Here is a 144,179-nt window from a genome sequence, read left to right as displayed (position 1 = left end):
ACACATACATAAATACACAGAGAGAGAGAGATGTTTAGATAGAAAGAGGTAGATAAAACTTGCATGTGATTATCCTAATTGCAATTGACCCTTATTTTTATTTTAATTACTTCAAAGTTAACCCTTTATGGTATAAAATCTTTCCACCCAGGGGCATGCTACTGTCCTTGGCAGATTTTAGTTTGTGTTTTTCAATAATATTGAATAGCATTATATGGTTCCCGTCTCTTTGATGATAATTTTATTTTTAATAATTTTTATTTTTGTGGCTATTTTGATGATATCTCTATTCTCTTTTCAATTACTTATTGCTAGAATAGAGAAAAATATGTATATAGTGTACATTTATTTTATATCCAGCCACCTCCCAAATTCTATTATTTCTGTGCCTTCTACCAGAAACATTGAGTTCTTTGTATAAATAACTTTGTTAAAGAAAGGATAGTTTAAAAGTTCTGCTCATCAAATATGTATCAAATTTACTCATTTTCCTGCTTTGGGATATTCGCCAAAACATCTAAGACACTTTTGAATACTAATATGAATAGTGGCCATTTTTTCAGTTTCTTGATACTTATTGTATTAGTTTAATATTCTTATTTAAACTATGTTTTCTCAAGTATTGTTTTCAAATTTATTAAGTGCCTTTTGAGTCAGCTAATTCCCCCCATTATAAGAATGTAGAAAATTATGTTGATATGTTCAAGTGAACTGTATATTCAAAGAATAAATCCTACTTAGTAGTGGTTTTCCAAACTTTCCTCCACTATTTTTTTGTTGTTTTTCTTCCCTATCTGTTCCTTTTTCTCCTTTTTTTTTTTAAGATTTTTATTTATTTATTTGACAGAGAGAGATCACAAGTAGGCAGAGAGGCAGGCAGAGAGAGAAGGAGAACCAGGCTCCCTGCTGAGCAGAGAACCCGATGTGGGGCTCGATCCCAGGACCCTGAGATCATGACCCAAGCCAAAGGCAGAGGCCTAACCTACTGAACCACCCAGGCTTCCCCTCTTCCTCCGTCTGAAGCTTCTACTGTTTGAAGAGTAGGTTTTCTGTATTTTTTATTTGTCACTTATAACTGCATTCTTGATATCTATTACTTCATGTATTATCTTTGTATTTTGGGATACTTTTTTTTTCATTAGATCTCTTCCTCCCTCTCCCTATCCTCTCTCCATCCATTTCTCTTCCTCTTCTTCTCTCTTTTATACTCATTACTAGAAAACTGTCCCTTTATAGTACTAAGTCTTCCCATCCAAGATTATGTCTTTCCTCTGGCAGATTTTATTTTACATCTTTCATTAAGATTGCAAATGATTTAGAATATTAAACGAGGGGCTCTCCTTGGTGGCTCAGTCATTAAGAGTATGCCTTCGACTCAGGTCATAATCCCAGGGTCCTGTGATTGAGCCCTGCTTTAAGCTTCCTACTGAGCAGAAAGCCTGCTTCTTCCTCTCCCACTCCCCCTGCTTGCATTCCCTCCTTGCTATCTCTTTCTATATATCAAATAAATAAATAAAATCTTATAAAAATATTAAAGGATTATGAGGACTATAATCATAAAATATTATATATATAATAGACATTGTACTTACATATGTATACACACATATAAAGCATTGCTAGAATATGTGTATATACATGTACATATATACATACATGTGTATATATACATATATACACATATGAATATATATGTAATGCATGTGTATATACACCCACATATATATTCTAATGATGTTTTAGTTTAGACAGATTTATTTCTCCTTTAATTCTCCATTTTCTTCTCTGTTATTCCTCTGTCTATAGCTACAAGCCCTATTGGGTATCTTGTTATGTTCCTTTAATCCCTGGCCTTTCAGTCAAGCTTTCAGAAAAACCTTGAGTATGACAGTCTCATGAGAAATAGCTGGCACATAGTTGTATTTGGTAGTCTATGCTCTTCTGAGACAAGAGGTCATGACTCCTCTATTCCCTGGTATCCTACTGTCTTCCCACATCTAGTCCTCTTCCCCATATGTCAGGATATAGGGGACACTTAATGTAACCCAAGTAAACCTTCTCTAAACAGCTGCACGTTTCGATGGGTCAGCTGTCCACCAGGATTCTCCATGAATCCCTAGTCTTTCTAACTGAAAGGGGACACTGTTCTTCACATTCCAGCCCATTATAACTATGACAGGAACTGAAGCTTACGACACTCTCCATATTCTGCATATCTGCTTGCCCCAGCTCTGCTCAACACAATGGCACGTTCAAGACACAGTAAAGTATAATGTAAACCAGGCCAGTTCTAGAAATAGGCACCTCACCTCATGTTTGAGTATCTTATCTCATCTAGAGCATCTCATCTTTGCCGAGTCGTGAGACATTGATCTCTGAGTATCATGAGGCACTGCTTAAGTTTATTACTGCTAAGTGTTAAATGCACATGATCACAGTGTTATTTTTATTTGAAAGCACCTTTCACTTCTCCCCAAAGTGACACATATCCTTATGGAAATTTTCCAACCCATTCATGAAAGAGAGAGAGAGAGAGATTTTGTTAAGAGAATAAAACAGTGAATTATTTTCTGCATGCATATGTCATTAACAATAATTCCTCTTCTTTGCATTTTAAAAGGTGTTTATCACTGCTAAGATTCCTCACATAAATTATCTTGTTTGATCCTCATCATAATCCAGTAAGGTATAATTTTTAAAATATATATAGTTATTCATGGAATGCATTATTCCAATATTAATGATTACTTGGTAGACGTTATATAAAATTTTCCACATTTACACTTTACATGAATTGTTGGGAGAGGGCACTGTCATTATCTACATCTTACAGATGAGAAAAATAAAATACAGTATTTTATATTTTTACCACAAAATCTCAAAATGAGTAGTCCAACTGTAAATGTATACATAATCAGTTATGGGACTGGAAATTTGCACCCTTCAGATCTAATTGTAGAGTTGTACTCTTAGATACCATTTCATCATTTAGGTAGATGTAACCATTTATATTTACTGATCAGGAAACCAGTGGAATATGTGGATTTGCTTGCTCATGGTCACTCACCAAAAGTGAAACAGAGACCAGAAATCTCATTTTAAATATTTGTTTCTTCCCAGGATATGATATGTAACTAATATAATTGGTCCCATTGTAGAAACTGAGCAGTATGCAATCATATAGACCCATTTGAAGATATTATAATACCATTTATTTAGCAATGGGTAAACTTGAGATTCGCATACATTTTTTTATGTGATTTGCAGTATAACCTACTTTTTAAAATTGTTGTTACTGCTGCATAATTAGATTAGTCTAATTATGGCCATTACCTTTTGATTTCATTTTGGAATTTTATTCTATTTTTTATATTGATTTTAACAGCTAAGCAAAAGTAAATTCAGTGGCCAAGCTTTTATAAAATGCAAGCTGATTTCTGCTATTGTAAAGAATATGTTAATAGAAAAGCAATTGAAATAATTTCCAAAATTTAAATGGAGTCAAGTTTCAGAAATGTGAATTTGTTTGAGTCCATGAATATTCACTGAGTCCTTACGACATGCTGGGCACAATGCTAGGCATAGTGGGAGAGAAAGAGCAGTCCCTGCCTTTGGGGGCTCTAACTCATTGGGAGAGGCAGGCATGTACACAAGCAATCTTAATATTAGCTAGAATGCTATAATTGTTATAACAAAGGGACCGAGAAAGTGCAATAGGGATATAAAGGAAAGAGATATTAACTCCAACTGGGCGAACTTGAACAAACAAATAAACTCCACAGCTGGTGCAATAAAATGTGATTTCAAGAGAAAAAAAAAAAAACTTTCATTTTAATTGCTTTCAACGTTATTAGGCAAGTTGCCAAGAAATGTTTTCTTCAATATCAAGTTATATCTCAAGGATATCATTTTGAAAATGAAAAAATATACCTTAACAGTTGGACTACTCACTCTGAGATTTTAGAACAAAATATCCATCCTGAAATTTACCTGAGTGGTCAGTTCTTATAACCCATTCATTTTTCAATGGTGCAAACTAAGTTTCTAGACGAAGGACGAATTTTCCAAGAGTCATGGGGGACAAATCACTAGTTAAAATTAAGACACAAGTCACATGACTTTCAACTGACCTGGTTTTCTGCCTTCCTGGGGTTTTCTTTATCTTTTATACCTTCATTCATATAGTCTTCCCTTCAAAAAATATTCAGGTCCTGAACCATTAAGATCAGGTTGGGCTCTCTCTTGGAAAAATCATGAAAAACCACAGAAAAGTACAGTATCTGGAAGGGACATCAACAACTTAGCTAATAATATGCCCTTAGTTACATCTTCCTCTCAGCAACAATTTGGTATCAATCAAGGACAAAAGTGCTTCTGTGAGAGCTTTGTGAGAGCAGTGCCATACACCAAGGGACCCAAGAAGAAGTCTTGACTAACCAAACTTTAGGTATTAGGCATAGAGATGGTGGCCTAACCGTGGACACTGCATGGCACTACAGTGGCTCTTATCACCATACTGCAGTGCTGGAGCTCCTGGAGAGTATTGTCATAGACAAGTGAGCCTTTGTGGAAGTCTAGGCTTTGAGAGTACAATCTGCAGTCCATCGTTGCTGGAGAAATTTAAAAATAATAAGCAAAAAACAAATACAAGGTTGGACACATTGGAAAGTATGAGGAACATTTTGACTTTACTCACTTTACTCACTTCAGTCAAATGTCGAGTGAAATCTTCTCAGCCTGTGATTTCATCTTCAGGAAAAAGTGAGAATTTGTGAGTGAGTATCCAGATTCCTCAGCTGTGTGGAATATTGCCAAAAAGGCCCGTTTTTCTCTCATCCCATTTAGAGTACTGAGTCAAGAGCTGCATAATGGGGAAGCAGGAGGGAAGCTAGGACAGTAGCAGATAAGACTCTGGAGATGTGGATCATAATAACTGCACTGTAGATTCCATCAAGAGATGTTCTCAAAAGCCACTGGGGAGACCTCACCAATGGATCCTCCCAACAGGGCAACCAGAGCCTTCCACACACTTCACCTACTCTCCTCCACCAACTATGGCAGCTCCTTAAGTGCGATTCCAATGGCAACAAGAGTGAGCGTTGGCAGATGGCTAGCGAGTATGTACAAAGCCAGCTCCCATCTGCAGACCAGAAAAAGACTGCAGATTTTAGCTTTAGCTCCCTTTTGGGGACAACAAAAGGAGGTTAGAATTCACATAGAAACACAAAAGTCCCCAAGTCACCAAAGCAACACTGAGAAAGAACAAAGCTAGAGGCCTCACACTACCTGAACTCAAACTATGTTATAAAACTATAGGAAACAAACCAGTTTGCTACTGCATGAAAATAGACACACAGGCCAATGGAGCAAGACTGAGAACCAAGAAATAGACCCTCACATACATAACTAACTAATATTTGACAATGAAACCAAGAATGATCAATGGAGAAAGGGTAATCTTTTCAAATGAATGGTGCTAGGAAAACTGGATAATCACATGCAGAGAATGAAATTGGATCTCTATACCACTCAGAAAAGTTAACTCAAAATGGACTAAACACTTAAACATTAGAACTGAAACCATTAGACCCCTAGAAGAAAAATAAAGAGAAACCTCCTTGATGTTGGTCTTGACAAAGTTGTTTTTTGATATGACACCAACAGCACAAGCAAAAAAAGTAGAAATTGGGGGTCTGAGGGGCTCAGTGGGTTAAAGCATCCAACTCTTGATTTCAGCTCGGGTCATGATTTCATGGTTGTGAGATGGAGCCCTGCATCAGGCTCTATGCTCCGTGGGGGGGGGTCTCCTTGAGATTCCCTCTCCCTCTGCTCCTACCCCCACTCATGCACTCATGCATGCTCTCGCTCTCTCTTTCTCAATTAAAAAAAATAAATTTTTTAAAGCAAAAATTATTAAGTGGAATATCAAATTAAACATCAAACTATAGAAGTTTCTTTGTCGCAAAAGAAATAGTTAACAAAGTGAAAAGGCAACCTAAAAAATGGGAGAAAATACTTGCAAGTCATTTATCTGATAAAAGATTAATATTCAAAATATATAAGGAAATCATAAAAATCAACAGAAAAACAAACAAACACACTGATTAAAAATGGACAGAGGAATTGAATAGACATTTTTCCAAAAAAGATGGATAATGACCATCAGATACATGAAAAGATGCTCAACATCACGAATTATCAGGGAAAACCAAGTCAAAAACACAACAAGAGAACACCTGACACTTAGAATGGCTATTATCAAAACAGAACAAACAAAAATCTCCCACAAAAGATGACGTATGTTGGCCAGGATGCGGAAACATGGAAGCCCAAGGGCACTGTTGGTGGAAATGTAAATTGATATAGACACTGTGGAAAACAGCATGAAGGTTCCTCAAGAAATGCAAAATAGATGTACCATATGACCCAGCAATCCCACTTCTGGGTATATACCCAAAGGAAATGAAAGCAATACCTCAAAGAGATTTCTGTACTCCCACATTCATTATAGCATTATTCATAGTAGCTAAGATATGGAAACAACTTAAGTTTCCACCAGCAGATGAATGGATGAAGAAGTTATGGTAAGTATCTGCAAGGGAGTATTATTCATCCATGAGAAAGTGGGAAATCCTGCCATTTGTGACAATAACTTGAGGGCATTATATTAAGTGAAATACATCAAACAGAAAAATACTGCAGGATATTGCTTATATGTGAAATCTAAAATAGTCAAACTCATAGAAACAGAGCATCATGGTGATTGCCAGGGGGTGGGAGGAGGTGGAAATGGGGAGATGTCGACCAAAGGGTATAAATTTCCAGTTATAAGATGACTAAGTTCTGGGGACCTAATGTAGAGGGTGATGGGTAATAGTTAATAACATGGCATTATATACTCGAAAGTTGCCAAGAGTGTGGATCTTAAATGTTTTTACTATAAAAAAGGAATGGTAATTATGTGACATAATGGTGACTTTAACAAACCCTTTTTATAGTAATCATTTCACTATGTAGAAGCATAAGAGATCATCACAATATGCACCTTAAACTCCAATGATTACATTGTACAACTTAAACTTACACAGTGGTATATGTCAGTTGTCTCAATAGAGCTGGAAAAAAATGCAATCACTGTCCACTTAGCATAGACTATGCAGTACTGTCTTTTGTATGTTTATTTCTACTCCAGTGAGATGCAGTCTGTGGTGGTTAACAGGAGTGCTGCAGACCCAGTCATCCTGAGTTCGAATTACCTATACACCACTAATTTTAGACAAATTACTTAAAATTCCCTGTGCCTCCATTCCTCATCTCTAAATGGTCAAAAAAAAAAAAAAAAAAAAAGAGTGTGTGCCTCATGGTTTGTTGCGAAGTTTAAATGATCTGATAGATGTAAACCATTCAGAAGAGTGCTTTGAGCATGTGAACATTGTAAGGATAATCTATTATTCATTCTATGTTTTGCCTTCCTTCATTTCAGAGGCAAACTGACAGAAGATAGTAATAAGCCTGCATCTGGGGAATTAAATGTCCCACATGACCTTTAAGACCAAAATGAAATAGCTTTATTTACTGACTCTTCACAGGACACTAGGACTATTACCTATACTCTTAAATGAATGAGAAAAAGAAAGCTAAGAGAAGTTGTATAACTTGCATAGGGTACACAGAAAGGAAGATTCAGAGGTTTGGTTTTGTTTTTAGACTTTCTACTGCTGGATATAGACACATACAGTCTGCTTGATTTATATGTGTATCACCAGATAATAAGAAAAATTACCAGCTCTAGGGGTGCCTGGGTGGCTCCATTGGTTAAGCATCTGCCTTCGACTCAGGTCATGATCCCAGGATCTTGGGACTGAGCCCTGTGTCTGGCTCACTGCTCAGTGGGGGGCCTGCTTCTCCCTCTCCCTCTGCTGCTCCCCCCTGCTTGTGCTCTCTCTCTCTCTCTCTGCTAAATAAATAAAATCCTTTTTAAAAATTACCAACTCTTTATTTGAGCATTCGGTCTACTGATCTTTTACCATATTGCCTCTAGAAAGTCAGGTTGGGTTACATGGAGAGATTGTAAACATACGGCTATTAATTCCTTCCTTGCTTCTCCTCACTAACCAAGTTTCAGTCATACTGATTTTTTTTTCTTTTCCCTTCTTGAATAGGCCATGTTCTATCTGACCTTCTAGCTTATATACATGCATGTCTTCTGCTCAGCCTTCTAGACAAACCACACACACACACACACACACACACACACACACACACAGATATAATGCATCCCTACCTTCATTTTCCCAACCAATTCTTATGGCTTATTCTCAACTTTTTTTTTTTTATAAATATTTATTTTATTTTATTTATTTTACAGAGATCACAAGTAGGCAGAGAGGCAGGCAGAGGGAGAGGGGGATGTAGGCTCCCCACTGAGCAGAGAGCCTAATGTGGGGCTCGATCCCAGGACCCTGGGATCATGACCTGAGCCGAAGGCCCAGGCTTTAACCTACTGAGCCACCCAGGCGCCCTTATTCTGAACTTTAACATCAAATGTTCTAGGATACTTACTTTTCCCCACCACCCTCAGTGTGTTTAGGTACCCAACTTCTGTCTTTCCACATTGCTTTATGTCCCATCATCATAGCACTTACCAAGCTGAATTCTGAGTGTCCAGGCGTCTTTCTTCTGCTAACGTATAAGCTTCTTGGGATTGAGACTGAGAGCATTGCACTTACTGTTTCAATTCTATGCCTAGTTCAGTTGCCATTGAGTTGTTCTATGAATATTCAATGAATGAATAAGTGAGTGAGTGACTGAATGAATGAATGAATGAGAATCTATTGGTACTCATTAGACTTGCATAAGAACATCTGCACTAAAATCTCCATCATTTGCAACAACAACAAATAAAATAGATAAAAAAGATTTAAGGAATTATAGGCTTAAAGATGATTTTAAAAATAATAACTGGCATAGAGAATAACCCTTCAAAAGCCTAGTCACAAATGTAAGCCCATTTGTAAATTGCAACATTCATTTCGCCCACATTTTGCTTACCTCAAACTAGAAAGACACCAAGATGCCATGATTAGGGCAGAGCTTGCATCCAGAGATTTGTACATAATTCATAGTTTAAGTTCTGCAACTTTGCATAATAAATAGTTTAAATACTGCAGCAACAGAGCTGGAGAGGAAATTAGGATTCTGAATGAAAAAGTTAATTATACCTCCAAGGATTTTTTTTTTTTGCAATACATTAAAAACAAGCTTAGAAGAGGATAATTTAGGCTAAAAAGAGACGGAAATGCAGGAGATTATGGGAGTGGTGATAACTGACAAGTTATCTTATTAAGTGGGGGTAATTAGACTAAATTAATTTTAAAATTGTAGCAGCGGATTCTAGATCAACAATAGCGTAAATAATTTATGGGGCTGATGATCTTGCAGCTGGAGTCATTTCTGTTAGATGGACTTTGTTCTTAACATTATTGGCCATTTTCTCTGCTTCAACCACTCTATTCAGATAACCCTGAAGGGTATAGTTTACAACTGGAATCTCCACCCTTTTAGCTTGGCTGCCAAAATAGATCAAAACACAAGAAATCTTCATAAAAGAAAAGCAGCTTTTTGTAAAAGATGTCACAGGATAACTCTCCATCCATTTGCATGTCCATTCATCTATCCATCCAAACTATGGATACTACTACTAATACTGTTACTAATAAATAGTATTAAGTTAATAATTTTTAGAACTTAATGTGGGTCTAGGTACTATGTTGAGCATTGCACATGCATTATTTTGTTTATTATAAACAATACCCTTGTGAAATGTGCACAGATATTAATCCTAAACTAAGGGTTCAGAGTAATGAAGCAACCTGCCCAAGAACACGTAATTAATAAGACCTTTGGTCAGACCCCCACACGTATGATTCCAGAGCCACCTTAAAAACTATTTTGCTGTACTAGGCATTGACCAGATGTCAAGAACAGATATTCTCACTTGCAGATTTTGTAATTAGGGAAGTAAATATACAGGGGGAAAATTCCCACCTTTAAAGGTCAGTACTGGAGTGTAGTGAAAACAGGAAAAATAAAGAGGCACAGGACTTGGTTGGAATCTAGTCTTATTTTAAACTGTAGCATAACCATATAAACTTGAGTTCATTATGTAAGCATTCTAATTATCAAAATGAAATGTTATTAAAAAAATATACTTCCAAAAAAAAATTTAATTTAATTTAATTTTTTTCAGTGCTCCAAAATTCATTGTTTATGCACCCAGTGCTCCATGTAATATGTGCCCTCCATAATACCCACCTTTATTTAGTATCTTCACATATATTATTTCATTAAATCTCCCTAGATATTTTGCATCATAAACATTGTTATGAACATTTTACAAGTAGCAGGATTGTCATGAAGATAACTCCTTTGTCAAAGTCACATATGATGTTGGAGCAAACCTGGAACTGAAATGAGGATCTTCTGACCCCAAGACCATGGCTCTTTTCTTACACCACACTGTCTCTTCTGGTTTTTAGGTGGCTTTTTGTTTCAGGGGCATAATCAGATAATTGTTTATGTCATCCTGCCTATGATTCTGACACCTTACCAATTCATGGGCCCTCATCTAGCATTACCTCCAAAGAATACTTAATTTGCTAACTTAATTTTTGATAAAACCACAGAGTTAGGGAAGGATAAATATCTTTGTTTCCTTTTTCTCTTCTGAAGGTACTATTTTGCTTGTTCCCCTCACTCCTCACCTTTCTGTAAGTTCCTAGCAGGGTCATGGCTGCCAATATATTGAAACACTCAGGAGCCAATTACACAGAGATAAAACAGACACCTGACAGGCAAGAGCACCCTTCTGGCCATGGTGGACAGCTGATCGTAATTAAAGGGATGATTTATAGCTTAAAAGGAAGAGTAGTTACCTATCTCACGAGCACATATACATCTGTACCTATAAAGCATGCCTTTCTAAAAACCTTTTGAATCAAAAAATTGCCCTGGACTTTTTCATCTATCCTGTGTATATCAGAAAATAAAAATGGCTTGCCCACAACCACACAGCTAATCAGGATCCTAGATTTCCTGACTGGCTCATTTGTTGTTTTGTTTTGTTTTGTTTTGTTTCCAGGCAGTACGTTGCCTCTGCCTTGGAGAATAAAATTCAAAGCTGTTGGTTTCATTTCCAAGCCCCTCTATGGACTAAAACCTGTTTGGAGTCCTTCTTCCTCTGAATCTCAGACTAAAAGCCACTTCTTCCTTGAAGACTTCCACTCTCTTCAGTCACAGTCCTTCCCTTGTGTTAGCTCTTATCACATTGCAGTTGTTGAAGCAATTATCACAGTCTAGAAGGTTGAAATTATGACAGTGCTTCTCTGACTTCCCAGCTCCTAGTAGAAGGAACCAGAGCGTTATATACCACAAAAGCATTAAACAGGAGTGACCATAATCTAGGACTTTCCCTCTCTGACCAGTGTTCTTTCTATTATCCAGATTCTTCAGGTATCCGGATTCTTTCAGGATATACTGAATGTGGACTCAAGTAACAGTTCCTAATAGCAATAATTTACCCTAATTTGCCTAAAAACATGGAACCAGAGGTAATCAGTAGAGTTAAAGGGAAACATAATCTCCCCCCCGCCCTCACCCCACCATAAACTTTGAAGTATGTAGTCGATCAAGCTCCAGCCATCGTAACTCAGGCTTAAGAGCAGCATGTCCAGTTGGTTTTATTCCAACCCTCATCATGTTCTTTTTGGTGAGAGCTTCCAATTCTGAATGCTATTTGCACCGGCCTTACTCAGCCCCATTTAGGAGTAAGGACCTTGATGTGCTTTCAAGCATTGGTTCTGCCCCATCAGAGCCAGGGAAGGTAGGATAAGTCTTAAACAAACAGAGCTAAAGAGTGTGGACCTCGAAATCTGACGCAAGCAAATGGGCTTTAAAATAATGACATTTCAGGGCACCTAGGTGGCTCAGTCAGTTAAGCATCTGACTCTAGGTTTTGGCTCAGGTCATGATCTCATGGGTTTTGAGGTGGATCCACACATGGGGCTCTGTGCTCACTTGGGAGTCCGCTTAGGGATTCTTTCTCTCTGCCCCTGTCCCCATGACCATCTGTTTGATTTCTCTCTCTCTTTCTCTCTCTCTCTCAAATAAATAAATAAATCTTAAAAAAAAAATAAATAAAATAGTATTTCCCAACGTCTGGCATCTTCTCTGAGTTCAAATACCCAATCTTTCTTTTTCTTTAACCTAACTAACAGTAAACGCTTACCATGTGCCATTCACTCCATGTAGCTTTAAACTACATTATTTCATTTAACATTTTTGCTAGTGAGGTAGGCACTCATTGATTAGGGAATTGTGAATTCAACCTGTGAACTAAGCTGTCTCCCCCTGGAGTCCCCACTCTTGGTCACAGGATTGGACATTAACCATGAACTCCAGCTGGCTTGGATAAATCAATGGTTTCTGTTTGTTCTTACTGAACCAACAGTAAGAACGACTATTCTTAAGGATCAGAACAGTTCTTTTTGCTTTGCTAAGTTCCTAATACAGGGAGTCACAGCTAATCCTGTTTCAGGAGGCTCAGACTCCCCAGAATTTGGATTCTTCCATTCTCTCTTGCTAAGACTCTTCATGATTTACTTCTTCAGAGATGAATGCCAACTCCAGCAGAGACTAAGATTGCAGTGTTCATGTGAGCACTATTATATGCACTTTTCCCCTTCTGCTTCCCTAAGCTCATCTCATCCCATGGCTCACATCTTGGCCCAGATCATATCTTATTTCCCTTTCTCAGTCTCTCTGCTATTAAATATCATCATGGATGTGCCCAGTAAATGGATTTGAAGATCTGGGATAGGTCAGTTTACAATATTGTCTTCTTTTTTTTTTTTTGGCTCATGGTTATTTGAACCTTCTCCCTCTCCCATGAGAATCTAGACTTATCATTGAGTTGGTAGATAATGGCTTTCCCTGAAAATGACAAGGGCAAGAGGAGAGGATACTGCAATGCTAATCAGACAGGGACATTTTTCAAAGTGGTTACAAACATAGGCTCAGGACTCAGATTACCTGGGCTCAAAGCCCGACACCACCACTCATCACCTGTCTACCTAGGCAAGTCATATTATCACTAGAATTCTAATCTGCAGATTCAAGATTGTAATGTTTCATAGGATTGTTCCAAGAATTCGATAAGTTTCTCTTAAAGGTGCTTCATCTGCTTGCTGGCACAAGGGAACCTTTAAACATCTTTATTGCACATGTTTTAGCAGCGAAAAGTTAGGGTCCAGGAATCAGAAGTCTGAACAAATAGGAATGGGTAACAAGGGGTTGAGCACGTAAGTGGGGCAAAGGAACGCTTTCTTCCCCATAGCAATGTTCTTTGTGTCTTTCTCACAAGATGTGTTGAAGAATTGACTTCTTTTAAAGGGCCAGAGATGAGATGGTAGCCATCTTAAATACTTTTTGTCTCCAAATTGTGCAGTTCAAAACAAACAGTGACAACAACAGAAAAAAAAACAAGTAGAAGCACTTCTCTTGAATAATTTGGAATACTGAGATAAGAAGAGGTCAAGGACTAGAAGGATATTTTGTTCAATCACTTGCTTGTTTATTGTTTAAGGAGGAATTGAGTTCCTGAAATTAATGTTTGCAGGAAAACAGGGTTTTTAATTAATGTAATATTTGAAATGTATACCTAAGTTAAGAAGTGAAATAATGAAAGAGATACTTGTTAATCTATTATCTAATACAGAATGACTTTTTTGTTTTTGGAACAATAGAATACTAAGTAACATTCATGACTTGGCCACCTTTCTGTGAAGTCTTAGAACCCTAAAAATCAAAACCGTTCCCTATAGTGTGTGCACCTGCAATAACTGGTGAATTGTATTATATATACTCATGTCTTTCTCATAATAGTGAATAAACATATCACCATTTGCGGACGGAAAGCTCCATGAAATCAAGGGCCATATGCTTTTTATTGCTGAATCCTCCCACAACACCGAAATCCCTCCTTCCCCCACCCCATGGCCTTCATCTCAGTAGCATACTTATGGCCTTGTACACAGGAAGGGCCTATTAGATGTTTGCCAGACTGATTGGAGCAAAGAGCACTGAAACGCCCACCCAAGGGCTGTGTTTAGAAATTGCTACAATCTTTTCCGATGATTGCAAAGCAAATTGGATTTACCTTTTCAATTTTGTATTATTCTTACGTTATTGGGATTATGATGAATAATAAGATAATAACAGCAATTAGCCTCTGGATGACTAATGGTCCCCTAAATTGATTTTGAACAATCAATTTGAACATCTTCCCGTGGCCAAATTAGAATAGGGTGGGCCACAGAGTGTTCCATAAACATTCCAATCTTTAAAATTATGTGAAATTATGTCCAATGAATACAGAGGGAGGTATGGAGGCTCCCTAGGGTTTGGGAATGGGAGTGGGGAGCTATTTAATGATTTAAGCTCTGTTTCTAAACAGCAGAAAACTAAAAGATCAATAGACTTTGTGCCAAAATTTGTAAGGTTATTTAAAATTTAGCAGTTATATTCAACATGGAACCGGTATCATTCATTGTGTTTTGGGTTCCCCCCCTCTAATATTCCAAAATCAATTGAGCCCATGGAGGGAATGGAGTATACTTGATCTTAGCCATAGTTTATCAGACAAAATCATTGAGGAGATATACCTTCAAGGCCCAACATGGATCTCCAAAGAGACACTATCTTCCCACTGCAATGGCTCATGGGGCCACACACTGACTATCTCATCACCACAGAAGTGGGTCTCACCTCACTCCAGGCTACTAGGGATGGAGTTTTAACTTTTGTCCCAGATTCAGTAGGCGGGGATTGAAGGGGGATGAAGTAGAAAAGAGGGGAGGGAAGACGGTACTGTTTGGATGCAGAGAGCTGTTACAGAGAGCATAGCTTCCTGCCAGTAAACTCTGTAAGTTTGTCTTTAGGGTTTGTTGAATTTTGGTTCACTTTTACTTTTTTTTCTTTTCTTTTTTCTGCAGTCTTTAGAAATTTCTGAACATGGTATCATAGTTTCTACCATTCTAGCTGGGTTTTCCAATTAGTCCTGAACTATTTCTCTTACTTTCCCAAGTCTGAATCAATGGAGATGCACGTAGCCTTTTATTAGGGGGCAATGGAAATTTGTTATAAAGTAATTTTAATTCATTGCACAGAACAAAGGAGTAATTTCTGGAGAAATATGAAAAATAAGCATAGCACTGAGGAACAGATAAGGGTGAGAGGCACAGACATCGAAATGCTTGATGACAGGTTTTGTGTCAGCAAAGTGATGTAAGAGCATGAAGTAATTAATTTTTCTTGGACAATGTTTGACGAAGACTCCATAGAGAAGACAGCCGATCTGAGTTATGGGGAGTGTCCAAACCAAATGTTCACTGAGCCTTCCTGACCCTTTCTAGCTATAGAAAAAATTGGTTTGGTTTTCAAATTTTGTGCTCTTCAGAAGTTAAAAAAAAAAAAAATCTCTCATGATGTTTCTGAAGCTATCTGGGGAGAACTGTACTTCTGTAGTTTGAAATCACGGCTTCCCCCTTAATGAGTTATCTCAGTATTACATGCATGGTGCCCTACATGTAGACTGCTCTGAGCTGTGTCCACATGGACATTTATCTTTGCCCTTTCTTTCATTCATTCACACACCCACACTGCTTACATATATCCACTTCTATGTACGGAATATTTTAGTGAAAAATTTTGAGAGCTAAGAGTTTTGCATCACAATAATGCAAATAACCCCAGACTGAGTATTAGATGTCCTTGGTTATAAAAGTCCCTTTGGCTCTCAGCTGGGGATGATTCATGTCTACTTCATCCTGCAAAGTATCCAAAGCCTCACCCCACTTCCTCTCTTCTCATTTCTTCCTCTTGTCTTGTCCAGACCCCATTTCTCCCAGACGCCTTCAGGAACTTCTAAATCACATGATAGAAGAATTATTGTTCTTGATTATACTAAAGTAAAAAATATTCTAGTAAAAATATGACAAGAAAACATTTGAAATTATGAATTAATATGTGTTTTTACCTACCTAGGGACCTATCAGTTTCTTTCCTCCATCCCTGAACCAGTCCTTTACACGGGACACACTCCTGGACATAAGCCCACCCCTGCTTTGGGCGATGTTACATTAATAGACTACAAAGGCATTAATAGACTCAGACCTAAGAAAAAAGGTAAGACACATGTATGCATAATGAGAACCTCCCCCAAATGCATACATGCATAATCATCCTGGACTAGAGAAGACCCTACAGAATGGTGCAAGAGGAGAGAGGGAGGACTGAAGTGCTGTCTTCCGGAAGAGTTTTCTGTTTTGCCTGAGCACGGAGCAGCTGCCACCAATGCGGGAATGTGTATGGACTAAGGACTACCCCTAAATCTATTCTGGTTGTGAGCACTTCCCACCTGTGTGGGGGACCAATGGAGCAGTCCCTGTAATTGCCATCAGTAAACCCGATAGTGACCAACTGACTGCTGCTTGGGCGCAGGATTTTAACACTTCCACTCTAAGCATCCTGCATGGACAACTATCTTCCAACAGCAGGATGATTACAAACTTGAGACATAGAGACGAAGGTTTTCGATGCCTCGGGTTGTGCTGATGATCTGAAAGAAGGAAAACCCTAGTATCATTCCCTGACCTCAACTTACCCCCCAACACACACGGCTGAAGCTAAGTATAAATGAACCAAGACAATATATCCTGCTGAATTAATATACTGTTGGAATATCCATCCTTTTCTGGGTGGGGAGAGAGCCCACAAGGGGGACAAAAGCAGAGAGGAAGCAAACAATATGGGTATTTCCTGGACATGTGTTTCAGAAATAGATTGATGAGTTAGGTGTCTAGAGCTGAAGAGGAAGATCCCGTCTCTTGATTGGGTTGAGGACATGAAGTATGGGTGGGCTGCTGATAGCAAAGCCAGAATAAGCACTCCAGAAGCCAGCAGCAGCAATGGTGGATAAAGGGAAGAGCAGAAACCTCCAGAGAGGAATGACCATCTTTTTCTCTTTCCCTTTCCTTTTGGTTTCCAGCATGCTTAGCAATTTCATCACATATGCATTAGTCTCACCAGGTGTCACCTTTAAAATATTTATTTTAATGGGTGAGTGAATGCCTACGATTTGCCAGGATATGCTAGATGCTTTGGGGTGTGTTCTCATATATCTCATTTGATCTTTGCTCTGACCATAGGACATTGATATTTTATTCCCATTTTGCAGATTAAAAAAAAAAAAACAAAAACAAATCAAAAATATGAGTTGATTTGCTTAAGGTCACAGCAGTAATAAATGTCAGAACCAGAATTTAAACCTGGCCTTCTGATCCCGACTTCATGATTCTTTCCACGGCAGCAATATATTCCTGAAATATTAGATCCAAAATGAATGTTAGAAATTATTTCATCCAGGAATGACAGATATATTCTAAATGATGTGCCAACTCTAATTGTTCTAGGCTACCTGGAGTGTGTGCTGAGAAGAACACGGGGACCTATCGTAGGCTCAGTGGGAAAACGTGCCATGATTAATTCGCCATGTCTGCTGCGGGCACCTCCGCCAGCTACCTTCCAACCCTACCTTGGTTCTCTCCCACCATGTTTACAGCTGGGAACACTGATGCTGGGAGATTTAAAAAGAATTGCCCAAAAATACGCGGCATGGTGTTGGCAGAGACTCCCTAAGTCTCCCCCCTCTCCTGACTCTGTACCTGGTGCTCTTGGCTGAGCCCAGGACCTTCCCCTGGAGCTCTCATGGGAAAGGTGCCAAACCACTCTTTTCTCTCTGAATCCCTTTCTGACCTTGTTTTGTTTTTGTTTTTGTTTTTTTTTTGGTCTCCTATCCCTTACGCACATCATCAGAGTCGAGTGCTTTGAAGAGGAATCCAATGTGAAATACTAGCTTGCTGTCGTCGGTATGATTCCTCAGTCAAGGTTTCTGTTGAGGAATTGCTGAGAGGGACATGTTACAATGATTGATGGGCACTGCGTTCTGGTGTTGGGGCTGGGTAAGCAAAGGCAGGGCGGTCAAGAAATAACCAGAGCCAACTCAGCATTTAAGAACCGGCTGGTGCTAAATTTTCCTGCACCGTTTTGATCTGATCAGCTCAAAGCACTCCAGAATGGTTCATTGGTGCAAGGAAAATGACTGAAATACTGTATTTAAATTTAGAAGAAATAACCTGAAGACCATAGTCATTCACTGAAATGGCATCCATTTAGTGATGAAGAGGAAGTGCATACGCTTACAATGAAGTGAAGTTTGAAAACTCTATCCCTGATAATTCAAACAGAAAACTATTTTAGAGTAGTACCTAACTCATGGGTTGTTGTGAAATTAAATGAGATGATGCTCATAAATTATTTAGCTAGTGCCTGGCAAACAATAATTGCTCAGAGAACAATAAACAATTATATTTATATATATATATATTTTTTTTTTAACAAGGAAAGATCATAGGAGAATGTGTGTGTGTGAATACACAAATGGATATGTCTGTGCCCTCTTTGCAGCATCTGCTTGACTAACTCAATTATCTTGTGCCGTAGACACACTCTTTCCAATTCTTTCTATATCTGTAAGCAGAGAACACACCCACTTTCAGCTGGAATATCACATATTTCTTCCTTTTCACTGAAACAGGCATCTTATTCAATCTGGGGCTGTTCATAAAATGTGGCTAATTACCATTATTAGATTAGAGTTTCTGTTCAAGAAACGGAGCACAGAAAGGTTCAGTGATCAACCCCATGTCACACAGCTTTTGCATGGCTGGGCATTGATGAGGAACTGAGTCTCTCCTTCTCAACTCAGACTGTTGTACATTCTCTCTTCTTCATATTAAGATTAAAATCATTCTACTCCAAACTTCCCTCCCCTTTCCTTATCCCTTGTAATTTTTTTATTTCTTATTCTAATCCAAATTAATAACTACTTAAGAAAAATTTTTATGTGTCTTTTGTTCACACATAAAATATGTCAAATAAGGTGACAAATAAGGTCAAATAAGATGACAAATAAGGCTTTGAATATATTAATGGCAAATGCTAGCTGTTCCTACTTCCCATTTTCCTGTTGACAGATTTTCTTGAAATCAGCGTTGCTCCCTCACATTAGACAGGGGAAGATAACACTATCCTAGACTCCAGGAATACAAGAGTGTTCTCTTTCCTCTGAGGGGAAAGATCCTAGGGGATGCTTAAAACTGTGGAGAGTATCAAAACCTACATATACTATGTTTTTTCCTGTATGTGCATACTTATAGTGGAATTAAATATATCCAATAGATAGAGTAAGAGATTAAAAGCAATAATTAATAATTGAATAGAACAATTGGGACAATAGACTGTAATAAATTTATGTGAATGTGGTCTCTCCCTCTGTACCCACCCTTCTTTTTGTGATGATGTGAGATGATAAAATGCCCACATGATGAGATGAAGTGAGTCAATGAAACAGGCATTGTGACGTGGTATGAGGCTGCTACTGACCTTCTGCCAAGATGTCAGGAGGAGGATCATCTGCTTCTAGACCGGGGTTGACCACCGATAACTGAAACCACAGAAAGTGAAGCCGCAGGCCAGGAGGGACTACAGTCCAACTAGAATACTAAGGATGCAGATTGCCTTGGCAGGGATGTGTCTAGTGGGATCATGTGAACATGGTCTGTACAATTGGGGGGGGGGTCTGCTGATACCTTTTGGGAAAGGTTTCCTTACCAAGAAGATGTTTATTTTTTAAAAAAAAGCTTATTTTCTTCTAGTGGGTGTTGGAGTATCTGGATGAAAGCTAAATTTGCAGCTGCCATGTCTCCAGAAGGAAAACAGTTTCTGGCATTCCAGGGCTGGAACCTCTGGGTTTCATGGTTTGTGAAGCAATTTACCACATGAGTTAGGGTTTTCTCTATGTGCTTGAGTGACCCTAACTGGTCCAGCACCCTAAAGAAGACCCAACATTCTTGCTGGATAGAGTGTGTGATTGCCAGCATGCCGTGTGAGGTCAGATTCAAAATGGAATGTTGTTTCTACCCCTTGCTGCTGGTGCAGACTTGGACAATTACTTTATTTCTCCCTGTCCGGAGTGCCTCATTTCTCCTTCCCTGTTTTATCGTCCTGAGAACACACTCCACCCTCTGACATAATATGCCATGTACTGTACACTTACTTATTTCGTTAATGTCTGTTGTTGAAGGGGGTAAGTGAGCAAGATGATGTGACCGCTGGTTGGCCCACAGCTGGCCCACAGCTGGACCCAGGCAATTGGACTCCTCCCTTGTCTGCCACCTCCCATCCCAGGAAGTATGCTCTTCCAAAGGCTGCCATGATGGGAGCTGTTCCAGGAGCATAGCCTGGAGAGGAAGGTGTCATTGAGACCATCCAGACAGTATGTATGACTGAATCAACTGCAGGTTTCTACAGACATTTTTGATATTTTGACAGGTGGATGCAGAAACCTACATGTCTTGCAGCCACCCAGGACACCCTTGTAAGTAACTTCCCTTGCTTATCGCCTTCGCCGCCTACTAAACGGGAGTGGTCGACCTCTGTCTTTGATTTCTCCCTGTCCTCCATGGAAGTGGGCCAGTCTGCCAACCAACGTATGTCTTCCCCTTCTTTGTTAGAAGCTCCATGTAGGCAGGGATTTTTACCTTCATTGTTGGCTTCTAAATATACAGTCTGGTAAATTTTAGAAGACTAATAAGTAGTTGCTTAATAAATGAGTAAATTAATAAATGAATAAATAAGATAGAATGATAGCTAGGATTGCTATGGTGGTAAATTTTGATAACATAGGGGCACCTGGGTGGCTCAGTGGGTTAAAGCCTCTGCCTTCAGCTCAGGTCATGATCCCAGGGTCCTGGGATCGAGCCCCACATTGGGCTCTCTGCTCGGCGGGGAGCCTGCTTCCTCCTCTCTCTCTCTGCCTGCCTCTCGGCCTACTTGTGATCTCTGTCTGTCAAATAAATAAATAAAATCTTTAAAAAAAATAGTATGCCAGACAGTGTAGCAATATGGACATATGTTATCAAATTTTTTTTAAGATTTTATTTATTTATTTGACAGACAGAGATCACATGTAGTCAGAGAAGTAGGTGGGGGGGGGCAGGTTACTTGCTAAGCAGAGAGCCCGATGTGGGGCTCGATCCCAGGCCCCTGAGATCATGATCTGAGCCAAAGGCAGAGGCTTAACCCATTGAGCCACCCAGGTGCCCCTGGCATACTATTATTAAAATAAATAAAGACACCCACTTGTTTAAATATTGGCATGATATCTGTAACCAGTTGTAATATAAATATCTATTGAAAGTCATCTGTCATGTCAGCTACCCCCAAGAGATAATAAATGTTTATTGTTTTAAGTTGCTAAGTTTAGGGATAATTGGTTGTGTAGTGGTAGGTAACTGATACACTTCCTCTACCCTCTACCTTCCTTACCCTTCTTTCCATGCCCTGTGTTCTCTTTTATCATCCCCAGTTTGCTGACGGATGAGATATAGAGGATACAAGACAGGGCTCGATGGTAGCACAGGCACAGGGACTGAGCTGCTGGAGGGGTGAAGTTTTTATTTACAGACATGAGTCAGACTGTGGGAGCAGGTCTGCTGGGGTCAAGAATGAGACATCGGTGATATTTGATAGGCTTGTAAGACATGCAAGAGGAGATACCTGGTGTTGGATACAGTCACTGGAGCTCAAGCGAGACAGCTTGGCTGAAGATGTAGATCCAAAAGCCATTGTAGTAAGTGGCATTTAAAACCATGGGCGTAGCTGCCTACCTTGGTAGAACATGCAACCCTGGATCTGAGGGTCATGGGTTCAAGCCCCATGTTAGGGGTATAGCTTAATTCAAACAAAACAAACAAACAAACAAACAAAAAACCAAATCAAGCCATGGGCTGGATAAGATCACTAGCGGGGTAGTTTAGCCAGAGGGAAAAAGGTGCCCTAGAACATCTAACGCTTAGGAAAGAAAAAGAGTCCCCAGAAAAAGACACTGAGACTGTTTGGTGATATACAAAGAAAATTAAAGGGCATGTATCTTGAAATTAATTGGAGAAAACATGTTCCAACAACAGGGAAGTGATAAGTAAGTAAAATGATGCTATTGAGTCAATTAAGATGAAAATGACAAATGGAATATTGGCTTTAGCAACAGAGAGGTTACGGGAACCTTGAAAAGACACATAATGTTGTCATTATTATTAAACTTAATGAGTGGAAAGAATGCTGAATTTGGAGTCCCAGCACTTGGGTTCAAGAAAGACATAATAAAGGAAGGAGATAAAAACATGAATGGTTTCCTCCCACAGTGATTATCATGATCAAATGATATGATGAAGTTAAACATTCTCTGTGGAACAAGAAGGGAAGTGCAAATGTCAACTCAAAAACAGCAAGGTCATGGGGCCTGTGTGATCATTAAGTCTCTGTAACTCCTTTTATGCTCTTGAAGACCACTCAGGCACTACGTCCCAGCCTCCACCACACCAGACAGGTGCACAGGCACACACATGCACGCGCGCGCGCGCACACACACACACACGGTGTGCACAGATTCTCTCAATAACACTAGAGATTGAATATGTATCAGGGAGCTCTAGAAGGTTTAAGAGTTAAGCCAGCCTGTTGCAGCTCTGGTGCTGCTGACATTACCAGACGGCATTAATTTAATTCCACTCAGTTATGCTTTTAAATTTGATTTGAGAAATGTGTCGTAAAATGCTATTGAGAAGTGCAGTGCCGCATTCCTAAGCAGGCTGGGAGCCTGTGTCTGTTCTGGGAATCCTTGAGGAAAATGGATGGAGTTCAGGTTGAGCCTGTGGACTTGAGGGAGTTTACTCTTTGCTGGGGTTTGGTGACAGAGGTTTGCTGATCCTGAATTGCGCACTGTTGAGAGGAGACCAAGGGCAAAGCAAGAAACCCCTAGGGAGTTAGGAAACGCCTTGCGAAGACTAAATGAAAGCATGGGAAAAATTATAATTTTAGCAAATAGCAGGGATGGTTTAAAAGACTTTAGATAGGACACCGAGTTTGTTGTAAGGTACCATAGTGTACTTTTTACATTGGGTCATCAGTATTATTTTCTCATTTCTCTTCTCTGGCCCCATTGTCTTGTGCTTAAACTGGAAGTGATAGACTACTAGATCAGAAGTCTTCAAAGAGAGACAGATCTTTCCTAAAGTGCATACACAGTGATCTACTGGTAAATAAGGGTAGAAGGTATAAAGGAACTTTACTTTCATTAATTTCTGGGGCATCTTTTATAATTTGTATGTCTTGTGTGATTTTTTGTAACACACATAATATAAATAGCAAGTAAATAAATAAATAAGCCTATGTTACACATGTAGCCTTCGTCCCTCCCTCTCTTTTTTTTTTTTTTTTTAAAGATGTTATTTATTTGACAGAGAGAGAGATCACAAGTAGGCAGAGAGGCAGGCAGAGAGAGAGAGCGAAGCAGGCTCCCTGCTGATCAGAGAGCCCAATGCGGGGCTCGATCCCAGGACCCTGAGATCATGACCTGAGTGGAAGGCAGAGGCCCAACCCAATGAGCCACTCAGGTACCCCCCTCCCTCTCTTTATATATGTGTGTGTGTGTGTGTGTGTATGTATATATATACATACATACACACATATATATACATACACATATACATACACACATATATATATACATATGTATATATACACACCCACACATACATCTCTATGTTTGTATGTAGTTTTTATTGGTTGATTGACTATTTGATTGATGTAATCTGACACAGACATGTAATTAAAATAATCTAAAGAATACTTGCTTGATTGATCTCTGAGTTTTTATATTTATTTTTTTTCCTTAATGATTTTATGGTCCTGAAATGAGTTATTCTAATCATTGTGATTATTTTAAAACTGTGAAATCGCAGTGTGACTACTGAATTGAGTACTTGGCTTTGGGCTTTTGGTGATTTTAAAAACAAGTAAGTGAGGGGTGCCTGGGTGGCTCAGTGGGTTAAAGTCTCTGCCTTTGGCTTGGGTCATGGTCTCAGGGTCCTCAGATCAAGCCCCGCATCAGGATCTCTGCTCGCCAGGGAGCCTGCTTCCTCCTCCCTCTCTCTGCCTGCATCTCTGCCTACTTGTGATCTCTGTCTGTCAAATAAATGAATTTAAAAAAATCTAATAAATAAATAGATAAATAAATAAGTGAATGTCTTTACCAGGAGCTGAGCGAAGGCAGTAAGCACTGTGTCAGTTTATGTCGAGAGAGAGTATCTATAGGGAAAGTTTATGTGGAGTCCTTGAGTGGGTGCAAGGGACATTAATGTGGTCCAGGATGTCTTGGCGACATTCCTAACTCTGTCCCTGATTTGCTGGGGGAGCTTGGACTAGTCATTCCTCTTTCTAAGCATCATGGTCCCAGGGTCTGCTGATTTGCAGATTTGGATTTCTCTTGGTGCCCATCTCAGCTCAAACCTGGTTTCCTCAACTGGGTCTCCTCTGACCCCTCGCTCAAAGGGTTGCTTCTTCCCTGCCTACAGTAACTCTTTATCACACATCCTATTTTACTTTTCTTCATTGCAGAGTAACTATATGAAATTGTCTGTTTACTATTTTGTTCATGTGTTTATTGTCTGTCTCCCTGAACTCTAATGTGAGCTCCATGGAAACCACAGGGAACAGAGGCAGATGTACCAGGAGGCAAATGAAGTTTAAGCTTTAGGACTCTGGGACTTGCATTAGCATTGTGATCACATGGTTATGTGTGTTTTCTTTCTTCTTTTTTTCACAATTTTCAAAGGGAAAGTATTGCATTACATAATTGATCAAGACTACTGTCTCTTTTTAGTCTGAACCTTCCTTTATTACACTTTGCTTCTTCTCCAGTGGTGTGGGCCTTTCTGCATGTAGCTAAGGGAATTTTAAATAGGTCTATATTTGGTAAAGTTTGGTGAGGTGTATTTTTGTGGTTTGTCCTCCCTTCTGTGACTAGTTGTCATTAAAAAGATTCCACAGGTCAGTAAAGGGGCAGAGCTATGACTCAAGTGGATAGGTATCTTCTAGTACTAATGATCTTAACATGTAGAGTCATCACCTTTTTGTAAATTCAGTGATAAATCAGCAGGTATCTTTTTCCAAAATTTATTAGTATGATAATACAAATCTGACCACGTGTCAGCATTTAACACTCATTCCAGACCTGCCTTCTTTGCTGCAAACATAGTTCTAGTCTCAGTATCCACTGTTGTCTGGCTTGTTCGCTGTACTCTATCTGAACTAAATCCTTGGTTGTATTAGACCACTAGGATGCCTGGGTGGCTCAGTCAGTTAAGCATCCGACTCTCCATCTCAGCTCAGGTCTTGATCTTAGGGTTGTGAGTTCAGGCTCTGCATCAGGCCCCATGCTGGGTGTGGAGCCACCTTTAAAAAAGAAAAAAGACTATTTGACTGCCTTTTCCCACCATTTTCATTGGTCCAAACCACTTTGTCCAGCTGAGTCTTTGCGTGTTCTCACTCACTTCTTGCTGATTTGGCATAAACTATAGACTTCAACAAAGTTAGCATGAAAGTCGTACTATGCCAATCCAACGTGGACCTTGATCACAAACTGGTTCATGAGTATTGTCAACACAAGGAATATTTAAATTACATTTTGCATGAGAAGACCTGAAATTCTCTGAAATCGGAATGCTCACATATTAAGGAAATTTGATACTAGTTTTCCCACAATGATATCAATGCTAAATATTAACCTACTAATTTTCAATAATGAATTGGGGAGAATAATGGGAAATTTTTGAAGCGTCAATTAAGAAAAAAAAAAAATAGCACCAGAGGGGGAAAATAACTATTTCCAAATCTCTCTATAGAAAATAGTATAAAAACATCACCATATGAAAATATCATAGTATACAGGTAAAATGTAGACAACAATGTAGAGGTACAATATGTTGGTTATAAAGAAAATCATGTTTTTCTGGTTTTTGTGAAATATATGTCAGCATTTCAGCCTTGTCAGCTGATTACCATTGCCAGTTGTTATGATTCTTTTCTAAGGTAAAGATTTACTTTCAAGTTTAAACTTTTATTCATTATTTCTGTATTCATTTCTTAAGGGGAGTCCATGATTTTACAGTTTCTACCCTATAGGATCCAGCCTGGCAGGGAACTTGTGTTTTCCCTGAAGCTTGTATTTCCAGATTTTAGAACCGGGAGAGAGTCAACAAATGTTTGCAAGAATCACAAGATGTTTTCTCAGAGTCTTTTTCAGCTTGATTTGCTATTTCTTTTGAGAACTCTATGATAGAAACTTTGACCTTTATTTCTTAGAGGCCGTGGGGAATTGCTCCAAGGAGATCTGTTCCTGGCGAGGATTACAGAATCCACTTTTAACAAGCACACCAGCACATTCATAAGCCATCCTCTGCGACCCCCTGAAGCAGGCTCTGCGGCCTCTGCGGCCACCCCATGCTCACAAAGAAACCTCCTCTTCCTGCCTGAGCTTTGCTGTCGGTAGCACCTCCCTGAGGTCCTGGCTTCCAACAGTAAAGCAGGTCACATGTAAGTTCCCTGCCCCCATCCCGAGTCTGCCTTGCCGCCTTTACCCCATAGTTCATAGATCACAAATGTGTCCTCTGTTGGCGATCTTGAGATGCTACACACATATTCTCTTCTGATATTTGGCAATTCTGTTGGGAGATCCATAAGGATAGATTACATCATTCACCTGTAGGAACAAAAACAACAAAGAATAAAGCAATCCAAATATTTTCTTTTTACCTTTTTCTCATCACCCCTTGTAGAATAAAGTTCATACTCTTAGCATGAAAATCAAGGTTCTTCCTTATCTGGCTTTAACCACCTGTCCTATTGGATTTTAACCTACAAAGACACAGTGCTGGGAATGGTACAGCCTTCTTGCCATCATCATAATTGTGCTTGGGACTTCCTGAGAAGTGTCCAGCCTATGTGCCTGTTAAAAATAAACTTTCCTGATCTCCTCTGAATTCCATACGCTTTTTTTTTCAATTTATTTATTTTCAGAAAAACATTATTCATTATTTTTTCACCACACCCAGTGCTCCATGCAATCCGTGCCCTCTATAATACCCACCACCTGGTACTCCAACCTCCCACCCACCCCCCGCCACTTCCAACCTCTCAGATTGTTTTTCAGAGTCCATAGTCTCTCATGGTTCACCTCCCCTTCCAATTTCTCTCAACTCCCTTCTCCTCTCTAACACCCCTTGTCCTCCATGCTATTTGTTATGCTCCACAAATAAGTGAAACCACATGATAATTGACTCTCTCTGCTTGACTTATTTCACTCAGCATAATCTCTTCCAGTCCCGTCCATGTTGCTACAAAAGTTGGGTATTCATCCTTTCTGATGGAGGCATAATACTCCATAGTGTATATGGACCACATCTTCCTCAAAATGGATAAAAGACCTCAAGGTGAGAGAGGAATCCATCAGAATCCTAGAGGAGAACATAGGCAGTAATCTCTTCGATATCAGCCACAGCAACTTCTTTCAAGATATGTCTCCAAAGGCAAAGGAAACAAAAGCGAAAATAAACTTTTGGGACTTCATCAAAATCAAAAGCTTCTGCACAGCAAAGGAAACAGTCAAGAAAACAAAAAGGCAACCCACGGAATGGGAGAAGATATTTGCAAATGACAGTACAGACAAAAGGTTGATATCCAGGATCTATAATGAACTCCTCAAACTCAACACACATGAAACAGGCAAACATATCAAAAAATGGGCAGAAGATATGAACAGACACTTCTCCAATCAAGACATACAAATGGCTATCAGACACATGAAAAAATGCTCATCATCATTAGCCCTCAGGGAGATTCAAATTAAAACCACATTGAGATATCACCTTACACCAGTTAGAATGGCCAAAATTAACAAAACAGGAAACAACATGTGTTGGAGAGGATGTGGAGAAAGGGGAACCCTCTTACACTGTTGGTGGGAATGCAAGTTGGTGCAGCTTCTTTGGAGAACAGTGTGGAGATTCCTCAAGAAATTAAAAATAGAGCTTCCCTATGACCCTGCAATTGCACTCCTGGGTATTTACCCCAAAGATACAGATGTCGTGAAAAGAAGGGCCATCTGTACCCCAATGTTTATAGCAGCAATGGCCACGGTCGCCAAACTATGGAAAGAACCAAGATGCCCTTCAACGGATGAATTCCATACGCTTTTTGCTCTTCCTCATCATCTGTGTTTATCTAACTCTGTATTATGCTTTCTTTAATGACAAAAATACAAATCCCCTTGATCTTTGTTTCAAATATTGGAATTAAAAAAGAGCACTGTATATAGTAGATATTCATTGGGAGCCTACTGAGTTGAATCTGTTGCCATCAGACACAGTCCAGTCTTAATCTGTCCAGAGTTAGCAAAAATAACTGTGTGCCTAACACAGTGCCTGACGTAGGATAGAAGGTAATGGAATGAGTAATGGGTATTAATCCCTATTAAAACAAGATCATTATATTCATTAAAACTCAAGAATCTCACCCACAAAACAATAATGATAATAATAATAATAATAATAGTAAAATTTATAATCTTTTCTTTGAGGCAGAGACTGTGCTAAACACTTTTAAGGGTGTTATCTTAGAATGTCAGGTTGTCTTATTTTCCCCATTTTATAGATGATGAAACTGATATTTAAAAAGATGAAATAAATCACTTAAAGTTACACAATTAATAGGGAGCAGAGGCAGGATTTGAACCCAATTTTGATCGATTTGAGCTCCAGTATGCCTCATTACTATGCTATATCTTGCCTCTCATTATATTAATATAGAGCAATAAATTATAACCTGATTTGTATTTATACTTTTCTTTCTTTTCAAAGAAATCTCCTCTTTAAATCCATGTGCATGACATGCTGTCCCCGCCATTCTTTCTAAGAACGAATTGGGACTTCTTTTCAGTTAATTTTTATTTTCTGTCTTTCATGCCATCTCTGTCCTTCTGACACCAGTGGAGTTACATCTTCCTTGCAGTTTCCAACCTCAACTAGCAAAGAATAAGGCTCTTGGCTCTGCAGTCCGAGAAACTAACCTTGGCATAATGAATGACCTGCAGCTTCAAATGCCTCTGGAATGCCTAAAGACCACGGCTCCATGCATCTGGAATGTGGAATGGCCCCCGCGTTAGCCAGGTGACCCACAGCTGCACGCCCCTGGAATGAGAAATATATTCTGCCTCCTAGAATACCAAATGCTCAAGGAAAAAGGAGTGGATAAGCCTTCCTGCTGAGGAAGAAGCCATGGTGGTGACTGCTATGAGATAACTATCTGTTCGTACTAATCACACCTGACTCTGAGTCAGGGCCGCTTCTTTGAACCACCTGCTGGAAAATATCTGACCCTCGCCAAATCAGAGAAACAGATCTCTTCTCGTGGGTAGAAATGTGCTCTCCTCATTTTGTGCTTCCTTTACTTTGCCTAAAAGAAGAAACAGAGATCTTGTTTGCAAAATTTTCATTTTCCCAGTGCATTAATTTGGACTTGCAAAGCTTTGTATTCCCTTTAGACAGGATCGGCATCTACAAAGTCCTGTTCGGAGAACGCGGTTCCCCGGCGCTCTTCCCGCAGTGAGAGGGCCTGAACCCTTCCTGGAAGTCACTGGCAAAGCAGAAAAGGTGTAAGGATATTGGCATCAATCCTGCTCTGTAACTGGGATTTTAATGATTTCTATCCCCCTTTTCTTTCATCATCTTTTGTTTTTCCCAGTGCCATTCCTCACTGAATATTTCCTTTTCTTTTTCTTCTTTTCCCCCTTTCTCTTTCCCATTGCATTTCAATGCACTGGTTTTAAAAGGAGGATTTGCAAACTGAGTATTAAAACTCCAGGGCACTACGGCTCCAAAATCTATAAGACGATAAGAAGATAAGAGGCCAAACCCACTGAAAACTTCCCTCCTGGTGCCTGTGGAACTGCATGTTGGTCTCTAACACCCCTAAGCCAAAGCAATCTGCCCACCTCCTCCCCACCCCACCCTTCCTGCCTAATGCAGGCAGATAAACTTAGCATTAAAATTCCCACACTTTGGCAAATGAGTACCCAGGAGGCTGCTGACTCAATCAAGGCTTGTTTTACTTACAGTGTAGTACTGAGAAAAGGCCATAAACTCCAGCCTGACAGATCTGTAATGCTCATTTCAATATGCTTTCCCTGTGTGCGGGCTTGCTGATGAACTTTCATATTCCGCCAACAAAATATAACAAACATATTAACGATGTGTGGTAAATTGCCACTGGATATAGTGGGTCCTGATGACGGAAATAGTTGTGAGTAAATGAGAATGTCTGGCTGCCTAATACCACTTTGGGGTCCAAGATGATGCACTGTCCTGGAGGGATGTGCGCAGAGAAAGAGGGGGCAAGTCAGCTCTAGAGGGACATGGATGCCTTTGCCCAGGGCAAATGGGGCATTGGAAACCCAAGACAACAGGATGGGAGAACCATAGATGGTGTCTACTTAAACTTATTAATCTGATGTATATTAAAATCAAGAGCCAGAGAGGGGATGTGAGAAGCCCAAAGCTGCACAGTAAGCTTTGTGCCTGAATCACAGCCCAGTGTTCATCTGGTTGGCAGATTTGATGGATACCAGGAACTATCTTTTAGAAAGGAGTTGGACAGAAATAATATCAGGAATATTCTTGGACTCAAGTCAGTCCTGCATTCATTAGTAGCAAAAAGCACTGCTGGGCTTGCCTTTCTCTTTATCTGTAGTGCTCAACCTTTCTTTTGGGTGCATTAAGGGACACCAAAGGGTGATTTAGGCGAGTATATGGTAGTTGTTTGATACTGCAACCCCAAAAGGACAAGTATAATTCCTTTACAATCGTCATAGATTGCCATTATAATTCTGACTCCAATTCTAATGTGTGTCTTTTCTCCCCAAAACCACCAAACCATTTTCTGATACCAGCTGGGTGTCTGTACTACAATCCAAAATTGATTCACACTGTCTACCTGGAGACAGTGTCAGATTCCACAGGTTAATCTCTCAGTCCCACAAAATTTCTCTCTACTTCAGACGCCTGTCCCAAGTCCAGGTGTTACCTGTGCTCCTGACCAAGTCATCACTTGTGTCAGTATACAGTTAGGATTTCCGGTTACCAAAAAGATTGTGGAAAATATTTTTAAGTACACCATACTCTAAAATATAATTATTGTTGAAAATTCTTATCTTACTTATATCTATTTAATTCATTGTTCTTAATTATGTTTAGATTAGTCATGAAAATTTCATGAGACTGTAAACAGCTACCCATCATCTTAAATTATCTTTCTGCCTGATAAATTCTGTAACACAGATACCATAAGCTTATTTGACTTTTAGTAAACCCAAGGAGAATAAAAGTATTACATTTAATGCTGATAACTCTAAAGACATGCCTATTTTAATTAAACCAGCAAACTTAAACTAGCTTTTATTTACCAAAGATTATCCTAGATCCCAGGAACTTGAAAAACATTTGGGTTAGTTTTTTGTATTCTGAGAGTACAAGATGCAAATCAAGATGTTACAGCTTTTGCTTTAAAATTTTAGCCATGAGACATATAATAATTCAAAATCCACTCGTTTATAACAGAACAGTTGTATCCAAGTTGCGTTTCTGGCAGATGGAATAAGTTAAGGTTTTCTGCTCAGGTGACTAAAGCGTCTTAATATTTCTGAAAGAGACTTTTAAGATAGTTTATAGGCCTAGTTTTCAAAACAGGTTCCCCCCCCCTTCCCTTCTTGCAAGAATTACCTTGGCTCCTGTAGATGACAAGGTAGAAGACTTTGATCTCAAAACTCAGAGAGAAATAATGCAAGTTTCCCCAAGAAGGACTTTTGTTCTCTCAGCCCAGATCTTTTATAATATCTGCGAGCCCTTTGGGATAAATAGGGGAAGTTTTGGGTATTTGGTTAAAAAAAAAAAAAAAGTAGGAGGGCTTTGAATTGTTTCTAGAGCCAAATTCCTGCTCTTATAAAGACTCAATCTGTAGGACAAAGACAGTCATTTGTAATTCTTCATAGAAATGGTTTGCAACTAGAATAATACCAAGAGGCTTGTAAACGATCCAACAGTATTTTTTAAAGATTTTATTTATTTATTTATTTGAGAGACATCACAAATAGTCAGAGAGGCAGGCAGAGAGAGAGGGGGAAGGAGGCTCCTTGCTGAGCAGAGAGCCTGATGCGGGGCTGGATCCCAGGACCCTGAGATCATGACCTGAGCCGAAGGCAGCAGCTTAACCCACTGAGTCACCCAGGCGCCCTCCCCATCCAAGAGTATTACTTTCCATTTGCTTTTTTTGTATCAGGAAGATCTTCAACTAAGATGAAAATGAAAGGATTCCTATGTTCCCGATTTAATGCTATGTGTCTCGGGAATGTTTTACCAAATCCTTCCACAAAGGCTTCGGGTACACAGTTTCATTCTAGCTCAGGGAGAAGGCCTTCAAAAATAAATAAATTTCTCTTGGGCATTACATACCAGCTTCCAATCTGACCAGCTTCTGACCATGAGGCTCCCAAAAACAAAACTAGCAAACCGACCCATCGAAAACTCAAGAGGACCTTCCTAGGCTTCACCTGGGATCAACGGGAGGCATCCCTGGCAGCACGAACCACCTCAGGGACACAAAGGGCGTCGCCAAAGAGGGTGAAAAAGATACCAGCCTGCAGGGACCCAGAGCCTTTCCCGAAGAAAACCCAAAGGAAGACTCGGACCCATCGCTGCGGCATCTGCGGACAGCGGGTACCCGGCCCGCGCGGCGCGACCCGCACGGCTGTCCGGCCACCATGCGGGCGGGCCCAGCCCCACGGCTGCCCCGCCAAGGTCTCGGGACACGGAGACGAGACGAACGAGCGGGCAACGACCCTCCCTGGCAGGGAACAGAGGGACAACCAGTGCGAGCCGGAGAGCCAGCCCACAGCGGCCGTCTGGAAGACCTAACTCTCACCCAGTTCTGTTTTTGTTTTCCGTTTTCCTTTTCCGGCCGGTGAAGTCATGGCTTCGCCCCCCGACCTCCGACGGAAATCCACGAACCAGCTGCGGCGACCGTTCTTCGTCTTCGGGGGCTTTGGCCGCTTCCCCCGGGATCCCGCCCGCAGGCCCCAGAGCGAGCTGAGGTCCCAGCAGGTCTCACCGGGACACGAGACACCGGAGAGGAGGAAAAAGGACCTTCCCGCCGCCCTGCGCATTGAGGGCCCGGCTGCGACCCCTCCGTCTCTAGGGCACCTGCCGGGGCATCCGCTCATCCCGGACGGCCGGAAGTTCTCCGCGGTGGTCTCTGCGCGCAGGTTAACCTTGTGCGGCCGCGAAACAACAACCCCCTCACCCAGGGCCTCACGCGGGACCCAGCCCAGCTTACCTCCGACCCAGTCTGGGGGCCGAGGCCGAACCGCTCCAGTCTGGGCTCCGTCAGGTTTCAGAGTCGGACCTAGTCCAGCTCTGGTCGGTTTTAGGCCCAGTCCAACCCGACCCGGTTTGGTGTCCGAGGCGGTACCACTCGGTCCCGGGACCCGGTCTGGTTTCCGAGTCGGAACCACTCCGTCCCGGAACCCGGTTTGGCTTCTGAGTCGGAACCACTCCGTCCCCGGACCGGGTCTGGTTTCTCAGCCGGAACCATTCCGTCCCGGACCGGGTCTGGTTTCCGAGCCGGAACCACCCCGTCCCCGGACCGGGTCTGGTTTCCGAGTCGGAACCACTCCGTCCCCGGACCGGGTCCGGCTTCCGAGTCGGCGGGTCTGACCGCTGCAGCTCCCGGACCCGCCTGCAGGAGGGGCCGCCCCAGTGTGGAAGCTGCGCGCGCAGAGCCGCGGAGCTGGGATCCGGCCGCGTGCGGGGCCTGCCCGCCTGCTCCGGGGACCGCGAGGACGCGGCGGCGGCAGGAGACGAGCAGGTACCTGCGCCTCATTGCTCCTCACTCCGGGGAGCCTTGGGCTCGGGGCCCTTCAGTCCTCTCCTCCGTCACCGGACCTGTTCCCAGGTAAGCTGAAGCACATTAAAACCCCAAGATTCTGAGTATAAATTGCTTCCAGTGGGAGCAGCACCCGGCCCAGCAGCTGTACAGAATGAAAGAGTTCACAGAAGGAGCAGGAGAAGCGAGCGAGGAGAGGCCCAGTAGGAAAACTAACATAACGTTGTGCGCGGCTATACTTCAAAAACAAAACAAAACAACAACAAAACCAAGAAGAAACAAACAAAGATGGGCCGTTGCAAAGTTCCTTTCCTTTCAAGGGCAGGGAGGGTCCGCGGGCGGACCACTGACCTGGCACAGATGCTGCAGTTCCTGACGGACCTGCCTGAGGTCCGCTTCTGAGGAAGCCAGAACTGCAGGTCGGTCTCGGTTCGGTGCGTTTGGACGCGGTTACGGACGGGACTGAGATTTGGTCCCGCGGTTGGTTTGGTTGCTTTTGTTGACCCCTCATTCCTCCCTCGCTCCCTCCTACTGTTCCTTTCTTCGAGAAATATCTGCTCCAGGTCCCACGAGTATAACAAAATGGATGGGACTCCTGACCTTTTGTAAAATGCACTCAATTGTAACGCGTGTGAAATACCCGGTGATGGGAGTCGGAGACAGCTTCCCCAGGGAGGCGACTTCTAAGCTGGACCCTGAAGCATGAAGGGGATCAAACCTGGCTGGGGGTGAGGGTGGGGTCGGGGGAGCTTCCAAGAAGGAAGGGCTGGAGATGAAATAGAAATGTAGTGTGGGGAGCATCGTGTCTGTGCTGAGAAATAAATTAAGATAAATGAGCTCAGAGAGGTCGGAGGGAGATGGAAGATGAAGCCATGTAGCGGACTTAGAATTTGTTCTAAGGGCAGAGGTGGTTGAGTCATTGAAGGGATTGAGATTGTTGAATTTGTCTTAGGGGTAAAATTACATGGCTGCTGCAAATACAAGGGCCGCTGGTGATCATACTATTTGTTGATCCTACTGTATTTTTAAAATACATAATCAAATCCATAAATAAGTCAAACACTGGAAAATGAAATAGCTTCAAGCTATTCAAGCTAGCTTCAATAGCTTTTGTGCGGGAGGGGAGTTGTAGGGGCCGAGGGCGAGAGAAAATCTTAAGCAGGCTCCGTGCCTGGTATGGAGCCTGATGTGGGGCTCGATCTCCCAACCCTGAGAGCATCATCTGAGCTGAAATCAGGAGTGGGAGGCTCAACCAATGGAGCCACCCAGGCTCCCGCAAGAATACTTTTTAAAGAGTAAGTATCAAAACTCCCAAATGAACCATCTTAGTGCCAATGTAGGAGAGTTGTAGCCGTAACAGAAGTGGTAGATTTTGATGGAAATCAAAAGCTCTGCATGTAGTAGTTGCACAATGTGCATTTGGGGTCACTGGCGTTCACGTTACACCAATTGAGCATTCTGTAAAGACAGAACTTAGTGCTGGCTCCAGTCTCTTACTTCATAAAGTTTTTAGCTTATGGGAAGGAAATATTAATAAGAATGGGGGAGAAAGAAGCGAAAGTGATGCAGACTGTCTGCGCAGCCAGAATGGCTTAGAAACCTACAGAGACAAAGCGTTCCCTGTTAATGTCTAAATGGTGAGTAATGTCAATCTTTAAAATAGCCAGAAAGGTTTGGATGGATGTGAAATCTCAGGACAAAATGGGAGAACAGGATCATTAACTGGGCTACAAAGTATCCACTACACACTTAAGTACTCAGAATGAGTGATCTATAATGCTATTCATTTAGAAGTAAGCATTTTATAAATGTTACAAGTCTTCCAAAGTTTATCATTAGGCTGGCCTCATTGGCTGATATTAGCTGAGGTTTAAGTTTAGCTATAATATGTGAAACGGTCACTTAAATAGTTTGAGAGTTCGTGTTGGATTGGAAGGTGGGTAGAAAGGAACAAACATGGCTGTTAAGGACTGAGACGGCAGTGTCGTGATGGGTGCGTCGAGGATTTCTCTCAGTCACTCACAGAAGGTCAATTAGGAGCATATTTCATGCTCACAGGTTCAGCGATGGATCTACTTATCAGTCATTTAACAAGTCAAAAATATTTACTCGCTACGTACTATATGTGCCTGATACATACTTTTCAGGCATGAAGAGAAACAGTATTCCTGCTTTCTTGGAATTTTTAGCCTAGTGAGGGAGAAAAATGATAACAGAATAGGTAACAAAGTATATAACTGGAGACAGTTCTAAGAGGGAAATGATAGATACGGTGAAGGTGGAAAATGGAGGGAGGAAGTATATGGAAGCCATGAAAATGCAGAGCTCAGACCTCGAGAGGTGGGCATTCCTGCTTTCTGATATCCATCACCCCATTTCCAGTAAGGCTACACTCCCCAGGGGTATTCCCAGTCAGTGATGGAGCAGAGAGATGTTTGAATTCTCTAACTTAAAACTTTGGCGGGTTAACTCTCCTATGGCTATGCCAAACTTGCTTTCCATTGCAATACAGCTCCAGATGCTTTTACGCAGCCTTCTTTCATTCCTTCCCCTTCATTCAGTCAGAACTGCATTACTGTGGTAGCTCTCTCACAAGCGCTCCCCCCCTGATAATTTTTTGCAAGTTTAATTCTCTCTTGGTATTTTCTTCTTAGAGGATTCAGGCTAATTCAGGGTCCTTTCAGTTAAGGTGGAGAGCAAGATCCCTAAGAGATGTGTTATTTAAAAAACACTAGGGGCACCTGGATGGCTCAAATGGTTAAGCGTCTGCCTTTGGCTCAGGTCATGAGCCCAGAGTTCTGAGATCGAGCTGGCATTGGGCTCCCTGCTTGGCAGGAAGCCTACTTCTCTCTCTCCTTCTCCTGCTTCCCCTGCTTGTGCTCTCTCACTCTCTCTGTCCAATAAATAAATAAATAAAATCTAAAAAAAAAACCACAAAAAACACTAAATGATGATAAGGATTTAGATAAAGGTCTATGGAGGAAATGTTCCAAATATAGGGAAAAGCTAATGCAAATGCCCTGAGAAAACATGCTCAAGTGACAGTAAGGAAGCCACTGCGGCTGGAGCAGAGTAGGAATGCGAGAAGATGATCTCAGATGACAGTAGTTCTAGGGGGTGTGTATGAACAGAGGCTGCAGCATCCTCTGCTGTCTGGAAGCAAACTCCTGTCAGGTGCCTGTTGGAGTCAGATGCCTGTTGTTGTTTTATGCAGCTTTAGAATTTTAGGAATGACAAACCTGAACCAGAGGAAAGAGAGATGACTGACAAATCATGAAAATACTTACAGTTCAGTCTGTGGTCAGGCTTGAAGCTGGAGCTCCCCATGGCAGCTGGAGGGAGTCCCAGGGTATTTTCCAAACACTGGCTTTCCTCTGATTACCCTCATCATGAATGAACAGAGGTTCATTAATTACAAAGCAGAATCTCACCTTTAGGGTTGTAGTTCTGGGGCTGTGACCTGAGTGTAGCTGTTCCTCTCCATCCTCTGCAGCCTGTTTTAACCACCCTTTGATTAATATCACAAGTCGGAGGCTGGCACAGTCATAAGATGAAACTATAATTTTAGGACTGTGTGTACATCACAAAGTAGATAAATAAGCAGAACCTCTGTCCTCCTCTACATGTTCTGATAGAATATCAAATGCAAGTGCTGGAGGGTCAGTCGAGAAATGAAGTGTAACGCGTGTGTGCCTGCAAAGCTGCATTTGCATATATACCCAGGTCTGTATATTTTTGCAGTAGGCAGATATTCTACCCTTATTATTTTCAGGACTTGGTTTCCTCTTCCCTAAGATGAAGCAGTAATAATGCCAGAGACACCTGTGTCACAACAAAGTTGTTGGGATATCTGGTGGGGCCTAAATAAGATAGTGTATTGCAAAGGTTTACCATCTTCCTTTCCCTAACTCCAAAAGAATAAAGTCTCTTTCCTCACTCATGTATTATATATTTATACCCCCTGAGATGGATTTTGTCTTTGTCAGCCCTTTCCTTGGTATTAATCCTGGCATTATTTCCTGGTGTTATGATGAATTTCGATAGGAGTGAATTAAAATTTACCCAGGACAGGGGTTAAAAAAATATAGAAGGAAAAAGAGTAAGAAGGATAAGACGTAAGCAGGATGGAAAAAAGAAGGTTCTTTTTGATCTTCTTTGAGGTCCTTCAGGAAATATTTTAAACTGTATAATTATCTATTATCACTGCACTATATTTCCTTGAATGCAATTCTATGGCAAGATTGTATCATATAAATTCAAGTTTTATGAGTCACAAATAAAATTATGAAACAGATGGGAAATTATTTTAAGATTATAAGAATGAGAGCCATTGCTATCTTTGGAGCTACTGTGTTTGATGTTAAATTTTAGACTTTGGATCAGATAACAAGTTCATATCCAAGCCCTTCCATTTAATCTTTCTGGAGATGTGGCCACCGTGAAGAGTTTCCATGAGGAAACTTAACCACCAGTTTCCTCATGAAAGACAAAATAATATAAATTTGCCTACTTCCCAAGTTTGTAATGAAGAGCATAATAACTTAATATGTGAGCTACTTTGAAATTAGAAATCATTGTGTTGGCATGAGCTGTACATATAGATACATACATAAAACCCTTGGGGGCACCTGTGTGGCTTAGTGGTTAAATCCTCTGCCTTTGGCTCAGGTCATGATCTCAGGGTCCTGGGATCGAGCCCCACATCGGGCTCTCTGCTCAGCAGGGAACCTGCTTTCTCCCCTCTCTCTGCCTGCATCTCTGCCTACTTGTGATCTCTGCCTGTCAAATAAATAAATAAAATCTTTAAAAAAAAATAACTTAAAAAAAAACCCTTGAAATATCCTTAACACATTCCTTGAAGAGTTAAATATGTTTTGTGTTTTTTAGTGCTAGTTTTATTTATTGGCTATTTCCTTGTCTTTGTTATATATTCAAAACTACATATGATGTTGATAATAAATGGTCAGCATTCTCATACACAGACACACACACACACACACCCACACACACACCCCTGTAGCTACTGATCACATGTCCAAGGCTATTATTTGGTAGTTATGAAAAAGAAGAGAACAATTCGATAAGAAAGGAGCTAAAGAGATCCATAGGAAGAAAGCCATGGAAAGTGTTGGAAAGATGAGTGTCTCCCGGGATTTGTGCTGCCCTGAGCATAAAACACGAAAGCTTTGCATCCCCCGCGCTACAGTTTGAATATTTGTGTCCCCTCAGAATTCATAGGCTGAAATCCTAATGTCTGGTGTGATGGCATCAGGAGATGGCAACTTTGGGAAGTGTTTAAATAGGAGAACAGAGCCCTCATGAATGAGATTGATGCTCATATAAGAGACACTCCACAAAGCTCCTAGCCCCTTCTGTAGTGTGAGGACACAATGAGAATCTTGCCACCCTAAAGAGGGTACCCTGATTTTGGACTTCCAGCCTCCAGAACTATTAAAAACAAACAAACAAACAAACAATTACTGTTGTTTATAAGCCGCTCAGTCTGTTGTATTACGTTATAGCAGCCCAGACAGAGTAAGACACCAGGAGCCAAAATTTGATACAGAACTTAGGAAGAAGGGGTGTATCTGACCCCCCCCCAACTTTCAGTATCTGTTCTTCACTCATTGCCGTAAAAAACCAACATTCTTTCAGCAACACAAGGGTTGGTAAGCTTGGGAGCATGTGGGGACACTCCCCTGACAAGAACATTGCCACTCCTCTGGTGGAAAATAGCAGCAGAAAGCAAGGCTTGTCTCACCAGGTAGCAGTAGAAACAACTCAGGAGTCTGAACAAAAGGAAGACCATGGAAGGTAATGTGTGGGAGTGAGTGCGTCTCCTGCACTACTCTGTTTGCACATGTGCGGCACCCATCCGAGGACCCGTTTTGAGAGTGGAGATCTTATTACTAATAGTGCTTGGGTGATAAGTATCAATTCTGCAGACTTCAGGGCTACCCTGCAATGTAATGCATAGGAGAAGTAGTGCACGTGAGAGACAGAAAGATACAGAAAAATAGAGGGAAGAGGGGAGAAAGAAACATGAAAATTTGAAGAAATAAGAAATTAAAGGGTGATGACAATAAGAAACATTCAGCATTTATAACTGCCAGGCAGTATCCTAAATATGTGTATTATATTTTATTATAAAAATAATATGTGTAATGTAGAATATATTATTAATATAGAATAGGTGAGTGTATTATGTATTATGTTACTGTATATGTGTGTATACATAAACATATACAAGTGCACCTGTGGACACACAGTCATTTATTTCTTACCACATCCCTCAGGTAGGTAAGTTAGGATCCATATGACATCCTGCCTCTCAAAAGCTGAAGCAAGGAGAGGCTTAGGTGAATGCCTAAGGTCCTACTGCCAGTGCATCAGAGAGCTGGAGTATGAATCCCAGAAGACTGTCTCTTACACTCACAGTGCAAATCAATAAATTCTGCCTGGGTTCAAATAAGAGGGTTTTTGTTTTTTTTTGTCTTCAGTTGGATCTTAAAAGATGAGAAATGCAGTGATGAGGGGCTCATTGAGCAGAAGAAATACCACAAGCAGGACGATGGAGGTGGACAGCTCCGTATATTATAATAGAATGGTGGTAGGTAATGATAAGTGGTTGCTTGTAGGCTATCTAAGACAAATGGTCTGAAAATTCAGTGTCTTATTCCTCAGCCTGTCATCTAAGACTCAAGAGATAATGCCATAGGGCAGTAGAAATTCCAGTGATGAAAAATTTCATCAGCCCCTGCTTTAATTACAAATGATGAGTTGGGAGCCATAGGGACTTATAGTAGAAATGGTCATCTATGATGGCCGTTGCTCTGAAGTTGTATCTTCTCACATTTGAATTCCCCATGGCAGTGGCTCTGGACAGAGTTCGAGTGCCCAGACAATAAGAGTACCCTTTTAGTATCTGAGATTTCCTGGGAGATCAAAGTTCTGTCTAGCATCACCTCTCTTCTGCCTGCTGCTCTGAGGATTCCCTCCAATCATTTGTCCTTGATCAGAGGTTGGATGCTCTTCTTTCTCTTCCCCTAAGCATAGGGCCCAGGACTCTGAGGCAATGTGACAACATGTGAGTTGCCAAGGTTCCAAATGGCCCGTCTCTGTGGACTCCTTTTTCTCACACTTTCTGGGCTGGAAATGTCTCTCCTTTGCAAGGGCAGATGCCAAAAACCCAATTTCCTGCCAGCTTAGTTAACAAGCACTTATTGATCACTTACTGAGTACAGAATGGCAAATAATTTGTATTGGAAAGTACAAAAGAAATAACAAACTTGGTGCCTATAGAAGTATAGATGCTAATGGGAATAGAAATCGTTCTTGCAACAAAAATAAGGTGGTTATAATTTAATAAGATGCAAATATAAAATGATTTGTTATATTTTAATATAATTCTGCAGCATTTCTAATGATGGAACCAAAGGAAATTGTGATAACTAATGGTTCTTAAATGCTGTTTTTAGGAGAGTAAACATTCAATATAGAGCCAACGAAGTCAAGAGCATAATATGACCTGTGGATAGGTCATATTAGAACCAGGATAGGCTTGATGGGAGCAAACATGTGTGCTTCTCTGCGCTGTGGGGAGAGGTGATCATTCAAGGCTCAGACATTTAAGTTTAAGAGTTCTTTATGCAGGTCTTCCAACAGGAAAATCGATGTTGTTTTTGTTGTTGTTTTTTGTTTGTTTGTTTGTTTTACAAATTCAAGATTAGAGAGATTTTTAGGAAAAGTTTTAAATGTTTAGTGAAGTGTTTCTGTAGAATGTGTATGTGTGGAGTGATGCAGTATATAAATGATATATAAATGATCAAGACAGCATGATCGAGGGCAACTTTTTGGAAAAAAATGTGTTTTGAGTTCCTTCTTCTAAGTTGTAAAGGGTGTACAATAACCCAAAGATGAAAGGAAATTCCAGGAAACATTCCAGAAAATCTTGGATTCCCTACAGGCTGATTTGGCTACAGGGCAGGGATCACAGATTTAAATATGTAGGCAATAAAAATTACTTATAAAAGTTGTGTAATTGCAGGTGAAGGAAGACCTTGAATTTTGGATGCTATTTCCCAATTAATCATATTTACAAAACTAGATAGTTATTTAGAAATTAACACTGGTTTCAAAGTAATTTAGAATGACAAAGTGAGACTTGTTTAATTAATAGATTTGAAATCGTTCTCATCTCTTCTGAGAGAACAGGAGAGAGAAAAAGAACAAGGCTGTTTCTAAATCATCACAAATATTTGATGTCCTTGAGATTGAAACAGAAATTAGACCTCCAAGGAGGAACTAGTGAGACAAAATGGTGAGGGAAAGAAATAGAAATGAACAGATAAAGAGAAGAGTTTCAAAAATGGAATGTGACCAGAGGAAAAGGACAAAAGAGGGTGAAATGAGGCGGAGGTAATGACAAGTTTAGAAAATAAGCTTTGAAAAAGACCTTTGTTCAGTTTGTGAACTAATCTGAACTTTCTCATCTAGATAAGTCCCATGTGGCATAATGGAGATGTTTTGCAGAGTAGCAACAGAAGCTAGGAAGTTGAGAGGCATGTCTCAGCCACACATACTGTTTCTCCTTTCAAATTCACCATCCAAAGAATGCCTTCCTCCTGGTGGGAGACTGAAAGGTCACAAGGTGCTACTAGTGCAAGCCCTACCACGGAAGGATCCAAGGCCAAGGATCCTCTAAACACGCTGAACGGTTAGCCATCAGCTATGGCTTAACCACCTTCACTCACCATCTGCTCTATTGGCCTGAGTGGGAAGGTGATGGGAACCAGGAGAAAACAGCAAGAATTTCAGGCATTAATGTGCACTAAGATAATATTCCATTGAAAACTGGGACACAAGAAAATTGGATTTTGTCACCTTCCTAATTCTAGATTCATGGTGTTCTTTGCTTTTCTATAACTTGCATGAAATGCCTATGGCAACATGCTCATTACAGAGACAAGGAGACTGGAACCTACATTCCGTGGTATATCAGTAGATTAACGTTGAGACCTAGGTGATCTCTTTGACTCCTCCTTCCCACATCCAGTCCATCCCTAGGTCTATTCTACTTTGAAAATATTTGAATTTCTTTCATTTTCTCCATCTTTAATAGCTATGTTCTTATCCACACCATCATTGTCGCTTGCCTGGATCACTGCAAATGCCTCCTCACTGGTTTTGTTGTTGTAGTGCTTAACTCTGCTGTCAATTCCCATTCCCTATCTCACACCCCTATAATGTCTGATCTTTCTGCAGCTAGGACAATCTTCCAAACTGTAGATCTGATCATGTCATCCCTCTGCTTTGCTAACCATCCAGTGGCTCTCCAATGCCCTTGTATATAAACTCTAGGTACCTTATAATGGGCCTGCATAACCTGGCCCCTTCTCAGTTCTCTAATTGAGAATTTTTACATTCTAATAGCTTACCTCCCCACTTGCACTCTGTACTCCCACATGTTCAACTTCCCTGGTTTCCTTGAATACACAAGGCCTGGTTTCCCTTCTAGGCTTTTGGATGTTCTATTCCCTCCTCTCTGAACACACTCTGCCTTCTCCCTGTGCTCTTTTATGTCCATCATTTCTTTCCAGGAGTCCCCCTTGCTCCAGGGCTGGGGTAAGTATCCCTAAAATGTTTTCACATTTTGCCCTGTCACTTCTCGATTTGTTCTGTCTCTGTCTTATCCACATGGTCATATCCTTTACCGAGTTACAAAGTAACAGACTATGTTTGGTCTTTTCATCATCGTGTGTCAGAATTTAGCACAGTGTCTAGCACTGAGGAAAAAATTAACACTTACACATGAATTTAATACATTTCAACAAGACATTTCACAAATCCTCTAATGTCTTATAGATAAGCAAGGATTTGGTGTCTAGATTAATAGCTAGTTGACTTGGCATTCCTTAAGAACTCTCCAGGAAAAAAGAAAACACACACACACACACACACACACACACACACAGACACACACATGCCAAAGATCATTGCAAATGGTGATAACTTTAACACGTCCTAAAAACAAAACAAAACAAAAACAACAAAAACACCACTACCAACAAAAATGTCCTGAGTGTGGGTTCTCATGATCTTACAGGAGTTCTGAGCTGTGGTTTATGGTGCATTTAAAATACTGTATTAGTATGTTATCTGAGTAAAATTTAAATTAAAAAAAAAGTACTCTGTTACCTGCTGGGGAGGGGTGGAATACTCATAAAATAGTTATTTATTTACCTCATTACCACATGAGTCAAGTGGAATAAACAGAACAAAGAAGGGCTTTATCTTTGGAGCCACTCAGACCCAGGTTCAGATCCCATGTTGGATACAGATCTCTTGAAAAACCTCAGTTAAGTTGTTTCAACATGTTCATCCTCCATTTCCTCATATGTAAATAGGAATGAAAACACTTCCTCCAAGAACTATAGAAAAAAATGTCTGTATCACCTGAAATAGCAGTCAGCACACAGAATTTCTAGAGTAAATAAATATTCTAAATGAAACTGGAGTGAAATGATGGGACACAGCTTATTTTTTATTCAACACATTTTTATCAAGTTTGTATATTGTGATAGGCACTCAACTAGAGTAGAATACAAAAATAACTATGTAACTCTACCCTTAGGAATCACAGACCAAAAAGAATGACAGAAATGGGGACCTGATAGTATAGAGTACTGTGTGTCATAGATCCCGTAATGTGGAAGGTGCACTGAAAGAAACTGAAAAGCTCGGTGATGGCCGCTGTTGCCAGGGATGTGAGGCTGCGGACCCAGCAGGCATAGCTGGTTGTACGGTAGTAGCACAGGCATTCCGGAGAACATTCCAGTTATACCTAGTCAGGCTAAATGCTGGACTAGTCTTGCTCCTCAAGTCTCTGCTGGGTATATATTCAAAAGGAATTTTCCTACATGTATCTTAAAGGATGAGTAAGAGGGTTTTCATTCCAGCCAGGGGGAAGGAGTGGAAGAGCCCCAATAGGGGAGGTAGAATGCGGCAGCTGCACATGATGGGATGTCAAAACTCACGAGACACAGTGTACTAGATGCACAGTTGCTGCATGGGTGGGTCTGGAAAACGGAAAAAACGGGATGAGGAATATAACAAACTTTCAGTTATACACATTCAAATATATAAACCTCAAAATGACAGCATACATACATGAACTCCTATAAACAAAAGGGTACTGGTTAACTATATTAGACTAATTTTCTATAGTGAATGAAATAGAGATATATGAGAAATAAATAAATTAAATAAAACAAAAGCAGATCCTTTAAGGACAAAATCATAAAAATCTGCCATGACCTAAGGAGTATGTGTTAGCCAATCCTGTCTGTTGTGGGGGAAAAAAAGGATAAAGAACACACACTATTTCTTAGAGTGAAGGGAAAAATGCCACAGAACAGCATTCACTCTTTTAACAAATATTTATTTTTGTGCCTAACATTATTTGCTGGGAAAAGAAAAAGAACAAAAGAATCTAAATCCCTGAATCTAATAGTGCTTAGATTTTTTTTTAAGTGGGCATGTAGATTGTGTACACAAATTAATAAACACTGACACATCCTGTGTCAGAAATGCTGTGAAGAAAGAGAAACCAAGGTAAGTAGTTAAGTGAATTTAAAAAGCAAGGAATGCTCAAAATAAGGCCAAGGAAAATTTGCCTGGAAAGTTGGCATTTGAACAGAGATATAAATAAAATCAGGGAGACTCATCTGAAAAGCCAGGTTGTGGAATAAATGGGCTCTGGCACCAATTTCAACATGGGAAGGATTGTTCTCTCTACCAACAAGGGCTGCTCCGGCACCAGCCGGGGTCCTACAATTCAACTGAATTCTGATGCTAGTATCTATCAGGAGATAGTGTCAGAGCTCACAGGTTAGAGGTCAGTCCTACAAGAATGCCCATCTCTCCACCGTACTTCCCACTTTAGACACCCACCACAAAGCCAGATTATCACCTTCTGACCCACTGGCTGTAAAGCAGAGGTTCCCATGACCCCTCTTTGGGATCAATTAATTTGCTAGAGTGGCTCACAGAACTCAGAGAAACATTTTACTTACTAGATCACCAGTTTATTATAATAGGATATAACTCAGGAACAGCCAGATGAAAGAGATGCAAAGGGCAAGGTATGGGGAAGGAGCATGAAAGCGGTCCATACCCTCTTCAGGTGGGCCGTCCTTGAAATTATCCTCCTTTTCACCAACCTGGAAGCTTTCCAAACCCAGTCCTTTCAGTTTTTGTTCTTGCTCTTGTAGTAGTTCTTGTTTATGGGGGTTTCATTACATAGGCCCAATTGATAAAATCACTGGCCATTGGCTATTGATTCAACCTCCAGCCCTTCTCTCTTCGCTGGAGAGTTTGAGGGGTTGGACTGAAAGTTGGCTCCCCTGGCAAGCAGCCCCCATCTTTAGGTGCTTTCCAAAAGTTGCCTCATTAACATTACACAAGATGCCTTCATCACATCATTTAGGAGTTTTTAGGGTTGTAGGAGCTCTGTGCTAGAGTAGGGGATGAGGACTGAATATATGTTTATTACAAATCACAGTTCCACAGGGAACAAATAAGCCTGCTAAGGTGATGATGGGCGAACAATGAGTGAGCTCATGGGCTTGAAGCAGGAAAGAAGGCCAACACAGCTGATGTGAGAACAAGAACCATGTGGAGTGGGGGACAAACAGAATGCGTGAGCCAAACCATGTAGGGTCTCAAGGGCAAGGTTAAGTATTCTGAATGCGATGAGAAGCCAGTCACAGAGTTTGAGCTGGGCAGTAGATGATTTGACTTCGTTTTGACAAAAGCTCCCTCAGGCTGCTCTCAAGGACCTTTAGGGGAGGGTCGAGAATAGAAGCAGAATCATTGAATACTACATCAAAAACTAATGATATACTGTATGTTGGCTAATGGAAAATATATATATATGTTTTAAGAAGAATAGAAGCAGAAATATCAGGCAAGAGACCATGGCACTCATCCAGGCGGAGGAGGATGGCAGTTTGGGCTGGATGTGATCAGGGCTTCAGTGGGATGTTTACTTTCTCCTACAAAGCAACCTCAGGAAAGGACATTGTAAGATAAGGGAAATATTTTGAAGTGCCTCAGAGATGTGGGCTTCTAGATGATTTAGAGCATATGGAAAGTGAATGAGGGAGGAAAATACATATACAAGAAATACTTGATTTGCAAGGGCTGGATTGACAAACTACAGGGTTTGGACTCTTTTCTGCAGAAAATGGCACCACCAGGGGAACAGACTGATGCAGACCTCAGCTTTTATAAGATAATTATAGGAGCCTTGTAAGTGATGATTTAGAAGCAGCAGAAGGCAAGAGGTGAGCAAAACTTAGACTAAAATCATAGCAGTTCTTGATGCTAAGAGAAGACATGTTCATGTAATTAAGTATCTAAGGTACTTAAATGCTCCGCATAATGGATACGATAATTATACCTACCACCCTGGTTTCTTATCATGTTAAATGAGTTGGTGCATGAAAGGTGTTTCGAATAGGATCTGACACAGGGTAATCCCTCCACAAATATTAGCTATTACTTCTATAAGTAGTAATGATATTATTTCTACATACTGCTGTGTGTACTAGTACTACTTCTATGTGTTTGGCGTGCAGACACCACACAGAATATATAAACATTGGTCGTTAGTTGGGGCAGAAAGTATTGAGGGAGCTTGTAGCTCAAGTAATGGTAACAGCAAAGCTAACAGGTGTATTGGTGCAGGGTGCTCTGGGAGGATCTGGAGAGGGGAGAATAACTTACAATAAAGCCACGTCGAATGTTTGGTGCGAAGGAGGATTTGAGAAGGCAGCATAAGAGCAAGGTGCAGCATGGTATGAAGTGGAAAACCTTGACATTGAAATCTACCAGCTGCGATCGAATCCTGGCTGTGCCCTGTCTGAGCAGTTTGGTTTTTAGCAGCCTCCTCCCTTTAAACCTCAGTATCCACATCTTAAAAATTATTGAATTATCTTATGTCCCTTATGACAAATCTTAGATGTTTCATTCATTTTTTTAAAAATAATGCAGGTGAAATGCTTAACATGTTTTCTTAAGAGAACAAGCTATATTGTTATATTTTGCTTATTATTATGGTTCAGCCAGCTCATACACAGAACACTGCCAGGTTCCGTCTACTGATTTCTGTCTTTCTTTGAATGCTGTTGTCTCTTACCCTGTGAGAAGGTCAAATCCTGGCTTGACATTTGCATTTTGTTTCCTTAGTTTCTTCTGCCTTTACCTCAGTATCAAAGAAATCTCCCTGAAGATTTAATTTTGTTAAACATTGCTGCCCCTCTTGCCTTAAGAATGTGGCATTTTGATATGATTTGCAGACTTTCAGAATGGAAGATGCTCTATAGCATTAATGCAGTGTACAGCACTCACGTGGTCATAAACTGGCGTCAATATCCCAGACGGCCACTGAGTCAGAGTACTCTCGTCACGTGTTGGGTGTCCAGAGATTCTACTGTATAGGTGTTTATGAGTGACATCTGGTGAAATGGAGATCTTCTTTTAAGGTGACAAAAGCAGCTTCCCTGTTTTTCCTTCCCTGCCCCTCTGTCTTTTCACATTTAGACAGAGTCAGAGAATATCTCTGCTCAAAGGAACATTCGCATGTGACTATTAATAGGATGTTAAGAACTACGGTCACAGAGGGTTTGGAGGGAGCTTTAAAATATTTAGTTCGACTCATGCCGTGTTGTACCATGGAAGCTTAAATGACCCCTGGAGTAAATGATTTACTATCTTCTGAGGCCCCCCATCCCAATTTTGGACCACTACGACTGCTCAAATATTATTTTATTTTTATACTGACCTTAAAGTGTGTCTCCCTATAGCCTATACCTATTTGCTGAGACCCAGAGTTCTACACTTATTTTATCTGAGCCCCTCAAATATTTTAAAACACTAAGCACATTGTTCTGACTCAATCCTGTCTTAAGTTTCTCGCTTGACTTTTCTTGCACAACCATCCTGTTGTTTCCCTCCGAAATTGTCCCTTACTATGTTCTTATGCAAAACTAAGTGATGCTCAGGTGACACTCATTCACTTCTTTCAATTACCCAGAGAAGATAAGGAAGTAATGGCAGGCATATAACCTGCATAAGCTCCTATGGCTAGTAAGAGTGTGTGTGGGATCCAGTCCAGGTCTACCTGATGCAGAATGCACACTGATGACAGACATGCTGTGTTGCCTCCCCTCTTTGATTGAAGCTCCTTGTGCAAAAATTCAAAGCAGAATTACTGCAACAGTAACAATACTCAACTTCTGATTGATAATAAGCATTAAGATTTGTAGAGCGCTTACCTAGCTTTACTCTATTAGCACTTCTTCCTCAGAGTAATTTTGAGGCTCTCATTTTACAGATAAGGAAACCAAGGCACAGAAAGATCAAGTCACTTCCTTAAAGTTGTGTAGCTGCTAAGTGGCAGAACTAAGACTCAACGCCTGAAAGTCCACCTTGTGAGAGCCTGTGCTCTGAAGCACTATGCTGTAACCCAGATTCCCAAATCTCATGTTATCCCACAGAACAGTCTGAGGCAACACACATTTGTGTCAGCAGTGTCTCCCTTGTGCCTACTGAACTAGGCAATATTCCTCTGTGTGTGTGTGTGTGTGTGTGAGTGTGTGTGAGTGTGTGTGCACGCACGTTCCTTATTTCACATGAGAATTCCTCATGCCCTAACTTTCTCACACTGCAGTTGTTCATTGGAATTTTCTGCAGGCCTACCATTTGTCCCTATCAAAGGCCAGGTTTAGGGATTCAGTCCATTGACTCAGCCTGATGAGACATGTTTTGTTCCCTCATCGATCATTCCATACCCACTTGCTAAACTTTGTGCCAATTACTGAAATGATAAACATATCTCCTAGCCTTCATCTAAGTCATTAGCAAAATCTTTTTGCACAAGCTTGAACGTATACATTCAGAGGGGAAGGAACTTAAACTTCCAGGAGGATCTTTAGTCTTTAAGCATTTGACAGACTTATTAAGCAACACTCTGCAGTAGGCATTATAGTAGCGACGGTAAATGCAACTTTTAGCAAAAATAAACTATATTTCCTCATGGCATTCTTAGCCTACAAGTGGGAGAAATATATTAATCAGATAATAATTCAGATTAATGATATGTACCCTGAGAGAGCTATGCAGGGTCTGTGGGTTGACAATTGTTCCTCTGTAGAAGTGGTGGCCATGCTGAGATTTCCACAATGACCTGGGCTAAGTCCAAAGAGGGGAGAAAGGCAGACCAGGCTTTGTAATAAATTCTCTTTGGCAACAAGACTTTAAACTGGTTGAACCATTGTCCTAAATAGGATGTGAAATTGTTGAAGATGGAACATTTGCATTTAATAAACCTTAACAATATTCTAGTTCCAATTGTCTAAACCTGTTGCTTTGTGTGATGCAGGAATACGTCATAAATGAATAGTGCCCTATTTTTAAAGAGTTTCTGAAACTAAACAGTGTGAAAAATCCCGAAAGAATCAAAGTTGAAGTTGTTTCTTAATTGTAGGACTTTTCAGATCCTTAATTGTATTTAAATATATTGTGAATCTCTGTGAGGGTATTTTAGAATATGGTGTTTCCTAAACTTATTTGTATGATATTCTTTTTTTTCTGTGCCATACCTCTTAATTCCTGCCCCCCCCCGCCAGTTTCCAGAATAGTTTGGGAAACACTGATCTAGTTTAACCCAACCCAACCTATTAACCCCCATGGCTTGAAGTCTCTCTGAAACATTCCTATCAAATTATTATTGTGTTCTTGAATAGCTTCAGTGAATGAGAAATACAACCAGTGATTTTTTTTTCAGATACATGAAACACTTGGACTCTGCCTAATTATTTTAGTCTTGTGAACCTAGTTGCATTTTATTAGTCTGTTGGTTCCCAGAAGCATAGAAATGGTCATTCATTTTGTGATTCTCAGGAGGAGGCATAATACTCCATAGTGTATATGGACCACATCTTCCTTATCCATTCATCCGTTGAAGGGCATCTTGGTTCTTTCCATAGTTTGGCGACCGTGGCCATTGCTGCTATAAACATTGGGGTACAGATGGCCCTTCTTTTCATGACATCTGTGTCTTTGGGGTAAATACCCAGGAGTGCAATTGCAGGGTCATAGGGAAGCTCTATTTTTAATTTCTTGAGGAATCTCCCCACTGTTCTCCAAAGAGGCTGCACCAGCTTGCATTCCCACCAACAGTGTAAGAGGGTTCCCCTTTCTCCACATCCTCTCCAACACATGTTGTTTCCTGTTTTGTTAATTTTGGCCATTCTAACTGGTGTAAGGTGATATCTCAATGTGGTTTTAATTTGAATCTCCCTGAGGGCTAATGATGATGAACATTTTTTCATATGTCTGATAGCCATTTGTATGTCTTGATTGGAGAAGTGTCTGTTCATATCTTCTGCCCATTTTTTGATGTGTTTGCCTGTTTTGTGTGTGTTGAGTTTGAGGAGTTCATTATAGATCCTGGATATCAACCTTTTGTCTGTACTGTCATTTGCAAATATCTTCTCCCATTCCGTGGGTTGCCTCTTTGTTTTTTTGACGGAGAAATGTATATTCTAAAGGTGAATACTAGGTTGGGGCAGAACCATTGAAGCCTGAATTAGTCATATTTTATTTTTATAAGAAAGACACTTGATGCTCTACAAGTACCATTTTCTAAACCTCATTAATAAATAAAAAATAAAGAGCCTGCATATGAATAAATGATGAAAGTGCCTCCCTTGGTAATTTTTTTAAGTTTCTGAAAATAGTTCCAGTCTTCATCTACAAACTTAATGCAGTTAGAGCCACTGAGAATGTCATTATGTTGCATATTTGTTGATAGAAGTGGAGAGAAAGAGGGAACCCTATCACGTGTATAGAAGATACCTTTGAACATGTAGATCACTTATGCAATACAGATTATATACAGTATTTTTGAAGATTGCTGTGGATAGTATAATGTCAAAAAAGGGCAAAATTTATAGCAGGTAAGTGTGGAAGAATCAGATGGCCCACTGGAGTGGAGCTGATCACTTTAATATGCTAATACATCATCACTGTTCCTAGGATCTGCTTCTATTATTACTCATATATCACATTAAACTGTTTACATATCTTTTCCACTACTAGCCTGGGAGAGGTTTGGGGTTTTTTGTTTGTTTGTTTGTTTTTTAGGTCAGGGCCATGTCTGGCTTAAATTTGTTTTTCTAATGCTTAGCATACTTCCTGATATAAAGTAAAGGTTCAATAATTGTTTAATTTTTCACTGTAATGAATATCATATTCCAGGAATTGTATCTCTAGGACCCAGTAGAGTTTCATTTGTGAAAGTTGAACAAAATCACTCTTGATGATATTATGAGCCCAGCTGGTAGGTTGAAATTAGCCTTCGTGTGGGAGTGTTTATACCTAGGAGACTGCTAAGTACAGTTGACCCTTGAACAACACAGGTTTGAATTGCATGGGTCCACCTATACATGGATGTTTTTACAGTACAGTAGTGCAAATGTATTTTTTTCTTATGATTTTCTTAAACATTTTCTTTTTTTCTACCTTTCTTTATTGAAGGAATACAGTATATAATACAACATACAAGATATCTGTTCACCAACTATTTATCACACTGATAAGGCTTCCAGTCAACAATAGGCTGTGACTGGTTAAGTTTTGGGCAAGTCAAAAGTTATGAGCAGATTTTTTAAAAGGATTTTTTTTTTATTTGTTTATTTGAGAGAAAGCGAGAGATAGCAAGAGAGAGAATGAGCAGCAGAAATGACAGTGTGAGAGGCAGAGGGAGAGGGAGAAATCTGCCCCATATATGCATATTTCTAAATGTGTGTGTGGGTCAGTGTCCCTAACCCCTGTGTTGTTCAAGTCTCAGCTGTACTACAGATACTGCCTTCCCCCATAGGAAGCTGGTTGTTGACCATTTACCATCCCAGTAATTTCTGTGCCTCATACATGTGCTCCTCAACTCCATTTCCTTTTCTCTTGTTCTTAGATACAAGTGCCTAGAAGATCTTGTCGATTTAGACTTGCATCTTTAGCCTTGGCTGATTCTGTGTTTGAACTTAAAAAAAAAAAAAAAAAAAAAAAAAAAAAAAATCACTGGGGTGCCAGGGTGGCTCAGTTGGTTAAACATCCGACTTTTGGTTTCAGGTCAGGTCATGATCTCGGGGTCCTGGGATGGAGACCCATATCGGGCTCCGTGCTCAGCACAGAGTCTGCTTGTCCCTCTCCCTCTGTTCCTCCCCACAGTTTGCAGTCTCTCTCTCACAATCTCGGTCTCTCTCTCAAATAAATAAGTAAATAAAATTAAAAAAAAAATTCTCCCTGACTCTTTAAACACATGCGTGTCTGTCTGTCTCAGTTTCTTTCTGTCAAATTTACCTTTCACTGAAGGAAATCAGTTTTGGCTGGAGTCTCGTAATTAAGGACTGTAGGTAGCATGGTGCATAGGGGAAAGCATGGATTTCACTATTAGAGCTGGAATCCTCCCTTTACCTCCTTGCTATGTGTCTTTGAAGAAGTTACTTAACCTCACTAATCCTCTGTCCTGTAATCTGTAAAGAAGACAATAAAGCCAATCACACAAGTTTACTGTGAGGATTATGAGATCATGTATCTAGAATAATCTAACAGAGTGCCTGGTTCAGAATAGGTAGACAATAAATAGAGCTATCTTATTATGCCATGTTTTTCTTTGAGGATTAGAACTGGATTTTTACTCTGTCAGCAGCACATCTGTGTTTAAATATGAATCGGAGACAAAGGGCCTGGAATAGATGCCAGGCTTTGCCACTTACGGATTGTATGATCTGGGCAGAACTCTCTGAATCTCAGCTTTCCCACTTGTGAAAGAGGATAATGATGTCTCACTTGCTTCCCTCACAGTGCAGTTGAGAGAATCAAATGATATAATAAATCTGAAAGAAATTTGAAAACAAATATGAGAACTCATACCAAGAGGCAACTTACGAATGCATGTATCATTAGCAAACAATTCCACCTTTCAGGAATTTAATTGAAAAAAATGTTATAGAAGGGATACATACAGAATATGCATAAAAAAGATCATTGTAGTGGTGTTATTAATAAGAAAATTAAAAATAAACTGCATAATGAGAATTATTAAGTAATTAAAATACATTTATATAGTGGAATGGTCTGCACATATTAAATTCATTTTATATTAAACCTAAAAGAGTATATACCACATTGTTTTAAAGCAGCTACCACTGGGTGGTAAGATTCTTGGTGACTTTTCTTTTTCTTTTTTGTATTTTCTAATCACTTTATGATTCATATATACCACTGGCATAATAATAATAAATGTTTTAGAAGATATTGTCATTGTGTGGGATCTACAGCACATTAAGTAGAAAAAGGATGGTAACAAAGGTTATAAGGACAGTATGCAAGGGGCGCCTGGGTGGCTCAGTGGGTTAAAGCCTCTGCCTTTGGCTCAGGTCATGATCCCAGAGTCCTGGGATCAAGCCCCGAGTCAGTTGGGCTCTCTGCTCAGCAGGGAGCCTGCTTCTACCTCTCTCTCTCTCTGCCTGCCTCTCTGCCTACTTGTGATCTCTGCCTGTCAAATAAATAAATAAAATCTTAAAAAATAAAAAACAAAAAACAGTACACAAAGCATGAAGAACATAGTGGCAATGGCAGTGTGTGAACAGAGTGGGTTGTGAGTAAAGGTTTTTATGTTTTGTACATCTTGATCTCTTAACATTTCTGCATTGAGTATACATTAGTTTTATAATTAGGGTAGAAGCACTAAAGTACATCAGTGAAACATGGGGAATCAATATTTAGGTGTAGTCTTTGTTACCATCCAATCAGCAACATTCAGCACTCAGGTGAACTTACCTCCAGAATGGCTGCACTAAAAGGATACCCTAGAATTACCATCCCTTCATCTTCAGAGTCTCATAGTTTTAAGACTGGACATACGACCTTGAAAATTACTTGAGACATGTTAGTGTTTATCTATCTTTTTATTTTAATTGAGGAGTGAGGGATAACCCAATAAAAAATTGGACTTTTCAAGTCAAATCAGCTCATCCTTCCCAATTTTAGAAATATCTGCTCTTGTTATACACTCAAGGCAGCAATGAAGAAAATGTGGCCATGATGGTGGGAAGAGTTAGCTGAAATTTGAGTCTTCTGTGGCTACTAAAAGGAAACATTCCATACACACATTCCCAGTGGGAATGGCTGAAGTAGACTGTCCTACTCATATTTTTCTGCTGGAAAGTCCTCAATATGAAGGACCTAGACCCTAGAATCTTTGTTTCTATGGAGTGATCACACCTCCCTGGCCATACCGTATTGATCAGGGTGTCCTGGGATGACTTGTATGCAAGTAAAATTCTTAAGACACAGGTTCTACATATCACAGAAATATAGTCATAGCATTGACTCTTCTAAAAGATGATTGAGGAGCTAGAGTTGCTGGAGTCCTGGGATCTGTCCTGACTCCTCGCTCCTAAGTCTTTTGATTGTTCAACCCATCTTCCATTTTATGAACTACCCCATTTCCTTCTAATAAATTAATCTCCTTTTTAGTCTCATGATTAGGTAATCAGTTTCTGTTGCCTACAACCAAAAGAATGTTAACTAATGAAGTATGTGTCTATCTAAAAAACCCCAAAAAACCACAAAACCATCAGTTGGATGAAGAGCGTGAGATCCTTAACTAGGTCACTGATAATGATCATGAATGAATATACTTGTCCTCAATCTGCTTTTAGGAAAGAGTGCAGCTGAATAGAATAGACTTATACTGAATCTGAAGGTGAATTATCTAAAATTTTCTGAGAGAGAATTGCTGTTATAGGGGCTGTGTTGTAAACGAGGAACCATTATGCAGTAAGCCTGAATCATGAATTGAAATGTGCTTGGAAGACAACAGGCAAATTTGGTGACTAGTGAGAGACATAAATTAGGGCCCCAAGTTTCATGCATCTAGCCAAGCAAATAGAGAAAATTACTACATTATGTGGGGAAAACAATGTTAGGTATGTTATATATAATATATATACCTTGCATATATACACTCATGTACATACACACACACACATACACACACCTTGAAGAAGTAATGCAGAGCTAAACAATACTTTTTAAAGTGTAAGGTATTAGTTAACTTTGTTATAACGCTTCCACATCCCACACAGATGTTATTTCTATACCTAACACAATGTCTGTTCTAGCGATCTCCATCCATGATTTTTAAGTCGGCCATGACATCTTCAATTATCTGAAGATACACCAAAAATTTATCAAAGATTCTTGAAACAGAATTAAATGTCATGCCTGCTAATTATAAAAATAAATGCAGGTACGAGGTAGTTTATGTCATAGAATTAAACTGATGGCTTCTAAATGCTGCTCATTCGTGGAGGTTTGGAACTGCTGATTTGGGAACTGCAGGATAAGGCAAATATATCAAACGATGCAGGCAGGAAAAGCCATGCTTGTGATGAGGAAAGATGGAGAGCTGGTGACAAAAGCTGGGGAGTTGAGAACACCTTGCCACTTATTATAGTTAAGATAGCTTGCCTTGCCTTGGGCTCTTTATTTTAATGTAGATGTCTAAGAGTGAGTGGGTGATTGAGAGAAATGGAGAGAGGTTATGTGTCTTCACAGGGCAAGATGGCAATTGAATGACTACCAAACCCATCCCCTGTGATGTTAATATATGCACTCATTGTTCCACCCTCTTTTCTACTAACAGTAAACAACATTTGTCACTTGCAATAGACCACTTTTCACTTCCAAACTGATGGTGAACCCACATTTGTATTTCAAATACCAAAGCTCAGGCAGCAGAAGCAGGAGGCCCAGAAAAGATGTATGTGGTGGGTGGAAAGGGAGAGCAGGACAAGGTTCGCATGTGCAATTTGGCAGATCGTTCATAAGTCTGGCCTCCATGACAGGAGATGGCCTAATGCCTCATTAATTCCTGCAGAGATGACGATGATGTATCACCCCCTTTCAATCTGAAACTAAGTAATGCATTAAAAAAAAAAACCTAATTTGCACATGTTTAATGCGTTCATTAAGCTATTAGTCTTTCAACAAGAGATTTAATAGCAAATTAACATTTCTTTTAAATAAAAAAAAAAATCATCCCCCCAAAGTCCCCAGTTAATACAATTATTTTGTGCTTTGAGCAAATGGGCTATAGGAGAAAACACTTGGCACTAAATTGGGGCTGGGAAAAGACCATGTTGAGTTCTTCTCATTTATTATACAATTAGTCACCCTGGGGCATTATTTTCCCTGAATAACAAATATTTCTGGGGAACAAAAGGCCTCCTGGACATAGATGTGAGAAGGTCAAAGACAGAAAGATTTCAAAAGGGCTATTTTTGTGAATTGAATCATGATAAACTAAAATAAAATGGCTTACCCTAACCATAAGGTTTGTGAAACAATGAAAGTTGACTTTGGTCAGCATTCAGATATCAATATTTACCTAACATTCATTTAGCCCCTGTTATTTGTTAGGTGTTTGGCTAGATGATGTAAGAGACTTAATGTAAAGAAACAAAAATGGCATGTGTTCTTTCTGTCAGTGAGGTTTTGTTGAATATTTACTATGTGATGTGTGCCATATTGAGCAAGATGAGTAAGTCACGGGCTCTTTTCTTGTAGAAGTTATAGATGAATCTGGAAGAAAAACATGTAAGCAAATTTGTATCCAGTTTACTAAATCTTAAAAATATAGAAAGAAACAAAGTTCTTTGAGAGCAACGAAAGAAATTCTGATTCAAAAAGGAGGCTCAGGGAAAGCTCTATGGGCAGACTACAGCTTAGGCTAGAATGTTGAGACTGGCCCACATTAGATATGCAGAAATGAGTGTTGGAAAATATGCTCCACATTGAGTGACTGCATGGAAAAAATGTACAAAAGAAAACATGTAATGCACAACGGGAAAAATATACTTTGGTTTGGCTTCTGTCTTAGCTTGGGCTGCTATAACATAGCATGCACCATATAACAGAAAACCATAGGCTTGGTGGTTTAAACAACACATATTTATTTCTCGCAGTTACAGTGTTTGGAAAGTCCAAGATCAGGGCGCTGGCAGATTCAGTGTCTGGTGAGAACAGTTTTCCTAGTTTCCAGACAGTTGTCTTCCGGCCGCACCCTCATGTGGGAAGTGAACAAGAAGTCTGTGTTATAAGGGCACTCTTCCCATCCACGAAGGCTCCAACCTCATGACTTGTTCATGCCCCCAGAGACTCACCTCCTAATATTATTGTGTTGGGGGTTAGGACTTCTTCATGAATTTTGGGTTTCATAAACAGTCTACTGAAATTACCCATACTCTTTCCTCCCTGGATTTCAACACATTTTATTATATGAGTTGGAGTTCAGTTGTTCTCTGCGGAAGCAGAAAGGACATGGAGAGCACATTCACTGATTAGTGTCCACAAATAAATGTGTATGGTATTCTGAAAACAGGCTCTACCAAGCAATATAACTGTTACGTCCCTGTTGAGAGGAAAACCTTTTTTCACTTTCAGTAGTCAACTAGCTCAGGATAAAACAAATTCTAATGTATTTCATTAAATAAATATGAGATTTTATAGCGGTCTAAATAGATACAGCTCAAGGGCATTGCCTCCTGTTCTTCCATTCCCACCCTCATCAAATCTCTTATTTGTTTCTCTCATCCATGGCACATTATGTGTTTTCTTTAATAGACTATTGCATCACATGTATCCTCTCCTGTAAGTCTATGTCTTCAAATAAACCCAGTGAAATTTTAATTTTACTTTAATAAATTATATTTAAAATTAAAATCTGGAGTAAAATTTACCATATTGGTCAATCTCTTAACAGCACTGTGCATTATTCTTTCATTGCTGCATACGTACTGCTTTGGTGTGAAGAAGATCCTTAAGTTATTTCTGAGAAAAGACTGTGCTGATTGACAACTGCACAATACTCGTTATTAATATTATTGCACGTCTGACGGATTTCTCCCACCATGATATAGTTTACAGGTTCCTGGGGGTGAACTTTGATTTGTCACCTTGGGAACTAAGGAAAGAAGAAATAAATCTTGAAAAAGCTCAGAATCCATCTTTTCGGAAAAAAGTAAAGAATCAAATGAGTAAATAACATCAACATCAATATTCGATGTCTACATGCACACCCGAACTTTGAAGCACATCTGTCTTCCTGCCACTAATGATTTTGTTCCAGATGTAGTCCAAATATGTTTGTAAATGGGGAGCACAGGGGTTAGCACAATTTACTTTGCAAGCAGTTGGGGGTTATAATAGCTACTTTTTGTATCCTTTTAAAAATATATACATTTCCAAAAGTGATATGGCACCCTGCACTGATGTGTTTGAAATGACAGTAAAATAAATCTAAAATTGCCTTTGGCTTTGGTCCACTGTTCATCTTCTTAAAAAGAGATGATATGGTATAATGCTAACAATGTAGATTTTGGAGTCAGACGTCAGTTTGAAGCCTAGTCAATCAACAGCTTTTTATGTAGTGATATGAACAAACTCCCAGTTTATGCCTCTGATTTCCTATGAAACCTCGAAAAGAGACATTGTTGTTAATAATGGAAATAATGGTAAGAATAATTGAGTATTAAGGATTGTATCTTAGGTGTTTACTAAGTGATTTGCATGAAATAACTCTTTTGTAGTCTTCACATCTACCCTATAAACTGTTTGCTATTGATATTCTAGTTTTGGAAACGAGAAAACCAAGACAGAAAGGCAAAGTGATTTGCTCAAAGACCCAGAGTTAAAGAATAGAAAAGTCAAGTTGTCTAGTATAAATTCAGAACCTCAACTCAAAGCAGCCACATTCTACTGTCTTCTTGTTCACTGTGTCTGAGACATTGCAGAATGCACCAGTCCTAAACATCAACAATATCAGTAACAGTAATAACATGAAGTACTTATTAAGTGCCTATTATGTGGCTGCCACAGTCCTGAATTTTAATCTGATGAACCTTTACTCTAACCTTATGGGGCAGATCCAGTTATAGAAAAAGAAGGGAGGCACAAAAAACTAAGCTGTAGATCATTTGGTTAGTAATGACTAGGTCAAGAATTGGAACCCAGACATTATGATTCCTGATGCTGCACTTTTATCAACTGTTAAGGTCCATTAAAAAAAAAAAAAAAAAAAAAGAATTCTATCCTAAACACTTATTGAATGAATGAATGGATTTTCCCTTTCTTAGTCCTAATTCTTCATTGCAAAATAGTTGTGATTAATAATAGTTCCAAATTTAGTGAAACATGTAGATAACAATTTTACCAAGATCGACATCATTATTCCCAATTTATGAGGACATTAAAGACAGTAAAAGGTTTGACAGGTTCACCAAATTTACTTATTTAGGTAAAGGTAGAGACTTAAACCTGGCTTTCAGAGGCCACATGTTCTGCTCCTCACCTCCTCCAAATTGCCTCATGTGAAGAAGGAGCGGTCTATTGAAAGTTTCTTATTTATTGAACGTTTTGTCATTGCAAGTTCATACTCTTCCTTAGACCACTTACTCTTGCATTTATTACAACTTCTAAATAAATATACTGAATTTAGTTTTAGGCAATGGTAGAAGGTAAAGAGCTGAGTCACTGGGATGTTCGAAAGATTTCTAAAAGCCATTTGTAGCCTGCAACATGGAAAATACAGCAAGAGAGACTTGGCACATTGAAATTCAAATGTGTCTTTCTGGCAGTAAACTATCACTGGGTCCTGGGAAGCCTGAGTCTGGGTGAGCTGACAAGTAATGAAGCCCTGCGTCTCATGTCATTGACTCTGGCATTTCAAGCACCACATTCATAACAGAAGATGCAAACTGCTGGGTCCCTCTGTACTTCACTAAATTGAAATGGTTCTGCAGGGGAATATGGCAACAGGGACAAAAGAAAAATAGAACTACTTTTTCCACTGTGCAAAGAGAAGGGGCTGACAATGTTTATTCAAAAGAGTAACATCGGAGATGGTGCTGGAACATGGTGGCATTATGCCTAGCCATGCTTCAGTAAGGACATCTAGCTTCTGAGAGGGTGAAGAAGCTGTTCTTTGTGTTTGTTTTGGTTTTACTTTGTATGTAATGTGGAAATTTAGGGCTATGGAGAGTTCTCCCATATCACCTCATCTGCTCTGTGTAGCAGCGTGGACGTTGGTTCCTATCAATAGAAACCCAGATGCAAACTAGCTAAGGTTAAAAAGAAGATTGAGAGGATCCATGATAGAAAATCCAGGGTTACTAGTTTCAGGCAATGCTGGATATAGGGCCACGAATACTGCAGTGAGGATCCATTATTTCCCTCCCAGCTGTGTTGTTTCTGCTTCCTCTATTTTTAATCTGAGTTTTTGTTGCCTTATGATTTCAATATCATCTGGGGCTAGTGCTTTCTTAGCTCCAGTCTAGCAAAAGGAAGAGTAAATTTCTTTTCCTAATAGCTTAAGAAAAGTTTCCAGAAAAAGTTCCAAATCCCTTTGTCTCTGACTTGGCTTGGACCATGTATCTATGCCTGAAACAGTCTTGCCACAGGAATACAGCATTTGATTTCCATAAGCTGCCCTTAGAGCTACAGATGAACTTGACTTCAAAGGAACAAACAGACTCAAAGTGGAGGAAAGATGTTTGTTTCCACTCTGGATAGTTTTTTTTTTTTTTTTTTTTTAACACAAAGAAAGAAGTGAATAGATGCTGGATAATAACGAACTATGACCAGTGGACCTACCCTTCTAACAGACCTCAAGGAAATAAAGACCAATTAATTTAAAACCAGTCATAGAACTAAAAGAGTATTTACATCTCATCTAGTTGAGAGATTGTAAATGCATGGTCCAAGGATAAGATTTATTCTAAAGATGTGTTTTCTAAAACTTGCAAAGGTTATTTTGTATTGTAATTACTTTTTATTGAAGTGTAATTGACATACAATATCCTGTTAGTTTCAGGTATACATCATAGTAATTTGATATTTTTTATAGATTGCAAAATGATCCCCATGATAAGTCTAGTTACCATCTGTCACCATACAACTTTATTACAGTTTTATTGACTATATTCCCTATGCTGTATATTATATCCCATGAATTATTTATCTTATAACTAGAAGTTATAATTCCCTTTATCTGTTTTTCTCATCACCTACCCCCAGTAATCAACTGTTTCTTTCATATATCCATGAATCTCTTTCTGTTTTGTTGGCTCATTTGTTTATTAGATTCCACAAATAAATGAAATCATTTAGAATTTGTCTTTCTCTGACATATTCCATGTAGCAAAATACCATCTAGGTCCACCCATGGTATTGAAATGGGCAAGATTTCCTTTTTTATGGTTTGGTAATCTTCCATTGTATATATGCCACATCATCTTTATCTGTTCATCTGTTAGTCGCACTTAGGTTGCTTCCATATCTTGGCTATTATAATGCTGCTGCAATGAACACAGGAATATATTTATCTCTTCAAATTGATGTTTTTGTTTTCTTCAGATGAATACTTTGTATTGGAATTTGAGTTAATATATAACATCTAAAATATTTTTAAAAATTCAGATTTTCACAAGTTTCCTGAGAAATTGGAAGATGAAACACCTCTGAGCCAACATTCTGGGTTGGCAGTTATCAGTTAGAGATGAGTAGTTGCTTTCTTTTTTAGCCAAAGACACATACTCTAGTCCAGCATAGTCTCAATTATTCAATATTGTCTCCTCAATACTGAAACCCAGTCTAAGCACAATGCAGTATATTTACCCTGTTGTTATCCTTTTGGCAGAAATATGTTTCTCTATGAAAAGGATTCATGTAGAATGAGTGGTTCCTGTGTATCAAGATCATGGACACAGATATATTCTTTGGGGAAGTTCTACAGCTATATACAGAAGAATGAACCATGACCATTCTCTTACACCATACACAAAGATAAACTCTAAATGGATGAAAGATCTTAATGTGAGACAGGAATCCATCAAAATCCTAGAAGACAACATAGGGAGTAACCTCTTTGACATTGGCCACAGCAACTTCTTTCAAGACTTGTCTCCAAGCAATGGGAACAAAAGCGAAAATGAACTTTTGGGACTTCATCAAGATTCAAAGCTTCTGCACAGCAAAGGAAACCATCAACAAAACTAAAAGGCAACCCACGGAATGGGAGAAGATAATTTGCAAATGACACTACTGATAAAGGGCTGGTATCCAAGATCTATAAAGAACTTCTCAAATTCAACACCCCAAAAACAAATAATCAAGTCAAAAAATGGGCAGAAGACATGAAGAGACACTTCTCTAAAGAAGGCATATGAGTGGCTAACTGACACATGAGTAAGTGTTCAAATTTATTAACCATCAGGTAAATTCAAATCAAAACCACATTGAGATACCACCTTAAACCAGTAAGAATGGCAAAAATTAACAAGGCAGGAAAAAACAAATGTTGGAGAGGATGTGGAGAAAGGGGAACCCTCTTACACTGTTGAAGGGAATGCAAGCTAGTACAGCTACTTTAGAAAACAGTATGGAGGTTCCTCAAAAAGTTAAAAATAGAGCTATGCTATAATCCAGCAATTGCACTACTGGGTATTTACCCCAAAGATATAGATGTAGTGAAGAAGGGACACATGCACCCCAATGTTCATAACAGCAATGTCCACAGTAGTCATACTTTGGAAGGAACCAAGATGTCCTTCAACAGGCGAATGGATAAAGAAAATGTGGTTCATATATATAGTGGAATATTACTCAGCCTTCAGAAAGGATGAGTACCCACCATTTGCATCAACATGAACGGAACTGGAGGGTATGATGCTAAGTGAAATAAGTCAAGCAGAGAAAGACAATTATCATATGGTTTCACTTATGTATGGAACATAAGGAATGGAGGAATTAGGAGGAGGAAGGGAAAAATGAAGCAGGGGAGTCATAGGGGGAGAAAAACCACGAGAAACTGTGGACTGTGGGAAACAAACTGAGGGTTTAAGAGGGGAAGTGGGTGGGGTGATGTGTTTAGCCCAGTGGTGGGTATTAAGGAGGGCACCTATTGCTTGGAACACTGATGTTATATGCAAACAATGAATCATGGAACACTACATCAAAAACTAATGATATACTTTATGGTGACTAACATAACATAATAAAATACAAAATAAATAAGTCAATAAATAAAGAATGGTCCTGAAGTTTTGGTAAGTGAGCACTCAGTGCACATAATTTCTTTAAGAAAAGCAGGCTTTTGCATTTGGAATCTTGAATCGACTTCATTCACCATCATTTTACAGATGGTGAAACTAAAACTGTGGATGATAGAATCTTGCTAAGATGCCATGGTAAGTTGAGGAGCTGAGACAGTGCATCCACATCTTCTGCTTTCCCTATCACCTGTGATAACACACATGCACATGCACAGGCACATACACACTATAGAAAATTGGGAAAATAGAAGGAAAAACTTTTATTTATTTAAACTGTAAAAGTAATGTAAGTATTTAGAGAAGAAAAAAAACTCACTTGTAATCCTACCATACTGAAACCAAGAGATTGTTTTTTCTTTCTTTCTTGCTAGTTTTAATACTCATTATTTTACATCATATGCAACACTATGCCCTGTTTTGCTAAAATGTCTCATAAGCATTCCTCCTGTTATTATATAGTATTTCTCATTAATAAATACACAGATAATAGCCAAAGAACAAATGTACTATAATTTTTGTAACCATTTTATTTTTCTGCACATCTTTTAAACTTTTCTTGCTCCTTTGTACTCTCTTGCATTCCCATCTCTCTTCCAATCAAATGAACAGCACTTCACAGGAACACCCCCTCCCCAAGCACTTAGAGATATGGTGAGTTGGCAAGCTTGGGGAAATTACATACTAGGAATGGGGGATCTTAAGCTGGGTTTCAGAAATTCATAAATTAAGAAGGAAGAGCCAAAAGGAACATTTCAGATTGGTAGCAGGCAGAGAATTTTAAAGGAATAATGTTTCTTATTAGGAATAGTTCCATAGCATGTAGAGGAATTCAAACATATTAAACTTGTTCCTAAGATTCTTCAAAATGGAAATCCTGAGGGAACTGAGGAGCAAGCATGTCTTGATCTAGGGCTCAAATGATTTGTCCAATATGCTCATTTTCACGCTTGTTCTTTCTCTGTGTTTTGGCTCTTCTAGATTTTTAAATGGGTTCCATCTATGGAGCCCTGGAGAATGCAACTGCCAGCCTGATTTGCATTCCTTGGTACCATGACAACCAAGGAAAGAGATGGTATTTCTAGCAGAAAAGTCCTAGGGAACCAAGACTATGTTTGGTTCATGTAAGCATTCCCAAAATAATTATGGTGGTCAGAAAGATAGAATGTTCATTCATTCATTCATTCATTCATTTATCACTTATTTTTGTTAGACCTGTGTAATGTGATCACTCTTATGACCTGAGAGCATGTAATCCATGAGCAAAGAAAAGACAGAAAGAAGCATGCTGGCATCTGAAAATATTGGTTACTACAAATAGCTTCAAACTGAAGTTAACAGGAATGAGTTAGCATTTGAGAGGGTAGGTGAAGGCAGAGGATTAGAAATGGGTGGACCATTCAAAGATGTTTAAGTCTTTAATGTGTTCTAAACTGCATTGTATGAATTGAAATAATATGCAAATGAACTAAATGTCATCCTAGCCCATAGGAATTATTTTCTTTTGGAGGTAACAGGAGAGGGAAAGCAAGTGCTACAAATTTGGATCCTGAAGGGAATGTTGTCATCTCTAAGTGCTATGAGAGTTAGTAATAGAGGAGCTCAGCTTAGGCTGGGAATAGGAGAAAAGCTTCATGGGGAAGATGAGCCTTCAAAGTATAAATTAAGTGAATATCTAATGGCACTGATGAGCATAATGTTTGGTAAAGATGAGGGGGCTGTGTGACCTTAAAGCTGGAATAGGATAAAAGCAGGAAGTAAATTTGGAAAATCAGGTAGGACCCATCTCAAGAGAGTCTCAAATATGAGACCCAGGACATTGAAATTTATTCTTTTTCATTATGAGATGACTTCAAAAGATTTGACCCCAGTGCCTTTGAATTAAAAGAAAAAAGTGTAATGTTTAGAAGTTAAAATGCATCAAGATGAGGAAATGTAAAGGCATTATATATTCAAGAGTACATTATAAATAACCACAAATATGAAAATATATTTAGTCATGCTATTAAGAAAGAAGGAAGGAAAGAAAGGGGAAAAATGAAAGAAGGAGAGAGATGGGAAGAAAAAGAAAAGAGAGAAAGAGAGGTAAGGAGGAAGAAAGAGAAAGGAAAGGAGAAAGGAAAGGAAGGAGGAAGGAAGGAAGAAAGAGAAGAAATAAAGAAAAAATTTATCAGGGAGCCTGGGTGGCTCAGTCAGTTAAGTGTCTGCCTTGGCTCAGGTCTTGATTCCAGGGTCCTGGGACTGAGTCCCACATAGGGCTCCTTGCTCAAAGGGAAGCCTGCTTCTCCCTCTGCCTCTTTATGTTTCTGTCTCTCATGAATAAAAACTAAGAAAAAAATATTTATCAAAAGATTCATAAGACCAGGCTTAGCCAAAGTTATGGTCAAGCAAGCATCCTTATATACTTTTTTCTGAATGTAATTTCCTGGTGGAAACTAGAGCAATAAAGATTAACATTAAATTTGCATATTATTCAAATCAAGAATTTTAATTTGAAGAAATTATATTAAGAAAATCCTTGGTAGATCAATGGAGATATATACATATATTCAAGACAACATCGAAATGAGAAGAACCCAAGCAATATATTTAAAATTGGGTTATTAATTTAATAAATGATTTGAAAATCATTCAGTGGGATGCTACATAATACTGGAAAATAATGTGGCTATATGTACATTTTATATAATGATCAATATGATATATTGAATTTTAAAACTCAGAATTAAAGTTTGAAAGAATACATCCCAAATAATGAACACTGACTCTAAAGGGCTTGAGGAGTGACAGAATGAAATAATTTTTATTTTACTTTATACATGGTGGGGATTTGTGAATATTTTATAGCAAGAATTCATTTCATTTATAATCAACAAAACATGCACAGAAAATTTAGCTAAAAGAAAAGAAATTATTAAGGAATAAGTAAACTAGGCAGAAACTGATAACATGACTGACTAGAAAAAAGCAGGGAAAAGAAGTAGGAAAAGACTTGGCTGTCAAAGTCCAGCTGATATGGAGGCAATTATTTAATGAACTTGAAAAGCAGAAACACCAATTTAGACAACTGAGGTAAAACTTCATTTAAAAAAACACGACTGACTGATCTCTTTAGCAGATATCAATCTGCATATCAAATTATTCTATGGAGAAAATAAAATAGAAATATTTGACTATGCAATAAGAGCAGTCTGAGTGTTAAGAACCCTGGAGATATCAAAATCTGAGTTTGCAGAACACTAATTAAGCCATTTGGATTCATACTACAAAAGGCACTCACTCTTTAGGAAAAAAATCACCCTGGGGTTCTTTTAAATAGCAAGTATTTCTAATGTAGTTAAGAAGCAACTCAATTTACAGAATTTTCACTAACCAAAAGCTTGTCATTAGCACAGAAGCTACACGAAGAGGACTCATCTAGTTTCCCCATCCACACTTAATGTCGGTTTGCATTTGACTGTGACCCCATGAACCTGGTCAGACTGAGGTGGTAACCCTGATGGTCTGACCCATTAGTGCAAATAAAATGGAATGGTTGACATTCATAGGTGAAATTGATCAACACACAGACATTCTGAATAAATCAGCCTTTAAAACTCATAAAATCTTGTTTTGTAGCATTTTATATACTTGGGAAAAGCCTTTTTGTAGTGTACAGACTTTTAGAATTAGAAGGGCCTTTAATACTCCTATGGTTCAATCTCCTGATTTATTTTATTATTTTTTAAATTTTCTTTATTTTATATCTTTAAAAAATAACCTGAAGGAGGTAGAAAACTTGTCCCAAGGCACCTTTTCCATCTGTGGAAAATGGAGAATTAGAGAAATGTTCTTAAGTCCAATCCCAGCATCTTTTCCCACTAAACAATGTGTTACTTCGTTTATTTTTTACAGTTACAGCTTTACTTTGACATAGGTAAAACAGAGTGTTTACTGATAGTTGCCACTAAGTAACTACTAGTTACTATAATTAAAGGACTTAATAAATCTTTTCCTGACTAGATACACACACATGCACACTTGTGCATATACCACAAAACAAACAAAACAGAAAATCAAGTTCTCACTTGGTGATTTGGGTTTGTTTTTTCTCCCATTTATCTCTCTAATCTTCTTTAAAGAACCCACCCACTTCCAAGCCTCCAGCAATTGTCTATTTGTATGTAGATAATACTCAATTATTCATCTCCATCTCTAGTATCTCTCCTTAAGCTTGTTATCAATTTCCAATACTTTTCATGCTTCTTAACCAGTTCTGGAGATACACTGAAGCCAACAGAGAGAGAGAGAGAAGGAAAGAGAGTTCTGAGGTATCTGATTTCCTGGACTTATATTTGAAACCCAAATCTGTCCTTCCTGTTCTGTACTTTGGTAAGTGAATTGGTACATACTGTTTTCATCTTTAGTTAAAGCTGGGTTTCTGCTGTTTACAGGATTGACTGTGACAGAGTATTATCTAATATAAACCTAAAGCCATGTAGCTCTGTATCTGATTCCAACTAGACAAGCGATAGGTAATAAGAATTTGCATGATACCGAGGTGGTCACATTATCTCTCATTCCACATGCTTTTCTGCAGTGTAACTTTGCAATTACTCCATCAAGAGATGGAGCTTTTCTCTTCACCCACTTGACTGTGGGTGATTTGTTTTGACAAATAGAATATGGTGGAAAGATGTTTCAGTTCTAAGCAGTCTTTAACTTTTAGGCAGCTTCTTCTTCCTACCACTTGGAAGTCAATCGCCATGTAAAAAGTATGCATACCCTGAGATCACCTTGCCTTGAGTAGCCCAACCCAGTGGAGTCCTCTTATGTTAGAAGACTGAGATGCCACGTGAAGGGAGGGAAGAAGGGAAGGGAAGGGAGGGAGGGAGGGAGGGAGAGAGGAGAGACAGAGAACACCAAGTAGCACTGAGCATGCCAAGTAACATGACATGTGCCAAGCGTGTGCATTAAGAAACCATCATCTTGGAAGTACCTTGCAGCCTCAGCTGTCCAAGTGGAGACCACATGATCCAGAGACAAGCTGCCTTTTGGCATACTGAGTAAAGCCAAAAGGCTGTGTTGTAGTCCAAAAAGTTAGAAAGTAGTTTGTTACATAGAAATAGGACAAATAATGGGGGCAAAATCACATAAATAGGAAAATTCCAAAGAATGTCCAGAATATAAGGGAGAGACCCTCTCATTTCAGTAAGGAACATGAAAGAACATTATAGGAATAAATAATGTTACAGGAATAAAAATAAGATGGGATTGTTTTGAGAATGATCATGAAAAATGAAGTGGCATTGGTTTTACGGTGAACGTAGCTCTGAAGGTCTTGCTTGTCGAAGTTAAGGAGCATGATCTCAGCTAGGAATCTGGAGCCATACACTTTCTCTCTGATCCGGCTCTGCCTCACACAAAACTCTGACCTTAGAAAATTGCTTTCTCTCTCTGTATTTCAGTATAATCACCTGTAAAACAGGTATAACAATGTTACCTGTATCATAAGGTATCATAATGATTGAGTTAATATTTACACAGTGCTGAGGGCAGTCACCAACATATATAGATGCATTACCTATGTATTGTTTAAATTATCTATGTATTGTTTAAATTAAAATCTCTGTTAACTGAATAAATAAAATCTTTTAAAAAATTAATTAACCAAAAAATGATTTATGCTCATACCTCTGGATACATAAGTAGAATCCATTCACTTGTTTCTGTTTTGTTTTGGGGGAGGATGTTAAATGTAGGTTTTTTTTTTTTAATGTGATAAAAATATATATGACATAAAACTTACTTTAACCATTTTACATATATGATTCAGTGGCACTGAATGTATTGCATTGCTCTTAACCATTACCACCATCCACTTGAAGAACTTTTTCATCATTACAAAGTAAAACTCTTCTTTTTGTAAAACTCTTACAAAGGAGAAACTCTTCTTTCTCCCCACTCCCCCCATCCCCAGTCCCTGGTAGCCTCTATTCTATTTTATTTCTTTCTTTCTCTAGGAATTTAAATCTTCTAAGTACCTCATAGGTGGAATCATATAACATTTGCCCTTTTGTGTCTGTCTTACTTAGCATAATGTTTCAAGTTTCATCCATGTTGTAGCAGGTGCCAGAATTTCATTCCTTTAAAAGTCTGAATCTATTCCACTGTACATATACACCAAGCATGTTTATTCCTTCACCCGCCAGTGGACATCTATATTGTTTCCAGCATTTGGCCATTTTGAATAATTCTACTGTGCATATTGTACAAATGTCTGTTTTAGCCCCTGCTTTCAATTATCTTGGGAATACATCCAAAGTGGAATCATTGGATCCTAAGGTAATTATTTTTTTTAAGATTTTATTTCTTTATTTGACAGATCACAGGTAAGCAGAGAGGCAGACAGAGAGAGAGGGAAAGCAGGCTCCCTGCTGAGCAGAGAGCCCAATGCGGGGCTCCATCCCAGGACCCTGGGATCATGACCTAAGCTGAAGGCAGAGGCTTAACCTACTGAGCCACCCAGATGCCCTAATCCTAAGGTAATTTTATGTTTAATTTTTTTGAGGAACTGCCTCACTGTCTTCCACAGTGGTTGCATAGCACCACACAAAGTTTCCCTTTTCTTCTCACCAACATCTTCACCAATACTTACTTTATTTCTTTTTCTTTTTCTTTTCTTTTTTCTTTTCTGGATAACAGTCATCCTAAAGGGTGTGTGTGAAGTAAGCTTCAGTTGAGGTTTCTTATCATAGGTGATGACTAAATTGAGATTTTAAGAGTAAGTAGATGTTAGCTAGAAAGCAAGTGAGGAGGGTATTAGGGACTGTTCCTTCCAGAGTGCACAGGCTATGGAAGGTCGTGAGACAGCTGAGAAGACAATGTATCTCATTAGGAAACAAAAGTTTCTTAGGGCCAGAGAGGTGGTGTGGAAAGTGGTGAGAGATAGAGATGGCAATGTAAATGGAGGCAGATCCTGCAGAGCTATGTTTTATGGGTTTGTCTAAACCTTTGCCTTTATTTGTATTGAAGTCTTCATCTCTAGTACCTCAGAATGTGTCTTTGTATGGAAGCAGGATTATTGCAGATGCAATTAGGTAAGATGAAGTCATACTGCTGTAGTGTGGGTTTCTAAACCAGTTTATCTTTTGCTTATAAGAAGACAGCTGTGTGGAGACAGAGACGCAACAAGAATACCATGCGATTTTGGGGAGTTGGAGTGATGCATCTACAAGCCGAGGACCGCTAAAGATTGCTAGAGAGTCACCAGAATCTAGGAAGGGGCAAGGCAGTTTTCTACAGGTTTCAGAGGATAGCAAGGCTACCCTGCCAGTATCTTGCTTTCAAATGTTTGGCTTCCAGAACAGTGAGAACATTAATTTATGGTGTTCAAGCGACTCAGTTTGTGGTCGTTTGCTATGGTAGCTCTAGGGAATGAGTACACCATGTTACAAATAACGGGAGTTATCCTAGGAGAGATGGTGGACCAGTGGAGAGAAGCAGAAGAGAGAAGTGCTGGAAAGTAGATGAGCAGAACTGATGTGAGATGTTTAGTGAGACAGACACCAGCACTCAGGGTAATAATAGAAACAGAAAACTATGATGATGATGATGATGATGATGGAATAAAAACAAGTACTTTGCAAACACGGAGATAAGCACTTAATGGTGAGTTATTTCATAAAACACACCTATAATGTAGCTACTATGTTTAATGTGGTTTTGTTATAATGCAAGTGGGTCTTGAATTGTCCAAGGACAAATAGAGAATAGATGTTCAAAACAGGATTCTAACCAAAACAGTTTTTTTTTTTTTCCCCACAGCCTGTGGTCTGAGCCACTTGGCTGTACTTATCTCAATCAGAAGGAACAGTGTGAGGGTGAGAAAGCAGACTAAGAAAGACATTTATATGGAGAGATCAAAAACTGTAAAGCTTAGATGATCAGGTAAAGGAGAAACAGACAGTGTCATTCACACAAACAAGAATTGTTGAAATTTGGAGCAGGTGCAGGTCAATGAAGAAGGAAACCAAATTCTTTTTTGACAGGGACAGAAAATTTCATCATGTCCCCAGCCCTAAATGAACTTGGTCATTTCCTCTCAGTGTTGCCTCCATCCTGTCTCAGCCATTCCATGAATGACGTGCAGCTGCACTCCCTCCCCTGTGTTCCAGGAAAGCATCTGGAAATAAACAGCACTTAGCCCTGCTGCCGAGACAAAGGCATTGTTTCTTTAATAACATGTCTCTTTGGAAACCGTCTCCAGACCTACTTCAGAAGCCAGGCTGTGCTGACCCTAACATGATGTAGCTTGTTCAGTTCTGCTGGGCAAAGGAGTATGTGGTAGCTGTGGTGGGCACAGCCTTTTCTCCTAAAAAGAAAGGAAATGGGATTTAGAGGTAACTTTTGGTGAGAGTCCCTTGAATCTTTATAGGCAGGCGCTTATTTAAGAGTGCAGTTGGTGGGGCCACAGTTATTTAATGCAACTGTTCATACGTGTGTGTCTGCAACCATGCTGCCTGGAAACCCAGCAGACGTGAATCACCTCCCAGCCAGTGTTATAATGAGAGAATTGGCAATTTTCATTTTGTACTCTGAATTGACACCTGCTAATATTTACATCACTTGCAGTGGTGGGGAGGGTCTACCATTTATTTGCCACCGAGTGTATGCTTGGCATACTGTTATCTCACTTACATATCCCACATATATGTATCAGTTAGCAGCTGCTACAAAAAAAAAAGTTATGAAATGATTAACCACAAAACCTCGAAGATAGTACAAAATAAGTACTCTTTTTTTTTTTTTTTTTTTTTTTGTAAGTCTAGAGTTACTTGGTCAGTTTTGCTGTTCTAAACCAGACATGGTAGGGCTCACTCAAGTGTCTGTAATTAGCAGTGTGTTGGCCAGGCAACTATACAGATCTTAAGAGGACTTTCTCACATGCCTGGGGCCTCGGCTGGCATAAACAGACTGATTCAGCTCTGTTCCATTTGTCTCATTCTCTAACAGACTAGTCCAGGTACATTCTCATCAGGAAGGCTGAGGTAAGAAAGGAAGCTAAACACTTGAGCACATTTTAGAGGCTCTATTTGTGTCACATTTGTTACTTCTTTATTAACCAAAGAAAGCCACAGGGTTAAGTCAATGTCAGGGTGGCAGGGTACAGCAAAGGGTATAGATATAGGGATGTCTTTAGTAGGGTCCATCTATGTAGTCAATCTACTGTAACATATTTTTCCATCTAATTCTCATAAGAATTCTATGACCATTTTAGAAATGAAGAAGCTAAGGAGCTATTTAATGTCACGTCTTATTCAAAATGGCAAAGCTATGAAGTTAGAAACCTGGGACTTAAAGTTAAGATAACACTTGTCAGTTTGTTTTTGTTGGTTTGTCTGTTTTTATTAGATCTTGGGAACTAGACTCCAACAGAATGGGAGCAGGGACTCAGAGAAGAAAGGAATGCCATGGCAGCCCAGTAGTCTGTGACCCAGGGAGTGATGGAGAAAGGCCCATATTAGGAAGTCTGAGGCAGCTGTGGATGCAAGGAAATAGGTAAAACACAGAAAGAATGTGGGACTTGGTTAGAAATTCAGCAAGAACCTATTTAGTGTTGTTATTAAGGAAGCAACACCAAGGTTAGTAGAAGAAGACCCTCCAGGATTTAGGCAGATAAGAAACCACATAGCCAGGGGGTGCCTTTTTGGGTGGCTCAGTCAGTTAAGCATCTGCCTTCGGCTCAGGTCATGATCCTGGAGTCCTGGGTTCAAGCCCCGTGTTGGGCTTCCTGCTCAGCGGAAAGTCTGCTCCCTCAGACTCCGAGGGCGTCTGCTCCCCCTACTCCTCTCACTCTTTCTCTCTTTCGCTAACTCTCTCTCAAATAAATAAATAAAATCTTAGAAAAGAAAAAGAAAGAAGCCACATAGCCACGTGGCTGCAGCAAATCATGACAGGATTTCAAGTCAAGGAGATAATCAAACACCGGGCCAAGAAACCCAGCTCAAGACTAGTCATTAAGTTCCCATGCAATGCCTTTTGCATCGAATCCAACATCCTTGACATGGCCTGCGTTGACATCATTTGGGGCTGTTCTTCCAGTTACTCTCTCAGCAGCTTGATGTCAATGTGTCATGGCCTTTGTCATCTTCAGGCATTTATGCATAATGTTCCTCATACCTGGGACACTTTTTCCTGACTTCTCACACCTTCTTTATATGGTTAACTCTTATACCTTTTTTTTTTTTTATTTTAAGTTTTTGGTTATACCAAACTAGTTAAATGTTGTCCCCACACTGAGACACTTCCAGAGCACCCTATATTTCTTCAGCATGACAGTCTTCATATTTGTATGTATTTGTTTCATTGCACGTCTTCTCTTTGGAGTAAGGGTTAACTAACCTTTCTTTTAAAGAGCCATAAGTGCATATTACAGGCTTTGTGGGGTATGGAGTCCCCATTATTACTACTCCATTCTACTATTATAGTGCAGAGGGAGCATTAACAATATGCAAATGAATGGGCATGTCTCTGTTCCAATAAACTTCATTTATAGAAACAGGTAGTGGACTGGCTTTGATCCATGGGCCATAGTTTGCTGATTCTTGCTTGGAATGTAAGTTCCATAAGAGTTGGGACTTTGTCCAAGTTGTTCACCACTGGGTTTCAGTAAGCAGAACAGAAATGGCACATAGTAAGTATAAAAAAATGTTTGTTGAATGAACTACGAAATAAGATCTTACACCTGGGGCAAATCTTGGATATGTGGGGTGTCTGTGATGTAGAGAGTTCGACATTTGAATTCAAGACTTCAGACCACAACCTCACCAGACTGTAGAGCCAAGGCTACAGGATCATTTTTGAAACATGTTTGGTTCAGAAACTGAAGTGTATCTAGTTCTGTAGGTGATGCCCATCAAAAGGTAAAGATAAAGACTTGTAACCTTGGGTAGTCCAAATGTCCAATGATTTATTAGATTTGCATAACGGCTATAAAAATTACCTCAGATTTGGAGGGTTTTCTCCCATAGTTTTCTCTTATGGTTTTATAGGTCCGAAGTCTGACATGGGGTCTCACTGGGTTAAAATCAAGGCGTAAATAAAGCTACCTTCCTGCCTGGATGCTCTAGGAGGAGCATCTGTTTTGAGGTCACCATAGTCTTTGTTTCATGGCTTCCTTCTTCCATCTTCAAAGTCAACAATGTTGCATCTCTCTGACTATCTTTCCACAGACACAGCTCTTTCTTACCAGAGTCAGGGAATGTTTTTTACTTTTAAGGATACATGTAGTTATATTAGACCCAGATAAGAATCTGCTATTCAATCAAAGGGCATACTTTAAAAGTTTCCATAAATATATAATTATTAAAAGTATCTAACTTTCCTGACAAGCCGTTTTACAAAATTGGCTGCAATGAACACAAAGTGTTAAATGTTGACCTATTGTATTCTTAATGCATTATACATGGTTCTGATTTTTTCCCAAACTTTACTGAGCTGTAATTGACATATAACTGCATAATTTTTTTCTGCAAAGACAAAACAAGACTCACATTATGCATTTTGTTTTTTGTTTTTGTTTTTAAATTCTTGGTTATTTCTGAACTTAGGAATTGCTTTAAGAATTTTTTTTAGTCTCAAGTTTTTATTTAAATTCCAGTTAGTTAACATAGTGTAAGAGTAGTTTAGGGAGTAGAATTTAGTGATCCATCATTTACATACAACACCCATCACTCATCACAAGTGCCCTCCTTAATGCCCATTACTCATTTAACCCATCCCCCTTCCCACTCCCCTACAACAACCCTCAGTTTGTTCTCTATAGGTAAGAGGCTGTTTTATGGTTTAACTCTTTTCTCCCCCACGTTCATCTTGTTTTGTTTCTTCAATTCCACATATGAGTGAAATCTTATGGTATTTGTCTTTCTCTGACTGACTTATTTTGCTTAGCATAATACACTTTAGCTCCATCCACATCATTGTGTATGACAAGATTCCATTCTTTTTATAGCTGACTGATACTCCATTGTATTGTGTGTGTGTGCGTGCATGTATAAATATATATAAACACATATGCACATATATGTATACATATATACATACACATGTGTGTATATACACATATGCGTGCAAATGCACATGCAGGTGCACACACACACACACATATGCATTCCACAACTTCTTTATCCATCACCAGTCAATGGACATTTCTATTCTTTCCATAATTTGGCTGTTATTGATAATGCTGTGATAAACATCAGGGTGCATATGACCCTTCAAATCCATAGTTTTGTATCCTTTGGGTAAATGCCTAATAGCGTAATTGCTGGATTGTAGGGTAGCCCTCTTTCTAATTTTTTGGGAACCTTGATACTGTTTTCCAGAGTGGCTGCACCAGTTTGCATTCCCATCAACAGTGTAAAAGGGTTCTCCTTTCGCTACATCCTCATTGACTCTCTTGTCTTCCTGTGTTGTTAATTTTAGCTATTCTGACAGGTATGAGGTTATATCTCACTGTAGTTTTGATTTGTATTTCCCTGATGATGAGTGATGTTGAGCATCTTTTCATGTAACTTTGTGTAATTTTAAGGAGTACAAACTGCTGATTTGATAGACTTATATATTGCAAAGTAATTGCCACCTGTAGACTTAAATAACACCTTTATCCTGTCACAGATCACCTTTCTTTTTTGTGGTGAGAACATTTAAGATCTATTGTCTTAACAACATTCAAGTATGGAGTACCATACTATTTACTGTAATCACCATGCTGTGCATTAGATCCCCAGAACTTACTCATCTTGTATCTGGAAGTGTATACTCTTTGACCAACATTTTCCCTTTCCTCCATCCCCCAGCCTCTGGAACCAACATTTTGTTTCCTCCATCTGAGTGTTTCTGTTTTATTTTTCTTGTTCATTTGTTTTGTTTTACTTTTGGTTCCCATACATAAGTAAAAGCATACACTATTTGTCTTTTTCTGTTTGACTTATTTCACTTGGCCCAGTGCCATCAAGGACCATCTGTGTTGTCCCAAATGGCAAAGATTTCTTGCTTTCTTATGGCTGAATACTATTCCATTGCATATATACCACATCTTTATCCATTTATTTGTCAATGGATATATGGGTTGTTTTCGTATTTCAGCAACTGTGAGTAATATTACAATGAACTTGGGAGTGCATGTATCTCTTTGAGATCCTGCTTCTACTTCCTTTGTATATATACCAGAATATTGTTAGATCATATGGTAGTTGTAATTTTAACTTTCTGAGGAACTACCATACTATTTCCCATGTTTGTATCAGTTTGTATTTCCACAACAGTGCATAAGTATTCCCTTTTTTCCACATCCTCAACTTTTGTCTTTTTATAATAGCCATTATAATTGGTGTGATGTGCTATTATGGTTTTGACTCACATCTCCTTAATTATTAGTGATATTAAGCACCTTTTCTTGTATCTGTTGGCTGTTGTATGTCTTCTTTAGAAAAGTGCCTATTTAGTTCCCATGCCCATTTTAAAAATCAGATTTTTTTGCTATTCAATTATATGATTATATATTTTGTATATTAATCCTTTATCAAATATATGATTTGCAAACATTTTCTTCCCATTTTGTAGGATCCTTTTCCATTCTGTTGGCAGTTTCCTCTGTTGTACAGAATCTTTTTTAAATTTGATGTGGTCTCACTTATTAATTTTTTATTCTTTTGTTGCTGTGCATTAATATAATATAGACATTCATGTAGGCATAAGAGAGGAGAAAGGCCATTTGTTACTTAAATTCTAAAAGAGCTAGGATATTTTTCTTTTTTTTTTTTTTAAAGATTTTATTTATTTATTTGACAGAAATCACAAGTAGGCAGAGAGGCAGGCAGAGAGAAAGTAAGGGAAGCAGGACCCCTGTTGAGCAGAGAGCCCGATGCGGGTCTTGATCCCAGGACCCTGAGATCATGACCTGAGCTGAAGGCAGTGGCTCAACCCACTGAGCCACCCAGGCGCCCTAGGATATTTTTCACTCAAGGCAAATTGGATTCAAATTGTATTTCCTACCTTTATGATGACTGTGACTTTATTATCATCACTAGCCTGTGTGGCTTTCAGTATTTGCAACTGTAAAATGAAAATGATACTAATAATGATACTAATATTTACCTCACAGTTTTGTTACAAAAATTAAATAAGGTCATGTCTGTTAAGTATTTAGCATCAAATAGTTGCCCAATAAATACTGGTTATTCTAATTACATGCTGTTGAAGGATACTGAGTACCAGGTTAGCAGAGGAGGCCTCAAATTCAGATACTCCGATTTCTAAGGGGAAGCTTGAAGGTATTTGCATTACAAAGGTAAGCCATGGAAGGAAAATTCTGAGAAAGTAGAGTAAGCACATTGATGAATCGTTCTAAGTAAAAGCAATTTCTGCCAGAGACCCTTAGGCTGTCTTCTCTCTCTTTGGGTGACTGTCAAACCCCAGAGATATGGCTTCTTATGGTAACAGATATAGAGATAAATTATGCTCTGGATAAGGTCGTGTTTTCCTTGACTACACTTGAAGTCCAGGTGGGTCAACTTACTATCCGAATGAAGCACAAGAAATCTTGATAAATTTAAAGCAGAAGACAGATTAGGGCATGAGAATGTGTGTGCATGTGCCTGTGTGCCCAAATGCACGCATATGTGTATATAGAGTCCAAGTAAAACCGATTTATTCCTGGATGATAAATCCTGCCCTATCTTTCCCTTCTAGTATTTATGAAGTCAACCAGGCACTTTTCCAATTCACTTCGTTCTCCATTGCCCATTTATCCCAGTTATTGAATCCTTGGGGGATCTCTAGAGAGCACCCACTGGTTGTGCCGATCATGCCTAGGGCTGCACAACTGTCTATTAAGAACTTGACAGCATAAGCTCCTTTCAGATCCATTATGAAGTAGTTCTTTCTTCCCAATGACTTCTGGTAGCAACTGGCTTGAAGAAACAGCCTAGAAGAGGTATTAGCCAATTTGTGAGATTTAAATTCGAAACAATAAAGGAAATGAAAGAAAAAAAAAACAATAAAAAACTATTCCTGAGATAGAATACTATGCTTTTAGTATACACTCTAAGAATTTGTCAAATCAATTAACACATTTTTATTTGTAATAGTCCTTTAAATTTCACGGTGTTTCCCTTACATACATAAACCAAACTAAAGAGCACAATAACCCTGACTGTAGGTGGAACTGATTTTCTCATACACATTTAATGAGTAACAAAAAAAATTACAACCACAGCTATCTAAATATCCAGACAGGACTTTGTACTGGATTCCTTTATTTCTAAACTCACCCACACTCTATGTGACTCCTTTGCAACTCAGACAGGCTAATAATTGCATACAGAATATTTAGGGACTAGTACTTATGAAAATGAGCTCAGAAGACAAAAGGTCAGGCTATGAAGTCCAAAAACAATTTGAATACAGAGTACCTCCTTGGTAGAGATATTAATTGTAAAGTTTACAAAGTTCAACCCCCACACGTTAACGCTGGGGTAGATATTACTTAGTATATTACAATTTTAATAAGACTGTTACTGACAATGTTATTTTAGGTTTTGGTAGTTTGGTGGAGTGTGTGTGTGTGTGTGTGTGTGTGTGTCCAGAAGTTAAAAGTTAGTGTGATGGTTGGGAGGAAGGAAAGCTTATTCAAATCCTTAGAAATGCACCCATGCAAACGTGGTATGGGAGCCTGCTGTGACTATGGTGTCATGGAGGAGCAAAGTGCTGTGGTCTCCATGGTGGGAGGCAGTGAACTGAAAGAGTGATTTAGGGCCTTTTAACATAAATGAAAGGAGACAAGCCCGACCTATGTGCAGGAGCCTCTCCACAGAGTTTAGACAAGGCAAAGATGTTTCTTTTCTCTCTGTCATTCTCTCTCTCTGCAGCCAGCAGATGAGTATTTCATAGTGAAATAATTCAAAGTGAAAGAACCCAAGGGTAATGCAGCAACAGTCATCGAACATTCCTTAAGCCATTTGATCTCACTGGAGTATCCACATGCCATATCTGCCTTTTTGCAGACAAATTCCATGTATTCGATTGGATTTAAATCTTTCATTCCATTCTGCCTTTTCCTGTCCCTAGATACTGATAGGATTATCTAGCATTGGGTAAAGCACAAGCATAAGTTTTAAAATAGGCCTTTTCATAGACTGCATCAATGTCACAAGTCAGAACCTGATTCGCCCTACATTCAGAATCCCATATCCCATTATTCTTTAATGCCCAAGTAGTTGTATATAAAGATCTTGTAGTCATATGCTTTCTTCACAAAAGTTTGCTTTTTTTAAATTGTATTGACATTTACTGAAACTTTAAAATAATGTTTCCCCAAAATACATGATATAAGATGTCACAAAATAGTAGGATCTCAACAAACACCTTTGCCATAAATAATATATTTGAATATATACTTTGTTTGACTTGGAAGTCTCACAAGCTCAGAAACTAAGCTAGGAGTTAATTAATGGAGAAAAGCTTGAACATACAATAATCATGAAGCAACATTTAACCCAAAGGATGGAAATCAAATATTATATCTGTTTGCATTATCTAAAACATTTCCAGTTTTGGAAGGGGGAAAAAAACAATGAATAACGCTGCCACATTCACTTAATGCTATAAAATGACATATCCTCTACTTTTAATCTTTGTATGCTTTCAGCTGGCTGTTACACATTCCAGACTGGTTCACGTGTTTGTAGAAATCAAATTCTGTTTGGATTCTTGGACAAGCGATTAATGCTTTGCCATACCCATAGAAAATCATATTCAGCACCACGGACAGAGCAGAATTGCTCCTTTCTGAACTACAGCTGTTTCTTGAAAATTTTTCCCCCTGCTAAAACATCCAGACACACGTCTGTCTCTTAATTGCAGGAGGGGTTGTTACAAGACATCTTGCATTTTAAAAACCTATTTTAAAATTAAGGAAAAGGACTAAAAGCAGACCAGGGAAACCTTAAGTACTTTTACAAGATACAAAAGTTGATATCACAGAAAGTATGCAAAGACCTTCAGAAACAAACATTGATGTTATACAAATGAACAAATGGGTACATAATTAAAAATCCTGATCCCCATAAAAAAAGAATTTCTTTTAGATAAATTACTGCTTTTTGCGGTAATATATGTTTATTTTATTGTTTATTTAATTTTAGTAGGTGTTTACATGTATTTCTTCTAGTTATGATGTTAATACACGACAACAGATTATTAGGAAAATATTATCAATTGAGACAGCAGCTCATCTTATGAAAATAATACTTTAAGTTAAAACATGATAGTTTTTAGTTTTAGGAATTTCTTTTAGATAGTTTGTGCTTTTTACTTAAATTCAAAGTAATGTGATTTTATTTATTTTTTATTTTTTTAAATTTTGTTTAAAGATTTTATTTATTTATTTGACAGACAGAGATCACAAGTAGGCAGAGAGAGAGGCAGAGAGAGGAGGGGAAGCAAGCTCCCTGCAGAGCAGAGATCCCGATGCTGGGCTTGATCCCAGGATCCCGGGAACATGACCCGAACTGAAGGCAGAGGCTTTAACCCACTGAGCCACCCAGGCACCCCGGTAATGTGATTTTATAAAGAGTAATTTTAATAGTGATAATAACAAAAAATAGAGAATATTGCTTGACTCATGTGCAAGATATAGTACTATGTGCTTTCCTTGGTTTATCTCATTAAATTTTTATTTAACCATCAAATTTCTGGGGGCATATACTTATTTTTTCTGTAAATCATACATGAGAACTGAGACTTGGATGTCTTACATAATGTGTCCAAAGTCAAACAGTTGCTACATGTGTATATGTTTTTATGTATTTTAACAGAGACTTTTGTCATAGTTAAAATCCATCAAGGAGTGTTTTAAACAATTTATAAGAATTAAAGGAGGGACGCCTGGGTGGCTCAGTTGGTTGGACGACTGCCTTCGGCTCAGGGCGTGATCCTGGAGTCCCGGGATCGAGTCCCACATCAGGCTCCCAGCTCCATGGGGAGTCTGCTTCGCTCTCTGACCTTCTCCTCGCTCATGCTCTCTCTCACTGTCTCTCTCTCTCAAATAAATAAATAAAATCTTTAAAAAAAAAAGAATTAAAGGAATTATTTTGTTAGTATCATTATTATATCCATTTTACAGATGTGAAAATGGAGTTTTCCTGAAGTTAAAAATATGCATTTACCTGAAATCACACATTTACAAAATGATGAACTTGAGCTGGGAAACCAGAGGGTCTAACTTAACCACATTCTTCACCAACATTCTAAGCCTTTTGGAAAGGTTACTTTAACTATTAATCTCTAAAAAAGCCTCTATTTTTTTTTTTAACTATTTACTGCTTACATCCATCCTGCATCTCTTTTAATTCAAGGAACTATAATTCAAGTGAAATCTATAGGACAATCAGTGCAGGTTTTTTTTTTTTTTTAAAGATTTTATTTATTTATTTCTGAGAGGGAGAGAAGTGGGGAGAGGAGCAGAGGAAGAGGGATAAGCAGACTCTGTGCTGAGCATGGAGCCTTTCTCGGGACGTGATCCCATGATATTAAGACCATGACCTGAGCCAAAATCAAGAGTCAGATGCTCAACCGAGTCACCCAGGTGCCCCACAATCAGTGCAGTTTTGCTTTCATCACAGGCATCCTTGTCCATCCATCAAAATTCAAGCCTTCAAGCACAAGCATGTGCTCTTACCCCCCCACATGCAAACACACATACAGTCACATATCTTATCATGTACTTTTGTTTTATAATGACCTATGCTTCCTACTTTCTAAAAATTCTCTTGGCTCTTACTTCTATGCCAGTTTTAACCTCAACTCCATTATAAGTTTCCCTCTTTAAATCAAAGTTTCTCACAGAATGTTCTCTCACCTTCTTTTGTTTCTGAAACCAACTCTCCCATGACAACACTTCTTCTCTGAAGCCTGTTTATTATTTTTCACCTTATAGTCTCTGAGGTGATGTCACCATTCTCTAGCTTGTCTTTGCTTCTGTTACAAATCTTTCTTATGTTCTCTTATAAAGAGCTCTTCTTTGGCTCTTACAATTTCCAGCTGTACATTTTATTGATTTATGGATCCCTTTTAGTATCTTATATAAGTAACTGACCCATTCCTCCCAAAAATGCACAAATGTTTTTATAACAGTACTTGAGTTCCTAGTTTCAAATACATAAGTCTCAAAGTGACTTCTAGAATTCCTGGGTTTTAAGCACTCTTTACTACTCATTAATGTCATATGTTGAACACTATTTCATTGCACACATGATTTAGGACCTAGATTTTTCTTTTCCTCTGAACTCCACCCCTCACCTTTAGTCTCAATTAACTCACCAGTACAACCATACTACACTCAGCATTTCTCAAATCTCCTTGAATCAACAGCCTTCAAAGTCACTTTTTAAAGTAACCCATATTAGAACATACTGTTTGTTATCCAACAATATCAACATCAAAGATTAATTGATCTCCAGGTCTGCATGGGAGATGTAATAATAGCATTCATTGATACAATATGATAGATACTATACTAAGCAGCTTATGTCTATTAACTCTTAATCCTCATGATACTATTAATATTTCTTTTTTTTTTAAATAAAGTAAGCCAAGATCGGTTAAATTACCTATCCAAGTTTATATTCCTACATAAAGGATGGAAGCTAGGACTTAAATAAAGAAAAATGTGACTGTGGGGCCCATGGTCTCAACTATATCAGTGTTCTACAAGTTTTATGGTCCAATGAGAAATTCACCCAAATAGAGAGCTCAATTGTACTAGATAAATAGTCAAATTGCCTTTTGATGTAGTTGTGTAGTGTTATGCCTAACACAGAGCCTGAAATATAGAAAGCAGCCATAAATACTAGTTATCTTTCTTTCCATATTCTTCAGTGTGACTTCACACAAGGATTATTCAAAAAGAAAAAAAGGAGCTAGCAGCAACTATTTAGACACTGAAGCATAGATTTTAAGTGTCTAAAGGTTTTAGATGTGCATATTTTAGATCTTCAGCTCTACATGCAGAGATTTATACACAATATATCATATCTACACAAGATTGAAATTTCTCATCCAGGCTCCATTTGTTGAGAACCTGAAATCCTGAGAATGTTTCTTTTGACAAAATCCCAACAGCTCTTAAATCATCTATCTTCAAGGAAAGTGAAAGAGAAGGAATGCATTGGAGGCATCAAGGAGAAATATCATTTTGAGAGACAGAATCCCCAGGGAAATTGAGCTGTTCTGCTAAAATGAGTTTATCAGCCCCTTGTGATGCCCCCTTGCTAACACCATGTATTGTTTACTCTGTTCTTTTATTCCTTGTCCCTGGGAGGAAATTTGGTATTGTGCTTGCCTTTTAAATGATTTCAAAACTTTTATTCACTACCCACTCATAACTATTCTACCTACCACTGCCTGATCTGCCATCTCTAAGCACTACTTTACACTGGTACTCCCCGCTGCCGCATGATGACTCTCAAATTTCCCAGAATGTTTGCAGAAAACAGATACTTAACCTGGCATTCAGAGCTCTGAAAAACAGAAGATTCTCTATATTTCTCAGTTGCTCTAATATTACAGAATGTAAATTTACCATAGAAAAAAGACTTGCTTATTCATTTATTTCCATTTTTTTTTTACATTGTTTAATCAAATTACCAAAGCTGTAAGGCTTTTTTCCCCCTCCTGCTTACATTTTCTTTCTTAAAATCTCCTGACTGTCTTAACTCTGATGGCTTAGAAATTGATATCCATACCCTCAATACATTACTCTGAATTACAAATGCATCTATATCACTGCCTTATCTGTATGTCCACTTCTATGAGACTTGCTGTTTGACCTAAGATAGGGTACTCTAATTCTCTGTTTCCTCATTTGTCAAATGGGAATATTGGTCACATCTTTGTTGTGACCAATTGTTCTAAAGACTAAAACAGCCAAGATCTATAAAATGCATGTACGAGGGTCTGATACATAATGAGTGATATATAAGTGTTACTACTTTTGCTATTTTCATGTGTAACCTTGCAGGTGGACTGGGCCATCCATCCCCCAAAACAAACACAAGCATCTTTCTTCCCCAGTCTTTTTTTTTTTTTTTTCTTTTTTTAAATGTAAACAGTATTTCCTACATTCAGTTTCTCAGGCCAAAACTTAGACACTATCTTGATTTTTCATTTTTCCTCCCATCTAACATCTATTTTGTCACAAACTGCTGTCTATTATGACTCAGAAAAATGTCTCTGTTTACTTTTGTTTTCCACTTCTATCACCATATAAAAGTCAACGCCATCTCTCACCTGGACCACTGTAGGGAAGACTTACTAACAGATTTCTCTGCTTCTCCTCTCTCCATTTCTATTCATGAAATAGCCAGGATGATCCTTTAAAAATGTAAATTTAGGAGGGGCACCTGGGTGGCTCAGTGGGTTAAGCCGCTGCCTTCGGCTCAGGTCATGATCTCAGGGTCCTGGGATCGAGTCCCGCGTCGGGCTCTCTGCTCAGCGGGGAGCCTGCTTCCTCCTCTCTCTCTCTGCCTGCCTCTCTGCCTACTTGTGATCTCTGTCAAATAAATAAATAAAATCTTTAAAAAAATGTAAATTTAGGAAATTTACCCACAGTTTCTTATTGTTTCTAGAATAAAAACCATACATTTTACCATGACTTAGAGAATATTCATAATTTGCTTCTGTGTTACCTCCAAATTCGTTTGATACCATTTTCCCTGAATCTCATTGGATCCTAAACTCATTAATACCCTTTCTCTCCCCGCAACATTAAAGGTCTCTCTTACATCAGAGACATTGAATATGATGTTTCGTTTGGAAAGTTACCTTACCCACTTTTTTGATAATGTTTTTTTGATAATGTTTTTATAATGGCCTGATTATATGAACTACACAGTTACGCTCAAACCTTATCAATTGCCAAATCAGAGAGAATTTAGCTGATCATTCTGTTTAAAGTGGGCTCTCCCTCTTATGCTCTATCTCATCATGTTAACTCTTATTTTCATAGAACATAGAGCAGTTGTAATGATCTTATTGATTTATAATGTACCTTTTAATGTATGTCTTCCCCTTTATTTTTATCTATTATTTTTCACTTTCTGCCTTCCTCTTTAGAATGTAGGATCCATTAGGGCGGAAGTCTTGTCTGTCTTATTCACTGCTGCATCCCCATCCTCTTGTTCTCAATATTTACTGAGTAAATGAAAGACTGATGTTACCTTTTCCTTTGAACATCTTCTATGCCATTGACCTGGGGAAATAATTTCTTTTTTTTTACTATTTATTTATTTATTCAAGAGAGAGAATACTAGAGAGAGAGAGCAAGCTTGAGTGGAGATCAGAAAGAGAGGGAGAAACAGGCTTCCCACCAAGCAGTGAGCCCAGTGTGGGGCTGGGTCCCAGACCCTGGATCATGACCTGAGCTGAAGGCAGATGCTTCACTGACTAAGCCATCCAGATGCCCCAAAATAATTTCTTATAATGTGTGATGCCTTGAAATTTACCTCAATTTTAACTTATTGTTGAAGTTCTTATTCCTCTTCTAGATTCCAAGGCTCCTGATAAACACATGGCCACCTCTATCATGATGCTCAGTAAATGATTAGTCAGTGAGTGCATGACCCATGTTTGGAATACAGTAGATTATCCAAACATTCATTTAATCAACATTTATTAAATGCACTAAAGGTTAAGCAAACCCTGCGTCCTAGAGAAGTAAGAATGTTTAAGACATTAAACCTGTATCATGGAGCTCATAACTTACATTGGGGTTTCTCAACTATTAATGCTATTGTCATTTGGGGCTGGAGAATTCTTTGTTGAGGGGGGCTATCTTGGGCATCGTAGGATATTTTACAGCATCCCTGGCCTCTACACACTAGATGTCTATAATATGCCTCCTGCTTCTCATTTTTTACAACCTTTTTCAAACATCCCCTAAAGGGCAAAAGTCACCTCTGGTTGATAATCACTGGGCTAGTGACAGACAGATGTGGCTATGTATGCAGATACACATGTAACTACAAATAATCATCAGTGCTATGGGGGAAAAAAAGCAAAAGCTGAAATGTTAGAAGGTAGATGGGAAGACTGGTTAAAATTAATGGGTACAGGTTGTCAATGGATGAGGTAGATGTTATTGATAATAAAGTGATAGTTAGGCTTTGTCCTATAGGATGAGTAGGAGGACATGTAAAGGATTGCAGGAAGGTCAGGCAGAAGGAATAGCACATAGAGGCCCTGAAGCATGAGAAAGTGTGGTTTATGCAAAGAGCTGGTACTCAGAAACTGGGATACAAAGTAGCTTGTAAGGGAGCTGGAAGTTAGTTAGAACCAAGGTTGTGCAGGGTACTGTGAGCCATTGTTAATTTAGGATTTGATCCTCAGGTTAATGGAAAGAAATTAGAGTTTTAAGCAGCAGGGGTGAAACAGGGGAATCTAACACAGGACTGGATTTCTATAAATCATATTTTGTGGCTGCATAATGGAAAAGGAGGCTATTACAGGAATTAGGGTAAAAGATAATGGCGATTTAATCTGGAGGGTTGGTGTTGGATGTAGAGAAAAAGTGGATGTCTGATAAAATTGCCTTGCTTGTATGGATGAAGAATTGCACGGATCTGTAAAATTCTCAAGGGAAAATGCCACCTAATGTGAAAATATCTGGTGCTGGGAATACAAAGGGAATGTTTTCTTTAGGAAGCTGTGGAGCTTATTTATCAACTTTCCTGCTTTGTCTCTTTTTCACACTCAGTCCAGCTTCTGAATCAGGCCAAAGGTTTTTCTCTTGCAAGCACCACAGATGGTTCCCTCTCTTTCTCCCCTCTGAAGAGGCCACTTCTTTCTCCCCCAGGTGTGAGCATGTGGGTGTGCTCAGTTTGGAGAGTGGGGAACAAGTCAAGCAGAACAGGTCCCAGAGTCCAGGGACCTGAAACACAAATGATTACAGGGAAAATTGTGGGTTGCTTCCTTTGGCCATCCACCTGCTTTGAGTGGTGCAGTTAATTAGCAATGCGAGCACAAGCTGACAGCTTTGGCAGGGAGCAGTAATGCAGTGGGAGGTAAGGGAAGGCAGTCTTGCTGGGAAGTTGTTCCTGATTTATAAATACACCTGATTATTATGGTGATGCCCATTTGTGATTTTGTAGTTAAGGATCTGTCAGTTGTCCTCATCCAAACTCCTAACACAAATGGAAGAAATTCATTCTGGCTCCAGACTCAGCCTACAAACCAAGTTTTGTTTTCAAACATTAAAAACAAAACAAAAACAAAAACAGAAAACAACAACAACAAAAAAACCTATTAGATATGCATTCACAAGGAAATAAGGACAAGTTATCAAATTAGTTGAACTAAAGATTATTTTTGTTTGTTTGTTTGTTTGTTTTATTATAGACCACAGTGTGTTTTCACAGGAATGTACAATAACAGTCAACTGCTTCGGCTTTCTTGTTAAAAAAAAAAAAAATGGGTATGCTTTCACTCATTTATATATTCATCTAACAGTCATTTATTGAACAGTTACTTAGCTCTGGGCACCGGGCCAGGAAAGGGGCAGATAGAATGCAAAGTAAGGCAATGTTGTTAGGGAGTAGCTTAAAAGTTGGAGGAGCAAAAAGTTAACCATTACATTCATAGAAAAAACAAAAAAAACAGAGAAAAACATGCGAAACCCAGGAATTGAATGTGTCTAAAATACGGTGAGTATGTTAGAGAGGAAACGGAGTGACTGGCACTGATGGGCATCCCAAAAGAGGAAAAACTGAAACCTATTAATAATAATAATAATAATAATAATAATTGAAGGATTTAAATCTTCAGCCTGTTTTGATAAAGAAATTTAAGCATTCCTTTGCAGCTGTGAAGTAGAAGTCACGATGGAGTGGAAATGGACAAGGAACATAAGCAGGACAGATTTCAGGTCTCCCCTTTCAGTGTCCCCAAGAAACAGAGATCAGACTTCTTTATTTCCTTAAGTGTAACCCTGCCAAACCCTGGAAGGAGGGGGAAACTATGTTAGTCGTTACTAATTATTTGAACTTGATTTATATCCAGGAAATTTCTGCTGTGCCAGCAAGGGCAATTTTGAGAAACATTTTAAAGACAAGAACAAGATTTTTTAATTAATGAAAGTGGTATATTCAAGAAGACTTGTGAGGCTAAGGAGAGACATGTAAAAAGTCTAAATATCAGGCAAGTGTTCAGAATGGAGAAAATAGAGCCCAGCTGTCTATTTTCTCAACTGTCAGTTTCCCCACTTCAAGCATGGCTACCCATGAAAAAATGAGCACAGAGGCTGGGACGGAAATTTCTGGAAAGTCTACTTGTGATCTGAGCTTAGCTTCTCTATGGGCTCAACATCCTTGTCAGCTGGGGTCTCCTTTCTCATGAGACAAGGATATTGGGCACTCAAAAATCTGCTTCTTTTTAGTTATATATTTGGTCCTCCCATATGAACACCTCATTTGATTAATATCAATCATCTTTATTATCTGCAGCCAAGAAGGAAATTGATACCTTAATCTTATCTGATAAAGATGTTTCCCTTTAGGCCCTCAAAGATGACAACAGATTAAGGGGAAACTCTGGACCGGACATGGGGGAGACCTCTCCTACACTTGAACTCAGGGACCAGGAATTTGAACCAAGCATGGGAGAGTACCTAACACAGTGGGGAAGTTTAGAATTATTGCAACTGTTACATCAGTCAAGCTCTCTTATGGTAAGGCATAGCACTCATCATTACATGCATTACCTTATTTAATAGTTTGAGCTCTCTTTTTGCCCTAATTATATCTTTAAGAAAACTGAGAAGAAATTTTCTCAAGGTCATAGAACTACTTAGTAGTAGATAATTCACATTGACTATTCAGATTTAACATCAACATTTTTTGTTACATATTTCTTTGCTGTATCTTAGCCTTCTAGCATCATTATATCTTCCTTATAAAATAAGAAAAATGAATATCCTTGTGTCTACTTCCTTAGTCTTTGTTATAAGGGCTTCTCTTTTTCTAGAGCAGTATTTCCCCAAAATGTGTTCCTTAAAACATTTACTCAAGGGGCTTCTGGGTGGCTTAGTTGTTAAACATCTGATTCGGCTCAGGTCATGATCCCAGAGTCCTAGGATTGAGCCCCGCATTGGGCTCCCTGCTCAGTGAGTGGGAAGCCTGCTTCTCCCTCTCCCACTCCCCCTGCTTGTGTTCTCTCTCTTGCTGTCTCTATCTCTGTCAAATAATTTTTTTTTAAAAAATTTACTCAAATGGGTATTGATAACCATTCTTTTTGAGGTTAGAGTGGGTAAAAATGTGTCTATGATAAAGGAAGGTTAAAACAGGGTGGAGTAAGGATTCACATCTTTGTCATAGCAGAATTCCTCAGAACATCTAAAATTCTAAAGTGGATCGAACATCTAATCTATAGATGAGGCAGATGCTGAGAATTTAAAATGTAGCATTAGCAAACCTATTTGAATCCACAAAATCCTTTATAAAAAATAATTTTGTGTACTTATAACATTTATTTGATCTAGAATACATCTTGGGACAGACTAGCAGAAAAGACCAAGCCACATTCATGAGCAGAGCCTACAGCCACTCTTCTCTCAAACTCCAGCCCTGCCAACTTCGCTTATCTAACCCTTTACTACCCATACAAATACACCTCTCTGTTACTCCCAAACCTCCCCAACACAGACACACACACAGGACTTCTGAATTCCTTGAAGACATGAGTCTGTTTAGCATGCCCAAATGTTCTCACAAAAATGCAACCTCCTCTTAGACTACCTTTTTTTCTTTTTCTTTTTCTTTTTTTTTTTTAAGATACTTTATTTGTTTATTTGACAGAGAGCTAGAGAGAGAGCATAAGTTAAGTAGAGCGGCAGGGAGAGGGGGAGAGAGAGAAACAGGCTCTCTGCTGATCAGGGAGCCTGATGCGGGGCTTGATCCCAGGATCCTGGAATCATGACCCCAGCCAAAGGCAGCCGTTTAACCAACTGAGCCACCTGTGCGCCCCCTAGACTACCTTTCAACCTGCAGTCACTACCTCATTAACCAGTATGTATTCAACTTCCCATGACTCTGCTCAGGTGTCACTTTCTCTTGAGAGAAATTTCTAAGAAAATCTTACAACACTACTTCAGTCCTTCCCTTTCCCCAGTGTGCATTTTTTTTAATCTTAGTAACAGACCAGTGAAGATTTTTTTTTTTCAATTTATTTATTTTCAGAAAAACATTATTCATTATTTTTTCACCACACCCAGTGCTCCATGCAAGCCGTGCCCTCTATAATACCCACCACCTGGTACCCCAACCTCCCACCCCCCCGCCACTTCGAACCCCTCAGATTGTTTTTCAGAGTCCATAGTCTCTCATGGTTCACCTCCCCTTCCACTTTACCCAAATTCCCTACTCCTCTCTAACGCCATAACAAATAGCATGGAGGACAAGGGGCGTTAGAGAGCACCAGTGAAGATTTTTAACTCTGTTGGGAATTAGGGATTTTGTGTCGGGAGTTCTCTGGGGGTCTTGGTCCAGAGTCCACATAAATTCCAGAAAGTAGTTTCTACATGTAAAGGCACTAGAACATTAGAAGTACTAGGGATGCAAGTGAAGTCTAACTAGAATCTCATTTTCTCATTGCCATCAAACACAGGACACTTTTTATAACCCTACAACCCACCTAATATGATCATAGCTGACCTATTCCCCAAATTTAATCCTATCCACATAACCTTGTCCCCAGCTTAGTGCTATTCTAGACATTATATCACCAAACCAATCCCAGCCTTATAACCCATTGGCCCATTAATATACTTCTAATCATTCATTTATAAAACATAACCCACCCAAACAACCCTATAACCTTTTTAATGGATTCAGAACCAGCCAATTACCAAACTTGATCTCATCTGCATAGTTCCCATCACCTCTTAATGAGCTCTAACTGGCCCTGCAAGTTTCAGCATTAACAAAAGCTATTCCATTCAATTTGTGGCCTTTTATTTGATTTTTTAAACATCAAATACTACACCATTTTTTTTAAGTCCATTTTTTCCAACTCATCTAATTCTTTTTTCTTCCTGCTTGAGAAAATTGGAATATTCCCTAATATTATAGTTCATTATCTTTCCCAAAAGGATCTGAGAAGAGATGTATAAAATACATATATTTTCAGGGTCCACCACTGCATTTATACTGTCCATTGGACCTAATGGAGTTTTTCTCACATGTGACTGGGACAGACCCGGGATTATTTATTTCGGTGGATTTGTATTTAAACAACAACAACAACAACAACAATAACATATGTTAGGGTGACATGTAGACCTGTGGACCTTTCCATATGAGGTTAGATGGAACTGACCTCAGACATTCCATGAGATATATCCGCTCTGCTGAGCTACCATAACAAACCAGATAGAATTAAGAAAAAGGGAAGAAAAGGAAGGGTACATATGAAGCAGGTAGCTGTTTTTCTGCAATTTGCATTAAAACTATGGATTTGCTCTTATGAGGATGGGGGTTGCATGTACTTTTTTTTTTTTTTTTCTTTTAATTCATGTGGCACACATTTGCTAAGTGTTTATTTATATTGATGGGGCTTTGTAGGCTTGGGGCAGAGAGTTCACACTAACCTTAAATCCAGGGCAGATCTTTATCACTTGACTGTGTTTTATATCTTCTTTGGGTTTTGTGGGAGTATATGTACATCTATGTAAATATCTGATTTGATTAGATACATATTTGTGTATAGTAAATTAGCATATATAAAACTCAGTGATGCAGCAAGTACCTATCAAGGGCTATATGCCAACTAGCATTCTCAGCACCTGGAAAATAAGGTATTATTCTTCTCACTCACAGAACACAATAAACTTGCTCAAGATTTCACAAGTAGCGGAGGCAGTGTTTGAAACCAGGTCCCTTTGACTTAAAAGCCCAAGTTCTTTCTCTCCTATCACACTACTGGCCAAGCAGAGTCATTTCAGAGATGTTAGCTTATCTATCCCAAATTCTTTATATTCTCAGTGAGGAAATTAAGGTCAGAGAAGAGAGGTGATTTGCCCTAAGCTTCATCTATAAAATTACACGATCCAGAGAAAGATGGTTTCCACTAGGAAAGAAGATGGCTGTCCCTATAAACGCAGCATCCAGGCAATTCAGATCCACTGTGTCCACAAGTACAAGATGAGAGAAAGAATACCTTGTTGTCCAACCCCAGCAAATGGCCCTTCTGGCATTGATTCACTGAGGCATGGGCCTCCTGGGGAATGAATGCATTGTTCATCTTGCTGGCCCAGCCGCATTATGTTTATGGAGATGAAGAACCACATATCAAAATTAGCATTTGTGCAAATGATCACACAATTCCTTCAGACCTGCTGTGTCCCCTTAATAGGCCCATCTTTCAATTATGAAGTGCCGATCAGTCAGTGTTCTTCTATAATCTCATTATTTTTGTTATGTTGACATTACAGAAGGACTTTTCTTTTCCTTCCACTTGAAACCAGGCCCTTCAGTATGAGATGGTTATTGAATCGATGGGAAAAAACTAACATTTTTAATTCTTATATCTTAGACTCAGAACATCTTTGATATGTTCAGGAATAAGAGTTAAAACATCCACATTTAAGACTCTACCTCCTCGGGCATATCTGATTTAGAAATCGGGTAGCTCACCTTTCTCCCTATGTCATTTACCTGTTCTGCCACTTCCTGAACAGGTCATCACACAGACTTGGCTTGGTCAGATTTCAATATGAATATCTCATAAGGCAGTGCCTTTCCTCAGCGGCATTCACCGCAAGGTCATCTCTTCTAGAATCAAAATTGGAAACCTCAATCTTCTGTCTGTTGTTTTTCTTCTATGCCTATGGAAAGAAATACAAGCACTTTTACATCAAAAAGCCACTTAAAATATATGGTGGTAACCATAACCCCATTGCTCACACACAATAAGCAAATTTAGTGATTTTTTTTCCTCTATTAAATGACCTTTGCACTCAGTACACTTATGGCATGACACATACTTATGTAAAATCAAACAAATTACCAAAGTATCTTGTGCATGTGAATCAGTGTATGCATGTGGATAGTCTAGAAGAGGTAATCAGTTGCCTATGGCCACCATTCTGTAACCAATGCCATCAGGTAATGCTCTAGTTAACTTGGAAGTATATGTAATTGTTATTACAATTAGACAGTGTCTGTCTAACTTTTTAAAAAATTTTGAAGTCTTTTCAAACTTACAGAAATTTGCAACAATAGTACAAAGACTTTTTCCTTCCCTGAACCCCTTGGGATTGAGTTATGGACATGATGTCCCATCACCCTAAATATTTAGTGTTTATAAGTCCAAAGAACATGGACATTCTATAACATAACCATAAAACAACTGCCAAAATTAAAAAAAAAAAACTAACATTGACATATAACTTACTTTACAATCCCCTTCTAAATATCTTTAATTTCCATAAATGTCCTGTAGAGCAAAAATGGCTAATACAGAGTCATGTGTCACATTTAATTGTCATAAATTTTTTAGTAGCCTTCAATCAACATTAGTTCCTCAGCCTTTTCTTATCTTTAATGACCCTGATGCTTTTGAATATCACAGGCTGATAATTTTACATTTTAGAGAATGTCATTCAATTTGGATTTGATGTTTCCTTAGGATCAGATTTAGATTATAGATTTTTGGCAACAACATAAAATTGTTATTTTTGTCTTCTCATAGAATCCTATCAAGTGATTAACAATTTCAGTTTGTCCCACTAGTGATGATGTTAACTTTGATCACCTGGTTTAGGTTGTGTCTGTAGGATTTTTCTACTGTAAAATTACTTCCTTAAGTATGATATGGGAGTTATTTTGAGACTAGGCAAATATTCTATTCCTTATGTTCACCCACTGGCTTCAGCATCCATTAATGTTAGTTGGAAAAATTAATTATTCCTCTGGCTGACAAGTAGTGATTTTTCTATCACTGTTTTTCCTTCTCCATTTATTAGGTGGCATTCTAGTGGAAGGAAAGGTGTTTTATTCTTCCTGTTTATTTATTTGTATTACAATGGACTCATGGGTGCATATTTATTTAGTGGGTTATAATCCAGTAATATCTCTGTTTAATTTGATGCCTAGCTTATTCCAGTGGGAGATTCTTCTGGCTGATTTCTGTGTCCTTTTTACAGGTCCACAGTATTCTTTGCATTTACCTTATTTCTGGCACACCAAGCTGTATCAGGCTTATCTTGAACTTTCCCTCTCACAACCCTGAAATCAGACATTTCTCTGAGGATCCCAGGTTCCTTTGAGTGGAGAATGTTTTTATTTTTTATTTACTTATTCATTTTTAAAGATTTGACAGAGAGAGAGAGAGAGCAGCAGAGGGAGAGGGAGAAGCAGACTCCCCACTGAGCAGGGATCCTGATGTAGGACTCAATTCTAGGACTCTAGGATCATGACCTGAGCCACAAGGAGATGCTTAACTGACTGAGCTACCCAGGGACCTGGGGGAGAATGTTTTTAGAGACACAGTTTTGGGTCCTGGATGTGTTCATTCAGCTGGGGTGTCACTGTCCTGGGGTCTTCTCAGTGGACAGACCCCTGAGATGGAATGTGTGTCTGTATGTGTGTGTGTGTGTGTGTTTGTGTGTAAAACTACTTAGGCACACCTACATACTGCCTCCAGCCACCCTCCCCAGAAACTCTCCTCACCCATTAATGCTCCAGGACATCTATTAGGCACTGACCTCCTTTTCTAAGGGTGGCAAACCTTTATCCATCTCACCTAATGGCTTTTGTACTAAATGATTTAGGAGGGAACAGATGAAGGAAAATAAAAAAAGGAAGGAAGGAACACAGGCAGGCAAGCTGTCATATTCAAGTTCAATGTTTCTAAAATGTCTTGAAGAGACATTTGAAGAGTTTCTGGCAAAATAAAGTAGGGCCAAATCACTCAATATTGACATGCCGATCTTGAGTATTTAAAAGTAATCATTGTTATGGTTTATATCAAACTTTAAACTGCCATCATATTTATCTCATATGGCCTAATATGAAAATAATAAATTTGATATCTCTGTGAAGTTTGCTCTTACTGAACTTCCTTTAGGAAACAACTTATGTTCCCCAGTGCCACTCTTAAAGCATAGCACCAAAGACTGTGTGTATGCATGTGTATCTCTCTAGGAAATGAGTAATATGTTGCAATTATAACAGTAACAACTTCACACAGGAGCACACACCTTTCTAACAATGCCACTAAGTACTGTATTGTCAGCTTTATGTATGTAACAGAAAGGCAATTTTGACAGAGGCATATTCTGAAAGGAGGGTCTAGATGAAGAAGCCAACATTTTGAAATAATGAATGATAACCCGACACCTTCTCAACCCTTATCTCTTATTATGGGTATAACACTGTCGTCAAATGGAGAGTGAAGAGTTTTGGAAATAGCTGTACATGCTTTAAGTCTTACATTTTTTCCTAGGGTACAGCTAGAAAGGGTGTCCCTGTGCACTTCACATCAGTACATGCGACTTCAGGGAAACCATTTGAAGAGCTTATTGAATGTCCCTTTGTGTTACCTAATTCTGAGTCATACCTGAGTCAGACCCCAAACCACAACTGTAATTTGGGAAATAACCACTCTCCCCATTTAGTAGAATAAAGGATATATGACCTTTACTACAAATCAGATATGGGTCATGGCATAAAGGCCATGGTTTGGAGTTGTCTAGAATTGTCTAAGAGGTTTGCATGGAAGGAGAGGCATGAAGTCCCTAGTAGAGCTGAAGACTGTGGACTGAGGAACAAAAGGTAAGTTGTCATAGGGATGAAAATCGAGATGATAGAAACTCAGAATTAGGGGAAGTAGTGCCAAAAGAGCTCACAGGGGACATGGGTAGCATTATACATCTGTGCACATCATGTGCACACAGCACTGATGCTAGGTCTCTAGCCAGACCACTCATGGAGGAACTTTCCTGGTTTCTCCCTTGCCTCTTTGCCACCTTTGCTCCAATTACAGGGTGTTTAGAAGGCAGAATAAAGGGAGAGGAGCAGATGCCTGTCTATGTACATGTTTGCCCCATAGGGTGTGAGACTGAAGCAAGCCTGGAAGAGGAAGGGGGTGGAAAGTTTTCAATTTATATCAAGTTCCAGGTTGTGAGAATGATATGGCCCAGGGCACATGAATTATTAAAATGAAGCAGAGGTTTATAACTGGATTACCTTAGAACTTTTTCTGTCATGACCAGAGTAGATAAGGTGCCTGTCTGAGGGCAGAGAAGGCAATTGGTGTACTAGAATGGATTGGAAGTTGCTTTATAATTACACCTTGTAACACATACTTGATCAATGAAGATTATATATGCATTATATCATTGAATCATCACAGAAACAGCCCAGTTTTATAGATGAGGCAAATGGCTCAGAAGGGCACATAACTTTTATTCAGAGTCACACAGGTCTTTAGACAGAACAGGGATTTGAATTTATGTTTAACTGGTCCTTAAGCCCAGACTCATAACTACTGGGATCCCTGTGAATTTGTGTCATCCACACTCTGATAAAAATGATTTGGTCACTTTATTAAATGTCTGAATGAAAACTTGAGACAGAAATTCATGAGGCTTAAGCCCTTGAGGGGCTGAGATAGTCCTTTCTTTCTATGAACAGAAAACAAACAACAAAAACAAGTGAAAAACTATTTATAAAACCTACTAAATAAGGAAATATTTAACTTTAAAGCTGCTATACTATACTATATTGCATTGTTTAAATCCAGAGGTCTTAAAGAAAAAGTATCATTGAAAGCTACATGCACCACCTCCTTATTACTCCACAATTACATTAACAAAAAAACACCATGAAAAACAACTGAGCATTTATCCTCTACTCAAACTAGAGTCATGTTTTCAGTAGCCTATTCTCTTCATTTAATTTTTACTTCTGTAGACCTATCTTCCTTTCTTCCCTTCCTCCCTCCCTCCCTTCTTCCCTCCCTCCTTTCCTTTGCCTGCCTGTCTGCCTTCCTTCCTCTTACTTTCCCCAAATCCATCCCCATGCAGTGCAAACATAAGAATTTGGGGGATAAAGAGAAAACTAGCACTTCACGTGGGAAGTGATGTAATAGAGATTGCTCAATCAGGTAGTACATATGAAGTACTTACCTAAATGACTAGTATATGGTGAAGTCCTCTAAAAATTGAACTCACTTCAACAACATAAGCCGTTACAGATATTAAATGCTGTAATGTATTAAATGATGTCCTGCGTGTACCTTTTACACAGTAGTATTTTAAAAAATAGATCCCCCTCACATATATGTACATGTGCATTTATCTTTTTATCACATCCACCTTTCAATGCCAAGTTTAAATCCCCTGTTCTCCCTGGGGTCTTCTCTGGTAAGCCCTGCCCCTGTAAATTGGTTTCTGACTTGATATTCCCTCTCATACTCTTTAATTAGCATTTAGTTATTTTTATAAATAGGCTTTATTCTGTATTGTATTATTCTACAGACACACAAGAACTTATAAAACCATTTTATTCAACTCCTCAATTTAACAATTTAGAACCTTAGGCCAAAGGAATTAAGAAACTTTCCCCGAATCACACTACGTTAAAGGCAAAACAGTTGCTCTAATTCATCATTAATCTTTAATTACTTTACTGAAAGCTCCACAAGGACTAAAATTATACTACATTCTTTTATTATCTTTATTCCCTGAGGCTAATAGCAGTGGTAAGATCACCAAATGGGCGCTCAGTTTAACTTGCTGCATTAAATTTTACTGATTCTACATACACAAAGGCTTTCCAAGTGTGGTTGTGCGCAAGACTCACCTGGTGCCTTGTTAAAATATATAGACTCCTGTCTCTACCCCCAGAGATTACAACTGTGAAAATCTGAAGTGAGTCCCAGGAATCTGTGTTTGTAAGAGATGCTCCAAGTGAGTTGATCTTAATGGACCAAGAAGTAGTGCTTGGAAAACTACTGGCACGCGGGTTCTGGAATATTTCCAGAGGAAAAAATCCACAGATTTGCTTAGTATTGTGTTTTGGTGTCTAATAGACCTTATAACTAAACGGGAGAAAAAGTTCTTCATAATGCTGTGGCTAAATTCTCTCTACTACAATTTCCTCCCTTGTGCCTCAGGTGGAATGGATAACAGCTGGTATTTTAATAACCCCTAAAGATTATTATTAAGTAATTCATCCACCCGCTCCTTCTCCCAGCTAAATAGACTCAGTCTTAGCTACCTCCTATAGGCCCTATTTCCTAAGCCCTCTTCTCTCCCATAGTTTCCTAACTTTTTTTTTTTAAAGATTTTATTTATTTATGTGACAGACAGAAATCACAAGCAGGCAGAGAGAGGGGAGGAAGCAGGCTCCCCGCCGAGCAGAGAACCCGATGCGGGGCTCGATCCCAGGACTCTGAGATCATGACCTGAGCCAAAGGCAGCGGCTTAACCCACTGAGCCACCCAGGCGCCCCAGTTTCCTAACTTTTGAATTAAGACTTAACAGCCCATTATTGTACTATGTTACATGAGGTGTAATGACAGGATATTTAAGAATTTTGGGAGGAAGCACCACACAAGTGGTAGGATCTGGGTTTGAGAGTAATGTTCTTATATCTCCTGTCTGCACACACTCTATTGGATTTTGATTCCTCTAGGCAGAAGGCAGCACAGTGTCGGTGGTAGAACTTCAGATAGCCAGGCAGGGCACCACAGAGTTCCTGGAACTCTGTGGTGATGTGCTGTTATTTATTTCCTCATGAAGACAATATATATTCTACCTAAACTCTAACAGTTGTTGTGAAGCTCCAATCAGTGCAGCACACCTTTTGTAAAGTACAATGTTTAGTCTATGTCTAGATTTCAGGGGTTGACACCCTGGTTGGTTGGATAGAAAGTGATAGAGAACCAGTAGAGCATCAGTAGCTTGGAGATAAAAATTGTAAGATCACTTAACAAAATCAGTGTCTGAGACACAATTAGGACAAACCAGCAGGGAAATTCATTGCTGGTTGAGCCAAGATTTAAATGGGAGTGCTTCTCCTCCAGCAAACTAACCAGTGATTTTCTTGGAAGTTGGGTACTCCTCTGAGCTGCTTTTTATCTCTGATTACCACGGACCTGATTTCTCAGCATGATCTTCCTCATCATGCCTCAGCTATTCTATCATTCCTGCTGCAATATCTCCATTGCAGTCCTGTCAAAGCTATTATATTTTATACCACAGTGGTTTAGACCTAGTAATATCTACTGTTTCTTCAAAGGGGAAATTAGATGTAGCATGTTGGCTGTAGGAGAAAGACTGTTAAGTATCATCATCACCAACCACCCAAGTCTCTTAATTATTCAGTAATAACTATGGGATTTACTGAGCATTATTGAGTAGCTGATTGGCCTTGGTACTAGGTGATGATGATGCCAGGCTCTGTTCTAAATGATGCAGTGTATTACCTCATTTAATCATCATTTACTACTATTATGAGTTAGAGATCAAAACTATTTCATGTTACTGATGAAGAGACTGAAGAAATAGAAAGACGTGAAATAGTTTGATTAAGATCTATGGTAAGCTGAGCCTCAGAAGTTCTGTACATCAGAACTAATGCTCTTGAACACCACAAATTTAAAGTTACAGTTGAAACTACACCACAGTGAGAAGAAATGGTATATTTCTATCCTGTTCAAGGAAACTGTCGATGGCAACTTTACTACTAGAGATTGGAGTCCTAACTTACCTAGCATCTAAGACCTTTAAAAGTCTAGATTCAAAATTTTTTATAGTCTACCTCCAACAATCCCCATCTCCATATACTATGTTCAAAGACAAATGAAACAACCCTTTGCTCCTTACTTCCTGTCCCACGTTTTCCCACTCTCCACAGTTGTTTTCACAGTTCTTCCTGCCTGTGACAGTCTTTACAAAAGTAGCATAACCAGGGGTGCCTGGATGGCTCATTTGGTTAAGTGTCCAACTCATGGTTTTGGCTTCGGTCATGATCTCAGGGTCAGGATCTCAGGGTCATGGATTCGATCCCTATGTGGAGTTTCAAGTTGAGGCCCCCACATTCAGCCCTGTGTTGGGCTCCATCGTCAGTGCAGAGTCTACTTGAGCTTCTCTCCCTTTCCCTCCCTGTCTTCCTCTCTCCCTGCTCTCCCTCTTTCTCTCTCTCTCAAATAAATAAAATCGAAACAACAACAACAAACCTACCATGGCCAAATCCTCACCTTTTCTGGATAAACAATTGAAATGTTCCCACTCCATTTTCCAAATCCTGATCCAAGCAAACATATTTTTGAACACTAAGCCAATCTCAAAAGCTGTATTTTTCCTCCTAGAATTTTCTGTGTATTAACAATTTTATGTGATAATACCACTTTAAAAAAAAATCAGTGATGTCGAGAGGTGTACAGTGTATTAGAGACGATGTCATGTGCTTTCCTAACCCTCACGTCAGCCCTATGTTGTTGGCATTATAATTTTCATTTTACAAGGAGGGAACCGAGACTCACATTGGGAACACAAGGTCATACAATCGGATTTTACATCTAGAGTTTTCTACATGCAAAAACGTGTTCTTAATAACCACACTATGCTACTTTATTAGTTAGTAAACTTCTTGAAAACAGTGTTTGCATCATGCATTCTTCTTTCTTTTTTTTTTTTAAAGTTTCTCTACAGATTGATTTAAACTAAATTCTGTCTCAGAGCATAGGCTTTCATATAGTTACACCATTGCTCCAAACAACATAAACTGAAACTTTCTGTGTCTTTGTTCATTGTTGAGTGTTTGCTTGTTCTTCTGGTTAAGTTACTCTTTTATTCAATCTTTGCTTTAAACTAGCTTTCATGTTTTTGCTGCTGAACTGACAATCCCTCATTTCAGCTGTTTGACAGCTGGCACGCCCTGCCTGCCGGCATCAATATTTACTAATGGACCCTTTCTCTTACAAAAGCTGTTTGCAATAAGGAAAGATAATGAAGAAATTACTTGACCCCAGACACACAGCTAGCGGTAATGATGGTCCATGTCATTGGGCCTTTCTGCCATCTGTGCCCAAGCAAGGGGGCAGGGCAGGGAAAGGATGGAGGCACTGAGGTGGTGGAGGAGAACTCCAAGGAGAGAGAAGGTTGATGATTCAGAAGCAGGAAGGGAATAACCTTTTATAAGCCTCCTTCTATGGCCCAAGCATCTTATATGCATGATCCCATTTAGTTCTCAAAACAATATGCTAAGATAACTGTGGCTGTTGTATTGACTTAGTCTTAAGTAAAAAAAAAAATGAGAGTCAAAGAAGATCAAAGGAAAAGAGCCAAAGAAAAAAGTATGTATCGTACTCCTTCAAATCCCTGGAATTTGGAATCTTGCAAGAATGGGTTTGAATCCAGTCTTCTGCCAGAGAATTGTTCTGTGACCTTGAACAAGCTCTGTGTATGTGTGTGTGTGTGTGTGTGTGTGTGTGTGCATGTACACATGCCTGTCAAATGCTCAATACTCATTTTCTCCTATGTGTAAAGTGAAAATAATAAGAGAATCAACTTTGATGTGTCACTCTGAAGATTGAATAAGATGATGAGCATTGAGTTCTTAGCCTAGTTGTAGATACAGCTCTGTACTACACACAGGACAGGCATTCTGTTTTGGGTTTTTTTATTATCACTATAATTAAATTATGGATCCCAAACACAAAGGCAAGCCTTCTTCCTTCTGAATTTCATGCTATTTCTGTTCCTTGACAAAAATCCCAATAAATCAAAAAGTAAAAGAAAATAGAAGGGGGAAGAATGAAGTGCTGCATAGTTCTTTTTGTCATTTTTTTTAAGATTTTATTTATTTGACAGAGGGAGATCACAAGTAGGCAGAGAGGCAGGCAGAGAGAGAGAGGGGGAAGCAGGCTCCCTGCTGAGCAGATAGCCCGATGCGGGACTCGATCCCAGAACCCTGGGATCATGACCCGAGCTGAAGGCAGGGGCTTAACCACTGAGCCACTCAGACGCCCTCTTTTTGTCATTCTAATACACCTTGTTTGGGATAACAGGGGGAGCTCCCTCTGGCCCAGATTTGTATTTCTGATTTTTAGAGCCCACCAAGCTTACTTATCTTTCTGGCAGCATAATGGTAACTTATTGCCAAACTTAAGTAGATACCTTTGCTGGGAAGCAAGTCCTGTCCCATCAAATTTCCTCCTAGGCGGACTAAGAATCAAATTGACACGAGACACTGGGCACCTAGCTGGCTCAGTTGGGGGAGCGTGTGACCCTTGATCTTGGAGTTGTGAGTTCAAGACCCATGTTGGATATAGAGATTACATAAAATGTGTATTTTTTTATTTGACATGAGACAGATTAACAGGAGAAAATCAAATGTAATAGTGTATGTATAGGGAATTCACATAGATGTGAAAATTCCAAAGACAGGCAAAATGAGGTCTATATGTCATTCTGGACTAAGGAGAAGGGAGTGGGGAAAAGGAATGCAATTCACAGGACAATAAGAAGAGCAGGTGTTTGAGATGTTTGCCCAGTCATACAGATGGCTCACGAGATAAAATTTATCTCTACTAATAACCCTTATTTTGGGAAAGACCCCTAATTTAGATTCTCCTGTTTAGTTACAGGAGGGACAAAAATCTTCTCTTGAGTCCCTAGGTCTTGATTGCCTTTAGCTCAGAGTAATCTTCATGCCAAAGTGGCCCGTCTTGGGGTGACGTGCTCTCAGCTCCTATGCCTTTATACTCATACCATTTGCTCAAATACTTTATATCCCTACCATATACTATGCCTTTATACCCATACCCTATTTTTGTAGTAAACTTAACTCTGTCAATACATAGAATGTCATCATAAAATGGCAGAATGCAGCATATTTGAGTAACAAAAAAGAAGCCCTTTATGCATACTGTGAATTTACAGATTCCTCTTTGGCAACATATGAATTTTTTTTTCTAAATTTGATCCTTTGAAGGTAAAAGAATGTAAGACAACTAAAATATATATATATATATAGTCCTAAAATCCTGGGATCTGGATTCAAGTTTTTAATTCTGCCTTGTACTATAGAGTCTTGATCAAATTGCTCAACATCTCTGTTGATATTCCCAAAGCTATAGAAATGGAGAAAATGAGCTCTCATATATTTTTATAGTCAGCTGTGATAATAGGTATCACGTACTCTGTATAGCTATAATTTGTGTGTTTGGTAAATATAAATTATCTTTCCTTTTACTTATTTATAAATAACTAGATTTATTACTGAAACTTGGTCTCAGTTTGTAAAAGGTAGAAGTTTTAGGATAAGTATTTACTAGACATGTTGATGTCACTGATGTCTGGAAAACCTGACAAAAGACACAACCCCCCCCCCTTTGTACGAAAATGCACATGGATTCATGCTCATAAAATCGGGCTTCAATTTCTGTGGAACTATGCAACCCCTAAAACCCACCTGTGTATGGAACCTGATGACTAGAACTCGGTCTCTCTGGACCTTTCTACCCCAGATGCCACTGTGAGCCTAATGTGGCAGTATTATTCCAGAGTAAATATGCCAGCCCCCTTTTCTGACATCAGCTTTATAAAGAGTTGATACTTTGTGAGTCTTTGAAAGAGAGTGGGTGTGATGTGGCTGAGAAGCTGGAAGAAAGCAAATAAGGTAGGAAGCTTCAGTGGGTTGGTCACGAGAGGTCTCAGCACAATGGAAAGCTCCCCACACCAGTCTTGCTAATGGCAGAGTTCTATGACCTTGCTGGTCACTTACTGTGCCGAGTTCTGCCTACATGAGCCAAATGTGCTATTCTCAGTCCTCTTACTGACAACTCCCCTTGAAATACCACCTTCTATCCCTCCCTCTGTGTCATGTACTTTCATGGAGCTGAGAGACTCTGAACCTGGGTTCTGGCCCTTTCTTTGACTATGTTGAATTTCATGATCTTTTTCATGACCTCTCTCCCACATAAGATGGTTTCACAGATGAGATAGCATCTCTGAATTGCTGTAGAGGCTGGTTAAGAGTCATAGAGTCACTGGTGAAAAAAAAAATGCTAGTTTTTTTATGGGTCTTTTCCTGACCATCCCCTAGGTATAATTTTTCACTGTTATGAATTGCTTCATGACTTCCACCAGACTTCATGACTTTTATTTCTTAACACACCTGCCTCCTCAACTCTATAAGGAATTTCTTGACCAAATAGACAATCTTCTAACTGTATATACAAACTATGATATTAAAGGTCTGGGATATGGTTGCTACAAAATAAATGAAGAGCGAAGGAAGGAAAGGATGCAAAACTAAATGAAAAAACATAATGCATGCAAACATGCCTTACAGCATGCTTAAGTTACGGAAAGCCAATGGTAAATATCCCTTCCGCAGAGAGGTCTGCCTTGACCATATGACGTAGTATTTACAATTGGTTATAATTATATTTTTGTGTTTATTCAATTACTTAATATTTTTCTCTCATAAACTTCATGTAGGGGATCATTGTTGGAACAAGCACAGTACTCGGAACAAATGTCAGTGTTCACTATATGTGAATGGAACAGACTGAACCCATCATCCCTCCTTCCTTTCCCTCCCTCCTTTGTTTCTCTCCATCTTATCTTTTCTTTTTTGTGTGTGTGTGCTTCTTAATCCTCTTGTTTTTCCATACTTATTTACCTCTTCTCTTTCTTCTTCATTCATTTTTTTTTCTTTTTATATTTCCTTTCTTCTTCCCTGCAAAAAAAACCAAGAAGATTACATTTGATGGTGATGATGATATTAATGGTAATCCCTTCTTTGGGATGTGCTATTTGCCAGACAATGTTCTAGACATTTTACTAAAATTAACTTTCTTAAAGGTCCTCCAAATCCTATGAAATAAGTACTACTCGAATCCCCAGTTTGCAGAAGGAGAAGCTAGGTCTTGATGGGGTTACCTTGCTATCCCAGGTTATGAAGCCAGTAAGTGGCAGGAATGGATTCAGACTAGGGCATCTGATTCCAGATGTAATGGTCTTTAACCAGTAAGATGCACTGCCTGCTGAAAGCCTCATTAGCCTCAAGTAATATATTATAAGAATCTTTGGAGAGCTTTGGATTTAAGGATTGAAATAGGATCAGATGGTTTTTGAATTTTCTCTTTTACTCTTTCACTAGTTTCTTAGGAAATTCACTTCAAATTACCAACCTGAAAATGGATTTGACTGGATTGAAAGTCCAAACCACTCTGGCCTCCCTTGCTGTCACAGACAACCTGACAGCCTCCATACTTTTTGATCTGGGGAATTATGGGAGAATCTTGAATCTGTCAGTATGCTTGACCAGGTCCTTGTCCTGCAGGTGAATGACAGCAACATCGTTCCCATCTCCACTTGATTTTCTGTCTGGGAACAGTCAATTCCCAGAGCTCTATGCAGAATATCTGCAAGCGAGGCCCCCAGTAAACTACTTGCAGTGTGAAAGAAAGTGGATATAGAGTCAGAAAGAGAGAGAGCACTGGCTGGGAGTCAGCATACCTGAGTTACAACCCTTCCTCAAGATCTCCAGCTATAGAGCAAGTTACTTGACTTTTCTAGACTTCCACTTTCCTAATTGCTCTCTAGGGACATTTCGCTAATATATCATTTAAGATCCCATTCCGCTATAAAATTCTCTAAAATTCACTTAAAACAACACACAAGGAAGAAAAACAAAACGGTGAATTGCCAGCTCAGGCATTTTGACTCCAAGGTGGACAGCTACACCTCTGAAACTTCTTAAATCCGAACCTATGTAAGACTATCTCTTCCCCTTCTCCAGAGGATGTACCTACTGAGTATTAGAATATGAAAAAGAGTAATAAGCTATGGCTTATTCAGGGCAGTAAAACAAATGAAAATCAGCTGCGAAGAAGGTGAGTCAGGTGCTGTGAGGTGGTAGAGATCTGTAGGGAGTGAGCATTTAAGTAAGAACAATGAAGAGGGAAAAAAACGAACCTGATGTGATCTGAGAGCGGGAGCCAGTCTTTATGTAGAGAGCAGGTAGTGAGTACAGCCGAACTTACTCAAGTCTGAGGCTGGATGTGCTGTTGCATGTGGCTTTTAGTAACAGCAAATTCTCCTTCAACTGATCCAAAGGATGAAGGAGATTTATGAGCTCATAAAGTGGAAATCTAGTGTAGGAAGCTCTTTAGGTGGGTTTGATTCAGTGGCTCAGTGATTTCTGAAAGCAAGTTCTTCTGTCTGTCTGCTCTGCCTTCTTTTGTGACAGTTTTAGCTTCCCTTATAAGGCTGGCTTCCCTTCTGGGGTGAAAATTATTAAACTGTTTCTCATCCCACATTGTCTAGGAAGAAGTAGTGGGATGGCTTTGAGTAGTTCTCCCAGAAGATCGAGGGGACTATCTCCCAAAAGTCCTTAGAAAGTCTCTTTTCATGACTTACTGATCCAACTTCCATCACGTCTGTTCCTTAATCAACGTCATTGATTGGCACGGGATGTCTCTGTTACCCAAATAAGTCACTATAACAATAGCTAGGTGAATCATGAACAGCACAAAAATTGGGGTTCTTAATCTCCCCCTAAGCTCATGGCTTCTCAAAAATGGAGGAGAGAAAACTTGGTTTATAGGGAGCAGCTACCATGCCCACTCTATGAAAAGGAAAGCACTAAGAAGAAATGACAGCACCTTTCATCTTGAGAATCAGCCCCAATTGATTGGTAGTGGTCTCCTGGAAAGGTGTGTTGAGAATTCTTCCGTGACCTCATGAGAACATTCCACATTTGATTATGAATATCTTCTATGGCAACTGAAAGAGGTAGTCTGCATGACATGGTTTTACCATTTTTGACTTAACAGGAAATTATATTAAAAAGAATAAACACTTGTTGCCTATTTTCTGAAATCTAGCTCATTCAGAATCAGGAAAAGATGAAGATATTGCCAGGTAGCATTTAGTCCAGTATCTTGCACCTCGGACCCTGTCACTACTAAAAATTAGGTTTATTAAATGGGTTTTTCAGATTGTGATTACTTTTGCCAGTAGACACACTGGAATGAGTGAAAATGAAATATATTTAACACAATGAATAAGGTGAAACAGAATTAAATTTGATGCATAAAATCTTTATTACATCTAGGGATTAACAATATTACAGAGGAAGCTGCTTAGAAGATAGGCTGCAGCCCATGATCAAACTCTCTCTCCTGGTCATTGGTACCTGGATGACTAGACACCATTAGAAAAATAGACAGAGGAACATCCAAGGGGATGTTGACCACCCAACATTCTGGGCTTAGACCTAACACCAAAGTAAGATGATTCACTTGATCACACAGACAGGCAGAAGTTGCTAAGTCACTGTGTTCAAGTATTACAGCCAAGAAATGTGTGTCTAGTGCTAGTTGAATAGATGATTTTCTGTAAGGAAATCTAGAAGATGCAGACATAATCTCTGTTTACAATAAATGTGCAGTCTATTTGAGATGTGGGTGGGGTAGGCTGTACCAATCATGGTCTAGCCAGGGAAACAGAAACAACTTTGAGAGGAAATGTGGTATAGAAAATCTAGTACCAGGGAAGCCTGGGTGGCTCAGTGGGTTAAAGCCTCTGCCTTCGGCTCAGGTCATGATCCCAGGGTCCTGGGTTCGAGTCCCGCATTGGGCTCTCTGCTCAGCGGGGAGCCTGCTTCCTCCTCTCTCTCTCTCTGCCTGCCTCTCTGCCTGCTTGTGATCTCTGTCTGTCAAATGAATAAATAAAAATCTTTAAAAAAGAAAGAAAGAAAGAAAATCTAGTACCAGATGATGGAAGAGTTTAGAGGCCGAAAAGGGACAATGAGGCAACGCAAAATTAGTAACAGCTGAAATCCACCACCATCCCTAAGCTTTTGAGGGAAAGGAGAAAGAAATATTACTACCAGAACCCTGGGCCAGGACCTCAGCAAGTTTTCTCAGAGTACAGAGGAACAAGGAGGAACTGGAGGAACATGGGAGACACCATCACTAATGTAGACACCAGGTGGGGTTGGAGGTGGAGTTGGAGGCTGAGGAGGGAAATAGCATGTTCTCTCCCTTCTTCTCATTCTTCTCTCATTTCAGTATTCTTTTTGGCTGAATACATCTGTATATTGGTTTATTGGGAATCTGGAATGTGCAGCCTACAGGGCTTCTGTCCCACAGAAGGAGAAAAATGGATCTCAGGGAAAATAGGTCAGGACTGGCACAGGGAATGTTGCAATAGCTATAATTTATTACCATGTGCCAAAGTCAGTGCTAAATGTTTTATATTCTCTGTGCTTTCTAATCACACTGACATACCACTGGGGTAAGTTCAACTACCGTCCCCATTGTTTAAAATGAGGAAAACAGCTTGGAGCAGTTAAGAAACTTTCTCAAATCAAACAGTTTGTAAGACTCCAAGACAAGACTCAGACCTTAGCTGTCTGTCTTTCCAGTCTCAATTCTCCACACCAAGTTGATGGGACATTCAGTATCATAAAGCAGGATGTTAGCTGTGTTATAAAGTGCACACACTATTCCAGGCAGATAGAAAGTATTCTCACCAGGCATATCCACAAGACAATCATGGAGGCTTTGGCAATTCCTTTAAAGAGGAAAGCACAAAATTGACACTGGCCAAAGGAGATATGGAGGTGACAGGAGGAAGGAGGTAATTACTGGAGATACTGGTTCAGAGTGGGGGCAGCATAGGAACAAACAATGACAGAAAGACTCAGGGCGTGTTAAGGAGAGGGTGTATGTGTAACCTAGCTCAGCTGTTGTTTGGAATAACATCCAAAATATAATTTAGAACTTGAGATTACGGGGCCTCTGGATTAGACCAGACATCCATTTTAGGAGAAAGTATTTATTTATTTAATTGAGAGAAAGAGAGCGCATGAGTGGGGTGAGGGGCAGAGAGAGAGAATATTGAAATTGACTCCTCACTGAGTGTAGAGTCCCGTATGGGGTCAGTCTCATGACCCATGAGATCATGGCCTGAGCCAAAACCAAGAGCCAGACACAACCTACTGAACCAACCAGGCACCCACAGAAGAAATAATTTTAATACACATTATTTATTATAACCTTTCACATGTCCATATTCATAAAACTCTTCTAAATCCTTGATTCCCAGCCAGCATCTGAGGGAGCTTAGGTTATATTTGCTCATTGTGAGTGATGGTACTGAGGCTCAAGAAGGGTAAGGAACTTGCCAACGATTCCTTAGTATCATTGCATGTGAGTTCAGAATGAGTACTCATGATGCTTGGCTCCTTATCCTAGGTCTTCTTTCACATAATCATTGTGAATTTCTGAAGATATTAAGTAGTTGGTTTCAAACTACAAACACAAGAGATTATTATAAACACAAACACATGGATCCTTGAGGCAAAGATGCATCAGAGACTTGGCCTAATGATGGGATTCAGATGGAGGAAACCACCTTAATTCTTTCTTGGTCTGTTTTATTTTCTTCCAGGTCTGAAAGCTTCCTTTACTTTTCTGGTCTTCCCAGAAAGTGAAAGAAAGAAAATGCTCATATCATTGAAAGAAGTTGGGGTTGCCTGTCTAGTCACTCAGATATCCTCATCTAATCTCTCTCTCCCCTTAACTCTTAGGAAGGAATTATGATTGGTCTGTTTTGATCAGGGGCTTCTGTTTAATCCAGTCAGCAGGGAGACATACATGCATAAGGTCATGAAAGTCAAGGCTGATGGCAGAGACTGTCACTATACATGAGAGCACAGGGTACAGGACAGTGTCTTTTCAGATGGCATTTACCACAGGCCAATGGTGTTAGTGTAAGGATTGACATACTATGTGCTAGAAGAAAAGACCAGGCTTCTACTTACCAGTGAAGGCTCAAGACCAGCACAGAAGAAAATCAAGATGGTTGAGTGCTCCATTTACTTGTGGAAAAAACCCAAGCCTTATCCAGGGCAAGGCCCTTCACACAGAGTAAATGGAGGAAGTGCTATAGGTCTACCCATTAGTTCACATCCTATTCTGGAGACCCAGCCCTCCAGAGACTATTGCTTAGGTAAGAGGAGGGCCACCACAGGAAGAGATTGAAGACTCATTTAGGGCTTGCAGTTTCATTCAGAGATCGGAGAGCCTGGATCTCTGGGATGTACTGCTTTATAATAACCTCAGGACCATCACTGTTTCAGTCACTTGGGAATAATATTTTACAATAAAAATGTCACTTATGTGTTTGCAGTTCACAAAGCACTGTGTTGTCCTTATATCATTTGATTCTCACAGTTACTTTTCATCATAGGACAAAAGGCTATTTGTTTCCCTGTTTAAAATATCCATCTACTGAGGTTTGTAGAGCCTCACAGCATTGTGAGGCAGTTTGGTAGTACTTCAATTGTGTGCCAGGTCTCTAAGTTCCCAGTCCAGTGTTCCTGCCCTTTATACGACAATTTTTGCCTTACAACATCCCTCTTCTACTCCATTCTTTTCCTAAATTTGATTGACTGCCCTTCTTCGGCTTTCCATTCTTTCTTTGATTTTTTTCCCTTCTACAATGTAAGATTATGTATTATAATCAACTCTCTCCATTTACTGTCATGTCCTCCTTTTCATTGCTCATTGTTTCCTACCACTGACATATTTGGGGATGTGGTGTTAGCATTACAACGGGAATTTACCTTCTAATGTGTGAGAAGAAGCCCACCTGATAAAAATCACAATTCCTGGTTTAAACAGACAACCAGAATAAAATATACATTAAAGAAAGACAACCCTCCTCACATCCCTCACACTAGATTATTTTGGTACCTTATTAAAGTGTTATTTCCAAAACTCTTTGTTTCCCTTCCTTTCTTCTTCCTCCCTAATTTTATCTTTACATAAACATCATTTCCCAGATTCGTTTTTTTTTCTCTTTTTTTCTATTTTTCTTTTTTGCTTCAGGTCTGAAGGAGTGGTACTCAGTATTTTTCTTTGAAATTCGATGGTTTGGCACTGGAGAGAAACTTCTCTAATTCACTATCACACAACCAAGTTACTGTTTCCTATCCTCAGGAAGGTGGTTTTTCTCCATAGTCTTCTTTCAACATGCATGTTTTGGAATTTGCATCTCATGATCTGAGGTCAAGGGTGGTGGTAATTTTCCAGAACAGTTTTACTATTATCTGTGTATTGGATACATGAAGCAGAAATAAAGGCTGTGCAGATATCTATATTTATTAACCATAATACAGTTTGGGATTTTGAATACTAGAGCCAGAAGCAACTGCAAGGATCCTTTGGCATTGTGCCATTGAGGGAACTGAGGGAAAGTGTAGCAAGGAGGCTTGCCAGGAGTCGACTTGTAGGTGAGCAGCTTCAGCATCCCAGGTCACAGGGTATCCAGTAAACCTCACTCCCTTTGATGCACAGGCCAGTCACCCCTTTGCATTGAAAGGAAGTATTTAGGAGACTGAGTGAAATCATCTTTGGAAATTTCCAGCTGGGTTGCACCCTCATAATACCAGGGTTAAAAGCACAGGGTGGGTGTTAAGAGCATTTCCAAAGGGCAGGCTTCGGGGGTGGTGAAATTGAGGGTGGAGAGGAGAGAGATGGAAAGAAAAGGTTTTTGTGACAAGACTCTCACTGTGAGATGGACTCATCCACTGGGGGGAGTTTGTTTGATGTATATTTAATTGTGGATATCTATTTAAACTAAGAGTGGTGAATTCATAGGGTAGGTTGCTTCTCCTGGGAGATGGTTCAACCTTTTCCTCCTCTTTCCCCCAGCAGGAACCAAGAGGAAGGGAGGGTGTGGGATGGGCAGATGAGGTTGAATGCAGTTGTGAAATCGGCCAAGATGCAAATCTTGTTATTGCTGAGCAAATCCTGGCCTTTCCTGGCCATCCATCTGGGAAAGGCGGCCTGAATAAGGAATGGGGCTGTGCAGGGCAAGGAGCATCTATCTAGATGGATAATACTAGGCAGAGAGTATATAATCCAAAACGGACAATCTCAACTTACAATGAGAGAGGGTTGGAGCCATCTATTAAAATATTAATAACAAGCCAGCAAACATTGATAGAGCCTGACCGTGTACCAGACCCTGTACCTGGCACTTGGCTTCAGTGATCTCCATTCATCTTCACATCAACATCATCTATGAGAATAATTAGTGTGATCCCCGTGATAAAGTTAAAAAAACCAGAGAAGTCAATAAAACTGGTCAAGCTCACAAAACTGATAAGAGGAGAAATGGGATCCTGGCCCAAGTAAATCTGTCCCAAAGCCTGTCATGTGTAACAGGAAAAGGTAACTTTACAGCATTTTTGCATAACAAAACACTTTTTTTTTTTTAGCCAGATTTCAAGTCCCTTCTGACTCCTGAATCTGTGCTGCTTTTTTTTTTTTAATTTTATTTTTTAATTTTTTAAAAAAAGATTTTATTTATTTACTTGACAGACAGAGATCACAAGTAGGCAGAGAGAGAGAGAGGAAGGGAGGCAGGCTCTCTGGGGAGCCCCATGAGGGGCTTGATCCCAGGACCCTGGGATCATGACCCAAACTGAAGGCAGAGGCTTTAACCCACTGAGCCACCTATGTGCCCCCTGAATCTGTGCTTCTAACCACTGAGCTGCATGGTTCCTTTGTAAACCTTTGGCCAACCCAGCGTGCCCAAGAAAATAAGTCAGCAAATAGGAATTAGACAGGGTTGGGTAAATTGTGAAATCTGGTGAGAAGAGAAGGATCAAACAAAATGGTTAGGAAAGAACAAAACAGTGTTGGGAAGCCAAGCCAGCAAGCTGAGAATATAAAGCTTGTGGTTATGACAAAAAATTCACTTTAACAGACTTGTTTTTCCATTTTCTCTCCCCAGCTGATCTGATGACAATCTCATTCCAACTAAACTCTCTTGTGTCGTACATCTCTGCTTTTCCATCTCATTTTCTCTCACCTATTTTATTTCCATTCCATTAAACACCACCTCCTCTTCCTTCCTGACCACTCCATTTTCTGCCTGGCCTCGAGATGCTCCCCAAGCATCACACTCCCTCAGACAACTGTCTTCTTCCTCTGCTGGGTGACTAATAGCTTTTTGCTGATGTGCTGGTCATCTAGGGGACAGGGCAACCTCCACCCCACACAGGACCCAGGGAGGGGATCCAGCCTCGGTGGCCTAGAGGGCAGAGAGATGGAGGAGGAGAAAAAAGGAGGAGAGATCAGGGAAGTAGCAGAAAGATGAAAGAAAGGAGGCAAAAATTAAAAAAAAAAAAATGGGATTCAAAGAATAAAAAGAATAAAGACAGAAGATATTTTCATCCAGGAAATGAAGGAAGGAATAAAAGACAAAAAAAGAAGAATATGGGTGATAAAAGTAAATAGGAAGAGAGAGAGAAAAAATAAAGAGAAGAGAAGGCAGAAGGGGGGGAATATTGAACAAGCAGCGAAGGCAAGGGGCTGGGGCTGGAGAAAGGAAAGGTAGGCTGAGAAGGAGGAAGAGCACATTGAAGTAATCAGGCAAGTCAGGAAAGCCAGGAGAGACAGAGAGAGTCCTTGGAAAAAAAGATGGAGAGAAAAGGAAAACAAGCCCAGAAGAAGAAGACAGATGTGAGCAAAACAAGATTGACAGAGATTCTTAGATAAAATGGAAAGATTGCTTTTTCCAACCTATCTTGTCCCTTGCCTCAACAAACACACTGTTTGATTTAACAACACATAAGCACATTAAAATAGCTGAGGAGCAAGTAACACCATGGAGCTGTGTATGTAGGAATATTGTTTGGTCATTGATGTCTCCCAGGAGATCCCAAGTCTTCATTTAAGCTTTAGGGATTACATAATCATCATCGTAACTGCTAATATTAACTGAAGTGTCCTATGCGCTCACTCTGTACTTGGCACTGTGCATATATTATCACATGCAATTCTCAGAACAAGCTTGTGCTGAGTTACTGTTACTACCTTTGGTTCTTAGGTGAAGATACAGGTGCACAGAGGGGCTAGGGTAACTCCAGGGCTGCACAGCTTTGCATGCTAGACCCAGCAGCAAACTCAGGCAAGGCAACACCAGAGCCCATGCTCTTGACCAGTCTGTTCCAGAAGAGGAAGCAGGGCTTGAAACTGGACAGATGCAAACAATGTCACCTGAGCCCCTTTTGCATACCTGTCACCATCCTGGGGGCCAGGGGATAACCAGAGATAAATAAGACATAACGTTGACTCCCAAGGAAAAAATGGGGTAACAGAAGGGAGAAGATATGGAAATGCACAGTTCATGCTAGGTGGGTATCATGCTTTCCTAGAGGTGAGGACTCATTTTTGTAGGACAGAGCTGTGGAATGACCCTTTGTGGGCAGGGCTTGAAGGAAGGGTGGATGTTCTCGGTGGATGTTTTCTGTAAAAAGATAGGTAACAAATGCTTTATGCTTTGTGGGCCACAAGTCTCTGACAGCAACTCAACTCTGCCTTGATAGCACCAAACTAACCCTCGACAACATGCAAATGAATAAGCAAGTGTGGATGTGTTCCAGAAAAACTCCTGGTCATGGCAGTGAAATGTGAATCTCATATAATTTTCATGTGTCACAAACTATTATTATCCTTAAGAAAATTTTTCAATCATTTGAAAATATAAAAAACATTTTTAGCTCATGGGTGATTGCTCTTTGAGGGCTGTGGATGCCCAGCTCCTGCTCTAGGTAAAAGTGAGGGAAAGTCTTCCCAGTAGAGAGAGGCTTGTCCACAATCCAAGTGGCATGAAAAGTCTTAGGGTTTCCTTGGTATTTCTGTTGTGTGCCTCAACTGCAGGGTGTAGACTAGGGCTTGATATGTGTGTTGGGACTAGATTATGAGACTTCCTTGTAAAGTACTTAAAGTTTATGACAGTAGGGAGCCCTTGAAATAACTTTTAAGCAGGATTTTATTACGTCCCTGTTTAATTTTAGGTATAAACTACAAATGGGGGAGATTGGAGGCTCTGGCAGTGTTTGAGGTACACACTGATAAAATCCCCTACTAAAGCCGGGGCAGCAGATGCAGAAGCAGGGGCAGTTCTGAATATTGTTTAGAAGGTGGAAATGATTGCCTTTGGTGGTTGAATAGTTGAGGAAGAAATGAAGGAAGACTCTGAGATGCCTAGCATATCTCACTTTGCCATAGTGGTTTCAATGTGAATTGAGAGTTAAATGTCATAAGGATACTGAACTATTTTATAGAACCAAACAATAATGTGTGTGTGTGTGTGTGTGTGTGTGTTTGTGGTTTCTGATTACAAGGGTAATACGTACTTATTTCCATTAGGACCAGGTTAGATATTGCAATAAGTCAGTCACACAGTTTCAGTGACTACCAAACACCTCTTGTGCACCCCTTCCAGTCCTTGGGACCTTGCCTCTTACTCTAGCCATGTGAGTGGTGAATGGCCTAATTCAGAGTAACCTGGCAGTACCTTGCCTCACACATTCATCAGGTACCTCTAGCTTTTTGCCCCAGGGTTTCTCAAGGGGCACCTACATGAAATATCCTGCATGCAAACATGCAATCCGGAAGCCAGAGAGTCAGTGCTCCAAGAAGGATCAAGCTGTCAACCAGCAGGATTTGGGAGCAGATACACAAATGCCTCCTCCTTCTCCACTGTAGGTCGGTTCTGAGATGAATGCATAAGACTCCTCAGAAGTGCTGGTGGGATCCAGCGCCTGCTGTCTGCAGTCCACATGCTAATAACATGCAGTCTTCATGGAGTTTTTGTGAGAAATGTCTGCAGTAAAACACATCAAGCATTTTGCACTGTGTCTGGCCCATGCCAGGTATTGTCCAGTTTTCCCAAGCACTTAGGAGATGCTGAATGGCATTCAAATAATTGTCTGTAATCCCAAAATCCCTGGAAAGTTTCACATTAACTTAGCATTTTTGAAGACTTGGAAAAGTTTTCTAAAATGTACATAGAAAAATAAAATGTTCATGAAGACCTAAGTGAATTTAGGATTCACATGACAGGATTTTTCCTGTCAGACATGAAGACAAAATCATACCAAGCAGTAAAGGGAAAGAGTTTAAAAATTCTTGATAAAGAGTTTAACAGCCTTAAAACCTAACCCATTTAAAAGTAACAACTTGGGGCACCTGGGTGGCTAAGTAGGTTAAGCATCTGCCTTTGGCTCAGGTCATGATCCCAGGTCCTGGGATTGAGCCCCACATCAGGCTCTGCTCAGCAGGGAGCCTGCTTCCCCCTCTCTCTGCCTGCCTCTCTGCTTACTGTGATCTCTGTCAAATAAATAAATAAATCTTAAAGAAATAGATAAAGGTAACAACTTAGTATATGGTGGAGATAGTAGTATAGATGAATAATGGAAAGGACAAAGATTGTTTAATAGATGTTGCTGGAGAAACTGGATTATGTATGGGGATAAATAATGTTAAACCTCTGCCTTATACAGGTTGAATCAAAGATACATAAAAAAGAAGAAAATGCTATATAACATAGCCAACAGGTCACAATATTAGAGGATTATGACCTTATGGTATAGATACTCTTGTCACATATGACCCCAATGGTATAAACTATAAAGTTTTGGAAAAGGCGTGGAATTTTATGTCAAAATTATAGATATTCATTCAGAAATTGATACTGCAGACAAGGCTAACAGATGGACCCATTTTGGGATATTGCTGTGACAAATATGACAGTATCTTTGCCTTGTTCTGATTTTAGGGAATAGTACCCAGTTTTTGATCATTTAGTATGACTTGAACTACAGCAGTTTTTTCTTTAGATATTCTTTATCTAGTTGAAGAACTTCCCCTGTATTCTTAGTTTTCTAAAAGTTTTTATCATGATGAGGCAACGAATTTTGTCAAATGCTTTACCTCACCAACTGATATGTGCTTTTCCTTTTCTGATTTGGTAATTTGTAGGTTACATTACTTGCTTTCGGGACCAACATTGCATACCCGGTATAAATCCTATTTGGTGGTATTTTTAAAATTCTTTAAATATATTGCTAGATCTGGTTTGGTAATATTTTATTGAGGAATTTTTCATCAATATTCATGAGAGATATTGGCCTATAGTTTCCTTTAATGTCTTTATCTGGTTTTCTTATTATGGTAGTAGTAACCTCATAAAATGATTGAAGGAATATTCCCTCTGTGTTTGGTTTCTGGAAGAGATTATGGAAACTTGGTATCATTGTTTTATTAAATGTTAAATAGAATTTTAAAAATGTTTATTAGAATTCACCTGTAAAACCAGGTTGGGCGGGTAATTTTTAGGAAACTTATTAATTATTGATTCATTTTTAAAACATTTGTAGTTATAGTCGGATTATTTTTTAGAGGATTTTGGTATTTTGAGTCCTTTGAGGGCTTTGCCAATTTTTTCTAGGTTATCAAATTCGGGGACATGTACATCCTTTTAATGTTCAAGGTATCAGTAGTAATGACCCTACCTGATTTCTAGTGCTTTAAATTTGTACCTTCTTTTTCTCTCAGCCTGGCTAGATGTTTATCAATTTTATTGATTTTTTCAAATAACTAGTTTTTAGTTGCATTGATTTTCTCTATTCTTTTCCTGTTTCCAAATTCATAGATTTTTGCTCTGATTTTTATCAATTACTTCATACTGCTTGTTTTATACTTTATTCTTTTTTATTTCTCTCTTTCTGAGGTAGAATCTTATGTTATTGATTTTAGATCTTGGTTTTAGATTGATTTTAGATCTAGACTAGATTTTAGATCTTAAGATATTTGATGCTATAAATTCTACTTTTAACGCTGCTTTCACCACAACTCACAAATTTTATTCAGTTATATTTCCATTTTTTAAGTCCAAAATATGCTTTAAAATTTGTGACATTGTCTTTGGTATGCTATTTAGAAGGATGTTGTTTGATCTCAAAATATGTGGGAGTTATTTATTAATTTCGCTGTATGTAGTATGAGAGCATGCTTTGTATGATTTCTGTTCTTTAAATTTTTTAATATGTGTTTTAGGCCAGAATAGGACCTATCTGGGTGAATCTTCCCTCTGAGCTTAAAGGAATGTGTGTTCTGCTGTTGTTGATGGAATATTCTATAAATACCAGTTAAGTTGATTGGTAGTGCTGTCCAGGTCAACTATTAATCTTTACCTACTTGATCTACCAACTACTAAAAAAAGCAGTATTGAATTATGCATATGTGTTTTACTCTTTTATAAACTTTTTTTTTTTTTTAATGAGATTGGGATGCGGAGAGGCAGAGGGGGAGAGAGAGAAAGAATCTTAAGCGCACTCCTAGCTGAACACAAACCTGGTGTGGGGCTCGATCCCACCACCTTGAGATCATGACATGAGACAAAAATCAAGAGTTGGATACTTAATCAACTGAGCCACTCACGTTCCCCTCTTACTCTTTTTAATTTTAATGGTTTTGCCTTATATATGTTGACTCTAATTTGTTCTTAGCTCTATTTTTAGGTGCATACATGTTAAGGATTGTTATTTCTTCTTAGGGAATTGATCTCTTTATCATTATGTAATCCATCTTTTTTTAAAGATTTTATTTATCTGTCAGAGAGAGAGAGAGCACGCACATGTGCATATAAGCAAGGGGAGAGGCAAAGGGAGAAGTTGGCTCCTGCTGAGCAGGGAGCGCAGAACCCTGTGATCATGACCTGAGCCCAGGGCAGAAGCTTAACCCTTTCAAGCCACCCTAATAATAATAATAATCCCCCTTTAATCCATGGTCATTTTCATTGTTTTGAAATCCATAAATCAGTATTTCATCAATCTGATGATCAAAATGTTTTGATGATGATAGAGGTCTCTGGTATCCTACTCTGATGATTGGTCTCTGGCATCCTACTTTTGAATCTGACCTCTCTTCCTTGTATGCTGTAGCCCTCCCCTGCTGAACTGAGATTCCGCTGGAGGACTTGTTAAGTTCGTCTGTCTTTAGTCACCACAGCCAGCCACCGGCTGTGCTTCATTTCCTACAGAAAATCAGCTGCTCTGGTATTTATCAGGAGCAGCTGTTAGACAATCTGGAGGGGGAAGCCAACCAAAGTTTACTTGGGGAAAGGCTGCTGACAAGCGAGAAAGTAGAGGCACTGAAGGCATCAGAGGCTTCAGGTGGTAGAGACTATCAAGGGGGATATCAGAGAAGAAGGAGTCATGACCAGAAGTCTTGTTGCCTGGTGACTTCACCTTGGGTACTGGCTGTTACCGGTTGTCCAGGCCATAGTGTACAAAGGGTACAGAGACAGTAAGGGTCAGTGACTTGGCAGTGGACACCAGATATTGGAGTCACCCCTGTGAAACTTACTTCTCCTGAGCTTGACCATATTCCCACTCCCTGAATCCACCTCTTTTCTTACACTGAGAATGACCTTTGGGTCCCAGGGGTGAGATGAAGGAAGAATTTAAAGCTGCTAAAGCAATCCTCAGGAATTACAGTGCGAGAAAAAGCACACTTGGTTGGAAACAGCAGTGGTTTGAGAGTTGGCAGCCTGCTTTCTGGGCCTCAGACCTTGGCCAAGCCTTGATGTAACCTTGGGCAAGTAGCAGACTCTTTCTTGGCCTTTGTTTGTTTATGGGGTTGGATTTGATGAAATTCGTTTTTGTAACAGAAGTTAAAGAACAAAGAAAAGAAAACTATGGGGAATTAGTTGAATGTAACTTAGTATTAACCTGTGGCATGGTGTGACTTTAATGAAAGCTACTTCATGAGGAAGATGTCTATTCTCTTTTGTTCTGCATTCAGGTCAGATGGCCTGGAATACGAAGAATAATTCTGAATCACACTTTTAGAGTATATTCAGAGAAAAGAATCTAGGAGAGTGAATGAGAAAATTAAAAATCAGGGAGATACGCAGTCTGGGACTAAGGAGGCCAGGGAAGAAGATTAGATTTATTTTAATGGCTAAAACATGGCAGCAACTTTGCAAATAACTTGTTTTGTGCTAAGCACTGTCCTAGGGAATTTGAATGCACCATTTCATTAGTTTTATCACTTAGTCTGAGGGAAGCTATGTGTGTGTGTGTGTGTGTGTGTGTGTGTGTAGCCCTGTATTGAAACTGAGATTTAATGAGTTACATAACTATTTTTTTTTTAACATCACACAACCTGAGAGTACAGGGTGCCTTGGTTTTAACCCACATGTGTCAGACCAAGATCTTATCCCTTAACTCACACCCACCACAGGATAGGGTGATAGTCTTCAACTGCTTCCATGGTGTTCAGAGAAGCTGCCTTTGTATGTAGCAGCAGAACCAGGACCTATGAGTGAAAGTCTCAGGAAGATAGACTTCATTTGATATAATTATGAACTTTTTAACAGAATAAACTTCAAGACAGTTGGATGGGCTGCCTCACAAGAGTGAGTGTCCCCTGGGTTGATCAAAGGCTTTGAAACAGAGTCAAAGCAAATATTTGCCTGAGATATCTTTATGGTTATTCACACACAATACAGAGTGGCCTGTTTGATCACCAAGATGTTTTTCAACTATGAGTTTATGTTTGTCTGACTGCCAAATCCTTGTGCTTTTAAGAGTTGATGCTCAAAAAAAATGCTGATGCTCTATTACTATACAGCAACAGCAAGACAGAAGAAAGAGAAATTAAGGCATCAATCCCATTTACAATTGCAGATACCTGGGAATAAACCTAACCAAACAAGCAGATACCTGGGAATAAACCTAACCAAAGAGGCAAAGAATTTGTACTCAGAAAACTATGAAGTACTCTTGAAAGAAATTGAGGAAGACACACAGAAATGGAAAAACATTCCATGCTCATGGATTGGAAGAACAACTATTGTGAAAATGTCTATGCTACCGAGAGCAATCTACACACTTAATGCAATCCCGATCAAGAGTTGATGCTCTCAGTCTCCACAAACCATGAGTATTTCTCCTGATGATTAAGACTGGTTAGTATCAACACCTCTTAAACTCTAAGAGAAAAAATTTTTAAATAATTTTTTTAAAAAAATTACTGATTCTTTACATAGTTCCAGGCACTAAGTGCTTGACATGCCTTGATCCTGACTACTTCTTGGGAGATCTATTTTATAATCGTTTCCTAAATCGTTTCCTAAAGCTGAGGAAGTACTTGAGACTCACAGACACTACGTAGTTTCCTCGAGTTCACAAGGTAGCAGGTAGCAGAAGAGGAATTGGACTCCAAGCCTGTCTGCTGTGAAAGCTCTCTTCCTTATTATTCTGTAATACCAGTTCCTTCCAAATGATAAAATTTCCCGATTACTGCTGAGAAATGTGAGGCTTAGATTAAAAGGAATTTCTTGTGAACTAACAGTTTCCTAGGTGCCTTGTACTTTTATTGCTCCCCAAATACCTCATTTACTTTTTGCAAAGGTCTTCTTAAGTAGTTCTATTACTCTTATTCTATAAATACAAAACTGAGAAGCAAAGAGACTGAACATATTGCTCTTTGGTCACTCATGTAATAACTAGCAATGTTAGTTAACATGCTAACACTAAGTGTCTTTGCAGTGGGCCACTCTGAATTAGTACATTGGACTAGCCATGTCCACAATGCTAAGGCTAAATGACTTATTTGGACCCTCAATACTTGGCAAATCTGAACCTAGAATCCATTTTTTTTTCAACTTGAGTTAATTTTCTGTCTTTCTACACCAGCAATGTTGGTCATAAAAAGTCAATAAGCTTGTATGGCTCTGTTTATTATAAGGAGTATTTTAAATTCCATTTTTCTCACTGATCCCTACTGTCTATACAAACTAGTAAGTATTTGCTGGGTGTTACACAAGTTGCTCACACACAGCAGTTTGGGGCAACTCTACCTATCTGAGCCTGGGCTCAGATACAAGAAACAGGTCCCCACAAGTTCCTGTCCCACCAACCGAGAAAGTGATTGCAGAAGTTGACTGTCTCCTGTTGAGTTCAGACTCAGCTCTTTAACTCAGCAAAAGAAAACAGGGGAATGAAATTATTTCTGAAGCACATTTCAAGAGGGGAGCAGTATTTATCTCTCTGTTTTTGTTTTTGTTTTTTTAAAGATTGAAAGATTTCTTAGACATATCAGGGAGACAAGGTCAACCAGTTGGAGGTTTACACATCTCTTAGGTAAAAAGTGTTTCTCTCAAGAACAAGAATAGGGATGCCTGGGTGGCTCAGTTGGTTAAGCGGCTGCCTTCGGCTCAGGTCATGATCCCAGTGTCCTGGGATCGAGTCCCACATCAGGCTCTTTGCTTGGCGGGGAGCCTGCTTCTCCCTCTGCCTCTGCCTGCCTGTGCTTGCTCTTGCTTCTCTCTCTATGACAAATAAAATCTTTAAAAAAAAAAAGAACAAGAATAGAATGCAGAGGTGGCTAAGCAGCCCAGTAAGCTGTCCAGCCACAGGGAGTTACTGTCAGCCGCATCTTTCTGGGAAGACTGCTGTCCCTACCTCAGTGTTGGGAGGATATAGAGGCTCAGGACATCGGGGGGATTTTCATATTCTAGCACAGTGTTTCCCAAAGAGTGAGTTTGTACCCTTGGCATCTTCCAAATGTCTTATCTGTGATACTTGTGATGATTGAAAAGGTTCTCAAAATGATCGTAAGTGGTACATAAACCTGGCAGTAAGAAAAAGTGTATCATATGATCAGAAAATTATTTTCATTTTAATATTATTCCAATCTTTCAGATTAAGTCAGGAGGAAACTCCTTGTCTGAGGCCAGCAAAGTCTTCAACACCTGATTTCACCCTCCTTTTTTAACAAAGAAAAAAGCCAAACCTCCATAACAAATAGCATGGAGGACAAGGGGCGTTAGAGAGGAGTAGGGAATTTGGGTAAATTGGAAGGGGAGGTGAACCATGAGAGACTATGGACTCTGAAAAACAATCTGAGGGGTTTGAAGTGGCGGGGGGGTGGGAGGTTAGGGTACCAGGTGGTGGGTATTATAGAGGGCACGGCTTGCATGGAGCACTGGGTGTGGTGAAAAAATAATGAATACTGTTTTTCTGAAAATAAATAAATTGGAAAAAAAAAAAAAAAAGCCAAACCTCCTACTGAGAAATTAGGATGTAATTGTTTTCCTTGGATTTAATTTTAAAGTGATGGTCGATCCTCATTATGTGCAGAAATTATATTTTTGAGTTCACCTGTTCACTAAAATTTATTTGTAATCACCGAATCAATACTGGCAGCAATTTTGCAGATGTGTACAGTGTAGTGAAAATTGAGTCACCCTACACATACTTTCCCAGCTGAGGCTAGACAAGGTGACACTGTGCTTCCTTGTTTCAGTTCTCATACTGCGGATGTGTCTGTTACATGGTCTGTTTGATGCCATATTTTTCACATTTTTGTGGGTGTTTTTTGCTAGTGGTTTTATGGTTTAAAATGGCCCCCAAACATAGTGCTAAAGAGTGTACTAACTCTTGAGTACTTGTACTCAAGTACAAGGATGTACCTTAAGGAGAAAACACGTATTAGATAAAGCTTCATTCAGATAGAGTTAGTGTTATTGGCTGTGAATTGAATTTTAATGAATCAACAATATACATTAAATCAATGATACAGGTTAAATCAACCATACCTATTAAAGAAGATGTCTTTGAACAGAAACACATTTAAAAAAAAGGTTACATATTGATTGGTTGATGAAAATGTTGTGATCAGAGGTTTGCAGGAACCTAGCCCTGAATTTCCTGTCGATGCAACAGTTCAGTATTTGTGGAGACTTTATAGAACGTAACTACCATGAATAGAGAGAAGACCATGAAGAGTGAGAATTAACGGTACCTCTAGTTTAGACTGCTGACTTGAGCCTTCCATTTATGATGGTGCTATGTAAAGTATCCTTTAGAACAAGTATAAGTAAAAAAGTGAGCTGATTTAAATTTAAAAATGCGGGTAAAAATAAAGAGTATAGGTTGTTTGCTATGATAACCGAATTTTGAAATTAGTAAGGTTAAGTCTGAAGTTCTTCGGTCATTGCTTTGCCAAAACAATTAATCAAATATCGAGCCTCAGTAACCTAACCTTTAAAATGACTGTCCCTTCTCACATAGTGAGGTGCTCATGAAGAAACAAATGTCTTAGCACTTTGAAACCTATAAACAACCTTACCTACAGTATGAGTGAGGAATCGCCAAGATCATTGCTATTGCCTCTTGCTAACAAATTGTGAGGATTACCAGCTACTCTTAGCAACTCGGCCACTGCAGTTCCATCTGTCAGGGGAAAAAAAAAAAAAAAAGACATCTGATATGCCCCCCACCCTCATTACCCACTAATAATGAAAAAATAATGACCTTTTTTTCCCATGTTGGTGACTATTTTCCCTGTCAACTCTGATATGCTCGTAATGTGGGCAGACAGATTATTTATGACCAGGGAAATTAAATATTATTTCATTTCTCCTAATACAATCTGTGGCGTCTCCCAGCTCCCAATTCCTTCCCATTAAGGTTATTGTCTTTTCTGCTCCAATTGGCTGCGTGCTGTTGGGTTGTAACAGCACTGGCAGAATGCTCGGAGCATAATGGAGGTGGGAGAAATGGTGTAATTTGCAAGGCTGCCTTTCCCGTCTCTTCTAAATGAAGACATTTGGTCCCTGCGAGTCAAAACCCATTTTGATGAGTCTAGATGCATTTGGACTAATGGAAAAGGACAGCTACGGCTGTAATGGGTTTCCTAAACTGGGTTTTCTTAGTCAGAATCACAGAATTTCAGAATAGGGAGGGTCATTTAAGGCCATCTGCTTTAAGTCTCTAATTTTGCATATGGGGAAACTGAGTTACAGGGAAGGGGCCTCATTTAACGAAGTCCTTGAGGAGAGAGGACATTTTCCACCACCAAGTCCCATTCCATAATCATTCTGGTTTTTGTCTTCCATTCTTTTCAGAAGCCACTTCCTTTTTAAGCACTCAGTTACCGTCACATTATGTAAGGTCCTGAGATAGAAATGTTTCCCAAACATGGAGTGTCTTTCACGACTTGGTCCCTTGGCGCATTCTGTTCCTTTCAGGCAGTAAATGTGACAATACACAAGGAGTGGGCTGGGGTTCTGTTGGCCTTGCATGGCTGTTCAGCTTCTCCCTTTGCCCAGTTCTGCTTTCCCCCACGCCTTTCCAAGAGCGGTGATTGCTGATTCAAACGCCTGCATGTCAGACCGCACACATCTCAGTGCCTGCTCAACCCATGGCACAGGGGAGGTGAGAAGTGAGTTTCTTCCTTCCCTATTCTAATACCTATTTCACATCTCCAAAGTTCCAAAACTAATAGAGGTATAGCATGTAAAATAGAGTCCCTGCCAACGTAAAGACCCTCGCTTGGTACCAGAAATGTCAAGTCAGAACAATTATGTCAAGCCACTACTAAAGACCACGGATACCGCTTAACCAGGCTCTCGCAATATGGCCCTTTATTTGTATCACACTTCCCATTTCACTCCCAGTTATCCTCCCAAGCAAAACCCAAATCTGATTCTGGCATTCTTGGGCTTAAAGTCAGGGAGCAGACTTGCAGTTTCAGTAGAGCCGCACTCCGTATTTGCTGCTCGCCTGTTTTCCCAGTTCCGTTTCTCTCTGATTTATTATGCCTCCGTAACACCGGCCTGTTTTCAGTTTCTCGGAACCATATGTTCTTCCCCGTTTCAACATCTCCATACTTGCTGATTCTTTCACCCAAAATATTCTTCTGCCTTCTCTGAGTGGCTGACACATCTTCATCCTTGACAGCTTGCTGTGTTTGCCATCTCAAGGCCTCTGCGTACAGTTCTGTAGGTTCTATACTGCAAATCCTAGGAGGTGCTGCTGTCATTGCTAGTCATCACGGATTTGTGTATTTATTATAATAATCTGATGGTCAGTAAAGACTCTTGAGCAAAGGCTGAATTTTTCCTATTTGCACAAAGGTCCCAAGTAGGCATAATAAGGCCACCGGCTTTGACCACTGGCTGAAATTTACTCCAAAATCGTATATATTGTCATTCTAATCATATATTCATTTGCTTATTTATTATTTGTGTCCTCCATTAGGTTTTACATTACCACATGGTTAAAAATATAATTTTTTTCTTCACCCACAAATATACTGTCTGCCTTGCATGGTGCTTGACATACAAAAAGTGCTCAATAAATATTTACTGAAAAATGATTATTGTTGAGTACATTAGGAAAGGTGAATAGGATGGGTGACAATTTGAGCTGACCTATGAAGCAAGTATGAGATTTAAGTACTGCTCCGTGAAGGAGAGATACTTTTGGCAGTGGTGGGGAACAACTCTTCATCTGTGAGATGGAACACAGAGCACCTATCTTAAAGTAATGTGCTCACAGATGGAAAGTGCTTGCACAATGCCCAACATGATAACACCAAAGAACATTTCTGAATAATTACCATTATTCTGAAATATTACCATTATTCTTTTACTGTGGTTAATATGTAACAGAGATGTTACTCTCATCCATTGATTTAAAAGTACAGTCTTATAAAAAGTACAAAATCAAGGTTTATAATTAGCTTGTATGGTTTGGAGAATTCTCTGGGGGAATTTGGATTTTATAAGTTTTGAAGCACCTTCCAGCCTTGCAATTTACATTGAGACTGAAAAAATAGACTTCACAGAAAATTAAGCACATGATTTAGCCCAGGATGCTGAGACAGTGATTGAATATAGTACCTGTGTTTCTCTTTCTTACAGAATTTCTCTGTCAACCATTGCCATGGTCTGCTGAACAAATGCCCTTGGAAGGCCAAAGTAAGTCAGACAAAGCTTACATCACCAATGTTAGCGGCTATCTTTAAACTGATATACCAAAGAAAGAGCATTCAATGGCAAGTTTTCAGCAATCCCCCTTTATATCTCCAGAGCTAGGAAGTCATTGGTACCTCAAACACACTTTGAAACATTTTCTGCTTTAAGAAGAAAAACATTCCCAACTTCAAAATTCCCAAGTTCATGGTGAGGACTCAAAGTTGAGGTCACTTGCTCTTTTCTTCCAAGTAGCAGATCACCCTCCCATTTCTCACCTTTTTTTTTTTTTTTTACCCCAGATAAGTGGTTTTTTTTTCTTCATAGTGAATATATTCTGTTACTGCATTGTACATTCCAGAAAGAAAAAAGAGAACAGCCAACTGAGATCTTACAACTTCTATCTTTCCACAAGAAAATAAAGTGCCATGGGCAAAGCTTTGAGTTGCTAAATGATTTGGGTATTAGAGCAAATGTGGGTGGCATAATGAAAAACAAACAAAAATCTAAAAGTTATTAAATCACTCTCCCTTGCATTAGATTGTGTTTAGCTATTTGTTTTCCTATGATTAGACTAAGTCTCATTTTAAATGATTAAAACATTAGCATTGTACCTTTTCACTAAGGCAAAATTCTGTAGTATGGTTGAATAAGCTTTTGCTTATAGGTAGCTTTCTATCTCTGGTTCCTGCCATTCTTCAGAACCCTAACAAGAAATCATTCTACCTGGAAGCACAGGGCTATTTGTAACAATACTGGTTCTGCTAGGTCATAAGTGACAATTAGGATGCTATTCTCGTTATGGCCCAAATCATCCTTCTCATCTTCCAGAGGCAACATAAAGTGAGCCTAAGTCACCTAGTAAGTGAGTCAGAGAAGCATAGATAAAATCAGTCTATTTTTTACTTCAAAATCCTAAGAGGTCAGTGAAGCATCCTGTCCTTTTTCCCCCACAATGGCATAAAACGCAAGGAATCCTAACCGGCTCTTTACTCTGTTGGAGATTTCCCAGGATCTATAGAAACAACACTGACGCCCATGTATTTCTTGGAGCTTTTTGTGCATCCCCTCACGTGCATGTCTCTTGCCATCTCAGTGTGGTCCCTGCTCCTTCCTCCCCTACAGATCTTATCAGCAATGTGTCAGCAATGTGGTAACAGTAACACTGGCCACCGTAGCTCTAGCTGCTGTCTATTTCAGGGATTACCGTGTTCCAGGCTATCTTCTGATAACCTTATATATACTAACTGGTTTAAACTTCACAATAACTCTATGAGGTAGATATTATTGCCGTTCCCACTTTATAGAAAGGGAAATTGAGGCAATAGGACACCAACTAACTGACTGCTTCCCTCCTATGGTAAAATTCTGGCTTGCTCCTAACCATGACACTGTCTGACTTTCCCAAGGTAAGAGAACAAATAAGAACAGAGACCCTTTGAAACAAATCAGTGCCTAGTTTTCACATCAAAGAAATACAAAGATGTTAATTCCACTGATGTTGTAATTTGACATCTCATCTGTCATTGACTTCAGTTTTGTGGCTACGGAAGAGAAAGATTGTTTTGTTTTGTTATGGTTTTGTTTTCTGTATTTCTTAATTCATAGAAAATCCCTAGATTTTAGTCCTCGTTTTGAGCTAAGAATTTAGGGATTTCTGTTCTTCATTATTTTTCTTTATGGCTTTAAAGTGCTATGAGGAGTAGATGCCTCACCCGGCTGCTCCTGTCCTTCATATTATTTTATGGTCATGACAGTGCAGTTCCCAAAGCTTTGATGTTAATGGGTACTTCATTCAAGGCACGCACAGATGATGCTTTAATTAGCCGTACCACTGTTTCCCGCCATGGGCATCCAAATTCCCTTCCCTGAATTATAACAGAATTACTACTGCCTTCAGCTCTAACGTGGTCAGGTAATCTATCACAAATTCCTCCTTTCTTCTTGGGGACCATTGCCTATAACCCACTTGTTGGTACTAATCTCTGTATCAGTCATAGTTTTTAGTTGCAAACAATAGAACGAATACTTAGGTGATAAAGGCAATTTATTGCAAGGATACTGGGTAGCTTACAGAATCAACTGTAGACTCATCAATCAGGCTGCTACACATGCAGAAACCTTGAGAGGCTAAGCAGCAGGAAATGCATCTGTGGTCTGCACACACTGGAAACGGTACCACCACCAGTGGAGGGATTCTGGATGTTGCCATTTGCCAGTAGACCCTTACCGCCACTGCTATCATGGGACTCTTGGTGCTGCTGCCACCATGAACAATTCTTTCCCATCTCTGCAACTCTACATCAAATCCTCAGGAGTCAGAGTCATGGATGGGCCATCTGAGTGACCTTTCCTAGGCCAAGTGCCAGCACCGATACTCCTGCTTCCAGCAATACTCACCCAGCAGGAGGCAGAGAAGCTTCGTGGGTTTTCCAGAATCAGAGTGGTGGTTGATATGGGAGACTTAAATTAATGGCAAACTTCAGTTGCAGAAAGTAAGTAATAATTAGTTTTCAAAACTTGTCCACATGTTTTAATCAAGTCTTTTATCATAGAGAAAAATGAGAATTGAGCAAAGGGAAATATTCTTTCAGGAGATGAAGTAGATGAAGATAATAAGGCAACCATCCCCAAAAACCTTACACAATGACCTCTCATAATCTATCACAAACCACAGTCATATTTAAGATAGAACTTTTATTCATTCATGACAAAAATACTTATTAAGGGTCTCTTATCTAAGCAGTATGGATTCAATCTATATGCTTAAGGAATTTATTTACTAGATAGTTCATTGACTTTGGTGACTTGAATGAAACCAGTGAATGCCTTCAGTTCTATGTACATGAAATTGAAACTCACTCTGTCTTTTTCTACTATGATGCTGAAAGGAAATTAATTCACCTGTACACATAAATACCATAGGAAAGGCCTTGATCAGAATGACAGGCCAAAAAAATTTAAAAAGTGGTTGGAGAATTGGTATCAGCTATAAGGATAGATATTTAGATTTTAGCTTGTAGATGTATTGTTAGACCACAAAGCTCTTGTGGCAGATCAGTGGTCCTCTGTTTCAGTTTCTTGACTTGTTAAATGGGGTAACACTTGAGTCTACTTGTCTTATTTGTTTTGTCAGAATAAGGAGGGATTTTCTACCTGGGCTGGGCTTAATTTTGATTCTTCATAATATATAAAGAAACATATTTTTAAGGGCATCAAGTGACAGATATTGACTGACAAAGTATTTTACAATCACACTTCATTCTCTACTCCAGTCCATCAGAAAATATCTTGGTATGACACAGGCTTCAGCCTGTTTATTCAAGTGGTTTCTTCTCTCTACTAATACTTCTTCTTTTTTTTTTTTTCTATTAAAAGCCCAAGTATTACAGTTATTCTCATTATCCACACACACAATTTCTTGGAAGTATATAAGTGGTGAGTCAAAAAGGGTCCTCTGTTGCAATTGGATACTGACTTGAAAGTCAAGAAGTTTTCCTCTGATTTTATTATCTTTTTTTTTTTTCCTTAAGACAATGAACAGTGAGTTCTGATTAGAGCTAATTTTAATTTTCTTTGCTAAGGAAGAACACAGATCTCCCTTTCCTTACATTGCCACAGATGTCCCTTTCATTTCCTCAATTTGGAAATACTTCTGATTTCTCTGGACCTTTCCTCTCGCATTATCAAAAGGAAGAACATTCCCTGGCTGATAGGTTAAAGAGGAGGAGTTCAGCATGACCAGTTCAGGACTCTTGCAGATCTCTTGTATGGAATGTCAGGACAGAGCCTTCTTTCTTTGTTTATGTCTGCGTCTTCTGATACCCACTACATGTTCTGTTTCTACAGGAGATTGGGTAATAGAACAGACCAAGAACTTCTAAGGGCTGATATATATTTTAGAGAGTAAATCCTCAGAAAACCCAAGTGTGGTTGCAGATGAGGTTCCCTTTTCTAAGACAGCTTCATTTCTAATAACGTTGACAATTTGTTGTCTATTTCTCAATAGGGCCACACTCAGCAAAATTGTGGGATGTTACTTACGGGATCCTTGAAAAGACCAGCTTACTCCTTCTGTGACAGCAGTTCCACTGCACAAGTCCCTGTTTACATTCTGATAGCCACATTGTTAGCATACACTAAGCATAATTTCTAGGAGGACAAAGTTCTCACAGGAACGTGGTAAGCATTACATATTCTTTTAAAAAAATACATACAACTTTTTAAAGGACAGGACCCACAAACCTTTCTGCTTTCTTCTTCGTACACTTTGCTCATCTTATCTCTTTCTCCCTCTCTCTCTCTCTCTCTTTTTTTTTCCCTTTTGTCATCCAAAGAGAGGAAACCAGCTCTAATTGTATGACAAGTGTCAGTGAGATCTTTCAGGAGAGGCATTAAGAAAAGGGATTTAACTAAAGTTACCCCAGAACCCTCTCTCTAGCTTCATTTGAGGAATAAATGAGTCATAGTAAAATACCAGATTGTGTTGATAGGGATCCCCAGGATAATTCCCCTTCTGTGATCTGGAACATCCAATCAAATAATACCTTGAAATGAGACTTCCATCTCCCTGTGGTCATTAGAGCATTCCCTAAAATATATTAGCCCAGAGACACTAGATATTATACACAATATGATGTGATTGCTATAGTGCCATAGTTTGGATTTCACTGCATATGCTATGCTTGAATAATAAGAAGGAAATTGGCTTTAGTGGTGTTACTTAAGAAGATTGATGGGTTACTTGTACATGGGCCGACCAGTCCTTTAATCCCAGGTTGTTCTTGTGAAAAGCCCAAACTACAACAAATTAACTTCATTAATTCATTCATTCTTTTATCATCTATTCATTCAATTAAAAAATTATTAACAGTCAGCTGGGTTTAGGCATTTTCCTAAGTACTGGAGATACCCAAGTCAACAAAACAGACAGGAATTTTAAATTCTGGTGGGAGAGACTGGCAACAAAATTAATAGGTAAATGATAAAGTACTTAAAAGCAGTAAGTTCCAGAGGGGAGAAAAATAAAACATTTCAGAAAGAGGTATGTGGATTATCAAAGGCAAAAAGAGGGGAGTTATTTTTATTTATTTATTTAAAGATTTTATTTATTTACTTGGCAGAGAGAAACACAGTGAGAGAGGGAACACAGGCAGGGGGAGTGGGACAAGGAAAAGCAGGCTTCCCGCTGAGCAGGGAGCCCGAAGCAGGGCTCAGTCATGACCTAAGGTGAAGACAGACACCTAACAACTGAGCCACCCAGGCGCTAAAAAGGGGTTTATATGTTTAAAGAGCAGTTAGGCAAGGTCACATTGAAAATACAACTTCTGTGATCACCAAGACAGCATGGTACTGGCATAAAAACAGACACATAGACCAGTGGAACAGAGTAGAGAGCCCAAATATGGACCCTCAACTCTATGGTCAAATAATCTTCGACAAAACAGGAAAAAATATACAGTGGAAAAAAGACAGTCTCTTCAATAAATGGTGCTGGGAAAACTGAGCAGCTATATGTAGAAGAATGAAACTCAACCATTCTCTTACACCGTACACAAAGATAAACTCAAAATGGATAAAAGACCTCAATGTGAGACAGGAATCCATCAGAATCCTAGAGGAGAACATAGGCAGTAATCTCTTCGATATCAGCCACAGCAACTTCTTTCAAGATATGTCTCCAAAGGCAAAGGAAACAAAAGCGAAGATGAACTTTTGGGACTTCTTCAAAATCAAAAGCTTCTGCACAGCCAAGGAAACAGTCAAGAAAACAAAAAGGCAACCCACGGAATGGAAGAAGATATTTGCAAATGACAGTACAGAAAAAAGGTTGATATCCAGGATCTATAATGAACTCCTCAAACTCAACACACACAAAACAGACAATCATATCAAAAAATGGGCAGAAGATATGAACAGACACTTCTCCAATGAAGACATACAAATGGCTATCAGACACATGAAAAAATGTTCATCATCACTAGCCCTCAGGGAGATTCAAATTAAAACTACATTGAGATATCACCTTACACCCGTTAGAATGGCCAAAATTAGCAAGACAGGAAACAACATGTGTTGAGAGGATATGGAGAAAGGGGAACCCTCTTACACTGTTGGTGGGAATGCAACTTGGTGCAGACTCTTTGGAGAACAGTGTGGAGATTCCTCAAGAAATTAAAAATAGAACTTCCCTATGACCCTGCAATTGCACTACTGGGTATTTACCCCAAAGATACAGATGTCGTGAAAAGAAGGGCCATCTCGACCCCAATGTTTATAGCAGCAATGGCCACGGTCGCCAAACTGTGGAAAGAACCAAGATGCCCTTCAACGGACGAATGGATAAGGAAGATGTGGTCCATATACACTATGGAGTATTATGCCTCCATCAGAAAGGATGAATACCCAACTTTTGTAGCAACATGGACGGGACTGGAAGAGATTATGCTGAGTGAAATAAGTCAAGCAGAGAGAGTCAATTATCATATGGTTTCACTTATTTGTGGAGCATAACAAGTAACATGGAAGACAAGGGGAGATGGAGAGGAGAAGGGAGTTGAGGGAAATTGGAAGAGGAGGTGAACCTTGAGAGACTATGGACTCTGAAAAACAATCTGAGGGTTTTGAAGGGGCGGGGGGTGGGAGGTTGGGGTACCAGGTGGTGGGTATTATAGAGGGCACGGATTGCATGGTGCACTGGGTGTGGTGCAAAAATAATGAATACTGTTATGCTGAAAATAAAAAATAAATTAAAAAAAAAAGAAAAAGAAAATACAACTTCTGAACAAAGCCTTGAAAAAGAAAGGAGGGACCCATGCCTATATACAGGAAATGGCATCACAAAAAAGTGTGAACCACACACTCACTAGTTCTGCCAGAAGCATGTCTGGAATGTTTAAGGATTTTTTTTTTTTTAATTCATTTGAGAGAGAGAGGGACAGAGAGAGCTCAAGCAAGGGGGAGAAGCCAGGGGAGAGGGAGAAAGCAGACTCGCTGCTGAGCTGGGAGCCCCATGTGGGACCCAGTCTCTGGACCTGGAGACCATGACCTGAGCTGAAGGCAGATGCTTAACTACTTAAGCCACTCAGACACCCTCATATCTGGAATGGTTGAAGGAAATATCAGAGGCTGCTGTGATGGGAGCTGAGTGAGTAGAGAGAAGGCTAATAAGAAATAAGGTCAGGGAAAGAATGAAAGGCCAGAATATGTGTGACTCAAGGGGTGACAAAGACTGAGATGGGAAGCCACTGCATTTCACTCTGGTTAATGTGAGATAGCAGAATGAGGGAGTGGTTCAGTCAAGGTTAGAAGTAGGGAGATTGTTCACGAGGATAAAGTAATCACGTAAATGTGACTCGGACCAGGTTGGTACTGGTGAATACATTCCGTCTGGATATATTTGGAAGATGAAGACAACAAAATGGGCTGAAAAGAGTAAAACAGGAGCATGTTTGGACAGGGAGATCAGGACTTTGGTTTAAACATGACAAATTAGAGATATCAAATAACCAGATGACCATTGAAAGCTAGATTTCAGGAAAAAGCTAAAGGCACTTATATGCGATTAAGATTATCCAGCCCAGAAGTGGGGGGTTGAAACCAAGATTCTGGGTGTGATCACAAAATGAGTGAGTTTAGAGAGAGAAGAGAAGAAAGTCACTGTTATTGTCCTTTGGTACTAGAAGATAAAAAGGTCAGGAAGATAAGGAAGAACTCGCAAATGAAACTAAGGAGAAAAAACCCATAGAGTAAGAGAAACACCAGAGGTTTGTGCTCACCTGGAATTCGAGTGGTTGAGAGAAATAGGTGTCATACAGTGCTTATAGATCAACTGGATGAAGACGGATACTGGCCGTTGGATTTAGAGATATGGAAGCGGCTGGTGACCTGAACAGTTTTGCTGGAGTTGGTGCTAAAAGCCTTATCAGCATGGGCACAACAGAAAATAGTGGCAGATCATTCGGAGACTGTGACTTCAGCGCTCCCTCTGGCCCCGTTCCCTGAGAGCATCAGCAGCAGCTGTGCTACTCACCATTAACTCTGATGACCACCCCCTCCTTCAGGCATTCAAGAGGACCACCTCTCCTGTCTTGACATTAGAAATGGCCACTTGTCTTTGGCAAATCAATTGTCAGCAGAGGTGACCTGTATCACTTCCCAGTAGAAACACGAAAACCCAGTGTGTGATTGTCCCTCTCTTTCTTTCTTCCTCCAGCTGCCAGCAATGCTCAGTAAGGTTGGAATGCCATCAGCCTTGGTCCAGTATGAACAGAAATCCTCCAGAAAGGCGTGATATTCATATGGTGAGAGTGAAGAACGAGCTTTGTTGTTTCAAACTGCTGAATGTTTAGGATCAATGGTTACTGCAGCCTCATCTAGCTTAATTGGGCAAATAAAACAGCATGAGCCCCTAGACTGTCTCTCTTGTACCTGTCAGAATGGTTGTACCTGTACTAACTGACCGACTGACCAGAACCTTCTCAATTCCCATTGTGAACTCACAAGCTCTCTCAAAGACGAATAGTATTTGCTTTCCTCAGTAGCATCCACAAACTTGGAAGGGCAAGAACGAGCCCTTACTCTGCCCTAGACCAGGGGCCTCCTTCTCAGTGAAGTGGTGGGAGGTGGCAATAAAGCATGCTTGAGTTTAACATACCTGTGGGAAGGATGTGGTCTGTGCATTCAGTGTAAGAGTCCACTGGATTAGAAAGAAAGCCCCTACTCTCATTTCACATCTGGAATTAGGAAGTTAGTTTTATGCAGAAAAAAAGCACTGATTGATAAATAAGTGTTTGGTAATCATTAACTGTTACTTTATTATTCTATTGTCATTGTTGCTTTTATTATTATATCTAGATGGTCATGATGACATTCAATGTCAAAGTAAAATTTTATTTTGCACAAAAATTCACTTTCCACCATTCTGTGTAAACCAGGGCATAAATAAAAGAGAAAAACTGAATTCATTCAACATTTGTTAGCTGTCTGCTGCATGTTAGACTTATACCTAGAAGACTGATGTTGGCCAAGCCATGTTCAGGTTTATTCTTCTATTTCGGCTCCTTGGGGCATGAAGTCATTCATATAGGAAAAGAAAGCTCTCCATCAACACCATTTATCTTGAGGAGATCATATTTTCCCATGTCAACACACTGATGGCGGTTTTTCTTTAAGTTGATGGCCCCCTAACCAACAATCTGCAAGCTGGGAACTTAGACTCAATTGCATTGGATGATTTGTAAAAGCCAATACGTTAAAAAGTTTTTAGATAGAAACAGAAAGAGTTGAGTTGAGTAAACAAGAAAAAATAAATAAGTACCTATGTTTTTAAAATACCTATATTTTAAAAAATAAGTATATTGCCCATGAAGTATTTCTACACTGTCCAAGTGAATGTATGTTGCCTATAATACATAGTATTTAAACAATGGCAATAATACAAGGAACGTGTGGCTGGTGAAAACCCTGAACAGTGTGCCAGATGACTATATTCATTCTCATCCCTCTCTTGCTTCCAAAAACTGCACTCAGAACATTCAACTCCACAAGCCATGAGGACTGTGAGCTATTACATCATTATAATGCCATATATATAATTCATTCAGCGTGTCAATTAAATGGTGATAAATGTTGGACTTACTCAAAGGGATCATATGACATATTTCATCTCAAGCCTTTTTAAATAATTTTTATTTTTTTTAAATTTCCATTATAACTTCCATCTGCTGATCACACTATGATCATCAAAAAACTACTCAGCTCTCAAAATTGATGTTGCTTAGTGACACCTGGTAGAGACGGATAGCCAGCCTCTGGAGGGCACTGGAGGTTTGCTAATCTGCTGGGAGCAAAAGGAAGGGTGAAATCAACATTTATGGGTCCTTAGTTTCTTCATCTGTAAATTGGAAATAACAGTCCTACCTTCCAAGGTGTCTAAAAGACAACTTAATTGAAAACAAAATTTTCTGAAGTTAGCTACCATGAGATATATGAGGCTGGCGAAAGTGTTGGTCTTTTTTTTTTTTTTTTAAATTCAGTAAGTGCATGTTGAAGAACTATATGCCATAATTTCTGACCTCAAAGCATTTTCATTGTAGTTCAAGAGACTGTCAAGAAAATTATAACAGAACAATTCAGTGTAAGAAGTCCTGTAACAGAGATCAGAAAACCTGCTTCTGAGAAAAATCAAGAAAAGAGAGCTAACTTGGTCCAAATCTCTCCATGAAGGATTATCTGAAGATATGGTTTATATACTGGATCCTAAAATATGTTTAGAAAATTTCTGTTTCTGGGAGAACAGAGTAGCTTGTTTAAAGTCTTGGGTCATTGAAAGGGGTTGGCATATCCATTGTATTAATTTCCTATAACTATCATAACAAAGCATCACAAACTGCTAGATTAAAACAGATATGGATTGTGTCATAATTCTGGAAGCTAGAAGTCCAAAATTAAGGTGTTGTCCGGGCCATGGTCATTTCACAGCCCCTGGGTAGGATGAGGATCCTTCGCAAGCTCTTGCAGCTTTTGGTGGCTGCGGTGTTCCTTGGCTTGTGGCAGCATCCCTCCAGTCTCTGCCTCTGTCTTCACAGCTGTCTTCTCCCTGTGTGTCTGTCTTCATGTGGCATTCTCTTCCCTGTGTGTGTGTCCAAATATTCCCCTTATACAGTCCTATTGAGTTAGGGCCCACATTAATGGTATCATCTTAACTTGATTACATCTGCAAAGACCCTGGGTCCAAATAAGGTCCCATTCACAGGTACAGGAGGTTAGGACATCCATGCACCCTCTTTTGGACAGGGATATAAATCAAGCTGTTATATTCACAGAAAGTTAAGTGTGGCCTACAGGGAGCATGGTGGAGAAAAGAGAGGGGAGGACTGTAAGCAGAGTGTGAAGAACACAGAATGCCATGTGCGGGAGCCCTTAGGCACGTTTCAGCAGGCGAGTGAATAAGCAGCTTTCTCTTGATAAAGATAATTCCTATAGCAGCGAAAAAATGTACCAAATGGGCAGTGACAGTCTTGCGAGAAGGCCATAGCAGTTGTCTGGATGAATAGTAGGGAAGCATGAGAGAGGCCAGAGCTACAGGAAGTTTCTCAGATGAGATGGGAGTTTATCCTCTGTGTGAGAATCAAGAGAGAAAGGGATAGGGAAAGATCCCAGTGTTCTGACTTTGGGCATGGAATAGTTGGTGAAGCTCTTAACCAAGAGGTGAACCATATGTGGCAAAGCTGACTGGGAGTTAGTAGAAGGAGGAAGCAGCTGAAAAGTTTAATTTAATATATGTTAAGTTGACTAGGGAAAATGGAATTGAAGCAAAATTTTGAGGACTACAAATGATGAGTATATCTTGCATTGGGCGAGTTCTTTCACATTTCAGAACTTTAGAAGAGGTTATAATCTTGACTCTTAATTGTGGTCACAAGGTAATCAGTTATCCAAGGTGTATGAGTTTTCTGTTGCCACATAATAAATGCCCACAAACTCAGGAGCTTCTAACAATAGGCACTTATCTCACAGCTTTGGTCAGTGAGGAGTCCTCTGTTCAGAATCCACCAGGCTAAAATCAGCTCAAGGGCATGATCACATTTGAAGTTCAGGATCCTCTCTCATGTTTACTTGCTATTGGCAGATTTCAGTTGCTTGAATTTATAGGGCTGAGGTCCTCAGCTCTTAGAGACTCCCCATGATTTCCTGCCATGAGGCCCTCTCCGTAACAGGGCACTTTGCTACTTCAAAGCCAGAAGGAGAGTATCTGTGCTGCTTTGAATGTCTCTAATGTCTAGACTGTCTTTTAGAGCACTCAACTGATTAGATCAGGCCCACCCAGAATAATCTCCCTTTTTATTAACTTAAAGTCAGCTGCTTAGGGGCATTGATTACATCTGAAAAATTTCTTCACCTTTGCCATCTAATGTAACCTATCATGGGAATCATATTTCATAAGAATTATAAATGCTACCTGCATGCAGGGAGATAGGGAATTACACACGGTGTATGTTCAATATGGTAGAAATCTTGAGGGCCATCTTAGAACTCTGCCTACCCCTTCAGTTAACACAATCACTCTTGGTGGAGCAAGTACTATACTTTATATCTTCTGACCTCAGTTTTGATGTTATTTTCCAATATGCTGTTTTGTCCCAGTAATGGCACACATCTAATTCTCTTTGGTTAATGAAATGTTTATGTAGGGGCATGACTCTGGAATCATGAACTATCATCTGCATTCTTTTTTTTTTTTTTAAAGATTTTATTTATTTATTTGAGAGAGAGAGACAGTGAGAGAGAGCATGAGCGAGGAGAAGGTCAGAGAGCGAAGCAGACTCCCCATGGAGCTGGGAGCCCGATGTGGGACTCGATCCCGGGACTCCAGGATCACGCCCTGAGCCGAAGGCAGTCGTCCAACCAACTGAGCCACCCAGGCGTCCCTCATCTGCATTCTTATACAAAGTTTATGGACATTTTTAACCATAACTGTAAGTTTTGTCACATACTTACCAACAGAAATAAAGATTCATTTTGTACCCATCAGAGTAAACTAACAGAACGAGAAAGTTGTCACACACTTTAGAAATGTTTAATGAATTTAAATTTTCGAGATATTCCAAATTCTTCTCGGTTAACAATAAAAGTCAATCATACAACTGTAACAATTAATAAAAATCGTGATGATGATGATGAGTTGTAGTTTGCATTCATACATTCTCTCACACCAGTTCAAAACAATTCTTGAAGTCTATTCAATAAACACTAATTTATCCTCAACTATTTGTATTGTGGTAGGCCTTGTGTATATAAAAATCAGCGAACTGCAGCCTTTTTCCTCACCTAGCTCAAAGTATAATTAAGTGAAATATATTGATCATGTTATTTTGTTTAAGAAGAGAAACAAGACTCAGAGAAGGGAACTGGTGGGTGGAAACCACACAGTGCGTAAATAGAAGAGATTGCTTGTTCTAACCTTATAGCCAACTGTCTTCCTGCTGCTTCATTATCATTGTATATTTTAGTGAGGATAACATTCAAGTAATTCATGTACAAAGCATTTGTGCTTTAGAATAATACTTTAAGGTGAAGACACATTGTAGGAAAGACAACACTGAATGGGAAGATGCACTGGTTTCTTTATGGATGCTGCCTGAAAGTCATTGCATCCAATCAAGGACGCATCCAATGATGGCCAGTGTGCTGTGTGGCCATCTTTGTTGCTTCAAACTTTCCAGACCAATATCTGAAAATGAGACAAGAGTAACCTTCTCTTTGGTGCCAGGGATTGGATTGTTCCCAAAGGTCAGAAGAAATTTTCCAGGGAGTCAATACTGGAAAGAAGACAAGCTTACCTAATTGCTTTGTTAATTTAGAAGGGGGAAACAGAAGTCCTCCTATCAGTGAAAGAGAAGTGATTTGAGGCCAGGGCAATCAAAGTAGGAATCCAGATTCTTCAAGGAGGCCTCCCAAAGAATGGCAATACTACATAAGCAGATGTCCCCAAAATGGCTTAATAGTTTTGGAAATTGCTTACCTAGTATTTAGAAGAGAAAACAACATTTAAAAATGAATGGAACAGCTTTGTGTCACAAACAACTGCATTATGCTAGATAAGCTCCTTGGTATTCTTTATTTAGAACTACTTAACAAACCCCCACTGAACCTCATTGTATTTTTATATCTGACTTCTGATTGGGTCGGGCTTCCATCACCTGCCCCCCCACCTCCCATCACAGTAAGCAGGAGAGGGGGGGGATAATGAAGTTCTCTATTCTGTACACAGCATTTGAGAAACTTTCTTCTTTCCCATTTTCATCAAGTTATTCAAATTCATTAATGATTAGGCAAAGGGAATAAATTGCTGGCTAATTAAATTTGCAGATGATATTCAGTAGTGAGGGTATGTGAGGATAAGGGGATAATGTAAGAGGCCTCAAAAGCCTTGTGTTCTATGCATGAGAGAATGGAAGGGCATGAGTCATTTTGTGCAATTACCACTGGCAGACAGAAAAAAAAAGGCAGAAGGGAGGCTCCTGGAAGAGAGAACTGCTGGGGAGCAGTGAGAGGACATTGTGGGCGGAGCAAGAGGTGGACTCTAATAGCTGTGAGACATCGGTGGACAATTACTCCTGTCCTGGCTAGCTCCTGGATTCATTTATAGGAGACCTCCTGTGTGTATAATTCTAGAGAGAAACTTCCAAAACCTCATCCCCAAATGAGGTTTTGATGTTTGGCAGACCACTGAGTCCACATCGTATCTCTGGCTACAACACGGCTCCTGAGTTAACCAGCGGGGTTTCATTCATTCTCCAAGTAAAATAAGCTTATTGGAAATGGTATATGGCTAAATGCCAGAAAGTTTGCAAAGCCAGACAATGTGTACAGCATATATTTCTCAGTGATTAGCTTTGCTCATGGCAAGTAAGGTAAACCTACATCTAAACGGACACAGACACACTGTGTACGTGATGAAGAAACTGCATCCTTTTTGAGCGATACCTTAAGACTTAAAAGAGATTTCTTCCTTAAAGCGCACCATCTTGACTTACCTCTTCAGGTGTTCTGCAGGAACATATATATTCTTCCTTGATGTTACAGGTATCTGGGTGGAAGAAGTTAAGAAATTTGGTGCATTCCAAATATGTGCATAGCATGATATGAAATAATTATTTTAAAAATCCTTAATTTATTAATGGAGAGCCTGCCCTGTACTAGACCCTTCTATTGACAAGGAGGGAGGTACACTGATGTACAAAACAAGTCCCTACTCTCAGGAACTTGCATTCCAAGTTTCTGTCATATTTATGGAATCCTTACCATAGAGTGATCTAACATAGTCTTACATAAAGTATTATTAATTCGTGTTCATTTATTAGTTCACTTTGCACATATTTATGGGACACTTTCTGTGCTAAGCACTGTACTAGGCAGGAGAGATATAGACGTGGATATTTCAGACCTGTCCTCTGTCCTAAAACAACATGAATTTTAATAAAGAAGACCATCAGTTAAGCAACCAGTTCTAATTCTATGTGACGAGTTCTTTGCAAGTGACACAGAATTTGGTACAGAATGATTTGGCAAGACATCTGCACTGAGATATGTAACTGTCCTCTCAAAAGAAATACGTTTAAAACTAAATTGGACAGAAGTATAGGAATCGGTCAGATCGACAGAGTGGAGAACTGTGTATTTCAGGTAAAGTGGTAGCAGGAGAGAGGGTTAGAGGGAATGTCTCTTTACTTAAGGGCATGAAAGATATTGATAATGGCTAAAATGTGCCGTGGGGAGCAGAATGTGAAAAGTTGAGGCTGTGGACACAGATCTGATCATGGAGAGCCTCACCGGGCATGCGAGTGGATTTGTGTGTTGTCCTAAGGATGACAGAAGGGTTTTAAGTGAGGGCAAGACATAACCAAAGTTATGGTTTTTAAATAAATGGTTACTCTGGCTTCATTGTGGAAAATGGACTTGAAAGGGACAGAGTGGAAGCAGGGAGATGATTTAAGAGGTTATTATAAAATCCAGACAAAAGTAGATACTGGTCAGCCTGGACTCCTGTGTTGTTAGTGAAGATGGACTAACATGGTATTTAGGAGGAAAGTCCAGAGGATTTGTTGCATGGTTAGAGATGGGTCAAAGGCATAAAGGTGAAAGGTCTGGGATGGGTAACAATTTGCATGTGGTCGCCACAGTAGTTTGGGAAAGAGAAGGGTATGCTTGACTTTGGAGATCTGGAATGTGAAATATCCACATGCAGATAATCAGTGAGCAGTGGAGCAGGAGCCTGGAAGACAGGAATAGGCCAGACCTGGATCTTTTCAGAGTCTTGTTGATCTTGGACTGTAACTTCTGTGGTTGGCAAAGCAATACCCTACACATTGTGCTTATTTGACTACATTTCATCCAAAATTGATGTTGGGACTCTTCCCATCCTAGCAGAGTATGGCCAGACCCCACTCTGTCTTGTCATTATTTTGAGAATACACCCGACCTTGTCCTGAGATCTGTCTGAAGTAACTTGTACAGAGTCCTGCAGCCACTAGTGGATAGATGAGTGGAAACCTGAGCCTAAGTCTCCATACTACCAACCGTTAGTCCGGCTCCTCAGCTCCACCCCCAGATCAGGCAAACCCACCTATCCTCAGTCTCCATGAGTCTCTATGTCTTACTCTACTTGCAGCTGGTAGAGGTGTTCATTTTTTTCCTCCCGGTCACGATGCAGGTCCCATGTGGGAGCTCTCTCTCCCTGC

The 144,179-nt window shown here is 39.4% G+C and overlaps 1 long non-coding RNA gene across 1 annotated transcript; it reads left to right on the top strand.

Annotated features, from left to right (window-relative positions):
- The first annotated feature begins 34,037 nt into the window (after positions 1–34,037).
- LOC122916851 lies at positions 34,038–136,228 on the top strand. Its single transcript, XR_006386314.1, has 3 exons — positions 34,038–34,074; positions 127,885–127,941; positions 136,151–136,228. It is a non-coding gene; the product is annotated as an uncharacterized LOC122916851 (long non-coding RNA).
- Positions 136,229–144,179: the final 7,951 nt, after the last annotated feature.

Source organism: Neovison vison, chromosome 9, assembly GCF_020171115.1.
Source record: "Neovison vison isolate M4711 chromosome 9, ASM_NN_V1, whole genome shotgun sequence".
In the NCBI taxonomy this organism is placed as follows: domain Eukaryota; kingdom Metazoa; phylum Chordata; class Mammalia; order Carnivora; family Mustelidae; genus Neogale; species Neogale vison.
This window is presented reverse-complemented; position numbering and strand designations above follow the sequence as displayed.